At 36.2% G+C, this 125,492-nt stretch overlaps 5 protein-coding genes, 1 long non-coding RNA gene and 2 other non-coding genes across 10 annotated transcripts; 3 read left to right on the top strand and 5 right to left on the bottom strand.

Moving 5' to 3' along the window:
• Positions 1-16,056: 16,056 nt before the first annotated feature.
• On the bottom strand, positions 16,057-16,461 carry LOC112998359 (uncharacterized). The gene has a single exon (XM_026124315.1). The coding sequence runs from the start codon at positions 16,459-16,461 to the stop codon at positions 16,057-16,059; it is 405 nt and encodes a 134-aa protein (XP_025980100.1).
• A 10,148-nt stretch (positions 16,462-26,609) lies between these two features.
• Positions 26,610-27,419, bottom strand: LOC100815715 (uncharacterized). The gene has a single exon (XM_006591578.1). It carries the CDS (start codon positions 27,417-27,419, stop codon positions 26,610-26,612), a length of 810 nt encoding a protein of 269 aa, XP_006591641.1.
• A 767-nt stretch (positions 27,420-28,186) lies between these two features.
• LOC100816253 (protein NRT1/ PTR FAMILY 8.2) lies at positions 28,187-32,074 on the top strand. Of its 3 annotated transcripts, none has more exons than XM_006591138.4 (5): positions 28,187-28,307; positions 28,697-28,880; positions 28,981-29,198; positions 29,919-30,478; positions 31,007-32,074. In XM_006591138.4, the coding sequence occupies exons 2-5, from the start codon at positions 28,775-28,777 to the stop codon at positions 31,839-31,841; spliced, it is 1,719 nt and encodes a 572-aa protein (XP_006591201.1). In that variant the 5' UTR covers positions 28,187-28,307; positions 28,697-28,774; the 3' UTR covers positions 31,842-32,074. The 3 variants fall into 3 exon arrangements, with proteins under 3 accessions (XP_006591201.1, XP_014619592.1, XP_025980229.1); XM_014764106.3 differs by having other exon boundaries at positions 28,190-28,265; XM_026124444.2 differs by having other exon boundaries at positions 28,211-28,880.
• Positions 32,075-45,977: 13,903 nt separating this feature from the next.
• Positions 45,978-48,263, top strand: LOC102662095 (uncharacterized). The gene is made up of 4 exons (XM_006591579.3): positions 45,978-46,766; positions 46,881-47,423; positions 47,668-48,063; positions 48,165-48,263. The coding sequence occupies exons 1-4, from the start codon at positions 45,978-45,980 to the stop codon at positions 48,261-48,263; spliced, it is 1,827 nt and encodes a 608-aa protein (XP_006591642.2).
• A 2,977-nt stretch (positions 48,264-51,240) lies between these two features.
• Positions 51,241-52,341, top strand: LOC100816772 (uncharacterized). The gene is made up of 2 exons (NR_161260.1): positions 51,241-51,613; positions 51,775-52,341. It is a non-coding gene; the product is annotated as an uncharacterized lncRNA (long non-coding RNA).
• A 688-nt stretch (positions 52,342-53,029) lies between these two features.
• Positions 53,030-54,640, bottom strand: LOC100778309 (protein OCTOPUS). The gene has a single exon (XM_014763600.3). The coding sequence runs from the start codon at positions 54,638-54,640 to the stop codon at positions 53,030-53,032; it is 1,611 nt and encodes a 536-aa protein (XP_014619086.2).
• A 6,676-nt stretch (positions 54,641-61,316) lies between these two features.
• TRNAF-GAA (transfer RNA phenylalanine (anticodon GAA)) lies at positions 61,317-61,392 on the bottom strand. Its single transcript has one exon. It is a non-coding gene; the product is annotated as a tRNA-Phe (tRNA).
• Positions 61,393-94,992: 33,600 nt separating this feature from the next.
• LOC112998447 (small nucleolar RNA R71) lies at positions 94,993-95,099 on the bottom strand. Its single transcript, XR_003263548.1, has one exon. It is a non-coding gene; the product is annotated as a small nucleolar RNA R71 (small nucleolar RNA).
• Positions 95,100-125,492: the final 30,393 nt, after the last annotated feature.

Below are 125,492 nucleotides of genomic sequence, written 5' to 3'. Positions count from 1 at the left end.
GGAGTTGTCAAGCTCTAATTACGGGTCTCTGTCAGTTCTACGGAGTGTCTGTCGCCCCCAGCAAAGTCATCAGACCCCCCTACCAATCGAGCTTTCATCAAGAAGTACTGCGCCCCCAGGCAGGCGTAGGGCGAAACACCACAGCAGCATTGGGATGGCCGGTAGCGGGCAATAGACACACCGCCACCACCTCTAGAGTTCACCTCAGCTCATCCGCAAAAAGGTTAGAGCGTTGCCTACGACACATGGCCGACCAGCAGGCTACCAAGTCCAAAGCCAAAGGTAAGCAAAGTACTAGGTCAGTGACTGACAAGTCATAAGGCGTCCAGCTCAAGACGTTAAAGAAGCGCTACTAGGAGGCAACCTAGTCATACCTCACAAAATATATGTATGCGTGTTTAGGTAGTGAAAAATACCTTAGATATGCATGTATGTAATTTAGGTAGCAAACAACTACCTCACAAAATATATATATGTATGTTTAGGTAGCAAGATACCTTAGATATGCATGTATGTAAACAAAAACACACTTCACAAAATATATGTATGCGTGTTTAGGTAGTGAAAAATACCTTGGATATGCATGTATGTAGCAAAAATACCTCACAAAAATATACACATGTTTAGGTAGCAAAAATACCTCACAAAAATATACACATGTTTAGGTAGCAAAATACCTCATGAAAAAAAAGGGGAAAAAAATAATAAACAAGAAAAAGAAATAAACAAATGATAATGGAGAAAAAAAAAAGAAAATAAATTGTCTAGCTGAAAAACCAACATGCTTTTGAAAAGAGATGACTTCCAACTTTTCTTTGAAAAAATTCACTGATCATAACTAGTTTTTGAAAAAATGTGTGTGTACACCTGAAGGGTGAATGCTGTGAAATTTCCCCGGACGCCCGAAATGGACTCGGATGAATGCACAAATTGATAAAAGAACATATTTTGGAAACATTGGGTTGATTTAAAATAGAGGAAATGAATCCTGAGCCCTAGCATCACATGACCATAAAAATTTGACACTTGAGTGTCCGCATAGGTGCATGCATGACCAGTTTTGCATAAAATTTCCAAATCATCATTTTTGCATTTGTGTCATGGAAATAATGTGGGGCATCCCTTTTATCCTTGAACCAAACCAAACCCTGACATGTATCATGTCTAGCCATTCTACAAGTCTTGAGCCGAAATCCTGACTCACCATAATCCTTACCCTCGGAAGCAAAAAAAGGGAAAGAAGGAAAATTCCCAATCAAAGAGTGGGAGAAAGCAAAAAGAAAAGAAAGAAAATTCCCAATCAAAGAGTGGGAGAAAGCAAAAAGAAAAAAAGAAAATTCCCAATCAAAGAAGGGGAGAAAGAAAAAAGAGAAGGAGAAGAAGGAAAGAAAGCTCCTGATCAAGGATCGAAAGAAAACAGAAGAAATATGCAGAGAGGTCTCTGGACCAGACAATATCTGAACAAATACATAATTGTCACCAAATGAACAAAAGAAAGAAAAGGAAACCATAACCTAAAAGTGGTCTTCTCCCTTTGATTACCAACCAAAATCCTGTGCGTCGGTGACTTGTTCGCCTCGCGTCAAACAAAAACAGAAAAAGAAAAAAAGCCAACAAAAAATCAAAAGCCAAAAACACACAAAAGCCGAAAAACCCACTAAAAGAATCCATTCCCAAAGGGAAGTCCTATTGATCCATGATCACGCATGTAATTTTTGATTTGATAGGAAATAATTTGCAAAGTCAAGTCATGACATATCTATGGTTCGGAATTAGGATGAAACACTTACCTGTGCGAGATTGATACACTTTGAGTGGATTTCTTCTATTTTTGTCGAACCCAGTGTTTCCTCTAAATGGTCATTTAGAAATGAAATGCTAACATCCAAAATCTCATTTATGGTTGTGGGGGATTTCATCAACATACTCTCCTTCCCCGGTAAACGCATTGTTCTTTTCACTCGAAAAAAAAAAAAAAAAAAGGGGCATATGCTGCTCTAATCAGTTGGAATATTTGTCTTTTTGCTAAAGCATGTTTGCATTTTAGTGGAGAAAACACCGAGACTTTTTCAAGTCTCACAAGTTATCAAGAACTACGTAGGTCTGAGTTCCTCATGGGAGGATACGTAGGAGCAAAAGCCTCGCTTTTGTCGACCGCACCACTTTATGTTACCATGACCCAAGAGCTGGTAGCCCGCGGAGACACCTTACGGTTATCCGCACCCTTTTGTCATCCAGAGGCGGCGGGCCCGATGACAAGCAGAGACAAAATTTGGTCATTATGCACCCTTGTGTCATCCAGAGGCGGCGGGCCCGATGATACGCGGAGATACCTTACGGTTATCCGCACCCTTTTGTCATCCAGAGGCGGCGGGCCCGATGACAAGCAGAGACAAAATTTGGTCATTCTGCACCCTTGTGTCATCCAGAGGCGGCGGGCCCGATGATACGCGGAGATACCTTACGGTTATCCGCACCCTTTTGTCATCCAGAGGCGGCGGGCCCGATGACAAGCAGAGACAAAATTTGGTCATTCTGCACCCTTGTGTCATCCAGAGGCGGCGGGCCCGATGATACGCGGAGATACCTTATGGTTATCCACACCCTTTTGTCATCCAGAGGCGGCGGGCCCGATGACAAGCAGAGACAAAATTTGGTCATTCTGCACCCTTGTGTCATCCAGAGGCGGCGGGCCCGATGATACGCGGAGATACCTTACGGTTATCCGCACCCTTTTGTCATCCAGAGGCGGCGGGCCCGATGACAAGCAGAGACAAAATTTGGTCATTCTGCACCCTTGTGTCATCCAGAGGCGGCGGGCCCGATGATACGCGGAGATACCTTACGGTTATCCGCACCCTTGTGTCATCCAGAGGCGGCGGGCCCGATGATACGCGGAAATACCCGAGTGGTTATCCGTATAAACATTCTTTTGCTATCTGTAAGACAGAACGCTTGATAGCATGCAGAGACTGACATAGTCTTCTGCACCTTTTGTTCCTCCGGGAACAACAAGTCATTTACATGCAGAAATTTTATGGTCACCCGCGACTCTCGTCAACCGAGAGGAGCGAAATTAGTGTCATACCCTAATTTTCGTCCGAGGACCTTTGCTTGATGACATGCGACCTTTCTTTGGTCCTTGTGAGGTGCTTGGCACCCATCATTAGGCGATTTGTGAAATTCCGGGAACGACAAGTCATGGTCACCCGCGACTCTCGTCAACCGAGAGGAGCAAAATTAGTGTCATACACTAATTTTCGTCCGGGGACCTTTGCTTGATGACATGCGACCTTTCTTTGGTCCTTGTGAGGTGCTTGGCACCCATCATTAGGCAATTTGTGAAATTCCGGGAACGACAAGTCATTTACATGCGGAAATTTTATGGTCACCCGCGACTCTCGTCAACCGAGAGGAGCGAAATTAGTGTCATACACTAATTTTCGTCCGGGGACCTTTGCTTGATGACATGCGACCTTTCTTTGGTCCTTGTGAGGTGTTTGGCGCCCATCATTAGGCAATTTGTGAAATTCTGGGAACAACAAGTCATTTGCATGTGGAGATTTTATGGTCACCCGCGACTCTCGTCGAATCGAGAGGAACGAAATTAGTGTCTTATCTTTACTTTCCTTTTATCTCCAATAAAAGACAAGTAAAGAGGGGCAACTGTCATACCCTAATTTCGTCCGGGGACCTTTGCTTGATGACATGCGACCTTTCTTTGGTCCTTGCGAGGTGCTTGGCACCCATCATTAGGCAATTTGTGAAATTCCAGGACATGCCGGAAAACCAAAAAAATATTGATGCACAATCCGTAAGTTTCCGTGATACACCGGAAGCCAAATGGAAGCATCGTTGCGTAATTAAGTGAGGTTCCGTAACATTCCGTAAGTCAAAAAGGGGATGATTATGTAATCCGCAAGGTTCCGTAACATTACGGAAAGAAAACAAGTATTGTTACGAAATTCGTAAGTTTCCGTAACTTTACGAAAAAGAATCACCAAAAAAAAGCAGAGGGGGTGTACTTAGTAAAAATGGCGGTGCAAATAGCACCCAGGCCCACTTGGGCCCTCCAGAATATTCCTCCAGAAGGTTGTTGCTTCTGGAGGAAGCAACCTGGCTCGCCTGGGCGAGCTGAGCTCGCCTGGGCGAGCTGGGCGGCAACCACCTCCCCTATTTTGCTATAAATAGGGGAGGAAGTGAAGAAGAAAAGGGTTCAGCCCCTTAGGCATTTCTCTCTCTTTCGAATTTGCTTGGAAAAATTGTTTCCGTGAAGAAAATCTAAGCCGAGGCGCTTCCGAAACGTTTCCGTAACGTTTTCCGTGAGGAATTTCGCAAAGGTTTCAACCGTTCTTCGACGTTCTTCATTCGTTCTTCATCGTTCTTCGATCTTCAACGGGTAAGTACCTCGAACCAAGCTTTTCGATTCATTCTATGTACCCGTAGTGGTCCACATTGTGTTTCGTGCATTTTTATTCTCGTTTTGTTTACTTTTTATACCCCCTGTTGACGTGCTTAAGCCATTTTACTTAAGTCATTTCTCGTTTAACTTAAAAATAAAATCAATTTCCACCGAACGTTTGAATTGTATTATCCGTTAACTTCGGTTAAAATAAATTCCGACCGTTCGGTCGTGCCGTAACCACGTTGGAAATCAAAAAAGAGGTAAAAATAATATAATAATCAAAAAAACATCTTTTAGTAAAATAAAGCGGAAAATCAATCGGACGTCTTCTCTTTGGGATTTCTCATTCTTAATCGAATTGATTAATAACTAAAGTGAAACTAAGGCTAAAATCAACTCGCCTAGTCAAGCTCGTCCATAAAAATAGGCTTTTGAAGTTTGTCATTTCAATTTCTCACTAAGTAAAATGGATCATTTTTAAGGTCCAACGCCTTAAAATGATCACCACTTAAGTAAAAAAGAATCACTTGACAAAAAGAAAGAACTACGTAGGTCTGAGTTTCTCATTGAGGATACGTAAGAGCAAAAGCCCCGCTTTTGTCAACCACCCCAAGAGATCGTTAATGGTCCAATGCCTTAACGTTTCTCTCCTTTCAAAAACAAGAGATCGTTAATGGTCCAATGCCTTAACGTTTCTCTCCTTTCAAAAACAAGAGATCGTTAATGGTCCAACGCCTTAACGTTTCTCATCTTTCAAAATCAAAAGACCGTTTAATGGTCCAACACCTTAAAATGACCTTTTGTTCAATAAAAACATATTTTACAAAAAAAGACAAAAATAACTTAAACAAACACTTTGTTCCGAAAGAACTACGTAGGTCTGATTTTCTCATCCCAAATTGAGGAATACGTAGGAGCAAAGGGAAACACCCTTGTCGACCACAAAAAAGAAAAATATAAAAAGGGTATAAAGGATATAAGGACATAAAAGGGAACGTAAAAATCAAAGTCATGTTTGCACATTCGATTAAAGGCTGCCGTCCCTTGGGACGGACGTGTGGGGTGCTAATACCTTCCCCGTGCATAAATACGACTCCCGAACCTTTCACTTAAAAGTTCGTAGATCGCGTCTTTTCCGGTTTTTCCGACGTTTTCCTCAAATAAACGTTGGTGGCGACTCCGCGCGTATTCCTTTCATGGAACACGCATCCCGCGAGTCTCGCGTCGCCCTCCCGCCGAAGGGTAGGTTTCGACAATGGCCAATAAAAACATATCATCCAATGAAACATACCCCCGCCCCCCCTCACACTTATTCCCAAAACAATTCCAAAGCTCCAAAATTCCTTAAGGGTAGGGTGAAATCATGGTTTTTCACTTAAGGCTTGTAATGAGCTTCAAAACAAAGAAAGGGAAACATAGGCTCAAAAGGGCTATCAAAGGAATTAATTCAAGGTAGGCTCGTTTGGCTAGAGGCTTATAAGAACAAAATGCCTAAATCATCTTCCAACATGCATGTGAAGCAAGAAGTATCAACAAGAGTCAAGCCAAGGCTATTGTGCAAGCAATCAATGGGGCAAAACACACTGAATAAAACAGATGATGATGGCTCAAATTCTCACCAAGGGTAAATCTATCACTTTTAATTCGAACTTTCAAAACTAACTTGACATGTAGAGAAAAACAAGGGTTTCAATTCACAAAATGTCAAGAAACTCCTATTTCAAAAACAATTACCCATTACCTGTACATAACCCAAAATTCAAAAAAAACATGCAATGTTGTACACAAAACATAAAACCAAAATAACAAAATTAACCTAGAAAAACCTAATAAAATTAAACTAGAAGACCCAACAAAATTAAAGAAGAATCTCCCCCCCCCCCCCCCTCACACTTAAACAACACATTGTCCTCAATGTAGCACAATCATAAGATCAAGAACAATCAAAACAATCAATAAATTTGGACAAGTGCAATAAAAGTAAAGAAAGAGACAGAAAAAGAAAACTCCCTAAGTCATGGCGGAAGAGAAGTAGGGTGAAGTAAGGAGGTCTCCTCCACCACTACATCCACTAAGGAGGGATTTGCGAGGAATGGTTTCAACCGGTGTCCATTGACCTTGAAGCTCTTATCTGTGGACTCACTTTTGATCTCAACTATACCATAAGGAAAAACATTAGTCACCACAAAAGGACCAATCCACTTTGACCTCAACTTACCACTCATGAGTCCGAGCCTAAAGTTATACAATAAAACTTTCTGTCCAACCGCGAAGTCCTTCTTAGTTATCAAACTATCATGGAACTTCTTGGTCTTCTCCTTGTAGAATTTGGAATTCTCATAGGCTTCTAAACAAATCTCATCTAGCTCACTTAGTTGCAACTTCCTTTCCTTTCCAGCCTGATCAATAGAGAAGTTGTAGGTCTATACAGCCCAGTAAGCTTTATGCTCTATCTCGACAGGAAGATGGCATGCCTTGCCAAAGACAACCCGATAAGGAGACATTCCTATGGGTGCTTTGTAGGCAGTCCTATGCGCCCAAAGAACATCATCTAGCCTGGTGCTCCAATCCTTTCTGTTCGGCTGCATAATCTTCTCCAAGATCCTTTTTATCTCCCTGTTTGAAATCTCAGCCTGCCCATTAGTTTGGGGGTGGTAAGGTGTGGAAATTATGTGCACAACCCCATACTTTTTGAGCAAGGCATACATGGATTTGTTACAAAAATGGGTGCCTTGATCACTAACGATGGCTCTAGGGACTCCAAACCTGCAAAACATAACAAAATCCACAACAACCTTAGCATCGTTAGTTCTGGTGGGTTTGGCTTCCATCCATTTTGAAACATAATCAACAACAAGGAGAATATAAACAAAACCAAAAGAGACAGGGAAAGACCCCATAAAATCTATACCTCAGACATCAAACACCTCACAGAATAACATGGGTTGTGAGGCATTTGCTGTCTCCATGAAGGTGAGTCGCCTGCTCTCTGACAAGGCTCACAAGTGCTATAGATTCTCCACGCATCCTTGAAGATGGTGGGCCAATAGAAACCGCAGTTAAGCACCTTGCGAGCTGTCCTCTATATGCCAAGATGACCACCTGGTGCAGAAGAATGACAAAATTGCAGGACCGAGTCAATCTCGTGGTCTAGAATGCATCTCCTAATAACCTGGTCACTACACAACTTCCACAAATAGGGGTCATCCCAAATATAATGCTTAGCATCACTCTTAATTTTATCATTTTGAGCCTTAGATGCTAATGGAGGAAAAACAGAAGCAACCAAATAATTCACAATATTAGCAAACCAAGGAGTGGGGAAGGAATCAGAAATACTATACAGAATGTAGAAATGGTCATCCAGAAAATCATCCCCAATGGGTATGTCCTCAGACGCACGCTCAATCCTACTCAAGTGGTCAGCCACGAGGTTCTGTGCACTGCTCCAATCACGGATCTCTAAATCAAACTCTTGGAGCCAAAGCATCTACTTGATCAATCTAGGCTTTGATTCAGCCTTCTTCAATAGGTACTTTAGAGCTGCATGGTCAGTATAAACAATAACACGAGTACCAAGCAAATATGAACGAAATTTTTCAAGACCAAAAACTATCGCTAATAACTCCTTCTTTGTGGTAGTGTAATTTGGTTGAGCAGCATCCAAAGTTCTAGAAGCATAGTAGATCACCCGAGGCAGCTTATCAATCTTTTGAGCAAGGACAGCCCCCAATGCGTAATTGGATGCATCACACATTAGCTCAAATGGGGCTGTCCAATCAGGTGTCTGAATCATAGGGGTGGTAGTCACCGCACGCTTGAGGCAATCAAAAGCCTCTTTGCATTGGTCATCAAAATCAAACTCCACCTCCTTTTGCAGCAGATTGGATAGTGGAAGGGTCACTTTGCTAAAATCCTTGATAAAGCGTCTATAAAACCCTGCATGACCAAGAAAAGAACGAACCTCTCGCATGCAAGAGGGGTAAGACAATTCTGAAATAACATCTATTTTTGCAGGGTCTACCTCCCATTCTCAATGAGATCCCAATATTCTTTGGAACGAAGAAAATTCTCCATCAACATTACCCAATGATCATAATGACCATCAAACCTTGGAATTGCAGGCTGCACAAAACTGCTACTCCTACCTTCTGCCATTCTTCTCAACTCCTTTTACTTGAAAGAAAAAAATTACAATTTCTTTCTTGATTCACATGCACTCAATATCATACCCCTACAATGGAGTTCTGATACCAATTGTTAAAAGAGAACAATGACATATAAATTTTCAAAGAGAATGCTCTTTTTCTTAATCTTCAAATTAAACTAGTGCATTAAAATTACTTCACATAATTACTCTCCATATAACTTCTATTTACTATAAACTACCACTAACTTCTATTTACACGCCAACAAGTACTAGTTTTTAAATTTAATGTCGTGCTCATTTTTCAAAAATATAAATATATTTCTCCTATTATTTAATTATGTTTAAAATATTTGATTTTACCTTATCTATAAATATTAATGCGTCCTGTGCGTATGCATAGCTAATTAACTAGTTACGAAGAAAGTTTGAAAGCAAAAATATGCTATAACAATTCGTGTGTGGATAATTCATCAATAAAAAATGGCATATGCAATGCGTCACTTGTCAGTGTGTGTGATCTTAATCTCATTATTCGTTGTGGACACGATAATTGATTGTCCTAAATATACATTGCGTTGTTTTCAAATGACATAGTATAAATAATCAGTTGAAACTAGCAAGCATGTTCACATTACTATTAGTTGTCGTGACAATAATAATGAGTGAAACTTATCATACACCCGCTAAGTTATAATTGAATCACAAGATAAAATTATATTTAATAAAAATATTTTAGTTAATTTTTAATTTTTTTTACTATTATTTAATTATTTAATAAATAAAGTTTTTTAATAAAATTTTGATAATTTTTAATATTTTTTAAAAATATTACTTGAAGTAAATTAACTTCTAACTTTTATATTTTATTTTATTTTTATCTTTCATCCATTTATCAAATTTTCTATTTAATATTTTATTTTTTAAATGAATCATATTATTATTATTTTTTAGTTATTTTATATTTTTTAATTACTGTAATTTTATTAAACACCTATAATTTAATAAACTAATTTTTTAATGACATAAAATTTTTCATAATATTATTAGTACATAATTCTTTTTCTCTAATTAGTATTCGTATTTTAGTATTATTTCACATGTTCTTTCTTGCCGAAGTAAAACCCAAACGTCACGCATATGCACACATGACAATTGACAAACGAACGTCAAAATTATATTTTATTTTATTGGCTGGAGCTAGGCAGATCGCAACACCCGACCCCAACAGGCCTTTTAGAGAACAGGCAACACATGCTCTCTTTCATTTTAAAATTATGAATATTTTTTTAGTGGATTATATATTTAGATATTTCTTTCATTTTATAATCAATATTTTTTTACAAAAACTAATAAAATATATTTCCAAAAAAACTTTTTAAAATATAAATTATTTGGTATTTGATTGTTTTACTCAAATAATATGCATATTATTTGTCAAAATATCCTCATTCTTATTTTATTTAACTAGTTTAGCTTTATTTAATGAATAATTAAATTCTTCGTATTAGTTATATTTAGTATAAAATTTTGATGATTATAATTAAGTTAATAATACATATTTTTAATTATATTTATGCACAATAGTTGACTGAAGTTAATATGATTTAATTGACCTAAATTATATTTAACTTCACTAATTATATATATATATATATATATATATATATATATATATATATATATTCAACAAATATCCAAATAAGGTAGAAAAAAAGCTAAACGATATACCTTAATTTTATTTCAATTTTTATATAAAATGTCTATCATTTATTTTAATTTATTGACAAATGATTAGTTTTTAATTTTATAAATCTCAAATATTATTAATTTTTCTTATCAACAAATTATTTTGAACCTAAATATATTTAATTCTATTCAAATCTTAAATGTTATGAAAATAATAATAAAAAATTCCTTTCATAACGTTCAATTATAAACCATTGTAATTATTATTGTTAATCTTCTTTCTGAATTCACTAAAAATGGGAAAATCGTTACTACAAAAGAAATAAGATAAAAAAAATAGTAACACATAAAAATTATCATGTAATAATATTTAAAAATTATCAATAAGTATAATTAATATTTTATATACAAATAATCCATATCATAATTAAATTATAAGATATAAATTCTAAATCATATAATAATTCTTATAGATAAATAACTTGAAAAGGTAAAAGTAATGAAATTAATGTCAAAGAAAAAAAAATAATAATAATAATAGAAAAATCTTATGGCATGATTTGAACCATACAATTTATGTCATGACGAGGTTAACCAAATCAAAATTTTAATAATATAAACATAATTAAGAATATTATCTTTAAAATAAATAAAAATATCATGTTAAAATAATTTACTGCTAACATTTTTTTAAAAAAAATATACAATTTCCTATAAAAAAAACATACCATTTTAAAAAAGTTAAATAAACATTAATTTTTTATATAAATAAATTTAAAAGTGTTTCTTATAAACACACAATATTCTTTCATAATGTTCAATTATAAAACATTATATAATTTTATTGATTTTAAAGAATAAATATAATATTTTAAAGAATAATAAATACTGATACGCACGTTGAAGATGCAGCTATGCACCGGAGATGTTCAGCTAGGACGAAGCAGCTACCCAAGCATTGGGATATCTACCAATTAGGATAGAAAAGCCTGGGAAATGGGGTACAAACTGTGGGTAGAACGTTGGCGGGAAAGGTCGTTACGTGTTGTTCATATTGTTAGGGCTTAGCAACAACAGCTAACCATTTACGGTTAAGCGTGGGTCCTCACATTATAAAAGTTGTAACTAACTTGAAGAGGATATGAATAAAATTCCAGAAGTTTCCCTTCTCTCTCGAGCTCTTTCTCTTACTCACTTCTCTCTAAACCTGCGTTTCCTTCTTCCCCTCGAAGCTTCGAGCTCTCTCGCGGTTCACGCGCAGTGTGGAGGTTCCCTAGCCCTCGAACGCTAGGTATCATTGGTGCTTTCATTGAGCACAAGTTCTAACGCATGGCGGAAGGCACGAGATCAAAAGCTTTATCATCGAAAAAAATGGAGGAATTATTCGCGAAATTTGCTGCAACAGTGGAGGCGAAAATGGAGACCTTAGCGGAGAGACTAGCACATCTTGAAGCTAGTAGATTCAATCCTTCGCAAGCACAGCCAAAGGTGTCTTCGTTTCCGACATCAGGACCACTCGCAGCGCCGCATCGGATGAAACTGGATGTGCCAAGGTTTGACGGCTCCGACGCCACCGGTTGGATTTTTAAAATTAGGCAGTTTTTCGAGTATCACACAACTCCAGATCATGAGAGGCTCACCATCACATCGTTCTATATGGAAGGACAAGCATTAGCTTGGTTCCAATGGATGCACCAAAATGGTCAATTATCATCTTGGCCTGCATTCCTTCATGCCCTCCACTCACGATTTGCTTCAACCACTTATGAGGATCCAACGAGATTGCTATGTAAAATGCAACAGAGATCAACGGTAAGCAACTACCTCTCCGATTTTGAAACGTTAGCTAACCGAATCATTGGTTTACCCGCTCCCATGGCTTTAAGCTGTTTCACCTCGGGCTTGATACCCTCGATTCGCCGAGAAGTTCAAGTCATGCAACCAGCCACCATAAGTCAAGCAGTGGCCTACGCCAGGTTACACGAGGAGAAACAAAATGATGCGCGAAGGACGTTTCGGCCTTCAACAGGAGCGTCCCCAAGCTCTCGTCAACATCCAACACCTACACCTTCAACCACTACTCCGTTATTACCTACACCAACGCGCACAAACCCATCCACAGTCCCTTTTAAACGCCTCACGATGGAGGAACTAGCTATGCGCAGAGAAAAGGGACTATGCTTCCAATGTGATGAAAAGTACTCACGAGGCCACAAGTGTTCTTCCACCTTGTTTCTGCTCATTATGGAAGATAGTGACGAAGTGCCGGAACCACACGATCCACAATTGACCCTGTCGGAAATCGTACCTGAGCCACCACCTGCGCAGTTAAGCTTTAATGGATTATCCGGACACGTGGTACCGAAAACATTACGTATGCAAGGGTATATTCATGGCCAAACCGGTGAGCATATTGATAGATGGTGGTTGCACACATAATTTCGTGCACCACAGGGTGGTTATGTCGGTAGGCTTAACGACGACTGTGACTTCACCGTTGAGGGTCACGGTTGGCAACGGCGAGGAACTTCAGTGCCAGCAAACATGTCCTAACGTCGAGGTAACTATTCAGCGACACCCCTTCGTCATTGATTTCCATGTTTTACCTATCTGTGGTGTTGATTTAGTCTTGGGAGTACAATGGTTGAAAACGCTGGGGCCGGTGTTGACGGATTACACCACCCTCACGATGAAATTCATGGCCATCGGCCACCTTGTGGAACTACATGGTGAACACGAGCAGGCCCTAGAATCTATCTCTTCCTCTCAGCTTCGACGCATGATACATACCAATGGAACTAGTATGATGTTTCACATTCAATTGGAACCATGCCAAACCCCACAACCTAAGATAAGCCCGATACCTCTCGACGTTGAGGAGCTGATTAACAGATATTCACAACTATTTCAGCCATTACTGGAACTGTCACCTTCGCGAGACACTGACCACGCCATTAATATCCTAGCCCTCGAACGCTAGGTATCAAATACTCATTAAGTATCATACTTAAAAAAAAAATAATAGAGTACATAATAACAGTGTAGTTATTATTAATAATAATATCTTCTTTCTGAATTTACTAAAAACGAGAAAATCATTACTACAATAGAAATAAGATATAAAATAGTAACATATAACAAGTATCATGTAATAATATTTAAAAATTAGCAACAAGTATAATTAATAATTTTATAGACAAATAATTCTTATTATAATTAAATTATAATATATAAAGTCTAAATCATGTAATATTTTTATAGATAAATAACTTTAAAAAGTAAAATTCAAGTCAAAGAACTAATAATAATAATAATAATAATAATAATAATAATAATAATAATAATAGACAAATCTTATTACATGATCTAAACCATATAATTTATGTCATGATGAGGTTAACCAACTCAAAATTTCAACGAAATAACATAATTAAAAATATTATCTTCAAAATAAATAAAAATATCATGTTAAAATAATTTATAGGTAAACATATTTAAAAAAAACAAAATTTTAAAAAATCTAAATAAACATTCATTTTTAGTATAAATAAATTAAAACTATTTATAATTAACACACAATAATAATACAAAAGCAACATCCTTTCATACCATTCAATCATAAGATATTATATAATTTTAGTGATTTTAAAAAATAAATATAACATCTTAACAAATAATAAATACTCATTAAGTGTCATAAATATAAAATAATTATAGAGTATACAATAATAGTGTAGTTATTATTATTTATCTTTATGATATTACTACGACAAAAGAAATAAGATAAAAAGAATAGTAACATATAAAAAGTAGCATGCCATAATATTTAAAAATTAGAAAAAATTGTAATTAATATTTTCTGCATACAAATAATCCCTATTATAATTTAATTATGACATTTAAAGTCAGAATCATATAATAATTCTTAATTTCTTATAGATAAATAAATTTTTAAAAGAAAAAGTAATCAAATTAAAGTCAAAGAACAATAATAATAATAATAATAATAATAATAATAATAATAATAATAGACAAATATTATTGAATGATTGGAATATAATTAAAATAAAATTTAATGCTACAGGTTAACCAACCCAAAATTTTAACCATATAATATAATTAAAAATATTATCTTGAAAATAAATTAAAATATCATGTTAAAATAATTAACATGTAAATATATTTTTAAAAATTATGCAATTTCAAAAATTTTATATAAAATTTAACTTTTAATATAAATAAATTTTAAAATATTTTTTATAAGCACACAAAAATAAAGTACACATTAAAATCTTATCCATAATTACAAAAAGAAACACTCAAATTAAAATAATTATATATTAAAAAATTACTATATTTATATTCTTTTTGTTTTTATACTTTTCATATAGGTACTGCACCATTATTTAAAGAAAGAATAAATCATATTTTAAACGGACTTAGTATTCTATGCAATTAATCATCTTGCTTAATTTTACTATAATTATATTTAATACACATCTAAATATTTAATTAATAATTAATAACTTTATCTATGTACATATTTTTCAAATTTATGCAAAAAATAAATGTTAAAATATTTAATTGAAATAATTTATATGGGATTTGCTAGCATACTCACACTTCAAGTAATGTGAGTCTATACCAAACAAAAAAGGAACGTGAGTAGCGAATTTTCATAATTTTGATATTATGTTACTAATCATGTACATTTTTAGAAATATCAAACGAAAAACAGAAAAAAAATGAATTTTAAAAATATAAAAAAATAACTTTCAATAATTTAGTGCCTTTTTTAGAAATTCAAAAAAGTAATTACAGTAATCATTATGCATAAAAAATAATTTTATTGAAATTACTAATATAATTAAAATCCTTAAGTTGTAAGGTAAATGTCCCTTTTTTTCCTATTTCAATTTTATATTCTATATTGCATTGTTTTTGTTTTTTATTTTTTGAAAATAAATATTAATGCACAGCTCTCCACTTATATTTAATGTCTCTTCATTGTAACCTAATGTAAATAACAATTCACAATTACAATAATTTTTTATTTATGCATTATTTCCTTTTTAATATATGCTAGGTTTTCCATTATCTCCTATGGTTCCTCCATTTCTCTCTTGCATTAGGATACAATTTTAACCTTAGCAAAATCTTTGGTACTAGTGAATAATTTTCTGATAAATTTGATTTTAAAAATGTATGTTATCTTTTCACATTTTCTTCCTTTCTCCCTTTTCTTTGTGTTTGTAAAAAAAGTTACATTACTTAAAATTCAAGTGTGTTTCTTTTTTATTTTGATTGCAATTGTTAGGTTTGGTTTGTGTTTTATTAATGAATTTAGGTCGTGTTCCATATACATCAATTTGTGTTTTTTATTATTGATTTCATCTATGTTTTCATAATGTTTTTTTAAATAATCTCATATAATATTAGTTCTATTCTTATATATAGTAAAATCACTTATATTTCTTCTATAATATGTCAAAGGTGGAACTCACACCTCCAACACACTCACTCTCAACCTCACAAGAGAATTGTAGAGGATACACTATAATCTGATAGTATTATTCATCCCCAAATTCTGAATCTATTTATAATATTAGAATCTGACTAACTTGTTTTCTAAACAACAATAACAACTAGCAGAATAAAAATAACAACTAACAGAGTTAATCTTATTTATTTTTTAATTCCTTTATTCCTATTATTACAATTCCCCTCCTTGTCAAACTAGGACTTGCCCCCAAGTCCTTTACACGACGCTCCACTCAAAATCTGGATATTGTCTTTGCACCTCGTGTAATTCTTTTCATGTTGCATCCTTGGGGTTGGTCTGTTCCCACCGCACTAATACTTCAGTAATGGCTTTATTGTTCTTCTTTTTAACTATTCTATCCAATATGGCCACTGGTCTAATTATTAAGTCTCCATCTTCATTGAGTCTTGGTAATTGTTCTGAAACTACATGGTCACCATGATGCTTTTTTAATAATGACACATGGAATACATTGTGAATCCTCGTGTTTGCAGGAAGGTCCAATTTGTATGCTACCTTCCCTATCCTTTCAATAACCTTGTAGCGACCATAATACCTCGCCGATAGCTTGTGAAAGTATGTATTTGCCAAGGAGTATTGCTTGTATGGTTGAATCTTCAAGTACACAAGATCTCCAAAATTAAACTCTTTGTCTATCCTCTTCTTGTCTGCATACATCTTTATTCTCTCTTAAGCTTTACTGAGATTTTCTTGCAACATTCTTCCAATCAGCTCTCTTGTCTTCAGTGTAATCTACTGCCTCAATTAGAGTTTCTCCCTTGTCTATCAAATTAGGACTTGTAGGGACATACCCATATAAGGCCTCAAAAGGTGTCATTTGGGTGGTTGTATGAAACTTGGTATTATACCATAGTTCTGCCATTGCTAAATGATTTGTCCATTATTTGGGCATATTTCCAGTAGCACATCTCAAATAAGCTTCTAGGGATTTATTGAGATTCCCAATCTATCCATTAGTTTGTGTATGGAAGGTTGTGGATCTTAACAATTTAACACCATGTGACTGCATTAAACCTGTCCAGAAAGTGCTTAAAAAATTGTATCTTTGTCTGAAATGATTTCCTCTGGCCATCCATGCAACCTCACAACTGTGTTCATGAATAATTCTGCTACTTTTGTTGCACTGAATGGATGTCCTAAAGTTATGAAATGGGCATATTTAGTAAATCTATCTACCACTACTAATATGACACTCATCCCATGAGACTACGACAAACCTGTGATGAAATTCATAGAGATTGACTTCGATGCTCTATCCGGTATAGGTAGAGGTTGAAGAAGCCCTGCAGGTAACTGATTTATTGATTTGAATCTTTGACAAGTGGTGCATTCCTTAATCCACTTCTTTACCTCCCTTTGTAATATTTTCCAATAAAATTGCTCCTTAATCCTTCGATAAGTGAGTTCAGTTCCCGAATGTCCTCCAATGGGTGAATCATGAAAATGACTTAATATTTTGTTTCTTAAGTGTTGAATCAAGTGACCTCGGAATAATTAAGAAGGGGGGGGGGGGGTTGAATTAATTATGAAGGTGTCTTGACTAATAAAAAATTTATCCTTCTTAATGTTACTAGATTCAATTAGGCTTTACTACTAAGTTATGAGGAAGTAAAGAACAAAAACAATAACTTAGACAAAAGTAAAGCAGAAATAAAAGTACACAGCAGAAAAGTAAAGAGTGTAGGGAAGAAGACAAACACAAGATTTATACGGGTTCGACCATAACCCGTGCCTACGTCCAGTCCCCAAGCAACCACCTATTCTTGAGATTTCCAATAACCTTGTAAAATCCTTTACAAGCAAAGATCCACAAGGGATGTACCCTCCCTTGTTCTCTTTGAACAACCAAGTGGATGTACCCTCCACTTGAACTGATCCACAAGAGATGTACCTTCTCTTGTTCTCAGTATTACAACCCAAGTAGATGTACACTCTACTTGTACCATAAAGGATGTACCCTCCAATGTGTTAAGACAAAGAATCCTTAGGCAGTTAGTCCCTTGAATCTTTGTAAGGGGAAACAAAAGATATCTCAGGCGGTTAGTCCTTTGAAATCTTTTGTTTAAAGGGAAGAGGAAGAATCAAAAGAATTCTCAGGCGGTTAGTCCTTTGAATCTTTTGGCAAGAGGGAGAAGGAAGAATCAAAAGAATTTTCAGGCGGTTAGTCCTTTGAATTCTTCTGGCAAGAGAGAGAAAGAATGAAGAAGAAGAATAGCACAAGTTTTTGGACAATGAACTTTTCTTGAATAAAGAAAGTTTTGAACAAAATCTCTTAGAAGAATGCTTTAAATGAATGAAAGAAATCTGTTATTCATCTTTTTTAAAATTCGTGTCATGGTCACATATTTATAGTCATTTGATGACTCAAGTTAAAATTTTATGACTCTTGGCAATTTCTTCAAAACTAGTCACTTTTAAAAGTTGTGACTCTTTTGAAAACTAGTCACTTTAAAAGTTGTAACTTTTTGAAAAAAATCTTCAGAAACAAGTCACTTTAAGAATTCTGACTTTTGGTAATTTATTTTTCAAAATAAGTCACTGGTAATCGATTACCATCATAGTATAATCGATTATACATCAACAGATGTGACTCTTCATGTTTAAATTTGAAAATCAAAACGTTTAGAAACACTGATAATCGATTACAAGTATTGTGTAATTGATTGCACAAGTTTGAAATGATTTGAAAATGTTTTATCACAAGTTGTGACTCTTGAAACTTGAAATCTAACATTTTAAAACATTGATAATTGATTACATGATTATGGTAATCGATTACAGCTTTGTAAATCAGTTTGAAAACAATGTTGGCTACTGGTAATCGATTATTGTCTTCTGGTAATCGATTACCAAAGAGTAAAACTCTTGGTAAAAGATTTTTCTTTGAAAAATTCTCTTGAACAAAATTGTGTTATTCAATATTTTGAAAAACTCTTTTAATACTTATCTTAATTGAGTCTTCTCTTGAATCTTCACTTTAATCTTGAATCTTGATTGAATGACTCTTTGATTCTTAAAACTTGCTTTGATTGAACGACTCTTTGATTCTTGAAACTTGCTTGACTCTTGATTCTTGACTTGAGTCTTTGGCATCATTAAAATAATCTTGGAAAGCATTGCTTCCACATTAAGTCTTGTTGAGCCCCTATGACCACTTTACCTTTTCTTTTCAACAACGTACCATCAAAAGTGAAATGCTTATGAGGTTGTTGTGTGAGTCTCATCTTGTCCACCAATTTATGTAATTTTGAATCTGCCTTCCAAGACTCAATAGCTTCAATCATTAAATGAAATGAAAAGTGTAATATTGCTGCTATACTTGCATTATGTCCAACCCTCGACAATGCATCTGCCACCAAATTCTCCTTCCCTTTTTTATATTCTATGCTGAAATCTAAGCCCATAAGTTTTTGTAGACCCCAATTTTGCATCAAAGTAGTCGGAGGTTGCAATAATAAGTGTTGAAGAGCTTTTTGATCCGTCTTTATGATGAAATGTTGTCCCCATAAGTTGCGTTGCCATTTTTTTACTTCAAACAAAATTGCATAAAACTTCTTCTCATAAGCTGACAACAACTTGTACTTAGGCCCCATTGCCTTGCTGATGTAAGCAATAGGATGTCCATTTTGCAGCAGAACAACCTCAATGCCTCCTCCAGATTCATCAGTCTCAATGGTGAAGGTTTGTTTGAAGTCTGGCAACCTCAACACTGGTGTAGACATGAGCGCCTGTTTAAGGCTCTGAAATACAGTTGCAGTTGTTTCAGTCCACTAGAATGCCTTCTCTTTTTTAAGCAATTTTGTTAGTGGGGCTATAATCTTCCCATAATTCCATATGAACCTTTTGTAATATCCAGAGAGTCTAAGAAATCCTCTTAGTTCTTTAGCTGTTGTTGGTGTTGGCCATTGTTGAATTGCTGAAATTTTGTCTTTGTCTGGTTGTACCCCTTGAATTGAAATCACATGGCCCAAATATGCAATTTTATTTTTTTCCAAAACTGCAATTTTTATAGTTGACCACCAAGCCATTTTCCTCCAGTATTTGTAATGTTATCGTCAAACATTCCACATGATCATTCCAAGTTTTACTATAAACTAGGATGTCATCAAAGAATACTAAGATAAACTTCCTTAAATAGCTTCAAAAGATATCATGCATGAGTGATTGGAATGTGGCTGGGGCATTACACAAACCAAAGGGCAACACAACCCACTCATAATGTCCACTGTGCATTCAAAATGTTGTCTTATGTATATCCTCGTCGACCATTCTTACTTGATTATACCCACTTCTAAGATCCAATTTAGAAAAATAACATGCCCCATTTAATTCATCTAGCAATTCCTCTATTAGTGGCATAGGAAACTTATTTTTTTTTTTTATGGTAAATGCATTAAGTTTCCTGAAATCTATGCAACACCTAAGATTCATCCTTCTTTTTTACCAACAACAACGAAGAAGCATAAGAACTAGTGCTTTCCCTTATAAATCTTGTTGCCAATAAATCGAGCAAACTGGTGTGTCATTGATTAGATTGATCTTGTGATCACATTTCCTTTTAGGTGGCAGGTGTGTAGGTTCCACAAATAAATGTTGAAATTGCTGCAGAATTGTTGTGAGCTCGTGTTGTTGTTCTACTGTTAGTGCCTCCTGCTCCAATGTATTTGTAACACTAAGCAAAATTGAATCATACAAACCAAACAACATGCAATTACCTTGTACCAACTTGAGCTTCCCAGTCAATTTGTGAACTTCTGCACAAGGGTTCTCTCCTTGCAATGTCACTTCTTGGGCTTGATGTTGAAATCTCATTGTAAGAGTTGCATAATTCCAACATATTTCGCCAAGTGTCCTGAACCACTGCATGCCTAAGATGATCCCAAAGTTGTTGCTAGGCAATATTAAGAAGTCCGTTGTGAATGCACAATGATTGAATTTCCATGTTATTTGCTCACACTTCCTAGTAATCAACAGTTTTTTATCTGAAGAAACCATTACCAGAAAGTCCTTGACAAATTGAGTTTTCAGCCCAAGCAACTTTATCCACTTGTCACTGATAAAATTATGCATACTCCCCGTGTCCATCTAAAATGACACTTTCTACTTTTTTATCAATCCTTTAAGTTGCAAGGTACTGCCACCTACTATGCCTTGTAACGCATTAAGGGAGATGTGGACATCTACATCTTGTATCATATCTATACTGCTATCTATTATTGCTTGATCATCTTCAGAATCATTTTTCTACATCATCTCAGCATCTATTTCTTCTTGAGCAGAGAAAATAACATTTAGCTTACCCCAAACTTTACATTTTGTCCTATGATTTTTATCCCATTTATCCCCACAAAACCTATACAATCCTTTAGCAAACCTGTCACTAAATTCCTTCCTAGAAATAGAAGTTGATGTGTTACCCTTAGAATCAGCCATTGCTGGTGACAACGTTGAATCCATATGATGATTTTGTTGCAGACTCGTGATGGACTGGCTCCTCTGTGAATTAATAGGTACTGACCACGACCTTGCGAATAAGACTGCCCTTTCTTTTCTACCACGTCTTCTTTTCCAATTCTTTTAGAATTTCTTCTTGCAATCTTGCAATATGTGCGACTTCTTGCAGAGACTGCAATTTGTGGACCCTTATTGATTTTTCCAACTCTGTTTTCAGTCCTAACAAAAAAAAATAAAACTTAATGCCATGGATTCGGACACCCCTACACGAGCCACCAGAGAATCAAGTGCTTCCAAATATTCACCCAAATCTCCTTCTTGTTTCAATCTCGATAACTCTTCTATAGGATCACCAAATGCACTATCATCAAATCAATAAGCCATATCTTGTAAAATTTGTTCCCACGATTTGTCCTTGAAGCTAGGTTGTTGTATGTAATGTCTTTGCCATGAGAAGGCTTTGCTCTCCAATCTCGAAAGTTTGTTCCATCAAATGTAGGGAATTGAATTTGCACGCGTTCCACTATTGATCGACCAAAATCTGGAGTATCTATATCGTTGTCTTCATCGGTCAAGATTTGATCTTTTCGCCATTCAAGGATGCTATGGATGAAACGAGACTCTCCAACGTTTTCTACAGCAAATCTAATGTTTTATTGGTTGATTCTTGCGCCTCTGTAAATGTCTACTCAAATGATTCCATGCGGGTCTCAAGTTCCTTCATTGTCACCATCATCCCAAATGTCCCAAGATACCAATGTCAAAGGTGGAACTCACAGCTCCAACACATTCACTCTCAACCTCACAAGAGAAAGAATTGTAGAGGATACGCTATAATCTAATTGTATTATTCATCCCCAAATTTTGTACAATTATTCCTATTTATAATATCAGAATCCAAACAACTTGTTTTCTAAACAACAATAACAACTAACAAAACAAAAATAACAACTAACAGAATTAATCCTATTTATTTTTTAATTCCTTTATTCCTATTATTACATAATCTCACTCTAAAAACGATCTTGCTCCATTTCAAAAGTATTAACATCCTTTAATCAGTCGGAATGATAGTTTTGGTTGGAGGAAAAAATCAGGTAAAATATTGCATACTAACAAACATTTTTAGTTACATGTATGTGAAGAAATATTTGTTTTAACAATTTATATACATTTACAACCCTTGCAATAAACAATAATTATCCTGTAATAACACATGTTATCTTACTTCTATCAAATTAAATTGTTTTGTAATGCTTTACTTATTATATGTCAAAGCAAATAATTCAATAAAAAACTTGAATATTTCTTTTTTTTTCTACAACTATATTATTTGATATAAAATCACCATATAATTATAAAAATAAATTTTATCTCGTGCATTGCATGCGTCAAAAGCTAGTCATATATTAAAAGGCAACATTCTAATTAATTTCTTAAAAGAAAATATTGTTCTACATATAAACTAGAGTGTGGTGACCTGTGCCGTACGTACCAGTAAAGGTTATTTCTAAATACTTTTATAACATACATTTTAAATATATAATTTTTAGGCTTTTCTATTAAAACTTATTTGCAATTTTTTTTCTATTTTAATCATTTAGTTATTATTGTCTATTATTAATAGTTGATTATATATCTAGTATACTTTAAAAAAAATACAATAAGAGAAATGATAATTAATTATATGTTAAGTGGGTTGGTAATTTAAATAATTATAGAAAAACAATATTGCAAACAACCTAAACTGAGAGATGCTAGTTATAATAAAAATTTAAAATAAAATATTTATAAAATGACATTTTTAATTATATATTTGTAAATTAAAACTTTAATTCAAACAAGTATATCATTCACAACATATATTTTAGTTTCTGAAAAATGATATAAAACATTTTAAGATTTCAATATATATGAATTTTAAAATTTTGAATTAGGAATTAAAAACTAAAATTAATATTTCTGTGCTAAATATCAATAATGTATGATAAATATAACAATTTTTAAGTTATTAATTATTATTGTGTAATATAAATAATCAGTTGGACATTCAATTGATTATTATATCTTAAAAGATATGAAAATGATAAAAATTAAGAATTAATCATAGTTACCTTCAATTCATATAACAATTTATAAAGGCAGAATTTATCATAAAATTAGGTATTTTTCAATAAAAAAAAGAAAATTATGTATTTTTAACATATAAATCAATCAAATCGACATTATTTTTGAAAATGCATTTCTTGGTCACCTTTTTATTTTCTAACTTTGTTTGAATTGAGAATGGATGCAATGATTCTCATGATTACGTATAAGAGTGATTGTGATGATTACGTATAAGAGTGATTGTGGAATTATATTCAATCGGAAAATACTATAAAAATTATTTTTTATTTATTTTTTAATGTTATAATTTTTTAAAAATTATTTTTTATACAAGTAATTATGCATAAATTATTATGTGTGCAATTAGTTGTTTTAATTACTTGCATATGTTAATCAACAATTGGTTTATAAATAATATTAATATTAATAATAAATATAATGCATATATAATACATTATATATGGATGTATAATTATTATAAATAATTGCCAACCTGATTGCAATCAATTATTATAATTACATTATAATTATTATTTTTATAAATTTTATGTTTTTCAATATCAAATGAATTTTCTTTAAAAAAAATATTCAAATAAAATTAATTCTTAGAGCTCTTGAGGATGTCACATGTAAACTTTTGAAAAACATTTTCATGCGTATAATGTATAGATAGATTATTAATAGTTGATTATATATCTAATAGACTTAAAAAAATACAATGAGAGAAATAACAATTAATTATATGTTAAGTTGGTAATTTAAATAATTATTGAAAAAAATATTGCAAACAATCTAAACTAATTAAGAGATTCTAGCTATAATAAAATATCAAAATAAAATATTTATAAAACAACATTTTTAACTATGTATTTTTAAATTAAAACTGTAATTCAAGCTACATATGTCATTCACATCATATATGTAAGTTTCTGAAAAATGATATAAGACATTTTAAGATTTTAACATATAAGAACTTTTAAAATTTGGAATTAGGAATTATAAACTAAAATTAATATTTTTGCTCTAAATATCAATAATGTATCATAAATTTATAACAATTTTAAATTATTAATTATTGTTGTGTAATATATATAGTCAGTTGAAGATTCAATTTATATCTTAAAAAGATATGAAAATAATAAAAATAAGAATTAAATTTATTTTTGACTGAATAAGAATTAAATTTAAGTTCAGTCAATAAATTATTTATATTTTATATTAATTTAAATACCTTGTAATTTTGAATCACGATATATTAATGTTATTAATGATTCTATTTAAAATATATATTACTCCTAATTACTTTAAACTAATTAAATATTTTAAAAAAAGAATGATTGAGTATTTCATGTTAAATATTTAAAATATTTTTTTTTACCTGCTGAATTACAATGAGTCAAAAGATACCCTGACTTGTGATCCATGAAAAAACAAATATAAACTGATTATAACTACCTTTAATTCATATGATAATTCATAATAACAGAATTTATCACACAATTATGTATTTTAATATGTAAATCAATAAAATTAATATTATTTTTGAAGATGCATTATTTTATCATTTTTTTCCTTGACTGCTTTTTATTTTTTAATTTTGTTTGAATTAAAAATGGATATAATAATTCTCACGATTACGTACAAGAGTAATTATAAAATTATGCTTAATCAAAAGAAACTATAAAGATGATTTTTTTATTTTTTAATGTAATAATTGTCTTAAATTTATGTTGCATGCAAATAATTATGTGCACAATTAGTTTTTTTATTCCTTGCATATGTTAATGAACAATTGGTTTATTAATAATATTAATATTAATAACAAGTATAATACACATGCAGGAAAAAAATTATAATACATGCATGTATTATTATTATAAATAATTGCTAATCACTTTCATTATTATAACTACAATTATATATGACTTTTGTGTCTTTTAATATCAAATGAATTTATTTTAAAAAATTAAATAAATTTACTGCTTAGAGCTTTTGAGGATGCCATGTGTAAACATTTCTTTTGAAAAACATTTTCATATGTTATAGTATTTTCATATGTATATAGTATAGATGATTTTAAACTCAATGGATTATGTTCTCATTAATTATAAATGTTTGAACAATTGTTTTTTTGCAAATACTCATAAGAGAAGAAAATAAAATAAAAATAAATAATTCCCCCTCCCAAAAATTATAATTAATTTATGAATAAATTAATTTATAAAATTCTCTCATGTTACCTTTTGAAAAACTCATGTATAAGAAAAAATATTTTTCTTTTGATTTTCTTTTCCTATAAGTTTATATATAAAACTTTATTTAAATATGCCATCGGTGGCAATTTTGTGAAAGCTTATCCAAAAGAAGCTATATTTTCCCACACTTTTTTGTTTTTCAAAACACTAACCTTTGATTTGGTTGACAAGAAGAGAGAAGAGAGATTTTTAAAAAATAATGTGATCTCGCACCTCCATCATATTATCTTAATTCAAATATTTACTCTGAATTTTCTTATATTCCACCCTCCACACAACCAAACTCGTCCTAAAACGCGTGCCTGGTTTTTTTGTCTGAGAAACAAACATTTTATAAACTATAATGGGAATTCTGCTTTGGCTTTTAGCACCGCTGTGTTTCCACTATGGCACACTAGCATGGCCTACATCATCACAAACCAGATAGTTAAGCTTGACTGAGCAATCAAAAACCATAGCTGACACCAATAGCATAATTTAATGAGGACTATGTATCTTACAACTGAAAGAGGGTAAATCCCAAACTCACGTGGTAAATGTTAGATTTTATTTTAAAACCAATTGACACTAAGTGAAGTTGGCCTACAAATATATAAGTTGTACTTTAAGGATTGAGACAGTCGATATGGGACTTGGGTATTTCGCAACACACCACCTTCACGCCCAGCATTTATTGGGCTTGGTGCGTGAACAACAAATGGTGGGTGTTCATCGCAGCAGAAGCGAAGGTGAGGTCCCGGGATCAGAGCATGCTCTGATACCATGTTAGATTTCATCTTAAAACCAATTGGCTTGGGTGAGGGAAAGAATATTTTCCTCTCCCCTTTTATTAAGCATCATTAGCTTATATAAAAGGATTACAAGTGTAAAATTAGGCTAAGAATAATGATAGAATATCTTATCATATATTCTAATAATATATTCTATCAAATACAAATTGATTAGCTAGGCTAAGAATACTGATAGAATATCGTATCATATATTCTATCACACCCCCGCAGTTGAAGCGAGAGGTCGACGAACACTGAAACTGTCTTGAACCGGACCCAGGACCACTGCCACTGAATTTTTTATTTTTTTTGAATTATTGTGATATCCAGACGGCTTCCCACGGTGTTGTTGGTCCGAATGTGAGGAATTTGAGTCATAAACGGATTGTAAGGCAGCCACCATTGCCGATCTAGCTTCCTCAAGTGTGAGCATTGACCGAACCAAATAAAACGGAGGTAGATGAGCACTCTGCCGAATTAACGTCCCTACACCTCGATATGCACTTGTGAGACCCGAAACAAGTTGAATGACGAGGCGGCTCTCCGACACCGGTGCTCCAACATTTTTCAACTGATCAACATGGGACTTGAGATGTTGACAATATGCCGAAGCATTTGGAAAATTCTCCATCTTAGTATTGGAGAATTCGGCCTCAAGAGTTACCACACGGGAATGTCTGTTGTCTTGGAAAATATCTCTCAACCTATTCCAAGCATCCATGGCTGGGGCATCGGGTTCAATAATTGTATGCAACAAGTCATTGGAGATGGTTGCATAAAGCCAGGAAAGAACCGTAGCATCAAGAGTCGACCATAATTCCTTTTCATCCTCAAACGCATGTACCTTCTCTTTGCCGTTGGCAGGAGAAATAATATGATGAAGGACCTTATGAGAACGTGCATTAATTTTAAAAAACTCCGCCCATGTAGAGTATTGGACATTCTCTATTTCAAGAGTGATGGAGATATGGTTCCGTATATTGGAAATCGCAAGAGCCGGATGGAAAGAACTCTTGTTGTCCGTCATGGCGGTGAGAAGAAAAAGAAATAAGAGAGATGAAGGGAAGGGAAGGGAAGGGATTTGAGAGAGAGATAAGGTAAGAGAAGGGATTTGAGAGAGACATCGAGCAAAAAGGGCTCACCGGGGTTTGAAAAGTTCAGCCCATGTCGCGTATTGGACATTTTCCATCTCAAGAATGATTGGAACATGATTCTTGATGTTGGAGACAGCAAGAGCAGGGTGAAAGATAGATTTTGAGTCAGACATGGTGATGGAGAAGAAAAAGAAAGGGACTTAACGGCGCTAGGGCCTATGTGAAAGGAAGAAAAAGGTTCAAAGATCTTTCCCTAAGCAATCTGATATCATCTTAGAATTTGAAAGAGATGGCCTAACTCAACCCCATGAGTCCAAGGATTGAGACAGCGGATGTGAGACTTGGATATTTCCCAATAATAAAGACAACTTGCATCTTTCTTTGATCACATTATTACACGTAAGACAAGTCAATAGTCTCCAACTGATCCAACACGAGAAATGATAGGAACATACTTAACACATTATTTTATTATCAATTAAACTTCATTATAAATTTTTAAATTGTACGAATCTCACTTCATTTAATAAATTGTGCTCATAATTTTATAATATTTGACAACAATTTTAACCCATGAAAATATGCTTTAAAAAGGTGTAAAAAAATGTGTTACAGTACCATTTTTTTTTTCCTATTCAAGATACATGGCCGGCTAAACCAAAAAGTAGGTACCCATCATTACTGCATCAAATGTGTATATATATATATATACACCATTATCATTATTCATTACATCTCTCTGGATGATGGGTGATGCTTGCTAATTTGCCAACTTTAAAGTTAGAGATTCACTTTTTTTTCTTCTATTTTTTATGCTTAAGGTTTGAGATGCGCTTCTTTGATTCCATTATTTGCTTGTGTTCTGGTCTGGGGTTTATCTTTCTGAGATTTTATCAGTGGTTGCAGTCAGATTTAAAGTCTTTTTTTGTTTTCTTTTAACTTATACTGATATATGGATTCGTGTATTTGAATCTTGAACCTTTCTGTTATTCTTGAATACACTGCTTTCTTTTTAAAGGAACTGAATATAACTCAACATCAGAATCAAAAACTGCTTTCTGGAATTTTGTTCTTTAGCCAAAGACCCGCAAAGTGTTGTGACCTAGTTATAACTGAATTGCTCAAAAGCATTGTTTTTTTTTTTTTCTTTAACTGAGTTCAATTTTGACCTTTATTAGTAATTTGTTGTTTTCTGTTGTTGGTGTTTTAGTTTGTCAATTTCTGTGCTGCTTGGTTGGTTGCAATTGCAAGTGAACAATTGGCCAGTGTGTACTAGTTTTGAATCACAATGGCAGAGGATGATGGTTACACAAAAGATGGAACAGTAGATTACTGTGGAAATCCAGCTAATAAAAAGGAAACTGGAACCTGGAAAGCCTGCCCCTTTATCTTAGGTAATTGTTGTGTTTGTTCAAGTCCAAGGTGGGATGTGATGTGATGTGTGTGAACTGTGTTGTGTGTGAATTATTTATCATTTCAAGCTTCTATTTGCAGGAAATGAATGTTGTGAAAGATTGGCTTATTATGGGATGAGCACAAACCTGGTGCTTTATTTTAAGAAGCGGCTACATCAGCATAGTGCTATTGCTTCCAAGAATGTCTCTAATTGGAGTGGAACTTGCTATATCACACCATTGGTTGGAGCATTTTTGGCTGATTCCTACCTTGGAAGATATTGGACAATTGCTGTTTTTTCAATAATTTATGCTATTGTGAGTATGGTCTCTTCAATTTGTCTATGACTGCAGACTTCTTGCTGAAAAAGGGATATGGATTTGGAATTCATCGAGTGGGCACTGAAACTGGGGTTTTGTTGAAAGTTTCCTTGTAGCTTATAACATCACTTTGACATTTAACAATGATTCCAAATAAATTAAATTAAGAAAGAGAATTTCCACCTGAAGCACAGACATTTCTAAACCTTTAGTGTTCTAACCATGTCAGATACATATCTATATCGGTAGAAATTATTACATGATTAGAAACTATCATGGTCTAGACCAATTTTCACATGAAATGTAATTAAGTTTTATTGATTTTGTCTTTTAAATTGGAAAATTCTATTACATGTCACGTAGAGAATGGTCAGGACCATATACATGTAGTGGTCCTAAATCATGTAATAATTTCTTATATGAAACTGCATAGACATTTCAAATATTTGTTGATACATTTTTATAACTTTTTCTTTTATTTTTTAAATTTTATGTCAAAATAATTAGAATATCACAATAATTATATTTAAACTTTGTATTGTATATGTATCTCATATCATATTCATCTTCCCTAGATCCCCCAATAAAATGTTCCCGAATTCATGAGGTGAAGTCAATCAACATAACAATAATGTGTGCAAACTGGTCTATTTTATTTTTTTTGTGAAATTGTAACTTCTTGCCTGTCAAACAACATCTAAAAATTGACTGCATCAGGGAATGACACTGTTGACATTGTCTGCGTCAGTTCCTGGCATAAAACCAACATGTCATGGACATGGAGATGAAAACTGTCATGCTACTACTCTAGAGAGTGCAGTGTGCTTCCTAGCTCTTTACCTTATTGCTCTTGGCACCGGCGGCATTAAGCCTTGTGTCTCATCCTATGGAGCAGATCAGTTTGATGACACTGACCCTGCTGAGAAGGAACACAAGAGTTCTTTCTTCAATTGGTTCTATTTCTCAATCAACATTGGTGCTCTTATTGCATCTTCTCTATTAGTTTGGATACAAGATAATGTGGGTTGGGGATGGGGATTTGGTATTCCTGCTGTAGCCATGGCAATTGCCGTGGTGAGTTTCTTTTCAGGCACTAGGTTGTATAGGAATCAGAAGCCTGGAGGCAGTGCCCTCACTAGAATCTGTCAGGTGGTAGTGGCATCCATAAGAAAGTACAAGGTTGAAGTACCTGCTGATGAGTCACTTTTATATGAGACTGCTGAAACTGAGTCTGCTATAAAAGGAAGCCGAAAGCTTGATCACACAGATGAGTTAAGGTAAATTAAGAAATGACAACAAATTTCTAGATTACCAAGTAGTAGTTTTTTACTTACTCGATCAGAAGCAACTTTGAAGTCACACTTACATTATATAGTATAGAGAGGCAGGGGGCTTTTAATTAGTTTAGTCCACATTCATGCCATTTCACATGCTATCATATCAAAATAGGACAATCTTATGATCACTAGTTTTTCAATTGTTCAGTGAGAAACTGAAAAAATATTATCCTAGCAAATTATACAAGGGCTGGTTTCTTTTGATCTACTGGACATTCGACAAAACATGATGCAGTTCCTTAAGTACCTTTTGGTGGTGTTCTTAAATCAAAATTAGAGTTTCATCTCAGTAATCTACGTTAATCTTTAATGTAAACTTTTATAACACAGATTACCGAGATGAAATTTAAATTCTTGGAGAACAGCATGAAAAGTAATTAAAAAACTGTATCTAAGTTTTGTCGTTAGACATATTAGCATATTGACTTATCAAATTTTTTTATTCACTTTTCCTATTGTGTGTAATAGATTTTTTGACAAAGCAACAGTGCTAGCACGGTCAGATAAAGTGAAGGAATCAACAAACCCTTGGAGACTTTGCACTGTAACTCAAGTGGAAGAGCTGAAATCCATTTTAAGATTACTTCCTGTATGGGCAACCGGCATCATATTTTCCACTGTCTATGGTCAGATGAGCACCTTATTTGTGTTGCAAGGACAAACCATGGACACTCGTGTTGGCAACTCCACTTTCAAAATCCCACCAGCTTCACTTTCAATCTTTGACACCCTCAGTGTCATATTTTGGGTCCCAGTGTATGACAGGATCATTGTGCCAATTGCTAGAAAGTTCACCGGGTACAAAAACGGCCTAACTCAGCTCCAAAGAATGGGAATTGGCCTCTTCATATCCATATTTTCCATGGTAGCAGCAGCAATATTGGAGCTCATAAGGCTTAGAATGGTGAGGAGGCATGATTACTATCAACTTGAGGAGATACCAATGACAATATTTTGGCAGGTTCCTCAATATTTCGTCATAGGCTGTGCAGAAGTCTTCTATTTCATTGGTCAGTTGGAGTTCTTCTATGAGCAAGCCCCTGATGCCATGAGAAGTTTTTGTTCTGCTCTCTCACTCACCACCGTCGCTCTCGGACAGTACTTGAGCTCTCTTCTTGTGACAATTGTGACAAAGATCACCACTAGGAATGGACGTCCTGGGTGGATACCTGATAATCTGAACTTCGGTCACATAGATTATTTCTTCTGGCTATTGGCATTGCTAAGTGTGGTGAACTTGATAGCATTCCTTGTAGTGTCTATGTTGTATACATATAAGAGGCCTGTGGGAACTCTGCGCTGAAAAGTGGGTTAAGTTGTACATTGGAAAGTAGTTTCTTTACATAATCACATTGGAAGTTTCCTTCACTTGTAGTCTTGTTTTTCACCTACACTGTAATCTCTTATGTCATATCCTTGAAAAAATGATGTAAAATTGTTACTATCACCACTGCTATTATGTGTCTGATCTTTCTCACCAACATGCTTTGGCATGATATTCCAACATGAAAGAAGTTAACCAATGCTTGCCCCGTTTCATGTAGACGTCATATTACATAAAATTTCATGTCAGTGAGTTAAATTGCTACCTGAAACTTTAACGTAATTGTTCCCAATAAACAAATTTGTTCTAATTAGGCATTGCAAGAGATGTTACTATTAAAATCAGTATTACTAAAAAATCTTAAGCATCAAACATTAATTCATTCGCATTCAAATGATTTATTTTACACTCAAGGCTCAATCAAGATTCTGATCCTAAACCACTTGGTGAAGAGACAGAAGCCACCATTACTTCTTAGCTACTCCTTTATCTTCTGTTAATAGTAGCTACTCCTTTATCTACTGAAGTGAAGAATGAAATATGTTGTCTCTTTCTCGCACACCCGCAGATAAGGAAACAGCATAGCGGACTACACTACACAAGAGGTTGTTGTTGGAAGTAATTAAAAAATGGAGTATTCTAAGAACAACTTTCATATTGCCTCGAACTTTAGGCTTATGAAGTGTCATGGATAAAAAAGATATTGTAATGCAATCATATCATAAGATTACTATAAAAAATATATACGGTTAACTTTTAAAATTTTTTACACCGGATAAAATCAACACAGATTTTTTCTTTACAGATCATTTCCTCACAGCAAACTTTACACTAATGCGTCAATACCACAAGTTAAATGATTTTTAATTGGTTATCATTATAGAAATTTTTATCCAGCAATACTTAAAAACTAAACTATTTTAAAAAATGAAATGGTTTATTTTTGAAAACTTTATTTAAAATTGTTTTCAGACAAAAAAAAATCATGTTAAATTAAAAATAACATATTGAAAGACTTATCTTTATATATATAAAAGGATAAGAGTGGAGGTAGTTGAAAAAAGCAATTTTACATTGGTGTTGTTAAAAAAAAAGGTGTGCTGGATGAAAAGGCAAAACAAGTATAGTATATTCCTTTTGAAAATTAACGTGGGGTAGTTTTGAAAAATTAGTTTTTCATTAATGATGTTAAAAAAAAAAGTGTGTTGCATGAATAGACGGTGTGTATCTTATATTCATTTGGAATTAGCAATTAATGTAATTGCGAATTAACCTGTGAAGGCTGGAGTTTAAAAAATTAATTTGCAATTAATGGAAATTGATAATTAAGGTGTGATGGCCAAAGTTAGAAAACGTTTATCGGCAGTAAAAAAATTAAGCTTTACGTTTCTTTTTTAATGAGTAGATAATTAATACATATTAATTTCTTTTTTATATACATTGTAATTGTCACTAAATATAAAACAAATTAATGTAATCCATTGTTATTCAACAATTTTTTTCATTCGCCTGATTTTGAACCCTTTGTGATAGAATAGTAATGGTAGCATCCTCTCAACTCTCAAGGACAAAATTATCAAAATTTTATTTGTATTGTTTTCTTGGGAAGGGCATGCGGAGAGGTCACATTAATTGAGGAATGAATTGTGTGCTGCAAATAATTCAAAGGAAGTCAACACAATTAGATTGAATATCAATTTGGATGACGTCTTATTAACCCGATATGTAGATTTTATAATATATTTTTTTTTTTGTATTTTTTAGAGTTTCTTTGTATTTACCATCAACTGTGTGTTTTAATATTTATAGAATATGTACAAGATGACGTCTTCTTCCAGACAAAAATTCACTTGTTGATTTAGGAGTTTTACTATAAAATTAACTCATATAATGATACATCTGTATTTGTTTACCATTGTAATTAACTTGAATTTTAATACATTCTTACTAAAATATTTCATTCTTAAATTTGAAATTGACAGGATAAAATAAAATTCTGACTATTTTTTTTCTATTGGGGAGACCACCTGCTATTTGGGTAATTTTTTATTAATTAATATAGTTCTCTAACAAAATAAAAGTCAATTTTTTTATTCAATTATTTATTTTGACATATAAATAATACAATAAAAAATCAAATTAATAAAAGTAATATAGCATGTGTTACCGTTAACAAAATAATAATTTTAGTTACAAAGTGTTGTTAAATGTATTTAAATTGTTGAAATAAATATGTAATTCAATTACTCTTCCCATGTACCAAACATCTCATAAAAGAAAACAAACATATAAATAATTCAGTAACATTATTTTATATACAAGAATATTATATGAAGTATATTTTGAATTTTAACAGTAAGTTTCAATCCCTTGTATTTCTCTATCAATTTAACACCACAAATAAATTTTTAAGGTTACACAAATTCAGAAACAAATAAATAAAATAAATTAAAAAATAAATAAATAAGTTTTAATGAATACTAAACGTTATTTTACATTAAATAATTTAAAATTTTAAGTTTGAATATAATGAGGTACATGAAAGGGTTTAAAAAAAAGTGAGTTGGATCCTTCACCAAAATATGAAAGTAAAAAAAATAATGTATCTCCTAATTATCATTATAAATGAAAAATCAATTTATGTAGCCCATTATTATTATGTTTTTTTTATCTGATCGATTTTGAACATGATGTGATATAATGATAAATGTAAAAATATCTATTGAAGAAAAAATTATACAAAATTTTACTCATGTGTGTCTCTGTAAGTATTTTCTATATAATATTTTTTTAAATAATAATCATATTATGAGATTTTTCATGTTTATCAATTGTGTATGTGTTAATATTTTCTAAGATGACGTTTTTTTAATGCATGTATTGGTGTGGGAGTTTCACAACAAAATTAACCCCTAAAAAGATATATTTATAATATTTTATAAATGTAATTACCTTAAATTTTAATATCTTCTTACTAAAAATGTTTCATTCATAAATTTGGATTTGATAGGACATAGTAAAATTTAAATTACTTTTTTTTTATCTAATGGGGAGATCGCTTGAAATCTGAATTAGGGACATGTTAGGTGCACCCAACAATATTGCTGGTGCACCCAGCAATTTAGTGAATGAGCCATTTTGCCCTTTAAGTAAAAATTTAAAAAAGCGCACATCCCTCCCGGAAGACCCCACCTTTTTGCCTTTGCCTTCTTTCTTTTCTTCTTCTGCTGCTTCTTCTTCCCCGCGAGCCGCACCTTCTTCTTCTGCTCCGACCAGCCGTCGTTGCTGCATTTTTGCCTTCGAGGTTAGTCTCCCCTAACTCCCCTCCGCTTTAATGTCCAATGGTCTTGTAGCATTTAGCCTAGGATAGTGGAACCTTAGGGTAGAAGACATCGTCGGAAAAAATTGTGAAAACACGGACCTCGAACAGTTGGTTCTTTCGAAAGAACCCTCTTCCGAAAACTTTCCAGAAGAACCCTTCTTCCGAAAGTTCCGGAAGAAGTTGTTCCGAAAAATTTCCAGAAGAAGGGTTCTTCTAGAAGAACCAAAGGGTCCTCCGGAAGAATCTTCTTCTGGAAACTTTCCGGAAGAACTTGTTCCGGATGACCATTTGGTTATTCCAAAAAGTTTCCGGAAGAATCATTTCTTCCGGAAGTTTGAATTTTTTTAAAAGAATATTGTTTTTTTTATAAATGAAGTTGTTATTTATTTTTATAAATTAAGTAGTGTATGTTTTTGAATTTTTTTTAAAAAAAATTAGGTTTGGTTTTTTTATGACAAATGAAGTTGTTTTTTTTATAATTTAAGTTGTGTATGTTTACTAATTATTTATTTTTAAATTATTTGTGTTTTTGTTTATAAATGAAGTTGTTTAATTTTATAAATTAAATTGTGTGTGTTTTGGAATTTTTTTTTTTAAAATTAGTGTTTCTTTTATAAATGAAGTTGGTTATTTTTATAAATTAAGTTGTGTATGTTTTGAAATTTTTTTAATTGTTTTTTTATTTTTTATATGATTTTAGTTGTGTATGTTTACTAATTATTTTTTTTAAATTAGTTGTGTTTTTTTTTTATAAATGAAGTTGTTTATTTTTATAAATTAAGTTGTGTGTGTTTTGGATTTTTTTTAAATAGTCTTTTTTTTATAAATGAAGTTGGTTATTTTTATAAATTAAGTTGTGTATGTTTTGAATTTTTTTAATTATTTTTGTTTTATTTTTATATATAATTTTAGTTGTGTATGTTTACTAATTATTTATTTTTAAATTAGTTGTGTTTTTTTTTATAAATGAAGTTGTTTTTTTTTATAAATTAAGTTGTGGATGTTTACTAATTAATTATTTTTACATTAGTTGTGTTTTTTTTTATAAATGAAGTTGTTTATTTTTTTTATAAATTATGTTGTGTGTGTTTTGAATTTTTTTTTAAATTAGTCTTATTTTTTTATAAATAAACTTGTTTTATTTTTATAAAGAAAGTTGTGTATGTTTTGAAATAATTATATGAATATTTATTTGACCCAAAAAATACGTGTTCTACATGATTTGCAGATCATGGTTAAACACGAGGTTTAGGTCGTGCTATAGGTAGGGTTATAGGCAGAGATAGACAGGATGAGCATGATGCAATTGATGTTCCTGAGAGGCGTAGGTCTACTGCATCAGCCCGTAGGCAACGAGTTCATCAGATGATCGAGGATGTTCCTCACATGACTGAGGATGTCCCTCATATGGCTGAGGATGCACCTGAGATGACTGCGGACGTACAGGCTGATGATGGTGTGAGGGGTCACATGCTGATGATGCTGAGGGATTCCCAGGTGGGCCACGTGACCCATCAGTGCTGACTTCATTTGCGACCATGTTGCACATGCCATTTGGAGTGGACAAGTATTTTAATTTGTTAATTATTTCTTATTGTTGATTTGTTTGTCATTAATTTTTTTTTATATTTGTATATTTGGAATGCTTTGTACTTCAATTCAGGAACGTCCTGAGTTGAAGTTGGTGTCGCATGGGAGGAAGGTGACATTAATTGGGAGGCCAGTGCCTGAGATTGAAGGATTGGTTGCTGCCACAAGATTAAGTCCATTGATCGGGTGTTCAGTTGTAACCGGCGATCCTAGACTTATATCCGCATTTGTGGAGAGGTGACATAGGGAGACCAGCACCTTCCATCTTCCAGTAGGAGAGTTGACGATCACACTGGATGATGTGTCGTCACTCCTCCATTTGCCTATCAGTGGCGCCTTCCATAGCTTTCATGCTCTTTTTGTGGACGAGGCGATATTTTTGTTGATAGAGTTGCTTGAGGTGTCTGCTGAGAAGGCTAGAGCCGAGACAACACGATCACGCGGGGCATATGTACGGCTGGGATGGGTTCGAGACATCTATGAGATGAGATGCGAGGCACGACGATGGATTGTAGCAGCTCTTGCTTATCTGTTGCACCTGGTGGGTTGCACTCTTTTTGCTAACAAGAGTGCAACATATGTTCATGTGGTGCATCTAGAGGCTTTTCACGACCTGGGTCAGAGTGGTGGTTATGCCTGGGGAGTTGCCGCGCTGGTTCATATGTATGACCAATTAGATGAAGCTTCTAGGACCATGACACGGCAGATTGTGGGGTACTTGACTTTATTACAGGTAAATTTTGTGTTTTTAAATATGTTACATTGGATTAAGATTTAAACATGTTTTTATGTTATGTTAACCTCATTTTTTTTGTAGTGCTGGATCTATGAGCACTTTCCGAGTGTGCATCAGTGCGTCACAGATGATGCGTACGAAGAGATGTCCCCACGTGCTTCTCGGTGGCTGACGACGAAGGCACATATGAAGCGAATTACACCTCAGAAAAGAGGCACAAAATCGAAAAAAATAGGAATCGGACCCTTCTAAGTATGGCTAAGGTCTGAAGGTCAAACAATTAAAATAAATTATATTTGGACCATTCAAACAACACATTCAACTTTATTATGGAATTTAAACACGCCGTAAACAAATAAAGTTACATGAAAAACAAAAAATAACATGCATTCAGTCGTTTAGCGATGTCGCAGTACCTCGTCTTCGAACAACATATTTAGTAAAGACAGCTAAAATTTCTATTGGTCCATATTTTTTCCAGTAGTTAGACTGTAGTAACACCTTCAGCACTTCATCGTTGGTTCAGCTCATTTATTTCATATTTTATAAGTTTATCTGAATACTCAAAGCGACCTAGTTGGCGGAAAAACAATAGTCTTACCGTTTGTGATTCATGAATTCTAAGAGGGGGAATCCCTTTAGGTGCAACTTGTTTTATTAAATCCTTCAGGGTTCATCGATGGTACATGTGGAAGGAATTTGAAATTTCTTTGGATTTTTTCCTATGAACGCGCATCCAACAAATTTGTTCTGGGTGGCATGTTCCATTTCCCGTTGTAATACAGGATCGCGTCATGATACGGGCATAGTGCGTTGAAGTAAGTTTATTATTCCATCTGGTGTTCTTCCAACGGTGCATAATAACTCAATCGGACCAACACAAGAAAATTGATCATTACACATTAACATTGTGTTGACATCGTCATCATTTATCAATTTCATACACTGAAAGCGAATTTGGTTACCTGTATGGTGAATGGCTACCGGTAGTGAATTTCATCCAAAAATTGTTTATCGGATAGCTGAAGGGTATTGTGTATTCTGATTTTTAGGCTTGCAAAATCATTGTTTTGGTACTCGAATGGGCACCGGAGTCGAAGTTTGGAAGTAAACCCCAGTATCATTGTGAATAATCGATCCATTTGGAAAAATGAAACCAACCTTGAGTTGACAATCGTCTAACTGCTAGTTTCTCCTAAAAATGTCATACTTTGTGTATCAGTTGGGAGACTATGTGAAAGCAAGATAATGTGTGATTTATTAGCCATGTCTCATATATATACATGGTTCTCACCGACAGATTGCTTCACTTTTTTTACAAAATAATAGACACACGTGAACTTGTTTCGTGTTTATGTTTCCTTCAGAATGTGTAGTCAAGTCAGTCAATGTGGTATCGCGCTCAAACTTTAATACGCATGCATGTCATTATGTGTTGTCAATTATGACAACGATGTATTGTACACGCGTAATTGATTTTTGTTGACCAACAATTTTTTTCTTAACGAAACGAGTACTTAATAATATTAATTGGTTATTAATGGCTTACAACAAATTATATCGCATAATGAATACAATTACATAAACAATGCATGTTTAGTCTTCATTTAGGTCGACATAGTGTCTTTTGAATGACATCAAGCTTGTGTACTGCTGCATTCTACTAATATATGGAGTTGTCCACTGCTTTGCCTGAGAATAACAATTGCTTGACCACAACTGTTGGATCAAGTGGCCTCAGAATAATTAAGAAGGAGGGGTTGAATTAATTATTCCTAAACCTTTACTAATTAAAAATTACTCTTCTAAGGCTTTTACTTATGTTATTAAGAGAATAAGGAGTGGAAGAGAAACTTAACCAAAAGTAAAAGCGGAAATTAAAATGCACAGCGGAAAGTAAAAGAGTAAGGAAGAAAGAGACAAACACACAAGAGTTTTTATACTGGTTCAGCAACAACCCGTGCCTACATCCAGTCCCCAAGCAACTTGCGGTCCTTGAGATTTCTTTCAACCTTGTAAAAATCCTTTTACAAGCAAAGATCCACAAGGGATGTACCCTCCCTTGTTCTCTTTGAACCTAGTGGATGTACTCTCCACTAGAACTGATCCACAAGAGATGTACCCTCTCTTGTTCTCAATCAACAACCCAAGTAGATGTACCCTCTACTTGTACCACAAAGGATGTACACTCCAATGTGTTAAGACAAAGATCTCAGACGGTTAAACCTTTGATACTCTCTGAATGGGGATACAAAAGAATTCTTAGGCGGTTAGTCCTTTGAACACTTTTTTATAAGGGAAAGGGAAGAATCAAAAGAATTCTCAGACTGTGTCATTTTGAATTCTTTGACAAGGGAGAAGGGAGCACAAAAGAATTCAGGTGGTTAGTCTTTCGTTCTTTTGAAAAAGGGAGAAGAGAGACACAAAAAGAATTCAGGCGGTTAGTCCTTAGCGAATTCTTTTTGGCAAAGGGAGAAGAGATGAAAAGAATGAATAGCATAAGTTTTCAAGGTTTAGAAAACCAGAAAACTTTGGAAAGCTTTTGGCACAAAGAAGAAGAAGTTCAAAGAGATTCAAGGCTTGTAAAGGATTGTATAAGATTGATTGGAAAAGTGTATTGAAAAGCAAATCAAAGCCTTGCTTTTATAGACTCTTCATGTCTGGTCAAGAGAACCATTTAGAAGAGTTATGACTTTTAGAAAAACTTAAAACCAATTTGAAAAAGTCAAAAACCATTTGAAGAGTTACATCTTTTGATTTACTCATAAACAATCACTGGTAATCGATTACCAAATTAGTGTAATTGATTACACAAAGCTTTTATGTGAAAGGATGTGACTCTTCACATTTGAATTTGAATTTCAACGTTCAAAGGCACTGGTAATCGATTACCAAAACATTGTAATCGATTACAGCTTTTTGAAATCAATTGGAACGTTGCAAATTCATTTGAAAACTTTTTCAAATACATTTTGCTACTGGTAATCGATTACAACAATCTGGTAATCGATTACCAGAGAGTAAAAACTCTTTGGTAAACATGTTTTGAGAAAAATCCATGTGCTACTCAATTTTTGAGAAAACTTTTTCATACTTATCTTGATTAAGCCTTCTCTTGATTCTTGAATCTTGATTCTTGAAATCTTGATCTTTTGAATCTTGATTCTTGATTCTTGAAATCAACTTTCCTCTTGAATCTTGAAGTGTTCTTGATTCTATTTTGAATATCTTGAACTCATTCTTTGATTGACCTTTGAGCTTTTTGTCATCACCTTTGTCATCATCTTTTGTTATCATCTTTGTTATCATCAAAGCATCTTTGAATCACTCTTAATTCATCATGAAGCTTTGCTTCTACAACAACAACGCTGGAGGCAGTAAAGGACAATGGTCTTTCAAATAAACCTGTTGTACATGAACAAACATTATTAACTTAAATGAACCAGCGAAGTCATTGCATAATTGTTATACTAACTATCTTCAATGTACCTGAACAAAATGATTTCCAAACACGTGACCGACACATATCATGTGGTGCCCAGAACAATCGGGTGGTGGTTGACTTCTAAGAGGAAAAAATGTCATGTTTTGTTGTCGGGACAATGATACAAGGATTATTACGTTATACCGTGATGCAATCACATATCCCATCTCCGTTATATCCATCCACTTGTCCACACTAACCTGAATCAAGCAAACATACACGTGTAAGTTATTTAAAGTTTGTTCTTAAAAAAATAACCTAAAAACATACCTTGGAAAACCAATCAACAAGTAGGGACAACTTTAATTGTTCAAATCTCTCTATGCCACCGAAGAGGTTGATGTACTCATGCGACCATTTGCCAAGTTCTTTAATCAATTCGTTACGCACTAACGGCCACGAATCTTCCCCCATACCTAATAAAGTGGCAATGGACCGATATCCACAGTTACTGTCCGTTTTCACATCCACTACGTCACGAATGAAACCTTGTATGAATGGCGTAAATTGATCCAACATCGGGATGATCCTTGCTGGCTGAGGCGGTTCAGAACATGATGCACTACGTTTAACTAAAGACTTGCTACTTTGAACAGAATGAAAAGCATCAACATACTCCCAGTAAGACGGATCACGCTTTGTGGATCTTTGACTTCTTTTCATCGGTTTCTTTGGTGCACCTTTAGTGTTGACCTTTGACGGAGGAGGGCACATAGAGTTATGATCAGGGTATGCAATATCTCGAAGTTTATTCTTCAGAGTTACTTTGCCACACACATCAAATTCCTCAAACCTTTTAGATATGGTCTCAATCTCTTCCTTGATGCTGACTTCGGCCTCACATAACCCTTGGTCTGAAAAGCAAAGTCTCCTCCAGAAAATATGGACTAACTCCACTAGGATGCTACCAGCAGTATACCTAGAAAGCTCACATGCACAAGGAAGACCGTGTGTGCTTCTCATCACACAACCACAAGAAGAGGGATTGTTGCCGAGATAACGTAGACGCTCAACCTCAGAAGCAATCTCATTTAAAGCGTCCCTTGAACCACATGCGTACTGGTTTCAAAGGATACTTTAATTTCAACGTATTGCAGCGTGATCATATTGTTCATGGCATCCCAAATACTACACAGGTCTCCAAGGCTATGTTGTAATACTCTTTTTAGAGCCCAATGAGCTGATTCAACCCTACATTTAAAATACACAACAAACATGAAAAATATACAACAATTAAATACCATTTATTAATAATCCTTACTAACAAAAAAAATAAGTTCTTAATACCTGTTTGTTGTTGTGTTGCCTAGGTGCATGATCTTATTCGTCCATGCTGTAATAAATTTTTCCTTGTGGGGGATAATCCATGTCTCGTTAACATAGTCAACGAACATCGGCCAAGGTAAACAAGCAATTTGAAACTTTTGAAGGGACTCAGCGAACTAGTGTTCGGACGGACAATCAACCAAAGTACCCCAGTTATCCATTACATAGTCCCAGGCATTTTTTTAACCGATTAAAGATTTGCACTTCGCCTTCACATTCTTATCGATACGAAACCTGCACAATAAATTTGTAAACTTCGAGAACACAGTTTTCACTGCATTCATCAGTGTTAGGTCTCTGTCAGAGACAATAACAACAGGGAGGCGATCGTTTTTTAAAAATAGACCTCAAAATTGTTCCAAAGCCCATACAATATTATTAACACGCTCAGCCTCTAGATATGTAAACCCAATAGAGAATGTCATCGTCGTTGGTGTCACCCCAACAAAGTCAAGTAGTGGGAGTCTGTACCTGTTTGTTTTGTAGGTACTATCTATAAAAAAAAACACCAGATGACATGCATTGCATAACTTTACTGCATCTGGGTGACACCAAAATAGATCACGCACCACAACTTCATCCTTTAATCTATGCCAATGAATGTATTGATCATGTTCGAGAAGCTTCATCAGATGTTGCATTTCGGTATCAGCTCCTCTTATTGAAGAACGATATGCACTTCTTGCATTGTAAATTTGCTTGATCGTGGTGTAACTGTTGGCATTGTGTTCCTTTAATGTTAGCAAGATATTTTTTGGTTTCACCATCAACTTTGTCATATCAGCAATAATTTTCTTTTCATCCTTAGTCAATCGTCCAGCGTATGGATGTCCAACTAAGGACTTGGCCAATTCATGATTGTGAATCCCACAGATCAACTTCACCATCCAACCTTCCCCTCCATGCACTGGTTTCCCACGAAGCCTGAAGGGACAACCACATTTCCTACTCCTAGTGTCTCTTCTAACGAATTCTTTATTCCTACACTTGTACATACCGCTCCTTTCACACCCAATTAAGACAAATGAACTTATCCCTCTGCTATCGGTATCTGTGTCAGACCTCATAATCACTGCAACAAATCCATTTTCATGGGCAACTGTTCGAGCCCACTGCAAAACATCATCTCGAGTACCAAATACCTACAACGCAACCCCAACATATTAATTTTTATACAAAACATCAATTCAACCAAATGACTCAAACTAATCAACATGATTACCTGAGACGTATTAAAAGCATTCGAACAATCAACATGTGGTTCATTCACACCACATTTTTCTTCATTATCATAATCATAATCCATATGAACTTCTTGTGACATCGTATAGTCATACGTCCATTGATCTTCGTCCATCTTAACGACATATTATTAAATTATGCATCAAATTATCGTATAACCACATCCAAAAATTGACTACATATTAACAACTAATACAAATACATTCAAAATTTATAACTAAATTATTTACTTAAACTAAACTTAACACTATAATTAACAACTAATAAAACATTTTTCTACTACAACAAAATACAATTATTTTACCTAAATCATTTAATATTATACCAAAATCATTATACCTAATTAAACCAATTATCCACAATTTCAAAAATTTCAAATACAAATATTATAAATTATAATATTCATATATATATATATACATATAAATTTTTTCACTAATTTTAAAACAGAATTCCAAAAAAATTAAACAAATTAACATTCCGAAAGAAGTTGTTCCGGAAGTTCACAGTTCTTCTTCCGGAACAACTTCTTCCGGTAGTTCACATTCCTTCCGGAAAAAGTTTTTACCATTTTACTGTTCACCTTCTCTACCAAATCTAAACACGAAAACACAAAAAAAACCCAATAAATGCGTACCTCCGACGAAATAGGAACAACAACGACGAAATGCGTACCACCAATATTTAACCTTCATTGAACAGCTACTTCAAACACACAAACGGGACCACCAAAACTTCAAAAGCTTTTTACGGAAAAAAAAATACGACACAAGGACAAAATCGTCATTAACTATGCATTAAATATTGAGTGAATAGGCAATTTAGTCCCTGAGATTGTAACCACTTTGCATATTAGTCCCTGACTTAAATTTTAATTCATAATAGTCCCTAACTTTACCTCCGTTATGCAAATAAGTCCCTGCTGTTAAAATCTAATTTCCTCCGTTAGTCAAATGTCTATCTGGCAAACGTAAGCATCCCAATGTGGCAGGTTTGAGTCCAAGTCAGCAATATTATGTGACAAGGCAAGGACTGAATTGAAAAATTAGGTTAAAAAGAAATCAAAAATGAAGTAAACCCATTTTCCCTTTCACTGTCTTACTGCTTGTAGGGTTTTTTAACTGTTTGCGGTTTGCTCTTCCCTCCCCTGCATTCTCGTGATTGAGGGTTCGCGCTTTTTATCAGGTTGGTGGTTTCATTCATTTCGTTTGCATTGTTTTGGTGGTTTGATTTGGGGTTTTATATGTTCGAGGGGTTTCATTTGCATTGTCTTCGCGCTTCGTAGGGAGGTTTATGATCCTTTATTGTTTTCGTTTATGATGCTCTGTTTTTATAGATGACAATGTTTTTGGTTTCTGATTGTGTCTTCGCGCTTTTTGAAAATGTCAATGTCTTCGCGTTTTTTGAGGTAGGTTTTTTTATTTCCTAATATATGACAATGTTTGCGGTTTCTGATTGTGTAGAATGAATGACAATATAACTTTAGTATTGCACCATGGAGGAAGATTCACTCCACGTGCCAGTGATGGAAAGGTTGAATATATAGGCGGCGAATTTGACGTTTGGGAGGATATATCTGCAGATTGCCTGAATGCATTTATCTTATATGATCTGGTGAGAGCTTGTAAGAAGTATAGCAATATAGGAGAATGTTTTTGGTTGATTGATAAGGACTTAAATTTTAATCATGGGTTAAGGAGTTGTACAACTGATGGAGATATATTACACTTAGTTAGGGATGCTTTTGAAAATGAGAATGAGATAAATGTTTATTTTCATCATGAAGTAGATCCAATTTTAGAAGAAGTCCCACAGATGTTGTACTTGGAATGTGATCCAATTCGAAAAGCTGTTGAGAATGAGGATGATTTAGATGATGTACTTGTTGCTGGCCATGAGGAAGGTAAGTTTTAATTCATCTGTACTTGGTCTGACATGGTTACCATAATTAATTAATATGATTAATTTTTACTTGATCACCATTGATGCAGATGTTGGTGCTGGAGAGCAGAGAGATGCTGGTGAGCAGATGGATGCTGGTGAGTAGATGGATGCTGGTGAGCAGAGGGATGGTGGTGAGCAGAGGGATACTGATGTTGGTGAGCAAAGAGATGGTAGTGAGCAGAGGGATGTTGAAGCTGGTGAGGAGAGAGATGCTGGTGGTGAAGAAAGAGATGTTGCTGATAGTGAGGAGGAAAAGGAAGTTGACAGTGATGAGACAGATGCTGAGTGGTTTATAAATTTCTCTTGTATGTTGAATGAAGTTGAAGCTGAAGTTGAGACAGATGGTTATCATTCAGAGGAACTTAATATCCCCATATCCCCATTAGTAGTGATGATGAAGATGAGGATGTTGAAGTTTATCCTCAATATAGTCAAAGTAGTGGAGTTGGTGAACAGAAGTTGGAATTAGGGATGGATTTTGGTACTCTAGATGAATTTAAATCTGCCTTGAGGGAGTATAGCATATTGATGGGCAGGGAGTTCAAGTGGAAGAAGAATGATAAACAGAGGGCTAGAGCAAAATGCAAGAAGGCATTTTGTGATTGGGAAATCTACTGTGCAAAGAATGAAGTTAGAAACTCTTTTCAGATAAAGACATTTAAGCATAACCATAATTGCTGCAGAGAAGTGAACAACAAACAAGCAAATAGACAGTGGGTGGTCAGTAAGCTTGAGGGAAAACTCAGAATGCAGCCAACCCTTAAATGTGTTGAAGCTTTGGAATATTTCAAGCAAGAGTTTGGAGTGCACATTGAAGTTACAAAGATGTGGAGAGCCATGAAAGAAGCAAAACAATTAGTGGAAGGGAATGAGAGGAAACAATATGCCAAAGTATTTGATTATGCACATGAATTGTTGAGGAGCAATCCTGGATCAACAGTTAAGATCAACACAGTGCCAAGTCCAGAAGGTCCACCACAATTTCAGAGGCTATATATTTGTCTTGCTGGCTGTAAGAAGGGGTTTGTTGCTGGATGTAGACCATTCATAGGTCTAGATGGATGTTTCCTAAAGAGTGCATTTGGAGGAAACTTGCTCTCTGCTGTTGGGCTTGATGGCAATAACCACATCTATGTTATTGCTTATGCTGTTGTGGACATTGAGAACAAAGACAATTGGAAATGGTTTTTAACTTTGCTGCATGAAGATCTTGGGGATTACATACAGAATGGGTGGAATTTCATGTCAGACATGCAAAAGGTATGACATGGTGTGATTTGCAATTGTTATCATAAGTTAGGTATTTAATTGAAGTTAATGACATAAGTTAGGGACTAGTCCAGAAGTATTTACTACTTTGCTGCAATTTTTCAGGGACTTATTCCAGCTTTACAGGAAGTCATGCCTGGTGCACCTCATAGATTTTGTGTCTTGCATCTTTGGAAAAATTTTACAAAGCAATGGAAAAGCAAGGAACTTAAAGGAATTGTGTGGCAATGTGCAAAATCCACTACTGTTGTTGAGTTTGAAGGCCATATGGCCCATTTGAAGACAATCAACTGCCAGGCTTGGGAGTATTTGAATAAATGGCCCAAACAAGCATGGACAAAAGCCCACTTCAGTACAATACCCAAGGTGGACAATATATGCAACAACACTTGTGAGGTATTCAATTCCAGAATTCTGCAGTATAGGTGCAAGCCTATTATCACAATGCTTGAAGAAATTAGAAGTTATATCATGAGAACCATGGCTGCCCACAAGGTTAAACTTTCTGGAAAGCCTGGACCATTATGTCCAGTGCAGTATAAAAGACTAGAAAAAGAATTTCATTTTGCTAATCAATGGACTCCCATTTGGTGTGGTGATAACATGGGCCTGAGATGTGAGGTCCACATGTGGGGGAATAAGGTTGAGGTCAATTTAGGTGAATGGACATGCACTTGTGGAGTATGGCAACTAACAGGTTGTGTTCTTTATAGTTTTTTTTTTTTCATTCCTAACCTACTTGTGTGCTGATTTTACAACTTTGATGTAAGGATGCCATGCCGACATGTCATTGCAACAATAACTCACAAAGGAGGGAAGCCTGAGGACATGTGCCATGAGTGGCTGTCAATAGAAGCTTATAATAAGACATACCAGCATTTTATTGAACCAGTCCAAGGACCACAATATTGGGCCCAGACACAGTATACACAACCCTGTTCCACCACATAAAAGGGTCCAAAGAGGAAGGCCAAAGAAAAATAGAAGGAGATCTGTAGATGAGGACAATGTCACAGGACATAAGCTAAAGAGGAAATTGGCTGAGTTTACATGTGGAAGGTGTGGCCAAACCAATCATAACATTAGAAGCTGTAAAAATATTGGAGTTCCTGTTAGGCCAAAGAAATATGTTGCACCATCAACTTCAAATGAGGATGACCACCTATTATCTCAAGATGAACAAGCTTTGAATGAGACTGAAGAAGCTGCTGCTCATGTTCAACAAGATCCGGTGGAGATTAATTTATCTCAGCCTCATTTGTCACAAGATAGTGACATGGAGTTGATGGTAAATATTTGTCACAACAAAGTAGTTTTATCTCAACCTAATTTGTTGCAGCACTCCATTTTTAGATATTACAATTATTCATGTTTGGCATTTACATGTAGGTCCCTGCAACTATGGTTCCACCAATAGCAAGGAATAAGCTAACCATAACAAGAGCCAAACAAAGGAAGGTTGCTGATAAAGATGATGCAGAAAACTGAAGAAGCATTTTTTGTTGCATTTTGAAGGTTGCTGAAGGTTGCTGAAGACCCATTTTTTGTTGCGCATTTTGAAGGTTGCTGAGTTTGAAGGTTGCTGATGAAGAAAACTGAAGAAGCATTTTTTGTTGCATTTTGATATTAGGATGTGTAGTTGTATATTTTGAAAGCTTCACTGGCATGTGAAATGATGTAAACATTATGGCCTACTGAACAATTGCTTCTAACTACCATGCTTTGGGATGTCAAATATTATGTGAAATTGATCTAAAGTCATGTTTCTTCTCTTTCTTTTATAAATTATACACTGTGTTGGATTTGGAGTTGGAGTAGGACCACCTAGTTTAGTGCTACTTCAATAACTTCAAAAAGTTATATAACAACAAATTATATTTAATAAACTTCTCTTTCTTGTGCCATCTGCTTCTTATTACCTAATTCTCTTTCTTTTATTAAATTATATTTAATAAACTGCAAATTTCAGCAACAAATTTCACCAACAAATTATATTTAATTGAAATGGATAATTGACAGTAGCAACAAAAGCTGTTATTACACTACAAAAGCTACTTCCTATTACAAATTCTTCAGCAAAACAACAATTGACAGTAGCAACAAAAGCTGCTATTACACTACAAAAGCTACTTCCTACTACAAATTCTTCAGCAAAACAACAATTACAATATCAAAAGCTGCTATTACACATTTTACCTAAAATACATTCCCCCTAAAACTAACATTACAATTAAAAATGAAAAACCTAACAACACAATGTTTGTTAAATTTCTCATTTTCTTCTGCAAAGCTTCAATTTGTAGCCTCAAATCAGCCACTACCATTGTTTCTCTTGAGACAGAAGACAAATTAGAAAGTTGGTTTTCTTCTTCAACCCATTGAAAAAATTGACAGTTATCTGGGTCTGTTTGGGGTAATGCACAAGTATAGAATAACCTTCCTGGGTTCCTCCTTGTTCTTGCAGTTCGAATAGCTGCACGTCTTCCATGGTGGCATTGCCGAATGAAACTACCAGAAAATGCACAACAACTGCCACTTGCAGACATGGACAAATCAAGTGAACAAGCAGCAGGGATTGAGCCTCAGAGTAGAAGAAGAAGAAGCAACTCAGCGTGGGAAGAAGAAGAAGAAGCAACCAGCAGCTTCGTAAACCCTAATTTTTTTGGGGAAGAAGAAGCAACCTTGCATGTGAGAGAGAATTTATAGATGCAGACCTCAGTGCCCCGTTGGACAATCTACGTGGCACTGAATTGCCACCTATACACCTCACTAACGTCGTCACCTGAGAATTTAACGACAGGGACTATTTTGCAAAACTTATGTAAAGTTAGGGACTATTATGAATTAAAATTTAAGTCAGGGACTAATATGCAAAGTGGTTACAATCTCAGGGACTAAATTGCCTATTCACTCATTAAATATTATTTTATTTCTGCTTATTATTATAAAATGAAATTTATTTTTACTTCACGTTGTTATAAAATTAAAATTATTTATTTATTATATATTAAGTTTTGTAATACAAATAAAATGTTATCATAGTAAATATTTTATATTTTTTAAAAAAATATACAAATTAAGTAATTTGTATGATTCAAATTATACTCAATTGTCACACAATTTATTATTCAAATTTACATGCACGTAAAATATGAATTACAAATATTAGTCATAATTATGTATACTAATAATTTATGTATAATAATATTATTTATTTTATAACGTAATTGATTTATTAGAAAAAAATTTCATTTAAAAAAATCATTTAAAAAATAACTTCCGGAAGAAGGTTAGTCCGGAAGAACAACTTCTTCTGGAACACGTTCCGGAAGACGTCCTTCCAAAACTTCTTCTGAAAGTTCTTCTGGAAGTCCACCTTCTTTTTCCGGAAGTTATTTCGGAAGGACGTCTTCCAGAACGTGTTCCGGAAGAAGGTTCTTCCGAAAGACGGGATTGCATAAGAGCAATTTCGCCCATTCACTATTTATTGGGTGCACCAACAATATTGCTGGGTGCACGTAACATCTCCTGTGAATTAGCATACAAAACTGGTCCAAATGCAAATGTTGTTACTTTATGTTTCTTCACTAGATGATAATAAGAAACCGCATTACATATAGCTTTTCTTAAAATATTTAAATAATTTACTGATTACTAAACGTAAATAAAATTATATTGCTTAATCATAAATATTAATGACAATATATTAAATATATGATTGCCGAGTAACAATCTTCATGTATAATATTAAACATTAGTAAAATGATTTATAAAATCTTTAATTTTAATTTAGAAATGGATCCAACAATATTATTTATCTTAAAAAAGAAAATTTTGGGAAATAGAATTTGCAAATATAATCTAACGTATCACATTCCAAATTATTTTCTTTTTAAATTAAATTTTGCAACTAATAAATATATTAACAGTTATGAAAATATTTAAATATGAATTAAATGATTAGTTTGCCTTAAATATTATTTAATCATACATTATTAAACCTTAAATATGAATTAAATGATACAATTTAATTTTTTGTAAAAAAATGATACAATTTAAACTAAATGATAAAAATAAGAAACAAACATTTTGTAAAAAGTCTTATTAAAAATCCTATTATTATTATCAACTTCAATATACTGAATTCTTTTTATTTTTATTTTCTTTGATCAAATATTTTGTACATATGAAGAATAATTGAAGAATTACATGTATGATTCAACAATTATCTTACTTTGATTCAGACAACAATATATTTGTGTAACAATAATAATTGTTTTGTTAACAACACATGTTATCTTAATTTTATTAAATTCAATTGTTTTTCTAATGTTATATGCTCACTATATGTAAAAACTAATAATTCAATAAAAAAATTATAATAACAAAAAAGTATGTCCTAGATTTCCCACAAAATAAATAGAAAAACATATGTTATTTTTTCCTAAATCTGAAAGACTTTTTTTTTGGATGGGGGAAAGAGGACCAGAGGACTGCGTGTCCCCGTGTCCATCCAATTAAGACATACGTGAAATTCACTGAGAATGTGCCAAACATATAACAATGCTTTGACAATTTTCACTTACAACCACGAATTTTCGACTTGTTGCTCATCTGTTAAGATTCTTTGTTAAATCCAAGTTTTTATTTATTGTTAAATCTAAGTTTTCAAATTTCAGCCATAAAACACTTAATTTCTAGCAACCCCGTTACCTTATTGCCAGCTTTTGATGGTAAAGGTTATCATTAACAGAGAAACAACCCCACCGTAATCTAGGACACTTGTCAAACTTGAACTATTGCAATGTTCCCTAAGCGTTTTCGGGACCCCAAAACAGGTACCTTTCTTATGTTCAATACAGTGAATCATTTCATTTTCAGCTGAACCTATGTTTTGCTTATCAGCTGTTTGATGAAATGTCTGAAACAGAAACTCGGTTTTCTTTTTGTTTCATTGCATTTATTTTGTTTTGTTTGATATGCTTATCTTCCAACGCAGGTTTTCATCTGCTTAGTTCAATGAATGCCAAGAAATACCTGAAGAATATTGGGTTGGAAAGAGAAGACTACTACTTTTTTAAACGAGTTGGGAAGGCTTACTTTGCACCTATGCAGTACTTGGGGCTCTGTGGCTCTACAATAACAATTCATCACTGGGGTGGGGGAAACTGAAGCCACAACTGAAGGAGCATGAAGAAGCATTGAAGGAGTTCATTGCCAAGGGAAAGATGATCGGAACAACTAATAGTCCAAAAGGGAAGGCTGAGAGTGATAAGGAGAATTTTGATGAGGAAGCTCAGAAGCTGTGGTTGAGGATGAAGAATGAGCTCAAAACTGAACTTATGGAGAATGGTTTTGATGTTGAATAATTGTACAATGAGTGAATGCCAGTGACATTCTGATGATACATGAACTGATTCTATGGCTGTATTGTAGTACACGTTAGGAAACTTGTGCATCATGGTGAATAAGTAGCATTTCGCTGTGTTAAGTGTTTGATTAAACATTGATGATAAAAGGAATAATCAGTCTGCTGTTCTACAAATTCAAGAAATCTTGTCATAAATTATCAAATTTGACCTCTCCTATCGCTTGAATTTTGCAAAGACCATTGTCAAATAGATCATTTATGAAATTTCACATGAAATTAATTTACAATCCTATATTGTTATCATAGCAATCAAATAGGCTTACCCCCATTTTTCCCCTTCTAATTTCAAGTTTATAAAACAAGAATAAGAACATTTAAATAATTTAAAGCATATAAGTTTAATTTAAAATAAAGAGAAAAGTTACATCCTGAAAAAAACAGAAATTAGGTTCATATCATAGTAGTTACAGAAATTCACAAGTGGTTTTAGTTCATGCATCCATAACAATAGCATAGCTGAACCATAATTGGAGGATAAAACTTAATACTCACTGCTATCTGAACTGGCTTTAAAAACTTAACCTACATCTTGACATGATTTAAAAGCTTCTTGTAACAAATTCTAGCAAAATCAATTGTCGAAGACTATTTTTACTCCTAGGCTAGTATGCAATCAGAAATTTACAGTGCCAATAGTATCACAGAATGAATGTTTTATTCTGCTACCAACATCATGAGAACAGCTGCAACCAGCCAGATTTCAACAGTTATATCTCTCTATTGTGATGCAATCTAACAATGTGAAGTACTTTGATTGCAAGGACAAGAAACAATTTCATTATATATGTTTATACAACCAGATATACTTCCATTAGTTACAGCCTCAAAAGAAACTTCTGGCTGTTGGATTTGAACTCTTTAAGCTAGTCTTTCCAGACCTGCTTCTCCTATAGCTTTTCAAGGGTGTCAAATAGAACCTTAACAAGCCATTGTCAGCATTACTTGGTGAATACCTAACACTCCGGTTCCTCTGAAGCATAAACTTCTGCCTTCCATTGAAAACATGGCCTTTAGTCTCAGAACCCACAAAGCCATTGGCTAAACCCACCGTTCTACAAGGATCTCTACAACAAACACTATGGCTACGAATAAGCTTCTCACAAACCGACTCGCTTGCTTGTCCATTAACCACCCTCCTTAGCTTCTGCCAAGACTCTGCAATTGGCTCATTAACCATATCACCACCACCAGCATACTCTCCTTCTCCCAACCTATCTTCTCTTCTCCTCTGCACTATCCCTAATTTACACCACCACTTACCCCACTTGTGAAACCTGTTCAATCCCTTTTGGCCATCCCCATATGCAGCATCACAAGCATCATCCTTAGAAGCAGACTCCATTACACTATCAGATAGAACACTATTGGACGTTTTCAAATTCGCATCCCTCAAATCATTCTCAGTTATCAATACCTTTGCCCCATAGAACAACTCAGTGGAGGCAGGGGAAACCTTAGCATTAGATATCACTCTCAATTCATCAACATCCCCCATTAACGGCTTCTTACGCGAATTCGACCTATCGAAACTCCTTCTCCTCCTATGCCAATCTGAATAGTAATGCTTAGTCTGAGCTGAACCACCAGGACAACACTCTTCACCATTCTCCAAACTCTCTTCTCCCTCTTCTTCAAGCAAAACCCTATCACCAACACAAACCATTGGGGAAACCCTAGGGAACGCTTTCCCTATCAAATAACCGTCCCAAGAAGCTCGAGGAGCTTCGAACGAAAACCGCGAATCGTCCACGGATAACCTCAGATCAGTGTCGCACGATCTTCTACCTAACGCGAAACCGTATTCTCCGACCTCCGATTGCGTCTCATGCAATGTCCTCAACCCTAGCTTTTCGACCGAACCAACGCCGGCACTGGCGCCGTCGTTGTTGCGGTTTCTCTTCGGATTCTCTTTCCGTCGCCATTTCATCAATCCCTTGCTGAAAACGGAAGCCGCATCTCGAAAACTCGCAGCGATGTCTCTGAAATCTCTCCCTGTGTTCTTTTTGTCCCGCAATTCGAGATCTATGAACTCCTTCATCGTCTTCCCCTCTCCGTCGTCATCGCCAGAAACTCTAACCGCGTTGCCGCCCTCGTTCTCTCCGGTTCCGACGCCGGCGGGGCCGGAACAGATCTCAGCTGTCCGATTCGGAGGCTTCTTGTTCTTGTCGGCAACGTTGAAGGGGTCAGACAGCAAGCCGCCCAGCGGCGGCAGTCCAACCTCGCAGGACCTGCGGCGGGGCTCCGGGGCGGCGGAGGAGGATGGAGCGTCGGCGGTGCGGCCGGAGAAGGACTTGGTGCGGCGGAGTTCCGGCGAGTCGGCGGAGGAGGAATCGATGCCGGCGAGACGTTCGCGGAGACAGGAGGCACAGAAACCGGTTACGGGTGTGGAAGGGTGACGGTGACAGGTAGTGAAACCGTCCGTTTTGGAAGTCATGAGTGAGAATGAAAGGAGTGAGGTCGTGGGATCATGTTATGGTAGGTAAGGTAGGGCGAAAAGTGAAAGGCACTCAGTGCATTGCTTGTGACTTGTGAGTGTTAGTCAAAATATATTCTTATAAAGGTTTAATCATATTTTCCGTCTATGTAATTAACCGTTTTTTATTTTTGTTTCATTTTATTCTTATAAAATGTATTTTTTTATTTTTAAAATATTTTAGAAAATATTTTTTTTAATGTTTAATATATTAAGGACAAAAAATAAAATAAACATATTTTTGATGGACTAAAACAAATAAAAATATTTTGTAGAACGGAAATAAAAAAATATTAAACTATAAAATAAAAATATATTTAAGTCTTCATTTATAAAAATAGATAAAAAAAGTATCACTTTTTTGTCTCTTGACTTAACGTTTATGTCCATGTATTATCGATAAATAAATCCATGTTTAGTTAAGGATAAAAAAAAATACACTGGAAGTAACTAATCCAAATTGTGCTTTAAGAATAACCAACTTAATCTTATTTTAAGAAAACATCAAATTTCTTATCTATAACAATAGATAAATAACTATATTATATCTTTCCTCTAACGTAAGTGCTTTCCTCCAATATAACTGCATGTCACTATTCTCTCCCGCACACTATCTTTCCTCCTCCCACACAACAACACAACCGTATATCACATACAGTCGATGAAACATGACAGTTGCTTCTTAATTTTCTCTCATTTTTAATTTAATAATTTTCTCTCTTTTTTCATAAACAAAATTACATGTAGTTTTTCATCGGTAACAACTCTCATACTTCATCTCGCACAAGTCTCATTTTTTAATCCATTTTTCTTCTCATAAATCGGGAACTACAGAACATACTATTGTTATATATGTTATTTTTTGTTTTTATATGTACAAATGGAACGATTTATAGAGATATTGGATTGAACCAATAAGCATCCTAAAATCTATTGCATCTACCTCAGAGACACCAAATTTCGATATTATACTTCCTTCAATTTTTTCTCTTGCAATTTGAATCACTATCTCTCTCTATGCATTTTATCATTTTGGACTAATTGTTCTCAAATTTTAAATTTGGGTTTAAGGCATTTTGTTTTACTCCAAAAAGAGAATGTGATTAGTCTTTATTTCATCAATTTGGACCATGTAGGGAATGCACAAAACCTCTCAAGTAAAAACATGTCTAACACAATGAAAGAAATCACGTTGAAAAAAAAATTGAAAGGCATTTTGTTCTATATTTAAAAAATAAAATAATTTCTTTTATCTTTTCTGACTTAATCTAAAAGAAATAAATGCATCTTGATTCGCTAAAGAAGACAAATATTCCAAAGAGGCTTTCAATGGAGACAAACCAACATGGATCTTGATGGGTTGTAGAAGAAGAAAGTTGAAATTGGAATGATTCATAGAAAGATAAATTTGTCATTATACTCTTCTATTATTAGTTTAATTATTTTTTGTACATTCTATAATTATTTCAGACACCTAGACACTTATACGTAGTATTGAATAATGTTAAAGATAATATTTCATTACTTGTTTTGACTTGACATGTTATTAGTATAAAAAAAGATAAAATTGCATTTTTTTTGTTCTCTAATTTGTTTTCAATTTTGATTTTGGTCTTCTTTTAAAATTATTGAGGAATTTTATCTTCCTATTTTATTCAATCAGACAATCTTGGTCCTCCAATCCAAAATTGGAAGTTAATTGTTACAAAAGAATATTGATTGTTACGTGTCACATTCTTATTGGATGATGAGTGTCAAGTATCATGTTCTGATTGACCATTGATAACAACAATGCATTTCATCTTCCATGGATTCCACATCCAATCAGAACATGACACATGACAGTTATCATCCAATAAGAACGTGACACATGACAGTCAACATTCATGTGTAACAGTCAACGTCCAATTCTAGATTGATGGATCAAAATTGCATGGTGGAATAAAATAAGAGGACAAAATTCGTAAAGGGATCAAAATCGAAATTGAAGACAAATTGGGGGACCAAAAATACAATTTTGCCTAAAATATTTTTTGAAATACAACATAATTTTAAATCAACTTTTAAGAATGGATTTTTTAATTTTTATTTAAAAATTGACAATTTTAATTTTAATTTTCAAACTGAATCATGATTAAAAAAAACAACTACCTCTTCATCTATTCCAAATTTCAAGTTTTAAAATTTTATTTTAAAAAAATTAATTTTAAGACTGCATGTTGATAATTGTGGAAGTGAGTAACCATCATTTTCATTAAATGAAAAATATTTTTTTTTAAAAAAATAGTAAATTTAAAGTATTGAAGTCTTTTTAAAATTATGATAAATTTTAGAATAAATTTAGAAAAATAAAAGCAGAATTCTTTTCAAAAATTTTTATTTGTTTTAAAAAATTAATAAATTTTAGAAAACTAAAAGCAGAAAAAAATTGGAAAAACCACATAATTATAAACCTATTTTTAAAAATGGATTTTTATAATTTTAAAATCAACAGTGAAAAATAATTTTAAAATCATTTAATTTTTTAAAAGTAAAAATTATGATTTTAAAAATTCCCATATTCCAAGAAAAGGAAATAAAAAAATTAATATAAAAAAACACAATAGCAAAATAAAAATGCAGAGACATAGCCACAACAACACATCAACACGTGTTTTCGTGTAATTATAAAGCTAACAACACCTATGTTTCCGCTAGTAAATATAAAGCTAACGCTGGTTTGTTGATAAACATGAAATTCATATTTCTCAAAAAGATACTTTTAAATTCCATTATTTTTATAAAAATCTTGTTAATCGGTCATCTTTTTAAGTGTTAACTCTTAAATGAGGGTTGAAATATATTATAATGCGAGCTTTCGAAATTCAACTCAAATGAACTTTTTCATTAAAAAAATATAATTTTATCTTATATTTGCATTATATTAAAAATAAATTGAGTTGGATTTGTATGTAATGATACTTTTTCCCCATCTTATCTTATATTGTTAAAAATAAGAACTAAATCCGGTTGGAACAATAAAGTTCTAACACGCGCTCACACTAGTTTCACTCTATGCTAGAGAATAAGAGAAGATTATGAATGAATTGATTGACAAAAAATAGAAGAGATTTAGAATTCAAAAAAAAGAAAGAAAAAAAACTTCTACACTTTCATATTAATAATCACTATTATTTCTATACACAATGCATGTATTGTTATAACAAACTTCACAGCTCTCAAACTAGTTTCAACTGAACCACTAACTAACTGAATTACAACATACATCAACAAATCCTCGCGTGTGATCAATAAATACTACTATATTTTCATTTTGGATTAAAATCAGAACTTATTGCAAATGAAGAACTTATCACCATTCTTTATCAACCAAACTAATCAATGTCTCCATTATTGAGTTTGGGTTGTTGCTATGCTATGAACTTATGTCTCAAGTGAGTACAACCAGTATTAAGATAGGAGTTGAGTAACTTGAGTTGATTTTTTTTCTAAGGGGAATGAATTTAAATTGGGTTCAATGAAAATTTGTGTCGGTCTTATGGGCCCAATTATTGTAATTAATTACTTGTTTTATTTTATAATTAATGATTTATTTTATTCTTGAACATCGTATAAATGTATGAATAATAATTCGAAATATCGGTCATATCAATGTCAAATTTAGGGGTGGATAAATGGGCCCAGGTCCATGGACTGGCCCGCGGGGTCCGTGGTCCGCACGAGTTATGGACCAATTTTTTTAAACAGTCTATGGTTATGTCATATTTTTGGGTCTGCCCCGCTGAACCCGTGGACTATGCAGGTTTGGCCCGCGGGGTCCGTAGGTTGCCTGCCGCCCACGTTAGGTTTGATTTGTGTGACCCTAACCCAATTATATTAGGTTTGATAAGATAAAGATTTAAAGATATATATATATATATATATATATATATATATATATATATATATATATATATATATATATATTAGATAAGATAAAAATTTAAAGATAAAAATAAAAGATTTAAATTAAAAGATGATAAAGATAAAAAAGATAAGATAAAAAAATAAAACATAACAAAAACAAAAGATTACGATAAAAAAGATAAGTGATAACATGCTAAAAATCTTCCTTTCTGACATTTTCTCAATCTTTTTTTTCTTTTAATCTATCCTTTTCATAGTTGCAAGCCATAAATAATAAAAATATCAATTCTTATCATTTAAGCTAAAAATAATTGTTAAATAAATATTTTTAAAGATATTTCAATATATTTTTATTATAAAAAAATAACTCACATCATATTTAACAGTTATCATTGTAGCAGGCTAAGAAGACTTTTTCTCCTCACGATTTTTCTCCACCACACAGTCGCGCACGCAAGTCATACAACTCTTTCCTTTACAAGGAAAACAAAACGTGACTCATACTCACGTAATCATGCGACACACCACAGCGGCACAGCCTCGGCCCACCACCGTGCCACCACGCAAAGTACATCTCTTCTCTCGTTAGAATTTGTTTTTATCCTATTTTTGTTGGGGTTGATTTATTGTTGTTGTACTCTTAAATGTGAAAATGGAGAAGGCTCAAGCTACTTCAAATATGAAATCATTTGTTGATGGAGATGTTTAAATTTCATATTTTAGATTTATTACTTGGATTTTCTTTTGTTAAGACATTATTTATTTTATTGATGTAATTGACTAATTATTGAGATTTTATTTACATTTGTATTGAACTTAATTTGATTATATTGTATTTTTTTTATTAAAATTAAAATTCTTTTAAAACTAGGCTCGCGGACCGGCCCATTTGACCCGCGGGGTCCGCAGGACGGGGGGTGAACCAATTTATTTGGTCCGCGTAAGAAGCGGGGCGGACTGACCCGATCCACTGCCAATGCAGGCGGACCTTACGCAGAACGGGCCGGCCCGCTTATCCACCCTTAATGAAATTCATACTTATATTAGATTCTGGAATCTTATAACGTAGTATTATTATTAGTCAACATTTTGTATTCTATTATTTTTAAAATCATGAAATAACATTTCCATTTCAATAATCCATTTTTTCATTTTTAAGAAGTATTAATTGTGTTTCATTATTACACATTATCTATGTCTATTTTTTAATATAAGCAACCCACCTTTTTAATTCAATAATTCTAAAAAATTTATTATATGGGTCTCATAAATAATCTATATACTTATATAATTTTTTATAGCTATATAATAAAATGCATATTAATAGGACTCATAATAAATTTTTTATTATAGGAACTTGGACTTATCAGAGCTAGTTTATCCAACTATCCGTTGAATCACCATGACACTCTTTTATGATTATCAGGATATAATTTAGTCAAATATTATTACTTTTTATTTTGAGAATAAGTCAAATATTATTACTAATTGATGTTATATAACATATTTTATAATCTTAATATTAAAATGTCAATTATTTACTAGTGTAAATAGGGGTAGTAAATGTGAATTTAGAGAGCCTTCTAGCCAACAATACAAGGGTGGCTAGTTTTTTTATTTGACAGGAAGGGTGGCTAGTTTAAGAACTACAAAAATATTTGTAACATGTCTAACTTCTATTATATCACTAAATGATGAATTTCAGGTTAATTTTTTTAACACTGGTTTAATTAGATAAAACTTATGTAGAATTCTATAAATGATGAGTTTGATCGCTCATTTAATTATTTCCTATAGTTCTTAAATATTAAATAATACTATGTTTATTAAATATTACGAAATTTGTCAAGAGAATCCTTTTTTTAAAAAAAAATACTGTATTAGTATAAAGGTAGATATTTAAAAAATGTAATTTGTCTGATTATTGTTGCATTAGATTAAGCAAAAACATTGACACTTGCATAGAGTATTCCAACGAGAAATTAGGGGAACATCATTTGCACCACTACAGCTGTCTACTCCGTGCCATGCGTTTTGGTTTTGGGGCATGCGTTGGAACGATTGTTAAATTGAATAAGCACAAAAGAAAGAAGTCAAGATAAAAGGAAAAAAAAAAAAAACATGAAAGAGAGCAGTGAATTACGATCTAAGAGATTGCACATTTTCCAAACAGCTTTTGCAAATTTGATTATTGGAAGTTGAGTACATAATGGTCGTTGTCCCACTCCGAGTAACAAAGAGGATTCTTTCGGTGATTATATAAGTTTTATTTCTTAACTCTTTTATTTATTAAAAAAATTAAATTATTTAGGTAGAGGATCAAATTTTAATAATATCTAAACAATTCATATATTAATTACTTGTGTATTTGGAAAAAAATATTTAAGTTAATTTATAGTGTTAAGTTTATTAATAATTTACTGGACATATGGCTTAGACAAACCCAATAGCAGTCACACTAGCTGCTCAAGGAAGTTTGATGTAACTCCATTAGAGTTTGTAGGTCTTAGATTTTCTTCATCAATGGATTCCTTTATTTCTTGGAAGAAGAATGACAGTGGAATGGAGAAGGAAAATGATTGGAGATGCCACCTCAAGGAGAAAATGAGTCTAGAAGAAGCTCACTACCATAGGAAGTCATAAATAAGAGCTTGAAGGTAGGAGAAGATGAATAGAGGGAGAGGGAGAGAAGGAGCACGAAATTTTGTGCCTGTCCTTTGGACCCAAAGCCCGCTTAGAAGTGGATTCGAACCACTGACACAAGGATTTTCAGTCCTTTGCTCTCTAACCAGCTGAGCTACCTGAACCACTTTCCTAAAGTATGTTTTCTTCATCGAATAGCGCCCTACTTACCACTTGACTAGTAAGGGAAAAGCCCTTTACTAATAACTTAAAAGAAAGGGCTTTTTTCGTTCGTCAAGCTTTCGAGCAGCTCTTTCAACTGCCGCCTAATCTCCTCTCCCAACATAACATGCTCAAGAACCGAGAGCTGCCCAGGGACTGCCGGAGGGAGCTTGCTTATAAAAAGAAGGAAGATAGGCTGGTCAAAACAACGCGCAACGGGCTCTCCGCTCACTAAGTAGTGCTTAACTTTGAAGTTTAATTCTCAAATGATCAAAGTTCAAAAAATGCACACATAGCCTCTATTTATAGCCTGAGTATCATACAAAATTAGAGGGGAATTTAAATTTCTATTCAAATTTCACTTGAATTTGAAATTGAATTTGTGGAGCCGAAATTTCACTAATTATGATTAGTGAATTTTAACTATGGTTCAACCCACTAATCCAAGATCAAGTCCAAGATTCTCCACTAAGTGTGCTTAGGTGTCATGAGACATGTAAAACATGAAGGACATGCACAAAGTGTGACTATATGATGTGCCAATGGGGTGTAGCAAGCAAATGCTCACCTCCCCCTCTAAACTTTAATTGGATTGGGCTTCTCCCAATTCAATTAAATTTATTTCCAACCACACACATCAAATATTTACTTAATGCATGTGAAATTACAAGATTACCCCTAATACAAAAAGTAGTTTAGGTGCCCTAAAATACAAGGGCTGAAAAATCTTACATTTCTAAGGTACTTTACCTATATTATGGAGCCCTAAATACAAGGCCGAAAAATAATAAAACCTTAATCTAATATGTACAAAGATAAGCGGGCTCATACTTAGCCTATGAGCCCAAAATCTATCTTAAGGTTCATAAGAACCCTAGGGCCTTCTCTTGTATCTCTGGCCCAATCTTCTTGGAGTCTTCTATCCAATGCCCTTGCAGGGTAGGATTGCATCATTCCCTCTCCCGAGGTTCTTGAAGCTCTAGCCTTTTTTCATCAACACCTGTAAAAAGAACAAAAATATATGTATTAGTGGTGTTTGATATGTTGAAGTAAGGTAAGGTTTGAAAACCCATTTTCTGAGCATCTTCCCATGAAGGAACATGGTTCCTCACCAACTCAATGAGTGGTGCTACAAGTATAGAAAAATATGGGACAAACCTTTTGTAAAAGTTTGTTAAGTCATGGAAGCCCCAAATTTTTCTTATACTTGGTGGAGTGGGCCACTCATGAATAAATTTTATTCTTTTAGGGTTCATGGGAACCCCTTGATCACTATTTAAAAAATTAAGAAAAGTAATGCAATAAAACATACCTTTTTCTGTATTTTCATGTTGATTATTCCTACCAAAAAGTATGACAAACCTAAGGTGTCCCATATGAGTACCTAAGTTTGTATTGAAACTAAAAATAAGAACAAACCTACCTAATGAGTCCCTATGTACACAAATCATGAAGATGTTGGGTGCATGAGTGATTTTACAAAAGAGGTTTGCACCACTCAAAACATTCATCATACCACCTATTTTAGGGATTTGGTGCCTAATAATACCTATTTTGGGCACCAACAAAACACAAGGATTTAAGCTCTTGTGAACCAAACCCTTATCCAACAACTCCTTTACTTGAGGAATAAACTCAAGCCTAAGAGTTGTGGCAATGATAACAAGTGTCTTTTTACAAAGGAGAAAATGTGGAAGTTGTCTAAGAGGGGAAATTTCTTTAATGTTTGTCTTTATTGTAAAATGACTTTCCTTCTTAGCTAACCTCTTGGAGGAGACACTTACCTACTTTCACTCCTCCTTAACCATTAATGGTTGTCCTTCTTCTTAGGGGTAGATTTCTTCATTAGATTCTTCCCCTTTTGCTTCTTCACTTTCACTAGAGGAAGGTGAAATAGTAGCCTCATCTTGGCTACTATAAATGTCTTGCCCGTCGTTCGCTTCCCTGTACTACTTGTTATTATGGATGCGAATTCTAACCGGCAAGTGTACCGGGTCATGCAAGTAAATAATAAAATGGTAAGAAACCGAGTATCGAACACAGGGAACTTGTTTCATTTGGTGAAGTGTCATTCAATAAACAAGCATTTATACAAAGAAACAATAATCATAAATCAAAGCAATGGTGTTTTCTATTCTAATTACTAACTACAGAAAGTATGAGCAAGTGGGTGTTAAAATAGATAATTAAAAGCGTTGGGTCCTTCTACTGAGTTACTCGATGCAATTTAAGGGTTTTTCTCTATTTAAAGATGTTCATGTGTTCTATGATGAGGGCAAAAACTCCAAACCACGATTCCTCGCGTGAATGGACTAATCCTATTTAAACCTCATTCTCGGATGTCTCGTCAAACTTAGCCTAAACAAATTGCATTACGATTACAACATAATAAAACTAAATTACCACACTCTGTGTCCAGACATACGATAACCTAGCCCGTTCTATCCAATTCTAAGGATGCAATACATTTTCCAATGCTAAAGCTCCTAACTTTACATACAAATGGGTGATCACAAGCATGTAGAAATTAAGCATAGATAGAAACATTGAACACATAAAAACAACTTCAAATAGATAGGATAAGAATTTACATCAAGTTCTCAGCAGAATTCCCCAACAAAGGGGTTTAGCCTTCCATCACAAGGCAGCACCTTTCACAATCAAGAAGTGGGCTTTAAGAGAAAATAACAAATTACACAGTGGTAGGGATGTCTCCTCCACTTCTAGAAACCTAAAAATATCTCCTTAACCTAAAATTCTCCTAAAAGCTAAGGTTTTTGCTTCCTTGCTCTGTTTTTTGCCTCTATTCTCTGTTCTTCACACTCTATCTGCCAAGCTCTCTCTTTTCTTTCACTTCAGGCTTTAAAAAGGACTTTCTGTCCTTAAAGGCATGCTTAGCGCCATTTTCGCGCTTAGCACAAGTAAGTGATCTTTGGCGAAGCGAGCCAGACGCGCTAAGCGCCAGAAGGGGCAGATGACTCATTGGGCGAGCTGATGACGTGCTAAGCACGTGCTTGCATGGTAGATTTGCTTCCAGATTCCTCTTACTCGCTAAGTGGGCTGATGTCTCGCTTAGCGGATGAGACTCGCTAAGCTCAAGGGCCTCGCTTAGCGAGACACTAGCTGCAACACTTTTCAATTTTTCTCCTTTTTGCCTGAAAATGAAGTGAAATTTGCATTAATTCCATGTGGAGAGCATCTACTGAGCAAAGATTAAACTAAGCAAGAAAATATTTACAATCCTACAAAAAGAACCATAAATTGGGGAAAATATGTACATTTTATAAAAGTTTTCTATACAAAAGTTAGTTGTGGATGATGACTAACACCCGCTCATAATCATGGTTTTCTAGGTGGGGCATTGAGAAGTAATGTGTCCTCTTCCAAGACATTTAAAGCACTTTATAAAGCTAGTCTTCTTTTGCATACTAGCCTTAGGGACTTGCTTTTCTATTGTCTTCCCCTTATCATCTTTGGGCTTAGAAGGTGCTGCCCCTAAGATGCCTAGACCTTGGTCTTTCTTTGGATAAAAGTGAGATCCATAAGATTTTAAAGTAGACTTTCTTTTAAGTTGTTGCTCTACCCTTATTTCCCAATTTAAGTAAGCCTCTACATTGTCCTTCCCATGGAAGTATGGGAGGTTAATGTTAGCCTCTTGAGGCTTTCTTTCCTTTTCTCTCCTATGGGAGTGAGGTCTAAGATGTGACCTATGCCTTCCTTCATAATAGTCATGAAGTTCTTCACTTAGGCTCTTGCAAGAGTTATGACTACTATAGGAGGCATGTATTTTTTTCTTAACTCTTTTAGTATTTTCCTTCTTTCTTCTTTCCTTATTTGTTCCCTCTCATCTTGATTTATTTTTACTCTCTCTTTTCCTTTTTCTTTTCTTTCTAGTTTTTCTTTCCATAACTTGAGGGAACTTAACTCATCTAAGATTCTAGATAGAGGGTCCTTATGATTAGTACCCTCGCCATTAACACTAGATGAATGATGACTCATGTTGGTTCCTAAGTTGTGGTTCTTTCTTGTTGGGGGTTTGTGAAAAAGGTAAAAGCTAAGGTTCCAAAAGAACTCAAGATAAGCGTGATAATAAAGAAGAAAGTACTATGCAATAACAAGATAAACTAAGTGTGGCTAGTAAAGAAAATAAACTATGAAAGTAAGCAAGAAATTAAAGTGAAAGAAATGTAAACTAGGCGGATCCTAAGGGTGTTTGGATGACCTCATTTAAGGTTCCCAACAAAACACTCACCATCCTAAGGAAAAATTGCCTAAAATTATTACACACAAATGGAACTAGGGTGACCTATTGGAGGCTCCCAACTTACTTCCAATGAAAGGCCTTTTTGTTACAAAATTTGAAAGCAATGAAAGTAAGTAAATTGTCAATTACAAAATTAGAAAAAATCCTCAATTTTGGTGGTTGTTCTCTCTTTGGTGATTCACTCAATTTGGAGTGCTTCTTAGTCCAATAGCTCTTAAGGTGGTTTTCCCTTGCTTCTTGACTCAAATTCTTCAAGGGATGGCACCAACCATCCCTTTCAATTCCATATATGGCAACTCACAAACAAGGAAACAAAGAGACAAGCAATAACCAATGACCAAAAAATGAAATGAAAGCTAAACCATTAAAGTTTTAACAAGACAAATTTTCAAGGATTATTCAATAATTAAAGAAATGAAAAGCACATAAAAGCAAGCTAGGACTCAAAGAGAAACTTAGAATGGCTCTAGAGTAAAGTAAAAAAAAAAACTATAAAAAAGACTCAAGAAACCTCTAGTTTTGGAACTTGTTTTCACACTAATTTTTAATTGAAATTTCAGAACTAAGATTGGTATAAATATGCACCAATCATAGAACAAATTTTAAGCCAAAACAACAAGCACACTTCCTTTCACTTTTTTTTTCCCGGACATTGATTTTTCTGCCAACTTGTGTGGTTTTTATTATTTTTTCCTTTTATCCAAATTGCTTGGTTCTTTCTTTATAGTTTTGGTCCAGATGTCCAGAAAATTTAGTAAAAATTTCAGCTCAAAATTTGTTGTGACCAATTCCCAGTAATTTATACAAGTTTGTATGTTCAAGCAGCCAACACCAGCGATTTCAACCTAGAAATCAAGAGTAGTGTTTATGTTGCATAAAGCTTGGATAGTTACAATTTGTGTTTGCATATACTCAATTATCTTGAATAACACAATTCAAGAGAGCTTTAGACTTATTTTTATTTACAAATCCAGCCACAACTTAGCACCACTACTCAACTTCATCATAGGCATCATGTAGGAAACTTATAAAAGAAAAAAAAGTTCAACAACAAGACTACTTCTAGGAATTGATTTAGAACATGTTATAAACTAAAAAACATGCATGAATTAGACTCAAAATTCAAAAGATAGGCTAAGAATGACAAGAATACATGAACAAATGTATCTAGAATTCAATCAACAAAATAAAAATTCAACACAAACTTAGAACATAATGTGACAATTATTTTGACTAATCATGACTCTAAGACAACATGGATTAAGTGATTTACACTTAGATTTTTGTGTTTTTTTTTCTATTCAATATTTTGGAAGAAAATTTAGGTCTAAATTTTCAACACAAAAATATTATGAATGAAAAATGATAGAACCTAAAATCAACACAAAAACATGATTCAAGAGTAGTTCTATAAAATTTGAACCATATAAATGCAAGAACAAGTGTAGATCTAAGATTTAATCGGTTTATTTTTTTGAATCTACTATAAACAGCACCAAAGAACAAGACAATGAAGGATATACATGGAGAATAAGATGAAAAACAAGGAGTTAAAGTGAATTGACCAAACAAAAAGATAGAGGAAGCAAAAGAACATCACCTAGATGAAGATGCTCTGATACCACATGATGTAGCTCCATTGGAGCTTGTAGGCCTTGGATCTTCTTCATCAATGGATTAGTTTGCTTCTAAGAAGATGAATGGCAGTGGAATGGAGAAGGAAGATGATTGGAGATGCCACTTCAAGGAGAAGATGAGTCTAGAAGAAACTCACCATCATAGGAAGTCATGGATAAGAGCTTAAAGGTAAGAGAAGATGAATGGAGGGAAAGGGAGAGGGAGAGAAGGAGCACGAAATTTTGTGCCTCAAAAGAGGTCTGAACTTTGAAGTTTAATTCTCAAATGATCAAAGTTCCAAAAAAATGCACACACATGGCCTCTATTTATAGTCTAATTGTCATATAAAATTGGAGGGAAATTCAAATTTCTATTCAAATTTCACTTGAATTTGAAATTGAATTTGTGGAGCCAAATTTTGGAGCCGAAATTTCAATAATTATGATTAGTAAATTTTAGCTATGGTTCAACCCACTAATCCAAGATCAAGTTCAAGATTCTCCACTAAGTGTGTTTAGGTGTCATGGGACATGTAAAGCATGAAGGACATGCACAAAGTGTGAATATATGATGTGTCAATGAGGTGTAGCAAGCAAATGCTCACCTCCCCCTATAAAATTTAATTAGATTAGGCTTCTCCCAATCAATTAAATTTATTTCCAACCACACACATCAAATATTCACTTAATGCATGTGAAATTATAAAACTACCCCTAATACAAAAACTAGTCTAGGTGCCTTAAAATACAAGGGCTGAAAAATCCTACATTTCTAGGGTACTTTACCTATATTATGTAGTCCTAAATACAAGGCCAAAAAATAATGAAACCTTAATCTAATATGTACAAAGATAAACGGGCTCATACTGATGAGAATCCTGAAACTGGCCAAATACAGGTTAAAGGCCCAAGTGGAGAAGGACAAAACCCTCGAGTGGAGAAGGATGAAGGCCCAGAGGCAGAGACACTACCAAGATTATTAATTGTTGCTAAAGACCCAGATTAATTTGAAGGCCCATACCAAATATGTTCTATTTTTATTAATAATTTTTATTTATTGTAATTTTGGCCCAAACTGTTTAGAAGGCCCATGTCTATTTTTATCTTTTTGTTTAGATACACTATAAGTATTGGTTTTTGTTTTCAATAAAAAAAAACTTTTGGCTTTTTCATAAAATTGGGTGAGAGCTTCTCTTTGGGTTCCTTGTTGAACCAATCTCAGACTTATCAAGGTAATCCTTGTGGCGTCTACCCTGACTTATCTTTCTTCACCGGAAGTGGCATCATCCAAATCTTCGTTGCTTGTATCAAGCGATCCACTCCTAGTCAGGATCACATCATCTGGTATCAGAGCCTGGTTCTTGATACAGGTTCTATCCTATCCTATTATTTTTCTTTGTAATTTGTCCAGGTTCGTGTTTTGTCCTTGTTCTGTTATTTATTTTCTTGTTTGCGTCTTGTTGCGTTCTTGTTTGTGTCTTTGTTTCATTCTTGTTCTTGTTCTTGTCATGTTTTTGTTTTTGTTCTTGTTTCTTATGTCTTTCAGACTTTGTGTAAAAAAAAAAATTTGTTTGAGTTCTATTTCAAGTAAAAAAAAAAGTTGCAGAAATTTTGAAAAAAAAATGGGTGTTTGATCTTTGAACACGAAATTGAGGTAGTTAGAGGCGTTTTTTGGGAAAATTGTGGGGCCGAATCCCCTTCGGGAATTTACTTAGGGATTCTCCTATGAATTTTGAGTGTTTTGATATATAGTGGGCCTCAAACGGACAACCGTAGCAAAAGTTATGAGCATTTGAAGTTTATTGGTCATATTTATTATCTTATCTGTTATCTCATCTGTTATCCTATCTATTATCTTATTTGTTATCATATCTGTTATCCAAATTAAATCTAATTTGTTATCCAAATCCAATCTAATATGTTATCCAAATCAAATCTAATATATTATCCAAATCAAATCTAATCTTTTATCCAAATCAAATCCAATCTGCAATCCAAATCAAGTCCAAGTTGTTATCCCAAATCAAATCTGTTACTCAGTCTGTGATAATTATATTGTCTTTCCTTTAATTTTATATTACCTTGTGTGTCTAATTTGGTCCATCCAGGAACTTAAGAGGGAACACGAGTGGTAAAAGGAAAGAGGGAATACATTACACAAAAGTCTATATTGAGAGCATCAAACACGAGTGAACTACTACCATCAAAGAGAGAAACACGTGAGTAGAGTGTGGTGAGGTCCTGAATCTTTTTTTAAATTACTGAAAAATTCTTTGTTCCTTAATCATGGCAGGAGCTGGTGACAATGGTGGTGTATATCATCGACTGGACGGATTTCAGCACTTATTACTGGACGCGACGACTACACAAATGCAACATTTGTTGAAACATAACAATGAAGAGCTCTACAGGAGAATAGAAGGACTAGAGCACCAAATGAATCCAAATGCTGGGAGACCTTATGGTGGCAACAAAAGGGTCAATGATGGATCGAACCGAATAGAGGGGCAAGACAGAATTGAGGGAGTAAAACTCAATGTATCCTTTTTTAAAGGCAGGAGTGACCCAGACGCCTACCTTTCCTGGGAGACAAAGATTCAGCATGCATTCTCCTACAATGATTATCTGGAAGAGCAGAAGGTGAAGTTAGCAACAGCTACATTCTCAGACTATGCCCTTGTTTGGTGGAAGAAAAATCAAAGAGAGATGAAGAGAGAAGAAGGATGGGAGATAGATACATGGACTTAGATGAGAAGGGTTATGCGAAAGAGGTATGTTCCAACTAGCTATAGTAGAACCATGCGACAAAAACTCCAGAGGTTATCCCAAGGAAGCTTGATTGTTGAGGACAAGAAAATGGAGATGGCACTAGTGAGGGCCAACATTGAAGAGGACACCAAAGCAGTGCATGATGGCTTCACCAACAAGATTTCTTTCCAGCACCATGACCATAAAATTATTCTTAAACCTCTATCCCTTAGAGAAGTGTGTGATGACCAAATCAGAAGGAGAGAAAAGAGAGAACAAGAGAGAGACAATAGTGAGGCACCACAGAGGAATAGAAAAAGGAAGAGTGACACACTTGAGAGATGGAGTGATACACAAGAGAGAGAGAGATAATTCTATTCAGTTAACTATTTATGTTTCTCCTAGTGTTCAACCCTTATTGCAGGAATTTGAAGATGTCTTTCCCAAGGAGATTTCTCATGGACTTCCACCTTCAAGAAGCATAGAACGTCAAGTTGGTCTCCTTCCAGAAGCTTCATTGCCTAACAGGCCAACTTACAACAACAAGCTCCAAGAGACTCAGCATAAGGATGCACAGGCCAAAGTTGAGTATGTGAAAAGCTTGTATGACCAAGTGAAGGTGCAAATTTCAAAGAAGAATGAAAGCTATTCCAAGCAAGCCAACAAGAAAAGAAAGGAAGTGGTACTTGAACCCGGTGATGATCCTGGACATTTGAGGGCAAATGCTTTCCAAGAAAGAGGGAATGATGAGAATCCTAAAACTGGCCAAATACAGGCTAAAGGCTCAAGTGGAGAAGGATGAAGACCCAAGTGGAGAAGGACAAAGCCCCCGAGTGGAGAAGGATGAAGGCCCAGAGGCAGAGACACTACCAAGACTATTAATAGTTGCTGAAGGCCCAGATTAATTTGAAGGTTGATGTGCCATCATTTTCTTCTATTTCTTAAACCCTTTTTGCACCATTTTTAATTACTGATTAGTCTTAATTGTCAAATTAATTAGACAGTTTTATTATTTGGGCTCATTTAGCTAATTTGATGTTTTTAATCTAATTTCAGGAATTAATGAAACATTGGGCTTAATATGGATTTTGGTTGTGGACTTGAAGAGGGCAAATAAAACAGCGCTTACCTTAGTTAATTTCTAATTAGGAGATTGCAATTTTATTTTATGTGGTTCAGTGTTTATTTCGTTTTGGGCCAGAATATTGTAATAGGGCCCATGAGGTAGCTACAAACTCATCTGCATCATCTGAAACTAAGAAGCTTGAAGGCAAAATAGATGCATTGGTTAACTTGGTAACCCAGCTGGCCTTGAATCAGAAATCTGTACCTGTCGCAAGAGTTTGTGGTTTATGCTCCTCTGCTGACCACCATACAGACCTTTGCCCTTCCATGCAGCAACCTGGAGCAATTGAGCAAGCTGGAGCAATTGAGCAACCTGAAGCTTATGCTGCAAACATTTACAATAGACCTCCTCAACCTCAGCAACAAAATCAACCACAACAGAACAATTATGACCTCTCCAGCAACAGATACAACCCTGGATGGAGGAATCACCCTAACCTCAGATGGTCTAGCCCTCAACAACAACAACAAAAACAACCTGCTCCTTCCTTCCAAAATGCTGCTGGCCCAAGCAGACCATATATTCCTCCACCAATCCAACAACAGCAACAACCCTAGAAACAACAAACAGTTGAGGCTCCTCCGCAACCTTCCCTCGAAGAACTTGTGAGGCAAATGACTATGCAGAACATGCAGTTTCAACAAGAGACCAGAGCCTCCATTCAGAGCTTAACTAATCAGATGGGACAATTGGCTACACAATTAAATTAACAACAGTCCCAGAATTCTGACAAGCTGCCTTCTCAAGCTGTCCAAAATCCCAAAAATGTTAGTGTCATTTCATTGAGGTCAGGAAAGCAGTGTCAAGGACCTCAACCCGTAGCACCTTTCTCATCTGCAATTGAACCTGCCAAACTTCACTCTACTCCAGAAAAAGGTGATGACAAAAATTTATCTAACAATTTCTGTGCAGGTGAATCTTCCACTGGTAATTCTGATTTGCAGAAGCAGCACATCCCTCCTCTTCCATTCCCTCCAAGAGCAGTTTCCAACAAAAAATGGAAGAGGCAGAGAAAGAGATCTTGGAAACATTTAGAAAAGTAGAGGTAAACATACCTCTGCTGGATGCAATAAAGCAAATTCCAAGATATGCTAAATTCTTGAAAGAGCTGTGCACTAATAAGCGGAAGCTTAAAGGAAGTGAACAAATTAGCATGGGCAGAAATGTCTCCGCATTGATTGGTAAATCTGTCCCCCAAATTCCTGAAAAATGTAAAGATCCAGGTACATTCAGCATACCTGGTATTATAAGGAATAGTAAGTTTGACAATGCCATGCTAGATTTAGGAGCTTCTGTTAGTGTTATGCCTCTGTCTATTTTTAATTCTCTATCTCTAGGTCCCTTGCAGTCAACTGATGTAGTAATTCATTTAGCTAATAGAAGTGTTGCCTATCCTGTTGGTTTCATAGAAGATGTCTTAGTTAGAGTTGGTGAACTGATTTTCCCTGTTGATTTTTATATTTTGAATATGGAGGATGGATTTTCTCAAGGATCAGTTCCCATCATTCTGGGCAGACCCTTTATGAAAACTGCTAGAACTAAGATAGATGTATATGCAGGCACACTATCCATGGAGTTTGGTGATATAACTGTTCATTTTAATATTGTGGATGCTATGAAATACCCATCTGAAGATCTTTCTGTATTTCGTGCTGAAATAATTGACCATGTTGTTGATGAATACATGATTGATCTTTAGTCTAATCTGCATGACTCTCACTCTTCATGCATTGAGTCTGAAATTGTACTTGATCATATGTCTGAATTTGATGCTGAGAGTGAATCTGAAATTGATATTGATTGCATGTCTGGTGGTGGTGTTTTACCTCTCGAGATTGATTTTATAGAGTCAGATAGGACTAACCATATTTTAGGAAGTACATATACCTCTGACTTTCTTTATGAGATACAGGCTGAGAAACCATCTCCTTCTACCACTATCCAGCTGGCCACACCAGAATTAAAGCCTCTGCCATCAAATTTAAAATACGCTTACTTGGACGATAGCAAAAGTTTTCCAGTGATTATATCTGCCTCCCTTGCTGATGAGCAAGAGGAGAAGTTGTTGTCTGTTCTCAAGAAGCATAAGAAGGCTATAGGCTGAACCCTGGCGGACATTCCTGGTATTAGCCCATCCACATGTATGCATCGAATAAATTTAAAGGATGGAGCTAAACCAGTAAGACAGCCACAGAGAAGACTCAACCCGGTGATTCTTGATATAGTGAAGAAGAAGATAACCAAGCTTTTGCAAGATGGAATCATTTATCCTATCTCCGACAGCCAATGGGTGAGTCCCGTCCAGGTAGTCCCAAAGAATACCGACCTCACAGTGATAAAAAATGAGGAGGAGGAGCTGATTCCTACTCGGATGCAGAATAGTTGGAGAGTCTGCATTGACTATAGGAGGCTAAACCAAGTTACCAAAAAGGACCATTTTCCCCTGCCATTCATTGACCAGATGCTTGAACGCCTGACAGGTAAATCTCGCTACTGTTTCTTGATGGTTTTTCTGGTTATATGCAAATTACTATTGCTCCTGAGGATCAGGAAAAGACCACATTCACCTGCCCCTTCGACACTTTTTCCTATAGGAGGATGCCTTTCGGCCTGTGCAATGCCCCTGGTACCTTCCAGCGGTGCATGATTAGTATTTTCAGTGATTTCTTAGAAAATTGCATAGAGGTGTTTATGGATGATTTCACTGTATATGGATCCTCTTTTGATGGTTGTTTGGATAGTTTGGAAAAAGTTTTGAATAGATGCATCGAAACTAATCTTGTTCTAAATTTTGAAAAATGTCATTTTATGGTTGAGCAAGGTATAGTTTTAGGCCACATTATTTCCAATAAGGGTATTGAAGTAGATCCTGCAAAAATTTCTGTTATTTCACAATTGCCTTACCCCTCTTGTGTGCGAGAGGTGCAATCTTTTCTGGGTCATGCTGGATTTTACAGGCGCATTATAAGAGATTTAGCAAAGTAGCCCTTCCACTGTCCAACTTGTTGCAAAAGGAGGTGGAGTTTGACTTTAATGACAGATGCAAAGAGGCTTTTGATTGCTTCAAAAGAGCGCTGACTACCACCCCCATCATCCAGGCACCCGATTGGAAAGCCCCTTTTGAGCTTATGTGTGATGCATCAAATTATGCATTGGGGGTTATCCTTGCTCAGAAAATTGATAAATTGCCCAGGGTGATATATTATGCTTCTAGGACTTTAGATGCTGCCCAAACGAATTATACTACTACTGAGAAAGAGCTTCTAGCCATAGTTTTTGCTCTTGAAAAATTTTGATCTTATTTGCTTGGTACCCGCATTATTGTTTATACTGACCATGCAGCTCTAAAGTACTTGTTGAAGAAGGCTGATTCTAAGCCTAGGTTGATCCGATGTGTAACATCCCTTTTTTTTTCATAAATAAATTTAAGAATTTTTTAGTAAAAATAATAAAAATAAATAAATAGAGTAAATAATAGGTCGTAAATGCCCCTAGCTATAAATAGCAACATGCTAGGTTTTTCAGACAGACTCCTTAGCCTCCTTTGCCTCTCATTTTCGTTTTTCCCCTTCTCCTCTCAAAACCCTTTTTTTTCCCGCAGCCCACAAAACCTGTCTCATAAAAACGATGATCTCGGACTCATTCACCGTTGGAGCGTCGTGAAATTTGAGCACCAAGTTCAAAACCCAATATCGAGCATTTTCACCGTTGGGAATTGCAAAGTCATGTCTGAGCTTAGAGGAAAACTCTTCGCATTGTAGCTTTTTATTTTCCCGCAGAAACCCAAAATTGTCTCGGTAAAACTACGATCTCGGTTTCGTTAACCGTTGGATTTTCACGAAATTTGTATATGTTGCTCAAAATTCAATTTCTCACACTCTCACCGTTGGGATTTGGGAGATAATATCCGTGGTGGGAGAAAAAGGAATCGCATGAAGATAGTATAAGCGGAGACTTCAATCTCTTCTCCGTCTCTATGACGTTCGAGAATTCTATCGGAGCAGTCGGAGGAAAAACTTGAGGAATCTTAGGGAACCACTATAGATGCCGCTATCGTTGTCGGAAGACACGTGAGTCCGCTTAGAGGTAAGGGATGAGTTATTCACAATTGGGAAATAGTGAGAACATGTGTAGGGATCCTTAGAGATATCAATTGGAGTGGGTTTTTGGGTGTTTTTGCAATTTCATTTTATTCTTATAATTATTACAGTGAATTATATATGTTTGACAGACCAATTGTTGTGAAATTGATATGCTATTATGTTGAGCGTGAACCCTATAAATTGAGTACTTTTTTCTAATTAATATGAATTGATAAAATAAAGTAAGGAGAAATTTAGAGAGAGATATTGATTTTGTATTTTTTCTTTTTCTTGCTGTTTAGGTTTTTATATATAATTTAAAAAAATTAATATCGTAATTGAAACTGACCAAAGTGTTCATATAATTATTTAGAATTTGTGCATTGAAAGCTTACTTTAAAATTTGAGATTTAATATGATGTATGCTAGTTTATATATATAGAGGTAGTTATTTATATTAATAATTTATGTAAATAATATTGTAGAGTGTTATAGTATGATTCCAAAAATTATTAAGTGTTGGAGTTTGAGAATATTATGGTTAAATTTTATGAACATGTGTATGTTGTACCTTATGAATATCATTGGGAATGTTATGAGATGGTTGATGTGATGTTATGAGATGTGAAAGTGTGGACATGATATTCGATTGTGAATAAGTGGATGTGTTAACATTTGATGTTACATTAATTATATCGTGAACTATGAATTATACAATAACCCGACCAGTGTTTATGCGCAGTGTTAAAGAGAAAGTGTAGGTTCCTAGTTAGGAACCAGTGTTAAATTGTAGCGCAATTGTGTTAAACATGTTTGAAACATGAGTGTGAGGTCGTGGTATTGTATAATTCATGAGCAGTGCTTATAAATGAAATGTGTGATGAATTGTGGAATGATATGTTGCCTTGAGATTATAATATTGTTATTGAGATTGAGTAAAAGTGTAAAGTAGAACAAGTGTTGAATTGTGAGATATGTGAAAACTTGTTATGGTGGATTGTGACATTATGAGATGTGAAATTGTGAATGAGTTTTGGTTGTGAATAAGTGTGTGATTAACTCTTGATGTGACATTATTTATGTTGTAAGCTGTGAATTGTACAATAACCCGACCAGTGTTATCTTGAGAAAAGTGTAAATGCGCAGCGTTAAAGAGAAAGTGTAGGTTTTCTATTTAGGAAACCAGTGTTAAAGAGAAAGTGTAGGTTCCTGTTTAGGAACCAGTGTTAAATTGTAGCGCAATATGTTGTACGTGTTTAAGACACGAGTGTGAGGTCGTGGGTATTGTATAATTCACTAGCAGTGTCTGTGTGCTAAAATGATTTTAGGGGTTGGACCTGAATCAGGAGAGAGAGGCCCTGATGGACTCTTCGGAGTGTAGGCCTTGGGGGTCACCGGGTTTGAATGCTCATTTAAGCCTATGCTGATCCCATATGGTTGGAGCATTCTCGCAAAACATCGTGACCCTGACTGGTCTCCCTATGATCTTACTTAGTGAGAGTGACCTGGCAAACCCATTGTGTGGTGTGTCTTGTTATGTACTCATAAGCGCCCAAGGGTGGTTTTTCACTGACATGGTACCACATTGCATATAGGCTTGAGTCTTAGCATAACTGTCTCATGCACTTGCTAATTATTTATTATGAAATTGATGTGTTATTATATCTTGATCAGAGAATGTGATTTTTGTGTAATGTGATTGATGATTGAAAAGTGTGATTGATGGATGAAAAATGAACTTTGAATGACAAAGTGGTGGAATTACGTGTAAGTAAATTTTATTTAGTTTATATGATATGTATATCTAGTTGTCTTGTTTCTCTATTAGTTAGAAATGTGATAACTTACTCCCTGTGTGTTGTTTGTGTTTGGATCCTGTGATGATCTTGAACTTTGTGTTCGGGGGAGCAGACGACTAAGTGAATTGCTTTAAGGAACATTATGCTGAAGGACGTCGAGACGCGACACTCTGATAGAATGTGACAGTGGGACATAAGTTTTTATATTAGTTGCATGATGTTAGTCTATTTTATTTTATTTCACTGATTTAATAAAATATCTATGTAAATTTTGATGGCCTTATTTTGAGCCAAATATGTTTTAATAAGTTTTAATTGATAATAGTGAAGTGAATGTGAACCTTTTACCCGTGTGAATTTGGTACCAATATTTTTATATATTTTGTTTATTTATATATATGTCGGGGTAGAGGGTGTCACACGATGGATGCTCTGGCTCCAAGAGTTTGACTTGGAGATCCGTGATAGGAGCGGAGCACAAAATTTAGTTGCTGATCATTTGAGTCGAATCGAACGTGTATCTGATGCGGATTCACCCATTCGGGATGATTTCCCGGATGATCATTTGTATATACTGTATAGTATTTCTGACTCTCTTTCTACTCCCTGGTTTGCTAACATTGTCAATTATTTAGTTGCTTTTGTTTTTCCTCCCTCAGCATCTAAGACCCAAAAAGATAAAATTAAAAGTGATGCTAAGCATTTTATTTGGGATGACCCCTACTTGTGGAAATTGTGTAGTGATCAGGTAATTAGACGGTGCATTCTAGATCATGAGACTGACTCAATCCTGCAGTTCTGTCATTCTTCCGCACCGGGAGGTCATCTGGGTGTTCAAAGGACAGCTCGCAAAGTGCTCGATTGTGGCTTTTATTGGCCCACCATCTTTAAAGATGCGTGGAAGATCTGCAGCACTTGTGAGCAGTGTCAGAGAGTAGGAAATACACTTACATGGCGACAACAAATGCCTCAGCAACCTATGCTATTCTGTGAGGTGTTTGATGTCTGGGGTATCGATTTCATGGGCCCTTTTCCTGTCTCTTTTGGTTATGTTTACATTCTCCTTGCAGTTGACTATGTTTCAAAATGGGTGGAAGCCAAGCCCACTAGAACTAATGATGCTAAAGTTGTTGCAGATTTCGTCAGATCTAATCTGTTTTGCAGGTTTGGAGTACCTAAAGCAATTGTTAGTGATCAAGGAACCCATTTTTGCAATAGAACAATGCATACCTTGCTTAAAAAGTACGGGGTGGTACACAGGGTATCCACACCATACCACCCCCAGACCAATGGACAAACAGAAATTTCTAACAGGGAGATCAAGATAATTTTAGAGAAGATTGTGCAGCCAAGCAGGAAAGATTCGAGTACCAGGCTTGATGATGCTCTTTGGGCACATCGGACTGCCTACAAAGCACCCATAGGAATGTCTCCTTATCGGGTTGTCTTTGGAAAGACATGTCATCTTCCAGTGGAAATTGAGCACAAAGCATACTGGGCAATGAAGACTTGCAACTTCTCTATGGATCAAGCTGGTGAGGAAAGAAAGTTGCAACTGAGTGAGTTAGATGAGATTCGCCTAGAAGCCTACGAGAATGCCAAGTTCTACAAAGAAAAGACCAAGAAGTTCCATGATAGCATGATAGTTAAGAAGGACTTCATGGTTGGGCAAAAAGTATTATTGTATAATTCTAGGCTTGGACTCATGAGTGGTAAGTTGAGGTCTAAGTGGACTGGTCCTTTTGTTGTTACTAATGTTTTTCCTTATGGTATAGTTGAGATCAAAAGCGACTCCACAAACAAGAGCTTCAAGGTCAACGGACATCGACTTAAGCCATTCCTCACAAACCCTTCTTTAGTGGACGTAGTGGTGGAAGAGACTTCCTTACTCCACCCTACTCTTCCTCCACCATAACTTAGGGAGTTCTTCTTTTCCTATCTTCTTCTTTGCTTTTATTACACTTGTCCGATTCTATTTGATGGTTTAATTGTTTTTAATCTTTTAATTGTGCTACATTGAGGACAACGTGTTGTTTAAGTATGGGGGGGGGGGGGGAGTGTTCTTTGGTTTTGCTAGTTTTGTTGGTTTTGCTAATTTGTTAGTTGTGTTAATTTGTTAATGTTGTTAGTTTCGTCGGATTTCTAGTTTAATATTTTGGGTCAATTCTGTGTGCATGTACGACTTTGCATGTTTTTCTTTGAATTATAGGATATGTTCAAGAAACGGGTAATTGTTTTGAAAATAAAAGTTCTTGAAAATTTGTGACTTGAAATCCTTGAATCTCCTCTACATGTCATGATAGTTTTGAAAGCTCAATTTGAAAGTGATGAGTTTACCTTTGTGAGAATTTGAGCCATCCATCATCATAATCATTTGGTGTGTTTTGCCCCATTGATTGCTTGCACAATAGCCTTGGCTTGATTCTTGTTGATGCTTCCTAATTCACATGCATATTTGGAAATGATTGAGGCAATTTTGTTCTTATAAGCTTCTAGCCAAATGGACTTACCTTGAATTAATTCCTTTGATAGCCCTTTTGAGCCTTGTTTCCCTTTCCTTGTTTTGAAGCTCACTACAAGCCTTAAGTGAAAAACCATGATATCACCATATCCTTAAGGAATTTTGGAGCTTTGGAATTGTTTTGGGAATAAGTGTGTGGGGGGGGGGGGGGGGGGGGTTGTTTCATTGGATAACATGTTTTGTTGACTATGCTTCATGATGTATTTTGGGCCATACTTGATGTACATTGTATATTGGTTAAATGTTGGACATGCTGAATGAGATGCTGTTTCTCAAAGGCTACAGAGCAAAAAAAAAAAAAATCGAAAAAGAAAAAGAAAAGCAATAAAGTTGAGTGAATAAGATCTTAAATGGCAAAAGAATGATGAAACTCTTGGTTCTACTCTTTATGTTTAAATTTTATCTTTAGTTTTTTTTTGTTTTTTTTTTCATTTTTTTCTTAATATGCACTTATTCCCCATTGCTCCTCTATTCCTTTGGGATTCAGCCACTTATTCCATATTTTTCCATACCTTGTCCTTGGCCCCATTACAACCTTAAAAGACCTTTTGATCCTCATGTTCTTGTGTTTATGGGTTGATTGCCAATTTTAGAATCTTGCCAAGTTTATGTGGTGTTTGTTTTCATGGGTGCTTTGAGGGTAGAGTGTATATCTTGTGAGGCTTTATCACTTTTCATTCTTGAGCTGATGAACTATTTTGCCATGATTGGGTTGCTTGGATGATTTTCATGAATGTCTTGACTTTTCGGATCTCCTTATGTTAGATGTTACCCATTACTTTCATTCCTCGATGTTCATTGAGAAATATGTGAATGTTTTTGTTTGTCCAGGAGTGCAAAAGGCTAAGTATGGGGGGTTTTGATGTGCCATCATTTTCTTCTATTTCTTAAACCCTTTTTGCACCATTTTAATTACTGATTAGTCTTAATTGTCAAATTAATTAGGCAGTTTTATTATTTGGGCTCATTTAGCTAATTTGATATTTTTAATCTAATTTCAGGAATTAATGAAACATTGGGCTTAATATGAATTTTGGTTGTGGACTTGAAGAGGGCAAATAAAGCAGCACTTACCTTAGTTAATTTCTAATTAGGAGATTGCAATTTTATTTTATATGGTTCAGTGTTTATTTCGTTTTGGGCCAGAATATTGTAATAGGGCCCAGTGACTTTGAGTGACTCTTTTTAAATAGCAGCCTTGGGATTTGTGCAAGGCTATTCTGTTAGACTATTATTCAGAGCATAGGGCTTATGGTTTTTACGTTTTTATGTTCGAATGCTATTGTTCACATAATGCAATTTTCCATTTTCTGCTTCTAATTACAATTTCGTTCTTGTTTCTTCTTCTGCCTTCATTTACGTTTCTGCTTCATTTACGTTTCTGCTTCGTTTACGTTTCTGCTTTTAGTTTCATTTACGTTTTCTATTTGAATCTATGGAAGGCTAAATATTCTGGTGTTGTTTCCTTTTGAGGACGAAGCTCAACTCTCTTTGAGGTTTCGTTTATAATGTGGCTTCCTGGCAGTTTTCCCTTCACCAGTTAACCCAAATTCGTTAACATTAATCTATGCACGCTTCGTGTTCGATTAATTGCCTCTGAGCCTAACTTGCGTTCATGCTTAATGGACGAAGGGCTAACTGGTGTATGTGTTGCCTAATCACGTACAACCCTAAGTTGATTTTCGCTTAGTAAATTGAAATAGGGTTGGATTAAGTGGTTAACTGTTAGGGACGAATTCTCCATAACCCAGGACAAGAGAATGGCTTCTGAATCAGAGGAAACAACCCGTTTTTAATATTATTAGTTTCGTATTCCAGTTTACTTGTTCTGTTCTTTAAATCACAAAATAAACAAACCCCCCCCCCAATCGTTACTGTTACTGCAAGTATATTATGAACATTTGGTTTATCATTGCTCATTGGGAAACAACCTATGATCACTTCCTAGTTACTACATTTTCATGTTTATTTGATTCGGGTACGACCTCGATCAAAGGCCCATACCAAATATGTTCTATTTTTATTAATAATTTTTATTTATTGTAATTTTGGCCCAAACTGTTTAGAAGACCCATGTCTATTTTTATCTTTTTGTTCAGATACAGTATAAGTATTGGTTTTTGTTTTCAATAAAAAAGAAACTTTTGACATTTTCATAAAATTGGGGGAGAGCTTCTCTCTAGGTTCCTTGTTGAACCAATCTTAGACTTATCAAGGTAATCCTTGTGGCGTCTACCTTGACTTATCTTCCTTCACCGGAAGTGGCGTCATCCAAATCTTCGTTTCCTGTATCATGCAATCCGCTCCTAGTCAGGATCACATCACATACTTAGCTCATGGGCCTGATGTCATATCCTAATTTCGTCCGGGGACCATTGTTTCATGGCATGTAACGTTTGTTTGACCGCTTCGAGGTACTTAGCACCCTTTGTTGCACAATACGTGAAGTTCCGAGACATGCCGAAATCAAAAGGAAGCATCGTTACGCGATCCGTGAAATTTTGTAATGCACCAAAAATCAAAAGAAAGCATTGATGCACAATTCGTGAGGTTCCGTGATGTTCCGAAAGCCAAAAAAGGGATGATTACGTAATCCGTGAGGCTTCGTAACATTACGGGAGGAAAACAAGTATCGTTACGGAATTCGTAAAGTTCCGTAACGTTACGGAGAAAGAATCACCAAAAAAAGCAAAGGGGGTGTATTTAGTAAAATGGGGGTGCAAATAGTAATTTTAGAATCTGGGCCCTTCTAGAGGTTTCTGGGCTATTTCTTGCTTAAGGTGGAAGCAACCTAGCTCGCCTGGGCGAGCTAGGTGGCAACCACCTCCCCCGTTTTGTTAAAAAATGGGCTTCCGGGACACCCGTAATGCTTCCGTAAAATTCCCATAACCCTAAATAAGAATATTTCACTTAATATGGGTGAGAAGGAAGAGAAAAATTAAGAAAATCAAGTCCTATAGGCTGCCGTAACTTTTTCCTAGATTACGAAAGAAGGGGGTGAACTTATCAAAAATGGGGGGGGGGGGTACAAATAGCAATTTTGAAAATTTGAAATTGGGCCTTCCAGAGTATTTTCTTAGCTGGATTGCTTCTGGAGGAGCTGGGCGGCAACCTCCTCCCCTTTTTTCCTATAAATAGGCTGAGGGGGGCTGTTCTAAGGGTCCCGGATCCCCCTGGTGATGTATTTCAGTTGTTTTGGGTGAAAAAAAATTGTTTCCGTGAAGAAAATCCAAGCCGAGGTGCTTCCGTAATGTTTCCGAGATGTTTCTGTAAGCAAATCCGTGAAGGTTTTCCTCCGTTATTCACCGTTCTTCATCCGTTCTTCGTTCTTCAACGGGTAAGTTTCCAAATCCGAGACTTTTAATTCATTTCTTGTTTCTTGGCTTTCATTTTTATTTCGTTCAATTTCGGTTTCTTTTCTTTCTGTACCCCCTTTTGACGTGCTTTAGTCATTTACTTAAGTCATTTTCTCGCCTAATCAAAAAATAAAATAAATTTCCACCGATAATTTGAATTGTAATATCCGTTAATTTCTGTTAAAATGAAATCCGACTGTTCGGTCATGCCGTAACTACGTTGGAAACCAAAAAGAGGTTAAATAATAATATAATAATAAAAAAATATCTTTTAGTAAAATAAACCAAAAAAAGCAATCGGACGTTTCTCTTTGGGATTTCTCTTTCTTAATTGAATTGACTAATAACTAAAGTGAAACTAAGGCTAAAATCAACTCGCAAAGTCAAGCTCGTCCGCGAAAAATCACTAAAAAAGGATTTTAAGATTCAATACCTCAATTTTTCTTACCAAGTAAAAAGGATCATTTTTAAGGTCCAACGCCTTAAAATGACCACCTTCCAAGTAAAAAGAATCACTTGATTCACCCTTAAGAAAGAATTACGTAGGTCTGATTTCCTCTTCGATGGAGGGTACGTAGGAGCAAGAGCCCCTCGCTTTTGTCGACCTCAAAAAATAAAAAGAAATAAAAGTTTAGATACACAATTTCACACAATTCTAATTTAAGGCTGTTGTCCTTTGGGACAAACGTGAGAGGTGCTAATACCTTCCTCAAACGGGAAGCCGGAAGGTCCATATCACCTTCTTAACTGTACACATGGGGCACTTCACCCCAAATGCGCAAGTAAGAAGATATGATTTTTCGGTCTCTCGTCCGTAAATGCATTCATATCATGCACCGCATAAGCATGTCTTCAAAGCATTATAATGAACATATCGTTCCTGCATTTGTTCGTTATCATATTCCAGCATCACATTTTGCATGAGTCATTGCCTCTTCATGCATATGCATTCTACATACTTTTTGTTCTACAAATTGCATACCTTTTGTTTTCATGTTCGCTCACGCATGATCCTTGCATTTTCCTCTGCAAAACAAAAAGGGGGAAGCGTGAAAATTCACGCTGCATTCTTAGTTGCATATGTTCGGTACCATGAGCCAACCATGTTGGGATCATAAACCCATTTCACTTAAAAACAAAATGATTGAACATGGTACCTAATGCATGGTTAACCAAGAAAATATGTTTCTTCGGGCATCTCAATTTCGTAATTACATTTTCCATGCATAGCATGCGTATTCCCGAGTTTTTCATCCCTATGAAATGTTGTTGAAGTATTGGCGATCAAAATTGCCATTCCCTGGGATATGGGGTTGAACCAAGCTCGTGCTTTTATGAAAAGGTTCATCAAGTCAAGTTGAAGTATGGAAATAACCATCTTGCAAAAAATTGGGGCAAAAGATGGATCGTGTTACATCATTGCTTCGTCTACTGCCAAACACGTTTAGGATTGTTGATATCCTTGTTACTTCCAGTTTCACCTTGACAAAGATGTCATGAACCATGTTGAAAATCTAAATTGATTCAACCCCATGTCCTGCGTAAAAATTTGCAATACTTCAACTATGCATCATTCGCATACGTCCATGTTTTTCATTGGTTGCATTGCTCATTGCATTCTTTCTTTGGAAAAAGAAAAAAACGAACTTAATCATTGTTATAAAAAAAGAAAAAAAAACATGTTTTACGGTGCCCTTACCGAACCCGTGCTAGAGCTAGAGTAATGGGTAAAGTGAAGGAGGTACAAGAGAAAATGAAGGCCGACATGGAGGCCATGAAAGAGCAAATGGCCACGATGATGGAGGCCATGATGAGCATGAGGAAGATAATGGAAGCCAATGCAGTTGCAGTTGCTGCTACTAAGGTGAACCCGATGCCCCCATCTGGCCTCAACCAAATGAATCATCCAACCTCAGCTATGGTAGGCAAAGATTTGGGAAGTACGGGCAGCCCCCATTATGCGCAAATTCAAAACAAGCATGCCTTCCCACCATATGGCTTGCCTCTCAACTATACGCCACCCAATGTGGCATACACTCCCAATAAGAATGTCAATAACTCCACTCCTATACCCATTGAGAGCCAACAACCCCAAACTGATCATGCACATGTCTCTTAAACCGTGGGGGAGACACATGAAATTCCCCACCACAATCTAGCCGACTTCTAGCCTTGCCTTGGATATGCCACTGAAGGGCAAGTAGTTGGTGGTATACCCCTACAAAACCCTTTGGAGGGCCCTCAGTATCACCCCTAGCTACACCTCTTGCATTCCACAACAAGTAAAAACCCTCATGCTATGGCAGAAATGGGAAAGTTGGATCATCTAGAGGAAAGGCTCAGGGCCATTGAAGGAGGTGAAGATTATGCCTTTGCTAACCTAGAAGAGTTGTTCCTAGTACCCAATATCATCACCCCTCCCAAGTTCAAGGTGCTGGACTTTGACAAGTACAAGGGGACTACTTGCCCCAAGAACCATCTAAAGATGTATTATCGGAAGATGGGGGCATACGCAAAAGATGAGGAATTGATGATACATTCCTTCCAAGAAAGTCTTACTGAGGTAGTTGTTACCTGGTACACTAACTTGGAACCTTCTCGAGTCCATTCTTGGAAGGACCTAGTGGTTGCCTTTGTTAGGCAGTGTCAGTATAATATCTTCGGATAGGATGCAACTACAGAACATGTGCAAAAAGGGGGCACAGATCTTTCAAAAGAATACACCCAAAGGTGGAGAGACCTGACAGCTTAAGTGGCACCTCAATGACGGAGAAAAAAATGATGACAATGATAGTAGACACATTACCAGTATTCTACTATGAAAAGATGGTGGGCTACACACCTTCAAGCTTTGATGATATGGTCTTCACCGACGAAAGGATAAAAGTGGGTCTAAAAAGAGGCAAATCTGATCATCATGCTTTGATAAATGCCAAAAAAAATACTGGGGCAAATGAAGAGGGTGAGAATGAGGGAGAAGCCCATGCTGTGACTGCCATTCCTATACAGCCAAGTTTCCCACCAACCCAACAATGTCATTACTCAGCCAATAACAAACCTTCTCCTTACCCACCGCTCAGTTATCCACAAAGGCCATCCCTAAATCAACCACAAAGTCTGTCTACCGCACTTCCAATGACGAACACCACCTTTAGCACAAACCAAAAACACCAACCAAGAAATGAATTTTGCAGCGAGAAAGCCAATAGAATTCACCCCAATTCCAGTGTCCTATGCTGACTTGCTCCCATATCTACTTGATAATTCAATGGTAGCCATAACCCCAGCCAAGGTTCATCAACCTCCATTTCTCCGAGAATACGACTCGAACGCAACGTGTGCTTGTCATGGAGAAGCCGGGGCGTTCCATTGAGCATTGTAGGGCCCTGAAGCGTAAGGTGCAAGGTCTAATTGATGCGGGCTGGCTGAAATTTGAGGAGAATCACGCGTAAATCCTGACATTGACAAGAGATGCCACACATGGGGCAATTTTGAAAGCTGTTGTTAGATGCCTCTAATGACTCATCATGATTTTCAAGTTTGTACCATTATTGTAAACCACAGTTACAATGTTAAATGAAATGGATAAAGTTGACATCTTTGTCCCTCATCCTCTCACAAACGCATCTTTGCTTATTCAACTTTCACCGGAATGTGGGTGCAAGCCATTGGTCTGTTTGCTCAAGCGACCTGTGCTCCCGAGGTTGTGAAAACAAGACAACAATTGGTACCTCTAAGCCCTACACTGGGGCAATGAAAGGCACCATGCATAAACCTCAAACGAACCTTGGGGAAGATTAGAAGTTCTCACCCAATAGGTTCCTTGCTACAAGGTCATGACGAAAGACAACGATTGTACCTCAAAGCCTTACACTGGGGCAATGAAAGGCACCATGCAAAAACCTCAAGCGAACCTAGGGGCAGATTAGAAGTTCTCACCCAATAGGTTCCCAGCTACAAGGTCATGACAAAAGATAACAATTGGTACCTCAAAGCCTTACACTGGGGCAATGAGGGGCATCGTGCATGAGCCTCAAGTGAACATAAGGGCAGATCAAAAGTTCTCCCCCGTCGGTGTTTTTAACCAAGAAAAAAAGGGGGGGGGGGGGGGGAGACAAACCCTGGAATTTCAATAGATTGATTAAACGTCAAACGGCTCCATTGCCGTCACTCCAAAATGGTCAAGTGACTAAATCAAACAGAACATACACTCTGAGGGATTTCCCGGAGAGATTTGCAAAAGATAGGATAAGGTTGCATGAATTATCACCTTTTTCAAAAGGACAGTTGTCGCAACATGCCCTTTTGCGGGCGAGCGAAGGCGAGGCTCACGGGTGCGCTTTCTAAAGGAGGAAAGATGCGCGGAGTCGCCACCAACGTTTATTTGTGGAAAACGTCGAAAAAACCGAAGGAAATCGGTCAAAATGAAAGTTCTAAGTTCGGGAGTTGTATTTACGCTTGAGGAAGGTATTAGCACTTCTCACGTTTGTCTCAAAGGACAACAGCCTATTTTTAGATTTGCGGAAATTGTGTTACCTTAACTTTTATTTCTTTTTATTTTTTGAGGTCGACAAAAGCGGGGCTTTTGCTCCTACGTACCCTCCTTTGGAGAGGAAATCAGACCTACGTAGTTCTTTCTTATGCGTGAATCAAGTGATTCTTTTTACTTGAAAGGTGATCATTTTAAGGCGTTGGACCTTAAAAATGATCCATTTTACTTGGTAAGAAACTGAAATGATAAACTTTCGAAACCCTATTTTTGTGGACGAGCTTGACTAGGCGAGTTGATTTTAGCCTTAGTTTCACTTTAGTTATTAGTCAATTCAATTAAGAATGAGAAATCCCAAAGAGAAAACGTCCGATTGATCTTTCGCTTTATTTTACTAAAAGGCATTTTTTTGATTATTATATTATTATTTTACCTCTTTTTTTGATTTCCAACGTGGTTACGGCATGACCGAACGGTCGGAATTCATTTTAACCGAAATTAACGGATGATACAATTCAAACGATTGGTGGAAATTTATTTTATTTTTATATTAGGCGAGAAATGACTTAAATAAATGGCTTAAGCACGTCAAAAGGGGGTATAAAAAGCAAATGAAAACGAGAATAAAAATACATGAAACAAAATGTGGACCACCACGGGTACATAGAATGAATTGAAAAGCTCGGTTTGAGGTACTTACCCATTGAAGACTGAAGAAAACGAAGAACGAACGATGAATGTTGAAGTACGGTCGAGAATCTTCGCGTAATTACTCACGGAAACGTTACGGAAGTGCCTCGGCTTGGATTTTCTTCACGGAAACAATTTTCCTCAGCAAATTTAAGAGAATACAAAATGCCAAGAAGGCTGACCCCTTTTCTTCTTCACTCCTCCCCCTATTTATAGCAAAATAGGGGAGGAGCTTGCCACCCAGCTCACCCAAGCGAGCAAGGTTGCTTCCTCCAGAAGCAACAGCCTTCTGGAGGAAGGATCTGGAAGGCCCAAGTGGGCCAGATTGCTATTTGTACCCCCCTTTTTACTAAATGCACCCCCCTTCTATTTTTTTGGTAATTCTTTTTCCGTAACATTACGAAACTTCACGAATTTCGTAACGATACTTATTTTCCTTCTGCAAGGTTACGAATCCTTACGGATTATGTATTTACTCTTTTTTAGCTTTCGAAGAAGTTATGTAAACTCACGGATTACGCAAAAACACCTCTTTTCGATTTCTGCCACATTACGGAATTTCACGGATCGCGTAAGCCTGCTTCCTTTTGATTTCTGACACGTCTCGGGACTTCATTTTTTGTGCAACAAAGGACGCCAAGTAATCTCAAAGCGGCTAACCAAAGGTTGCATGTCATCAAGTAATAATCCCCGGACGAAATTAGGGTATGACAACAGTCAATCTGTGTTTTCCAAAAAAATTAAATCAAAATCAAAATCACAAAATAGGGAAAGAATGTCATGAACATTGTACAACTTTCCATTGCATTGCATTGTTTCATATGAGGTCAGCATTACCAAATTTCACGACAAAGGTTGCATGCGTCTGCATCCCTAAAAATCATGTTAACTGCATAGGTTTCCTACATCTCGTGTCCAATCTTTTTGGATGACCGACCCTTTCGATGAGTCGATCTCTTGCTTTCTCATAAAGGTGGACCATTGGGTACTAGTACCTATCAGCTTTAGAGGACTATATGTCCTCGCCATCAGAGGACTGCACATCCTCGCCTGCAGAGGGCTGCACGCCCTCGCCTTTAGAGGGCTACGCGTCCTCATTTTCAGTGTGCTCCATATCCACACCTTAAGAGAATATAAGGTCCTTTGCCCTTAGATGCTTAACCGAGACTTGCGCTCCCGGTTAAGGGGCCAGTAGTTTCCTTTTATCAGTTCCTGGGCCACCCCCTGATATTGGAGGGCGACCAACTGTGCGAGCACATCCAGAGAGGGAGGCTATCACGCATCTACTATGCATACTGGGGCAAGATTTCACCAGTGCCGCTGCAAAAAGACGAGTTCGGATTAGGCGCACCAACACGACCACTCTTACATGGATATTGATGACGTTGCTATTTAGTAACATTCTGCCCAGCGACCACAATGCCAATCTCCCCCTGCAGATGTATCAGTTGGTCTGTGTCGTCATGACATAGGTAAGTATGCACATGGCTCAATTGATTTCTGATGTCATCTATTGTTTGCAGGGATCGCGCCCACAAGACGCCCAATGGACCCGAAGAAGTCCAATAGGGCCCTGGGGTTTCCAGCTCTGGTTACGGGCCTCTATCACTCCTACAGGGTGCCTGTCCCCCCAGCGAGGTCATGCCATCGTGACATAGGTAAGTATGAACGTGACTCAATTGATTTCTGATGTCATCTATTGTTTGCAGGGATCGCGCCCACAAGACACCTAGTGGACCCGAAGAAGTCCAACAGGGCCTTGGGGTTTCCAGCTCTGGTTACGGGCCTTTGTCAGTCCTACAGGGTGCCTGTTCCCCCAGCAAGGCCATGCCATCGTGACATAGGTAAGTATACATATGGTTCAACTGATTTCTGATACCATCTATTGTTTGCAGGAATCGAACCCACAAAGACACCCAGTGGACCCGGAGAAGTCCAACAGGGCCCTGGGGTTTTCAGCTCTGGTTACGGGCCTCTGTAGTCCTACAGGGTGCCCGTTCCCCCCGGCAAGGTCACGTCATCATGACATAGATAAGTATGCACATCGCTCAACTGATTTTTGATGTCATCTATTGTTTGCAGGGATCGCGCCTGTAAGACACCCAGTGGACCCGAAGAAGTCCAACAGGGTCTTGGAGTTGCCAAGCTCTAATTACGGGCCTCTTTCAGTTCTACGGAGTGCCTGTCACCCCCAGCAAGGTCATCAGGCCCCCTACTAATCGAGCTTTCATCAAGAAGTACTGCATCCCCAGACAGGCGCAGGGCGAAACACCACAGCAGCCTGGGGATGGCCGGCAGCGGGCAACAGACGCACCGCCATCACCTCTAGAGTTCACCTCAGCTCATTCTCAAAAAGGTTAGAGCGTTGCTTACGACCCATGGCCGACCAATAGGCGACCAAGTCCAAAGCCAAAGGTAAGCAAAGTGCTAGGTCCGTGATCGACAAGCCATCACGCGTCCAGCTCAAGACGTTAAAGAAGCGCTACTAGGAGGCAACCTAGTACCTTTTAAATCTCTGCTTGTTATTTGATCACTTTTGTTTCTCAAGTCATAGCAGGACACACCTAGTTGCTCATGATCCTAGGAATTTAAATAAAACAAGCACAAGCTCGGAAGGTAGTCATACCTCACAATATATATATATATATATATATATATATATATATATATATATATATATATATATATATATATATATATATATATATATAGATATATGTGTCTCCAGAGAGAGATTTCGTGTTTGTGTATGTGTGTAGAAAAATCACTCGCTCTCTCTCTATCTATATATATATATATATATATATATAGCTTTGAGTTGTTCATCTTGTCTCTCTCTCTCTCTCTCTATATATATATATATATATATATATATATATATATATATATATATATATATATATATATATATATATATATATATGTTTAGGTAGAAAGATACCTTGGATATGCATGTATGTAGCAAAAAATACTTCACAAAATATATATATATGTATGTTTAGGTAGAAAGATACCTTGGATATGCATGTATGTAGCAAAAATACTTCACAAAATATATATATGTATGTTTAGGTAGCAAGATACCTTGGATATGCATGTATATAGCAAAAATATCTCACAAAACATATATATGTATGTTTAGGTAGCAAGATACCCTGGACACGCATAGCAAAATACCTCACAAAAATATACGTATGTTTAGGTAGCAAAATACCTCATGAAAAAAAAGAGAGCGAGCAAGAAAAGAAAAAGAAGGAAGAAAAAAAATAGAAAAAAATAATAAAAAAATAAAAAGTTGACTAGCTAAAAAACAACATGCTTGTGAAAAGAGATAATTTCCAACTTTTCTTCGAAAGATTTTACTGATCTTAACCAGTTTTTGAAAAAAATGTGTATACATCTGAAGGGTGAATGCTGTGAAAATTTTCCAAACGCCCAAAATGGACTCAGATGAATGCATGATTTGATAAAAGAACATATTTTTGAAACACTGGGTTGACTTAAAATAGGGAAAATGAATCCTGAGCCCTAGTGTCACATGACCATAAAAACTTGATGCTTGAGTGTCCATATGGGTGCATGCATGACCAGTTTTGCATAAAATTTCCTAATCATCATTGTTGCATGTGTATCATGGAAATAATTTAGGACATCCCCTTTATCCCCGAACCGCTGGCCAAACCCTAACATATATCATGACCAGCCGTTCTACAAGCCTTGAGCCAAAATCCCAACTTATCATAAACCTTGACCTAAGGTGAGAATGTCAATCCTTGCCCTCGGAAAACAACAAAAAAAAAAAAGAAAAGAAAAATTCCCAATCAAAGAGTGGGAGAAAGCAAAAAAAGGAAAGAAAATTCCCGATCAAGGATCAGAAGAAAACAGAAGAAACATCCAGAAAGGTCTTTGGACCAGACAATATCTGAACAATACAGAATTGTCACCAAGTAAAAAAGAAAAAGGAAACCACGAACTAAAGTGGTCCTCTCCCTTTGATTGCCGACAAAATCCTGTGCGCTAGCGACTTTCTCGCCACGCACTAAACAAAAGCATACTCTCCTTCCCCGATAGACACATCATTTTTCAAAAAGAAAAAAAAAGCATATGTTGCTCTGATCAGTTGGAAGTTTTGTCTCTTTACTAAAGCATGTTCGCATTTTAGTGAAGAAAATACTGAGACTATTTTTAATCTCACAGTTATCAAGAACTACGTAGGTCTGAGTTCCTCATCCCAAATTGAGGATACGTAGGAGCAAAAGCCCTGCTTTTGTCGACCACCCCACTTTTTGTTACCGTGACCCAAGAGTCCAGTGGCATGCGGAGCCACATGACCGTGTGATGTGCCATCATTTTCTTCTATTTTCTAAACCCTTTTTGCACCATTTTAATTATTGATTGGTCTTAATTGTCAATTAATTAGGCAGTTTTATTATTTGGGCTCATTTAGCTAATTTGATGTTTTTAATCTAATTTCAGGAATTAATGAAACATTGGGCTTAATCCGGATTTTGGTTGTGGACTTGAAGAGGGCAAATAAAGCAGCGCTTACCTTAGTTAATTTCTAATTAGGAAATTTCGCAAATTTATTTTATGTTGTTCAGTGTTTATTTCGTTTTGGGCCAGAGTATTGTAATAGGGCCCAGTGACTTTGAGTGACTCTTTTTAAATAGCTGCCTTGGGATTCGTGCAGGGCATTCTATTCTGCTATGCTATTTTCATTATTCAGAGCTTTGGTTTTAGGTTTTCACATTTTTCTGTTCCCTTGTTACAGTTTTCGTTCTTAATGCAAATTTCCGTTTTCTGTTTCTAATTACGAGTTCATTCTTGCTTCTTCTTCTACTTTCATTTACGTTTCTGTTCATTTACGTTCTTGTTCATTTACGTTTTTGCTTCATGTTTCATTTGCGTTTTCTGTTTAAATCCATGGAAGGCTAGATTTTCTGGTGTTGTTTCCTTTTGAGGACGAAGCCCAACTCTCTTTGAGGTTTCGTTTGTAATGTGGTTTCCTGGCAGTTTTCCCTTCACCAGTTATCCCAAATTTCATGAATATTAATCAGTGCACGCTTCGTGTTCGATTAATTGCCTCTGAGCCTAACTTGCGTTCATGCTTAATGGACGAAGGGCTAACTGGTGTATGTGGTGCCTAATCACGTATTGAAAACCCTAAGTTGATTTTCGCTTAGTAAATTGAAATAGGGTTGGATTAAGTGGTTGACTGTTAGGGACGAATTCTCCATAACCCAGGATAAGAGAGTGGCTTCTGAATCAGAGGAAACAACCCGTTTTTAATATTAGTAGTTTTGTATTCCATTTTATTTGTTCTGCTCTTTAATTACCAAACAACCAAACCCCCCCCCCCCATCGTTACTGTTACTGCAAGTATATTATGAACATTTGGCTTGTCACTGCTCGTTGGGAAACGACCTAGGATCACTTCCTTGTTACTGCATTTTCATGTTTATGTGATTCGGGTACGGCCTCGATCAAATTTGGCACCGTTGCCGGGGAGCAGTGTCCAAAGGTTCATAATAGCTAGCTAGTGTTGTGTGTTTAATCCTTTCGTGTTTTATGTTTAATTGTTAGTATTGTGTTAGTATGTGTGTTAGTGTTGTTTAGTGTCCTGGTATTTTGTTTAATGTGTGTTCTGTTTCAGTTTTCCCATTAAGCGTTTCCCCTATTTCAGTCTTGGGTGTTTTGCTGTGAAGATTGTGCTTGAAAATAGAGTAGTAGTAGAAATCAGCTTGCGGAAAAACATAGTAGTAGTAGAAATCAATTAGAGACGGATTTTAGCGACCACCCATGCTGAATTATTTGAGATTTTTTGTTTTAGTAGCTAGGGTTGTTATTTTTGGCTGAATTTTTTTGTGGTAACTTCTTTTAATCCATATTTTGTGGGAAAAATAGCTAGAGCCTTTAGTTTGGTAAGATTTGAAAGTTCCAAAAAACTAGCAAATTTTGTGTTTGTCAAAACTTCAAACGGCCATAACTTTTGCTCCGGTTATCAGAATCGCAATTATTATATATGCATTTGGGGTAGAAAAAAATTTCCTACGCTGTGGAAGCCGGCCTATTTTAGCTACCAATTTTAGCTTTCATAGTTAGACTTTGAATTTTTGTCTGAAATTTTTTGTGCTATCTTCTCATCATTTTATAAGGTTGCTCACAAAATTTCAAGTCATTTGGATATCATTTGAGGGTAGCTGTAGTTCAAACCTACACCTTTATTTACATGACAAGGCAACTAGTTGTGTGCATGCTGAATGTAGTGTATGACTAGAGGCAATCCATCTGACTTACAACCCTTTGATCCTGAGATAGATAGGACATTTCATAGATTAATTAGGCATCATTTTATACCTTTTGATCATTCTGAGCATTCCATAACTGGTGAATCTGTGCATTCTGTTATTGGTGATTTTGAACATCCTGATCTTGAGCATTATAATTTTGAGCATTCTGATTCTGAGCATTCTGATTTTGCACATTCTGAGAACATGGCACAACCTCCACCTCGTGAGAGAACTCTAAGGGAAATGGCTGCACCTGATTTCACCTATGAAAGCTTGTGCATCCAATACCCTGATGAGGATGTCCCATATGTTCTTAAAACTGGACTGATTCATTTGCTTCCAAAGTTTCATGGCCTTGCAGGTGAAGACCCGCACAAACATTTGAAAGAATTTCACATTGTCTGCTCCACCATGAAACCCCCAGATGTCTAAGAGGATCACATATTTCTGAAGGCTTTTCCTCATTCATTAGAGGGAGTGGCAAAGGACTGGCTGTATTACCTTGCTCCAAGGTCCATTACGAGCTAGGATGACCTTAAGAGAGTATTCTTAGAAAAAATTTTCCCTGCTTCCAGGACCACAGCCATCAGGAAGGATATCTCAGGTATTAGACAACTCAGTGGAGAGAGCCTGTATGAGTACTGGGAGAGATTTAAGAAACTATGTGCCAGTTGCCCCCACCATCAGATTTCAGAACATCTTCTTCTCCAATATTTTTATGAAGGACTCAGTAATATGGAGAGAAGTATGATAGATGCTGCCAGTGGTGGAGCCCTTGGAGACATGACTCCTGCTGAAGCCAGAAATTTAATTGAGAAGATGGCCTCCAACTCCCAGCAGTTTAGCGCCAGAAATGATGCCATAGTCATTAGAGGAGTGCATGAGGTAGCTACATACCCATCTGCATCATCTAAAACTAAGAAGCTTGAAGGCAAACTGGATGCGCTGGTCAACTTGGTAACCCAGCTAGCCTTGAATAAGAAATCTGTACCTGTCGCAAGGGTTTGTGGTTTGTGCTCCTCTGCTGACCACCATACAGACCTTTGCCCTTCCATGCAGCAACCTGGAGCAATTGAGCAGCCTGAAGCTTATGCTGCAAATATTTACAATAGACCTCCTCAACCTCAGCAGCAAAATCAACCACAGCAGAGCAATTATGACCTTTCCAGCAACAGATACAACCCTGGATGGAGGAATCACCCTAATCTTAGATGGTCCAACCCTCAGCAACAACAACAACAGCTTGCTCCTTCCTTCCTAAATGCTGCTGGCCCAAGCAGACCATACATTCCTCCACCAATCCAACAACAGCAACAACCCCAGAAACAGCCAACAGTTGAGGCCCCTCCACAACCTTCCCTCGAAGAACTTGTGAGGCAAATGACTATGCAGAACATGCAGTTTCAGCAAGAGACCAGAGCCTCCATTCAGAGCTTAACCAATCAGATGGGACAATTAGCTACCCAATTGAATCAACAACAGTCCCAGAATTCTGACAAGCTGCCTTCTCAAGCTGTCCAAAATCCCAAAAATGTCAGTGCCATTTCATTGAGGTCAGGAAAGCAGTGTCAAGGACCTTAACTCGTAGCACCTTCCTCATCTGCAAATGAACCTGCCAAACTTCACTCCATTCCAAAAAAAGGTGATGACAAAAATCTACCTAACAATTTCTGTGCAGGTGAATCTTCTTCCACAGGTAATTCTGATTTGCAGAAGCAGCACATTCCCCCTCTTCCATTCCCTCCAAGAGCAGTTTCCAACAAAAAAATGGAAGAGGCAGAGAAAGAGATCTTGGAAACGTTTAGAAAAGTAGAGGTAAACATACCTCTGTTGGATGCAATAAAGCAAATTCCAAGATATGCCAAATTCTTGAAGGAGCTATGCACTAATAAGTAGAAGCTTAAAGGAAGTGAACGAATTAGCATGGGCAGAAATGTCTCCGCATTGATTGGTAAATCTGTTCCTCAAATTCCTGAAAAATGCAAAGATCCAGGTACATTCAGCATACCTTGTATTATAGGGAATAGTAAGTTTGACAATGCCATGCTAGATTTAGGAGCCTCTGTTAGTGTTATGCCTCTGTCGATTTTTAATTCTCTATCTCTAGGTCCCTTGCAGTCAACTGATGTGGTAATTCATTTAGCTAATAGAAGTGTTGCCTATCCTGTTGGTTTCATAGAAGATGTCTTAGTTAGAGTTGGTGAACTGATTTTCCCTGTTGATTTTTATATCTTGAATATGGAAGATGGATTTTCTCAAGGATCAGTTCCCATCATTCTAGGCAGACCCTTTATGAAAACAGCTAGAACTAAGATAGATGTTTATGCAGGCACACTGTCCATGGAGTTTGGTGATATAACTGTTCATTTTAATATTCTGGATGCTATGAAATACCCATCTGAAGATCTTTCTGTATTTCGTGCTGAAATAATTGACCATGTTGTTGATGAATACATGACTGATCTTTATTCTAATCTGCATGCCTCTCACTCTTCATGCATTGAGTCTGAAATTGTACTTGATCATATGTCTAAATTTGATGTTGAGAGTGAATCTGAGAGTGATATTGATTGCATGCCTGGTGGTGGTGTTTTACCTCTTGAGATTGATTTTATAGAGTCAGATAGGACTAACCATGTTTCAGGAAGTACACATACCTCTGGCTTTCTTTATGAGGTAAAGGCTGAGAAACCATCTCCTTCTACCACTGTCCAGCCGACCACACCAGAATTGGAGCCTCTGCCATCAAATTTAAAATACGCTTACTTGGATGATAGTAAGAGTTTTCCAGTGATTATATCTGCCTCCCTTGCTGATGAGCAAGAGGAGAAGTTGATGTCAGTTCTCAAGAAGCATAAGAAGGCTATAGGCTGGACCCTGGCGGACATTCCTGGTATTAGCCCATCCACATGTATGCATCGAATAAATTTAGAGGATGGAGCTAAACCAGTAAGACAGCCACAGAGAAGACTCAACCCGGTGATTCTTGATGTAGTGAAGAAGGAGATAACCAAGCTTTTGCAAGCTGGAATCATTTATCCTATCTCCGACAGCCAATGGGTGAGTCTCGTCCAGGTAGTCCCGAAAAAGACTGGCCTCACAGTGATCAGAAATGAGAAGGAGGAGCTGATTCCTACTCGGGTGCAGAACAGTTGGAGAGTCTGCATTGACTATAGGAGGCTGAACCAGGTTACCAAAAAGGACCATTTTCCCCTGCCATTCATTGACCAGATGCTTGAACGCCTGGCAGGTAAATCCCACTACTGTTTCCTTGATGGTTTTTCTGGTTATATGCAAATTACTATTGCTCCTGAGGATCAGGAAAAGACCACATTCACCTGCCCCTTCGGCACTTTTGCTTATAGGAGGATGCCTTTCGGCCTGTGCAATGCCCTTGGTACCTTCCAGCGGTGCATGATTAGTATTTTCAGTGATTTTTTAGAAAATTGCATAGAGGTATTTATGGATGATTTCACTGTATATGGATCCTCTTTTGATGGTTGTTTGAATAGTTTGGAAAAAGTTTTGAATAGATGCATTGAAACTAACCTTGTTCTAAATTTTGAAAAATGTCATTTTATGGTTGAGCAAGGTATAGTTTTAGGCCACATTATTTCCAATAAGGGTATTGAAGTAGATCCTGCAAAAATTTCTGTTATTTCACAATTGCCTTACCCCTCTTGTGTGCGAGAGGTGCGATCTTTTCTTGGTCATGCAGGATTCTACAGGCGCTTTATAAGGGATTTTAGCAAAGTAGCCCTTCCACTGTCCAACTTGTTGCAAAAGGAGGTGGAGTTTGACTTTAATGACAGATGCAAAGAGGCTTTTGATTGCCTCAAAAGAGCGTTGACTACCACCCCCATCATCTAGGCACCCGATTGGACAGCCCCTTTTGAGCTTATGTGTGATGCATCAAATTATGCATTGGGGGCTGTCCTTGCTCAGAAAATTGATAAATTGCCCAGGGTGATATATTATGCTTCTAGGACTTTAGATGCTGCCCAAGCAAATTATACTACTACTGAGAAAGAGCTTCTAGCCATAGTTTTTGCTCTTGAAAAATTTCGATCTTATTTGCTTGGTACTCGCATTATTGTTTATACTGACCATGCAGCTCTAAAGTACTTGTTGAAGAAGGCTGATTCTAAGCCTAGGTTGATCCGATGGATGCTCTGGCTCCAAGAGTTTGACTTGGAGATCCGTGATGGGAGCGGAGCACAAAATCTAGTTGCTGATCATTTGAGTCGGATCGAACGTGTCTCTGATGCAGATTCACCTATTCGGGATGATTTCCCGGATGATCATTTGTATATATTGTATAGTATTTCTGACTCTCTTTCTACTCCCTGGTTTGCTAACATTGTCAATTATTTAGTTGCCTCTGTTTTTCCTCCCTTAGCATCTAAGGTCCAAAAAGATAAGATTAAAAGTGATGCTAAGCATTTTATTTGGGATGACCCCTACTTGTGGAAATTGTGCAGTGATCAGGTCATTAGACGGTGCATTCCAGATCATGAGACTAACTCAGTCCTGCAGTTCTGTCATTCTTCCGCACCGGAAGGTCATCTGGGTGTTCAAAGGACAGCTCACAAAGTGCTTGATTGTGGTTTTAATTGGCCCACCATCTTTAAAGATGCGTGGAAGATCTGCAACACTTGTGAGCACTGTCAGAGAGCAGGAAATACACTTACATGGCGATAACAAATGCCTCAGCAACCTATGCTATTCTATGAGGTGTTTGATGTCTGGGGTATAGATTTCATGGGCCCTTTTCCTGTCTCTTTTGGTTATGTTTACATTCTCCTTGCAGTTGACTATGTTTCAAAATGGGTGGAAGCCAAGCCCACTAGAACTAATGATGCTAAAGTTGTTGCAGATTTTGTCAGGTTTAATCTGTTTTGCAGGTTTGGAGTACCTAAAGCAATTGTTAGTGATCAAGGAACCCATTTTTGCAACAGGACAATGCATGCCCTGCTTAAAAAGTACGGGGTGGTACACAGGGTATCCACACCATACCACCCCTAGACTAATGGACATGCAGAAATTTCTAACAGGGAAATCAAGAGAATTCTAGGAAAAGATTGTGCAGCCAAGCAGGAAAGATTGGAGTACCAGGCTTGATGATGCTCTCTGGGCACATCGGACTGCCTACAAAGCACCCATAGGAATGTCTCCTTATCGGGTTGTCTTTGGAAAGGCATGTCATCTTCCAGTGGAAATTGAGCACAAAGCATACTGGGCAGTGAAGACTTGCAACTTCTCTATGGATCAAGTTGGCGAGGAAAGGAAGTTGCAACTGAGTGAGTTAGATGAAATCCGCCTAGAAGCCTACGAGAATGCCAAGTTCTACAAAGAAAAGACCAAGAAGTTCCATGATAGCATGATAGTTAAAAAAGACTCCGTGGTTGGGCAAAAAGTGTTATTGTATAATTCTAGGCTTGGACTCATGAGTGGTAAGTTGAGGTCTAAGTGGATTGGTCCTTTTGTTGTTACTAATGTTTTTCCTTATGGTACAGTTGAGATCAAAAGCGACTCCACAAACAAGAGCTTCAAGGTCAACGGACATCGACTTAAGCCATTCCTCACGAACCCTTCTTTAGTGGACGTAGTGGTGGAAGTGACTTCCTTACTCCACCCTACTCTTCCTCCACCATGACTTAGGGAGTTTTTCTTTTCCTATCTCCTTCTTTGCTTTTATTACACTTGTCCGATTCTCTTTGATGATTTAATTGTTTTTAATCTGTTAATTGTGCTACATTGAGGACAATGTGTTGTTTAAGTATAGGGGGGAGTGTTCTTTGGTTTTGCTAGTTTTGTTGGTTTTGTTAATTTGTTAGTTGTGTTAATTTGTTAATGTTGTTAGTTTTGTCGGATTTTCAGTTTAATATTTTGGGTCAATTTCGTGTGCACGTACGACTTTGCATGTTTTTCTTTGAATTATAGGATATGTTCAAGAAATGGGTAATTGTTTTGAAAATAAAAGTTCTTGACATTTTGTGACTTGAAATCCTTGATTCTTCTCTACATGTCATGATAGTTTTGAAAGCTCAATTTGAAAGTGATGATTTTACCTTTGTGAGAATTTGAGCCATCCATCATTATAATCATTTGGTGTGTTTTGCCCCATTGATTGCTTGCATAATAGCCTTGGCTTGATTCTTGTTGATGCATCCTAATTCACATGCATATTTGGAAATGATTAAGGCAATTTTGTTCTTATAAGCTTCTAGCCAAATGGACTTACCTTGAATTAATTCCTTTGATAGCCCTTTTGAGCCTTGTTTCCCTTTCCTTGTTTTGAAGCTCACTACAAGCCTTAAGTGAAAAACCATGATATTACCATATCCTTAAGGAATTTTGGAGCTTTGGAATTGTTTTGGGAATAAGTGTGGGGGGTTTTTGTTTCATTGGACAACTTGTTTTGTTGGCTATGCTTCATGATGTATTTTGGGCCATACTTGATGTACATTGTATATTGGTTAAATGTTGGACATGCTGAATGAAATGTTGTTTCTCAAAGGCTAAAGAGTTAAAAAAAAAAAAAAAAATTCGAAAAAAAAAAAATCGAAAAAAGAAAAAGAAAAGCAATAAAGTTGAGTGAATAAGATCTTAAATGGCACAAGAATGATGAAACTCTTGGTTCTACTCTTCATGTTTAATTTTTATCTTTACTTCTTTTTATTTTCTTATTTTTTTCTTAATATGCACTTATTCCCCTTTGCTCCTCTATTCCTTTGGGATTTAGCCACTTATTCCATATTTCTCCATACCTTGTCCTTGGCCCCATTACAACCTTAAAAGACCTTTTGATCCTCATGTGCTTGTGTTTATGGGTTGATTGTCAATTTTAGAATCTTGCCAAGTTTATGTGGTGTTTGCTTTCATGGGTGCTTTGAGGGTAAATAGTAGCCTAGACACTTGAGAGATAGAGTGTATATCTTGTGAGGCTTTATCACTTTTCATTTTTGAGCTGATTAACTATTTTGCCATGATTGGGTTGCTTGGATGATTTTCATGAATGTCTTGACTTTTTGGATCTCCTTATGTTAGATGTTACCTATTGCTTTCATTCCTTGATGTTCATTGAGAAATATGTGAATGTTTTTGTTTGTCTCCCTTTGATATCCTTGGATTTTGTTCTTTGTTTCATTTTGCCCAGGAGTGCAAAAGGCTAAGTATGGGGGGTTTTGATGTGCCATCATTTTCTTCTATTTTCTAAACCCTTTTTGCACCATTTTAATTATTGATTGGTCTTAATTGTCAATTAATTAGGCAGTTTTATTATTTGGGCTCATTTAGCTAATTTGATGTTTTTAATCTAATTTCAGGAATTAATGAAACATTGGGCTTAATCCGGATTTTGGTTGTGGACTTGAAGAGGGCAAATAAAGCAGCGCTTACCTTAGTTAATTTCTAATTAGGAAATTTCGCAATTTTATTTTATGTTGTTCAGTGTTTATTTCGTTTTGGGCCAGAGTATTGTAATAGGGCCCAGTGACTTTGAGTGACTCTTTTTAAATAGCTGCCTTGGGATTCGTGCAGGGCATTCTATTCTGCTATGCTATTTTCATTATTCAGAGCTTTGGTTTTAGGTTTTCACATTTTTCTGTTCCCTTGTTACAGTTTTCGTTCTTAATGCAAATTTCCGTTTTCTGTTTCTAATTACGAGTTCATTCTTGCTTCTTCTTCTACTTTCATTTACGTTTCTGTTCATTTACGTTTCTGTTCATTTACGTTTCTGCTTCATGTTTCATTTGCGTTTTCTGTTTAAATCCATGGAAGGCTAGATTTTCTGGTGTTGTTTCCTTTTGAGGACGAAGCCCAACTCTCTTTGAGGTTTCGTTTGTAATGTGGTTTCCTGGCAGTTTTCCCTTCACCAATTATCCCAAATTTCGTGAATATTAATCAGTGCACGCTTCGTGTTCGATTAATTGCCTCTGAGCCTAACTTGCGTTCATGCTTAATGGACGAAGGGCTAACTGGTGTATGTGGTGCCTAATCACGTATTGAAAACCCTAAGTTGATTTTCGCTTAGTAAATTGAAATAGGGTTGGATTAAGTGGTTGACTGTTAGGGACGAATTCTCCATAACCCAGGATAAGAGAGTGGCTTCTGAATCAGAGGAAACAACCCGTTTTTAATATTAGTAGTTTCGTATTCCATTTTATTTGTTCTGCTCTTTAATTACCAAACAACCAAACCCCCCCCCCCCCCATCGTTACTGTTACTGCAAGTATATTATGAACATTTGGCTTGTCACTGCTCGTTGGGAAACGACCTAGGATCACTTCCTAGTTACTGCATTTTCATGTTTATTTGATTCGGGTACGGCCTCAATCACCGTGGGATCCCCAGATTCATGTTCTTTTTATGTTTCATCCTTTATCATTTACATGTTATTTTATTTCTATGACTTGAGGGACTAACGTTCATTTTTTGTTGTTGCGATTGTCATTTGTTTTGTGCATATATTTTGTTTGGACTATTGCGTTAGTGCTTACTTCGTTATTGTCGATAATGTTTGTTCAAATTCCGGAATCGTGTAGAATTTTCATTTAGGAACGTCGTCCTAAAATGAACAAACATCATGATAACACCAAAAATAGAAAAAGAAAGGGGCGTTGTGAACAAATGTCATATCTGTATATAAAGAAAAGAAAAAAGTTTTTGTATATAAAAAGTGTAAGAAAAGACTTTGTGTGAAAAGAAATTCTTGTGTGTGAACAATTAGTGTATATAAAGAAGGTTTTTGTATAAACAACGAGTGTATGTTGAAAAAGGGAAAAAGAAATCTTTGAAAAGGAATACAGGTTTTATAGACAATGTTGATATAAAGAGAAAGAGTTTTTAATGCGCGTGTGTACAGAAAAAGTTTGTCGTGTATAGGAATGTAGGTGTACAAAGAAAAAGCTTTTCTCATAGATAACGATGGATGTATAGTTTTTGCAAACATAAAAAATGAAACAAAAAGAAAAGAGAAAGAAAGACCTTGAAGGTCGGCATGTTATGATCATAGGAAGCATAAATCATTCATAGAGAGCAAACATATCTTTTGGAAACAAGGGACTGACGCTAAGAGTTTATTTTCCGGAATAACCGAGATAAGAATGGATGGATTCATTGAACTGATGAAATAACATAATTTGGAAATATTGGGTCTACTTGTGTAAATCCCAAGCCTTAGTATCACAATGCCATAAATTGGATGCTTGAGTACCCACCTAGCTGTAGCCATGACTAATTTTGCACGTGGTTCCCAAATCATCAATGTTACGCGTGCCTCGTGGAAATAATATGGAAATTCAACTTGAGACCGACACCTCGACACGCGAATTTGTTTTGCCCCAGATATCAAAATCGGGCTTGCGCAATGAAAAGACCTTGTTGAGACACAACCTTAAGCTACTTTGAACCTTGGTCTGTGAAGTGAATCCTCACCCTTTCCCCCGAAGAGAAGGGCACATAATCTCCTCAAGGGAGAGCGAATAACGAATGTTAAAACCCGAATTCCCAAAAGAAAGAAATGGAAAGGGAGAAATGAAAAGAAAGAAAAGGAAGACATGAAAAGAAAGAAAAGGAAGAAATGAAAAGAAAGGAAAGAAGGATTCCCAATCAAAGATCGGAAGAAAGTAAAAAGGAAAAGATCAGAAGAAAGTGAAAAGGAAAAGGTCGGAGGAAAACAGAATAATTCCCGATCAATCTTCTAACCAGATAAATTTTTCGGCAGGGTAAATGACTGCCGACAAAGGAAAACCCATTTTTAAGTGGTTCTTCCTTTGGGATTGCCATTCAAAGTCATTCTCGATTGACGGTATCCCGCCCCACATAAACAAAGAGGAAAAGACCGAAACACCCAGCTTCCTCTCCAAAAACACTATCCTCGAGAAAATCCTATTGATCCGTGATCGTGCGTGTGATCTTTTGGTTCGATAGGAAATCGTGTGCAAAATAAAGTCATGGTGCAGTTATGGTTTGGGATTAGGGTAAAACACTTGCCTGTGTGAGTTTTTATACACTATGAGTGATTTATTCCCAGTTTCAGTTTGACCCGATGTTTCCCCTGAATGTTCATTTAAAAGCTAAATGTTGACATCCTGCCCTTCATTTTCGGTTACAAGGAAAATTATCTTTGGCATGGGTATATTGTTTCTCTAAGATATGATGCTCTCGCGAATGATTTATTTTTCTTTGCAAAAAGCATGTTTGCTTTTTTAGGTGGAAAAACCCGGTGGATCATTCGGTCTTGCCAACAAATCTTATTTGGAGACCCATGAATTGATTGCCTAGCGCTATTCATGTGTCCTCCACCATCGAGTCTGGAGCCCCGCGAATTGATTGCCTAGCGCTGTTCGCCTATCCTCCACCCTCAAATCTTGTTCGGAGACCCATGAATTGATTGCCTAGCGCTGTTCATGTGTCCTCCACCATCGAGTCCGGAGCCCTGGGAATTGATTGCCTAGCGTTGTTCGCCTATCCTCCACCCTCAAATCTTATTCGGAGACCCATGAATTGATTACCTAGCACTTTTCATGTGTCCTCCACCATCAAGTCTGGAGCCCCGTGAATTGATTGCCTAGCGCTGTTCGCATATCCTCCACTCTCAAATCTTGTTCGGAGACCCATGAATTGATTGCCTAGAGCTGTTCATGTGTCCTCCACCATCGAGTCTGGAGCCCCGCGAATTGATTGCCTAGTGCTGTTCGCCTATCCTCCACCCTCAAATCTTATTCGGAGACCCATGAATTGATTGCCTAGTGCTGTTCATGTGTCCTCCACCATCGAGTCTGGAGCCCCGCGAATTGATTGCCTAGCGTTGTTCGCCTATCCTCCACCCTCAAATCTTATTCGGAGACCCATGAATTGATTGCCTAGCACTGTTCATGTGTCCTCCACCATCGAATCTGGAGCCCCGCGAATTGATTGCCTAGCGCTGTTCGCCTATCCTCCACCCTCAAATCTTATTCGGAGACCCATGAATTGATTGCCTAGCACTGTTCATGTGTCCTCCACCATCAAGTCTGGAGCCCCGCGAATTGATTTCCTAGCGCTGTTCGCCTATCCTCCACCCTTAAATCTTATTCGGAGACCCATGAATTGATTGCCTAGCGCTGTTCATGTGTCCTCCACCATCGAGTCTGGAGCCCCGCGAATTGATTTCCTAGCGCTGTTCGCCTATCCTCAACCCTCAAATCTTATTCGGAGACCCATGAATTGATTGCCTAGCGCTGTTCATGCGTCCTCCACCATTGAGTCTGGAGCCCCACGAATTGATTGCCTAGCGCTGTTCGCCTATCCTCCACCCTTAAATCTTATTCGGAGACCCATGAATTGATTGCCTTGCGCTGTTCATGCATCCTCCACCATCGAGTCTGGAGCCCCACAAATTGATTGCCTAGCGTTGTTCGTCTATCCTCCACCCTCAAATCTTATCCGGAGCCCCATGAATTGATTTTCATTCATGCATCCTCCACCATTGAGTTCGGAGCCCCATGAATTGATTTCCTAGCGCTGTTCATGTGTCTTCCGTTATCAAGCGCGGAGCCTTCGGTGATAGGGAAATATGATGTTTTTTGTTATTTTCCCGATCGGTTCCTTCGCCCAACATGTGTATATTATGTTATTGGTGTTTTTGTTGTTTGTGTTTGTTTTGTGTTGTGCAGAGAAAGAAGAAGGAGAGACGGGAGTCGTCATAGACTAATCACGGAAAGGGCGAAGACGGACGAAATCAGTGTTTTATCTTTGCCTTCCTCTTATCTCCGATAAAAGGTAAGTAAAGAGGGGCAACTGTCATACGCTAATTTCGTCCGGGGACCATTGTTTCATGGCATGTAACGTTTGTTTGACCGCTTCGAGGTACTTAGCATCCTTTGTTGCACAATACGTGAAGTTCCGAGACATGCCGGAAATAAAAAGGAAGCATCGTTACGCGATCCGTGAAATTCCGTAACGCGCCGGAAATCAAAAGAAAGCATTGATGCACAATTCGTGAGGTTCCGTGATGTTCCGAAAGCCAAAAAATGGATGATTACGTAATCCGTGAGGTTCCGTAACATTACAGGAGGAAAACAAGTATCGTTATGGAATTCGTAAAGTTCCATAACGTTACGGAGAAAGAATCACCAAAAAAAAGCAAAGGGGGTGTATTTAGTAAAACGGGGGTGCAAATTGTAATTTTAGAATCTGGGCCCTTCTGGGCAGTTTCTTGCTTAAGGTGGAAGCAACCTAGCTCGCCTGGGCGAGCTGAGCTCACCTGGGCGAGCTAGGTGGCAACCACCTCCCCCGTTTTGTTAAAAAATGGGCTTCCGGGACACCTGTAATGCTTCCGTATAATTCCCATAACCCTAAATAAGCATATTTCTCTTAATATGGGTGAGAAGGAAGAGAAAAAAAAGAAGAAAATCAAGTCCTATAGGCTTCCGTAACTTTTCCGTAGATTACGAAAGAAGGGGGGTGAACTTATAAAAAATAGGAGGGTGCAAATAGCAATTTTAAAATTTTGTAATTGGCCCTTCCAGAGTTTTTTCGAAGCTGGATTGCTTCTCTAGGAAGCAACCCAGCTCGCCTGGGCAAGCTGGGCGACAACCTCCTCCCCCTTTTTCCTATAAATAGGCTGAAGGGGGCTGTTCTAAGGGTCCCGGATCCCCCTGGTGATGTATTTCAACTGTTTTGGGTGAAAAAAATTGTTTCCGTGAAGAGAATCCAAGCCGAGGTGCTTCCGTAACGCTTCCGGGATGATTATGTAAGCAAATTTGTGAAGGTTTTCTTCCGTTATTCACCGTTCTTCATCCGTTCTTCGTTCTTCAACGGGTAAGTTTCCAAATCCGAGACTTTTAATTCATTTCTTGTTTCTTGGCTTTCATTTTTATTTCGTTCAGTTTCGGTTTCTTTTCTTTCTGTACCCCCTTTTGACGTGCTTTAGTCATTTACTTAAGTCATTTTCTCGCCTAATCAAAAAATAAAATAAATTTCCACTGATTATTTGAATTGTAATATTCGTTAATTTCTGTTAAAATGAAATCCGACCGTTTGGTCATGCCGTAACCACGTTGGAAACCAAAAAGAGGTAAAATAATAATATAATTATAAAAAATATGTTTTAGTAAAATAAACCAAAAAAAGCAATCGGACGTTTCTCTTTGAGATTTCTCTTTCTTACTTGAATTGACTAATAACTAAAGTGAAACTAAAGGCTAAAATCAACTCGCAAAGTCAAGCTCGTCCGTGAAAAATCACTGAAAAAGGATTTTAAGATTCAATACCTCAGTTTTTCTTACCAAGTAAAAAGGATCATTTTTAAGGTCCAACGCCTTAAAATGACCACCTTCCAAGTAAAAAGAATCACTTGATTCACCCTTAAGAAAGAACTACGTAGGTCTGATTTCCTCTTCGATGGAGGGTACGTAGGAGCAAGAGCCCCACTTTTGTCGACCTAAAAAAATAAAAAGAAATAAAAGTTTAGATACACAATTTCACACAATTCTAATTTAAGGTTGTTGTCCTTTGGGACAAACGTGAGAGGTGCTAATACCTTCCTCAAACGTAAATACAACTCCTGAATCTGGAATATTCTTTATGACTGGTTTCCTTCGGTTTTTCCGACGTTTTCCACAAATAAACGTTAGTGGCGACTCCGTGCATTTTCCTCCTTTGGAAAACGCACCCGAGAGCCTCGCCTCGCTCGCCCGCAAAAGGGTAGGTTGCGACACCCGAAATCTACCCTAAGGCTCATGAGAACCCTAGGGCCTTGTCTTGCATCTCTAGCCCAATCTTCTTGGAGTCTTCTATCCAATGCCCTTGCGGGGTAGGAATGCATCAAAGTTATTATTCTCACCTCCTCAATTGCTATTTTAAGCCTTACATGTTCCAATTTTTATTCCAAAAGTACCCTTTTGATGGAAATATGATTTTCTTGTTCAAATTGTACAGTGAAGTCATATTTCCATTGCTTTACTTTTTCACCCTCATTAATCATAATGAAAATATGATTTTGCTTAATAATGTACAATGAAATCATATTTTTGTTAAACATTATTAAAAAGGTTAAATATGTTTTTCATGTTTAAAAAATAGGTCATTTTCAGATTACTACCTCAAATTCATTTTTGGACAATTACATACCTAAATTTTTTTATGTTTCTACATATTACTTGTTGTTAGTCTCATTCTGTTAAGTAATGATGTGGTAGACGAAGCGTCACATCATCAAACCTAATCACTAACACGTCATTGCCACGTCATCTCCTTTTCCCCCTTCTCCCTTTCTTCTCCTTCTCCAACGAAAACCGCCACCACCGTTGACCATGCCACGCCACCACCATCGACCGCATCAAAGCGTGCAACTGGAAATGGGTTTTGCTTCGAAGCATGGGTGGCGGTCCTTGAACCTTTACCGGTGGCATGAACAAGTGGAGAAGTAGCTCTACTAAGCTCACATTCGCTCCCACATCCGCTTTGCCCTTCCCTAACCACTGCTTTGCTGTCGTTGCCACCCACCGTCCTTTTTCCCCCAATGACCACGTCAAAGCCCTTGCTAACCACTTCGTCAAAGAAGGCACCGGAGACCTTTGGAACAACCATGACGATCTTCTAACTTAACCCGACAACATCAAAACTTAATTTTTTCCCCAAGCACACCAGGGGTCACCATTCTATTGCCGAGGTTGGGAACAGTCGTGTTGGGACCCACAAGTATAGGTATTGGAGAAAGGGTACTTTTGGTGAGAGCGAGAGTGAAGTGAAATCGAGTGTGAAGAAGAGGGGTAGTAGTGCTTCTTTAGGGGAATATGATTACAAAAGAGAGAGGAGGGTTGTGCCTAAGACTTATCCAAAGGTTGTGCGAGATCGAAATCGTGATGAGGAACTCCATGGAGTTTGCGAGCAACAGTTTGGCCATTGTCATGAAGGGGAAGAAGGAGAAGAGGAAGGCGTTGTTTTCTATTGACGGTGCAGTGGTGGCGGTTGATGGTGGTGGCGCAGGGTTGGACGACAGTGGTGACATGGTGGTGATGGTTTTTGTTGGAGAAAGGGAAGAAGGAGATGACGTGGCAATGATGTGTTAGTGATTAGGCTTGATGGCATGATACTCCATCTGTTACATCATCACTTAACAGAATGAGACTAATGATAAGTAGTATGTTAAAACATAAATTTTTTTCAGGTATGTAATTGACCAAAAATAAATTTGAGGTAGTAATCTGAAAATGACTTATTTTGCAGGTATGAAAAATATATTTAAACCTATTAAAAATAATAAATTTTCCATTCTACATTATAAATAAAATCATATTTCTATTGTGATATTTTCAAAATATTTGATTAAAAAGAGTAATTTTTTTATTTGAATACAACTAATTTGTATCATAGTTACTTAATTTTGTACCTCAATTAATTTGATTATAAATAAAGGGTTACTAGTGTCATTAATAATACAAATTTAAATTAAAAATAATTATACGACAATTTATTCTATTACTATTAAAAAAGTAATGAGTCATTATTAAGATAGTTTGTGTCGTGTATCATAATTAATTCAAGAAGGATTAAAAAGGTAGCTTATATCATCAATTGTAAATAAAGCAACATATTTATGTAATTAATAACAATTTTTTTTTTGTAAAAAATTATAAATCAAAAACATATTTTTGTTGAGCAGGATGTGAGTATTATAAATCCTTTGGCATTGTGTTTAATTCCTATAGATAAAAAACTTATTTATGCAATTAATCGCAATTTTTTTATAAAAAAATTATAAAGCATAAACATATTTTTGTTATGTAAGAGGTGTTAGTCGGTGAATACGACTAACTTTTGTGTATAAAACTTGTGTAAATTGTATCAAACTCTTCCAATTTATGGTTATTTTGTAGTGTTATAAGTATTTTCTATTAAGTATAGGTAATAAATATTTAGTATTTCAATTTTGTGTGTTTAATAATCATTTTCTCTCAATTTCAGGTTAATTAGGCAAGCTTTGAAAAGTGTTGTTTTTCACCTTCTCGCTAAGCCAATTTGCTGGCTTAGTGAGCGTCCGCTAAGCGCAACACTCATGGGCTAAGCACAAGGAAGACTCTAGAAGAAGATGAGTTGTACAGGTTCGCTAAGCGCATCACTTCATCTCACTAAGCGCACCCCTTTAGTTCATCCGCTAAGCGAGAATGGCACGTGCTAAGCCGAAATTCACTAATGTGCGCTAAGCGCACAAGCACGAACAAGGCAACCTATTTAAGCCTGAAATCAGATTTTAGAAGAAGAGTTTGAACTGGGATTCAGAGCTTTGCATGTCTAGGGTTTTTAGAGAGAGAAAGGTCCAAGTTCCAGAGAGTTTTGAGAGATTTTGCTGTGTGAAGATCTGTAGAGACCAGAGCTTGAAGCAGGAACCGGTTTGAGAGCTTGAGATGAGTTTGTGAGTGATTGTGAGATCCTAGAGGTGAAGGAGACATCCTCACCACTTGTATTTTTTCAATCTTTCATCTTGTTCTTCTCTTGGTTGTAAAGAAGGCTTCCTGGTATGGAAAGCTAAATCCTCTGTTGGATCTTCCCTGTAGGTACCTGATGTAAATATATTTCTATCTATTTAATGATGTTTTGTGTGTTCTCTGTACTACCTGCTTTTGATTCCAGTATGTCTTTACCTTGATCACATAGATGCATGCTTTGTTAGGGTCATTCAACAGTGGAAAATGGTCTGACTCTAAAGTCCTTGATAGTGCAGGGCTAAGTTGTCGTACTATCACGAGGAATCAGGGTGCGATAAGTCAGTTGAGTATGTGTCTTAATGCGGTGCTGGTCGAGTTTAGTCTTATAAGAGGAATCTGCGGATGAGGCTTTATCAGGATTAGGCTAAACTATCATGAGGAATTGGGGTTTAGTATCTCAGGAGACACCATAAGAATACATGAGCATTGTTAGATAGAGAATATCTTTTCAGCATCAGGCACCTATTAGGAAGACCAACGTGTTGCTACTTGTTTTTACACTTCATTTATCTCGCGTGATTTTCTTTCTTTTCGCTCAAATAGTGTATACACTTGTTCATATTCACACTTATCTTTACACACTAGACATATATTTGCTGAAATAGCTTACCAAATAACATAAGTTCCCCGAGAGTTCGATACTCGGTTCTTCCCGTTTTATACTAGTTGTGCGATCTGGTGCACTTGCTGGAATCCGAACAAGTTTTTGGCGCCGTTGTCGGGGAACTTCTTTTTATTTGGGAAGTTAGTTCATCTTTAGGTGCCTATTCTTTATTTGTTATTCTTTGATTGTTGTTGTGAATATTTGTTCTTAATTCCTATTTGTCTTTTCTTGTTAAACTGGATAACCGTTGTTCTGTTAGTATTGTATATGCATAGATATGCCACAGGCAATTTGGTTCCTCTGGACTTAGAAATTAAGGCTACATTGCGAAGGAACAGAGCCGAGAGGAGAAGGAAACTTCTGCAAGACAAAATAGTTGCATCCATTCTTGAGGAGGAGACTCATTTCTCTGACTTATTATCACTTGATTCACCATCATCAAGGGAATCCGCCACTTAATTATCTGAAGTCATTACCATGGCAGAAGAGCATGACCAGAGGATTACCCTTGAGGATTACTCAAGTAGTTCAGTACCACAATTTTTTACCAGCATTGCACGTCCTGAAGTGCAAGCTAACAACATCAACTACCCACATTCCTTAATTCTTTTAATACAGGGGAACTTATTTCAAGGATTACCTAATGAAGACCCTTATGCACACTTGGCAACGTTCATTGAAATATGCAACACTATTAAGATTGCCGGTGTACCAGACGAAGCCATTAGGCTCAGCCTTTTCTCATTCTCATTGGCAGGAGAAGCCAAGAGGTGGCTCCACTCATTCAAAGGTAACAGTATGAAAACATGGGAAGAAGTTGTTGAAAAGTTTCCTGATGAATCTCTAAGTGAAGCATTAGAGAGGTTTAGAGACTTGTTGAGAAGAACTCCCACTCATGGGTTTTCCGAGCCAATTCAATTGAATATGTTTATAGATGGGCTGAGACCATAAACCAAGCAACTGTTAGATGCTTCTGTAGGGGGAAAGATAAAATTGAAGACCCCGAAAGAAGCAACAGAGCAAATTGAGAATATGTCAGCCAGTGATCATGCCATTCTACGAGACAGAACCCATCAACCCACGAAGAAAAGCTTCTTAGAGCTATCATCACATGACGCTTTATTGGCACAAAACAAGTTGCTTTCTAAGCAACTTGAGATTTTAACAAAAACACTCGGTAAGCTGCCAACAAAGTTGTCTATGGGTCAACCTACACATTCTTTTGTTTTATAGGTTACAGGTTGTCCCATCTATGGTGAGGCTCATGAAACAGGCCAATGTATTCCCACTGAAGAAAACACTCAAGAAATTCATTATATGGGAAATCAACAGCGACAAGGGTATACTCAAGGAGGATTTTCAGGCTTCCAGCAGGGTCCTGTTAGTCGGTGAAAACGAGCAACTTTTGTGTATAAAAATTGTATAAATTGTATCAAACTCTCCCAATTTATGGTTATTTTGTAATGTTATAAGTATTTTCTGTTAAGTATAGGTAATAAATACTTAGTATTTTCATTTTGTGTGTTTAATAATCATTTTCTCTCAATTTCAGGTTAATTAGGCAAGCTTTGGAAAATGCTATTTTTCACCTTCTCGCTAAGCCAATATGTTGGCTTAGCGAGCATCCGCTAAGCACAACACTCATGGGCTAAGAGCGAGGAAGAATCCAAAAGAAGATGGGCTGTACAGATTCGCTAAGCACACTGCTCCAGTTCATCCGCTAAGCGAGAAAGGCGTGCTAAGCCAAAAATCACTAACGTGCGCTAAGTGGTCCATACGTGCGCTAAGCACACGAGCACGAACAAGCCCACCTATTTAAGCTTGAAATCAAATTTTGTGAAGAGAGTTTGGACAGGGATTCAGAGCTTTGCATGTCTAGGGTTTCTAGAGAGAGAAAGGTCCAAGTTCCAGAGAGTGTTGAGAGATTTTGCTGTGAGAAGATCTGTAGAGACCACAACTCGAAGCAGGAGCCGGTTTGAGAGCTTGAGATGAATTTGTGAGTGATTGTGAGATCCTAGAGGTGGAGGAGACATCCTCACCACATGTATTTTTTCAATCTTTCATCTTGTTCTTCTCTTTGTTGTTAAGAAGGCTTCCTGGTATGGAAAGCTAAATCCTCTGTTGGATCTTCCTTGTAGGTACCTGATGTAAATATATATCTATCTATTTAATGATGTTTTATGTGTTCTCTGTGCTATCTGCTTTTCATTCCAGTATGCCTTTACCTTGATCAGGTAGATGCATGCTTTGTTAGGGTCATTCAACAGTGGAAACTGGTCTGACTCTAAAGTCCTTGATAGTGCAGGGCTGAGTTGTCGTGCTTTCACGAGGAATTGGGGTGCGATAAGTCAGTTGAGTATGTGTGTCTTAATGCGGTCCTGGTTGAGTTTAGTCTTACAAGAGGAATCTGCGGACGAGGCTTGATCAGGATTAGGCTAAACTATCATGAGGAATCGGGGTTTAGTATCTTAGGAGACACCATAAGAGCACATGAGCATTGTTAGATAAAGAATATCTTTTTAGCATCAGGCACCTATTAGGAAGACCAACATGTTCTCTACTTGTTTTTACACATAATTTCTCTCACGTGATTTTCTTTCTTTTTGCACAGATAGTTTATACACTTGTTCATATTCACACTTATTTTTACACAATACACGCCTATTTGCTGAAATAGCTTACCAAATAACACAAGTTCCTCGAGTATTCGATACTCGGTTCTTACCATTTTATACTACTTATGCGATCCGTTGCACTTGCCGGAAGCCGAACAAGTTCTTGGCGCCGTTGCCGGGGAACTTCTTTTTATTTGGGAAGTTAGCTCGTGTTTAGGTGTCTATTCTTTATTTGTTATTCTTTGATTGTTTATTTTGTGAATATTCGTTCATAATTTCTATTTGTCTTCTCTTGCTTATTTGGATAACCGCTATTTTTTTAGTATTGTATATGCATAGATCTTCCACAGGCAATTTAGTTCCTCTGGACTTAGAAATTGAAGCTATGTTGCGAAGGAACAGGGCCGAGAGGAGAAGGAAACTTCTGCAAGATAGAACAGTTGCATCCATTCTTAAGGGGGAGACTCATTTCTCCGACTTATTATCAGCTGATTCACCATCATCAAGGGAAAATGAGGTGAGAGGTGAAAGTAATCAAGAAAAGGAAGAACAAATAATGGTCAAGAATAAAGAATTGAAGGACCAAGAAAAAGAAAAAGAAATAGAATATGAAAAAAATGAAAAAGAAGAAAAAAAATTATATGACTGCAAAGAAGAGTAGGAGTGGAAAAGCTGTGGACGAAGGTGTGGAAGTACCGTATCCTGTGGTACCTTCCAAGAAAGAAAAAGATCGTCATCTAGCGAGATTTTTAGACATTTTCAAGAAACTAGAAATAACCATGCCCTTCGGAGAAGCGTTGCAACAGATGCCACTCTATTCTAAATTTTTGAAAGATATGTTAACAAGGAAGCACAAATATATTCATCAGGATAACATCATAGTGGAAGGAAATTGTAGTGTTGTGATCCAGAAGATCCTTCCACCCAAGCATAAAGATCCTGGAAGTGTAACTATTCCTTGTTCAATTGGAGAAGTCAATGTGGGAAAAGCTCTTATTGACCTGGGAGCCAGTATCAATTTGATGCCACTCTCCATGTTCAGAAGATTGGGAGAGTTGGAAATAATGCCCACTCGAATGACTTTACAATTAGCTGACCGCTCCATTACCAGGCCATACGGAGTAATTGAAGATGTTTTGGTTAGAGTAAAACATTTTATCTTCCCGATAGACTTTGTGGTAATGGATATCTCTGAAGATACTGACATCCCTGTAATATTGGGAAGGCCATTCATGTTGACCGCAAGCTACATAGTTGATATGGGGAAGAGGAAGCTGGAGCTAGGTTTTGAAGATCAAAAAATTGATTTTGATTTGTTTGTTGAAAACAAGCCTGCTCCGGAACACAATGTCTGCTTACAGGTAATGGAAGGAGGTCATGAGGTTCTGAAAGTAAGAACCAAAACATAAAATCACCCAGTGAGGTAAAAGCGTTAAGCTAATGACGTTAAAGAAGCGCTTCCTGGGAGGCAACCCAGTTTTAATCTCTGTTATCTTTGTTTTTCATGCATTTAATCATTTGGAACTTGTTGTATAATTTGTACATAGGAGTATATCATCCTATCTTTGAATGTTTAACATAAGGGTTTCAATTTGTTGAGAAAAGGATTGATATATAACTAAGAAAACTTTTTTCTGAAAAAATAGTCGTTTTGTTAATCGCGAGCCTCGCGCTAAGCGCACCTTTGGTCATACGCTAAGCCGCGAGTCTCAAGCGCTTAGCGCCCAACCTTTGCATCTGAGGCTGATCTGGTCCGCTAAGCTGGCCAAGGATGAGCTAAGCCAACTTCAATTCGATCTGAATTCGGCTAAGCTTCGGCCTGATCGCTAAGCGGCAACTTCTCCTTGGCTAAGCACGACTTATTGTCGCCAAGCTAAATTCCTTACGGCCATAACTGAGGTCCATGAAGCTAAGCGCCAGTCATGGCAGCTAAGCTAAATTCCTTACGACAATGTGAACGCTAAGCGAGCCCCTATCTGCTAAGTGCATGCTCCTCTGTATTTAAGATGCATCATTTTAGCTAAGCCAGCCAGAGCCTGTCTTAGCGAGAATTACAGCTTTTTGGATCTGCAAACCTCGCTAAGCGGTCTTATCCTTGCGCTAAGCCAAACCTGCGTGTAAAAAAAAAACTGATTTTGAATTTGAAACGTCGGCTAAGCACGTGGGTTCGCTAAGCGAGCCTTGTTGAGAAACCGAACGTCTCTCTAGCTCGCTTAGCACAGTGTTCCACTAAGCGAAAGTGTTGAAAACTGCTTAAGTGAGTGTAACAGCAGTTACACTCACACTTGCCAGATTTCGGAAACTCCTTCTCTGCACTCTCTCTCTCTCCAAAAATTTGTGCATTTTGCATATGTGCTTTCTCTTTGCGTTGTCTACTTCCAATCCTAAAGCATTAACAATCCAAGTAAGTTCCTTGATTCTTTTTCTCTTTTTCTTGTCTAAACTTTAGGGTAGAAGACTTCAACTGCAGTTTTAGATTTTTAGGGTTTTTATGTTTTGTTAAAATTAATTTAAGATTAGGACTATATACACTTGTATACTGTATTGAGTATGATGCACACATTGCATGTTTGATATGCCTTTTAGAGGCTTAATAAGACAAGGAAACGAACTGTGTTTTCTGTGTTTTTTTTGGAGAACGCGATGAACTCGCTAAGCGAGCATGCTGCGCTAAGCGAGTTCATCAAAATTCATTGAACATATGCGTTTCCAGACGAACTCACTAAGCACGCTTAATGCGCTAAGCGAGTTCATCTTGTGAGGATGAACACTCATCCTACTGTTGAGATATTGTGGCTAAGCGAGGCTAAATCGCTAAGCCAAGGTAACTTAGAAAATTTTGTGTTGGAAGCCTTGCGCTAAGTCGAGTCTACCTGGGCTAAGCGCATTTCGTCACAACAACTATTGGGCTAAGCGAGCTTGGCACCAGCTAATCCGATATGTTATGTCTCTGAGGGTTCGTTGAGCAAGCTATATCCCGCTAAGCGCCTAGTGTTAATTTCAGCCTTTATTTCTATTGGTTAAACCTGAGCAATTTTGGTCTAAGGAATTTTTAGTTCTTTTTAGTTATAGATGGAATCGAAAAAAAGAGATAGAACGGAGGACATCCACTCTAGCTCCTCCGTCAGTAATCATAGGACAGGATGTCCAAGGCTCACACTTTAGTCCCTATGCTGCAAAGCTTATTTCGAGGACAATTTATTATCATGCACAGCCTGCAAGAGTTGGCTCATAACAGGCTAATCATAATTATGGATCATTTTCTTGAGCAAGTAGCCTGGCCTAAAGCTCAACTTCCATTGGTAAGACCCAACGAGGTTGCTCTGCCTAAGCCCACACCTGTGCAGGTTGATCCAGAGCCAGCTAACCCACAATCTCCAGTGGTGAATCCATTGTCTTCTCCTGAGCGTGAAGTAGTTCCCCCATCTCCACCTCTGATTATCATCTTCGATGCATCATTAGATGAAGTGGCTGCCCCTCCTGATTCACCAGCAGGAGAAACAACTGACCTTCCTACTTCCCTAGTTGGAGGAATTTCCGATCTTTCTGATTTGTCATCTGGAGAAGCTGTTGCTCTCACTGATTCCCCAGTTTAGACACTGTTGACATTGTTGATTCTTGATGACACTTTTTGCTTTTTGGTTTAATATTATGTTAATTATGGTTTTAGTACAGTAACTCCTTTTTGTTAGTTTTGTTTATGGTAGTTGGTTTGCTTATTTTGAAGCATTTTGAACAGTTTGACTTGATTTTGATGACATGGTAGTCAAACACTTTTATCTTTTTGTGAAAAATGGTTGTATGCATTTATTTTGAGTTGAGTGCATGATTTTGATGGAGTTTGTGTTTCTTTTCATGAGTTTGAGCAAGTGTGTATGTTAGACAAAGAAAGAACAAGAATGTGAACTTGCATTTAGAATTGTTAGTCAGTAGACAGATTGATTGAGAAAGAAAAGCTTGAACCAAAACCGGTGAGAGTGTGAACTTAAACTGTGAGTGAACGACTAGCTGTGAGTAATAATCTTTGCATGAATCTCTGAATTTTGGAATGAAATGTATAAATGAGAACATGATGAAGGGCACGATTTGTGTATACACAAGCCTTTTGACCAAACAACTTACCTTGCAAAATAATTGTATCCTTTGCTCCTTTTATAAGCTGAATGATTTTTTCATAAATTGAACCCTGAATTTAAATAATTATCTCCTGATACCTTGCTTAGATTCTAGGAGAGCATATGGTTCAAAACAAAATTTACCCCAAATTTGGGGGAGTAAAGTTAGTTAGAATGCAAAGAAAAAGGTAAAGCATCAGCACACACAACAAATAAGTTGTATGTTAAAAAAAAAACAAATTGTTGTGCTAAGGTCAAAAGCAAATTAAGAGGAAAAGATAGTGAGAAAGTTACTTGTATGACACAAGATCATTTGGATAAGTCTAGGATTTATTCTCTCTTAGAATCTAAACCTTTGAATCCTAAAAAAACCAATGAATTTTTGTAGCCAAGCCTCACTACAAGCCTGAGAAAGTCCTTCTAATTCTATTTATACATTTCTGACTTTATGGCATGAGATGAAATTCAAAGATTAGACCTCTGGCTAGTTGTTATTAATGAATAGCTTAAACACTTGTGCTTGAGTGAAACAGTAGCCGTGAGACTGTGGTTTGAGCTACTTTCCTTAATATCTATCTTATGATTAGCTCCATCTAATCATTCAGGTTACATTTTATTCTTCTCTTTGGATAACTGCATACCTTGTGAAAGACAAGTGATGAGGACATTTTACTCCATTCTCTTATCATGCAATCAGTAACTTTTGTTGCAAACACCTTTATACATAGTCACTGCATGTCATTGTCACTTGAGGACAAGTGAACTGTTCTCTTTTGGCTTGAGGACAAGCAAAACTGTAAATTTGGGGGAGTTGTTAGTCGGTGAATACAACTAACTTTTGTGTATAAAACTTGTGTAAATTGTATCAAACTCTTCCAATTTATGATTATTTTGTAATGTTATAAGTATTTTCTGTTAAGTATAGGTAATAAATATTTAGTATTTCCATTTTGTGTGTTTAATAATCATTTTCTCTCAATTTCAGGTTAATTAGGCAAGCTTTGAAAAGTGTTGTTTTTCACCTTCTCGCTAAGCCAATCTGCTAGCTTAGCGAGCGTCCGCTAAGCGCAACACTCATGGGCTAAGCACGAGGAAGACTCTGAAAAAAGATGAGCTGTACAGGTTTGCTAAGCGCACCGCTTCATCTCACTAAGCACACTGCTTCAGTTCATCCGCTAAGCGAGAAAAGCACGTGCTAAGCCGAAATTCACTAATGTGCGCTAAGCGGTGCATAAGTGCGCTAAGTGCACGAGCACGAACAAGGCCACCTATTTAAGCCTGAAATCAGATTTTAGAAGAAGAGTTTGGAGTGGGATTTAGAGCTTTGCATGTCTAGGGTTTCTAGAGAGAGAAAGGTCCAAGTTCCAGAGAGTTTTGAGAGATTTTGTTGTGTGAAGATCTGCAGAGACCAGAGCTTGAAGCAGGAGCCGGTTTGAGAGCTTGAGATGAGTTTGTGAGGGATTGTGAGATCCTAGAGGTGAAGGAGACATCCTCACCACTTGTATTTTTGCAATCTTTCATCTTGTTCTTCTCTTGGTTGTAAAGAAGGCTTCCTGGTATGGAAAGCTAAATCCTCTGTTGGATCTTCCCTGTAGGTACCTAATGTAAATATATTTCTATCTATTTAATGATGTTTTGTGTGTTCTTTGTGCTATCTGCTTTTCACTCCAGTATGTCTTTACCTTGATCATGTAGATGCATGCTTTGTTAGGGTCATTCAACAGTGGAAAATGGTCTGACTCTAAAGTCCTTGATAGTACAGGGCTAAGTTGTCGTACTATGACGAGAAATCGGGGTGTGATAAGTTAGTTGTGTTTGTGTGTCTTAATGCGGTCCTGGTTGAGTTTAGTCCTACAAGAGGAATCTGCGAACGATGCTTGATTAGGATTAGGCTAAACTATCATGAGGAATTGGGGTTTAGTATCTCAGGAGACACCATAGGAATACATGATCATTGTTAGATAGAGAATATCTTTTCAGCATCAGGCACCTATTAGGAAGACCAACATGTTTCTACTTGTTTTTACAGATCATTTCTCTCGCGTGATTTTCTTTCTTTTTGCTCAGATAGTTTATACACCTGTTCATTTTCACACTTATCTTTACACACCAGACATCTATTTGCTGAAATAGCTTACCAAATAACACAAGTTCCCCGAGAGTTCGATACTTGGTTCTTACCGTTTTATACTACTTGTGCGATCTGGTGCACTTGCTAGAATCCGAACAAGAGGGGATGCAGAAAAATACACGTTTTCCTGCTATTCAAACATGCACTACAATTCTGACTATAGTAGTTCTCCCGCTTTCTTATAGGTTGATTTGATTTTCAAAACAAGATGCCTGGTTTTCTAGCAAATGTTGGTTACTATTGCTAGCACCAACAAAATAGACTTGGTCCGATGAGCCGGTTCGGCCAATTCGTAATTAGGGTATGATTGGATTAAAAAAAGGTTGCTTGAATATAAATTAATTTTTTTGGCTCCGTCCATATAGTCCAACGGGTCAAATGGACTTGGTTTGAGTTGGCTTGTTTAGCAATATATGATAAATATTAAATAAAATATAATAACTTATTAATATAATTTATAATTTTAATTTACAATTTATATTTTTTAAAAAGATAAAATATATTCATTAAATATAAAATAAGTGTCCATAACAACTCCAAAAAAATATTATTAATTTGAATATTCATTAAACATTATTTAAATCCGTTTGTCAATACTTGTTAGGTGAAATAAATGCATAATAAATAATTCTTCGTCTTTGTGAATTTTTTTTTACATAGAATTAATATTTAACATTTTTTGTTAATTTCTAATTTGACTTAAATAGGTTCGATGACCCAACAACCCGACATAGGATTGAGTGGGCCTAAGAAATTTCACTCTGAAAGAATATGGACCGGGTCTAGACTGAGTGACCTTGAAAATACTTGTAAGCCAGAAGTGGCATAAAAAAATATTTGTTGTAATCAAGGTTTATTAGTGGAACCCTTTACTGGTTGGTAAAGGAGAACCAAACGTAGCTTAGGTTGAGTGAACCAACATAAAACAAAGTATTTTTACTATTCTTCATTAAGTTTATTTAAGTATTTGATTGTCCATTATTGTCACACTCTACACACAAGATTTTTTTTTACTAAAAGACAAGTTTTACATCTCATTGGACGACAATCCACCTTTTATCACTGGATGAGGGTTTTTATAAATTTATTTATTATAACATCGTCCATTGTGAAAAGGTTTTAGATTTTGACTAACACACTATTCAACCTCCTTTTTAGTGTGATTTGTTGTATTTCAAAAGGAAGTACACATCCTATACACGTGTCATAAACTTTTCAACTTCATCTGGTAGTTTGTGATATAAAGTTATAGCCCTCCCTTCCCACCCGTTCCCATTCCAATACTTGCACTTCTTGACACAATTGGGTTTATCAAAATTCATTTATTTCCTTGCTCTATAAGTACACACAAGATTTTTTTTACTAAAAGACAAGTTTTTCATCTCACTAGGCGATGACGATCCACCTTCTATCACTGGATGATAGTTTTTATAAACATAATTATTATAACATTTTCCATTGCGAAAAGGTTTTAGATTTTGACTAACACACTATTCAATCCCCCTTCTAGTGTTATTTGTTGTATTTCAACAAAGACACCACCGACTCGTGTAAAGTAGTGTGTGAGACTTGTCTTTGTATTGGAAGAAAGACAAACATTCCCGTTGATTTTGTAGTAACACCCGTCAGCAAGTTTGCAGTGGCTACCACCTACAAGAGCTTCTCTTTAAGCAAGAAATATCTCACTATAAATGTAAAGGACACAATTAAATATATACAACACATAGGAAATGCATAATGTAGCTTTGAAAATAAAGGCCAAAGCAAAACTTTTGTCAATAGCACCAAGGGAAGGAACCACTCAAGTGTTGGGGTAAGTGTCAAATATGAAGGTTCTTTGGCAACATGTTACGTTATATTGTATTTTGTTTAAGTTAGGTGTTTCAGGCATCTAAACCATCCTTGTTACAATCATAGAAGTCATCCCTGGTGGCCCATACTCCAAATTCAACATGTAAGATGGATTTCTCGAGCCCAACACATCAAAAGGCATTGGAGAAACTGAAAATAGAAGGAAATGCATTGAATCACCATGTTGCAAGTAACTTAACTTATAGAGATGCACATGCACATCCCATAAAGCAACCAAGTCTGCACAAGTAACCCTGGGGTAATTTTTCTATCAAATTCAACTACTAGGATGATATTATTTGGTTATTGGTGTTAAGTATAGTTGTCAAACCTTGAGTGTGGCAAATAAATTTCCCTTACGGATTTTGATGTTCTTTTCCCTAAAGGTCACACATTCAAAACAAAATAGAGTAAACAAATCAGTTTGGCGTCATTTTCATTTTCGATTGAAATGTTTATACTTATATTATCTTTGTTATACACATGCACTTTTGCCAATTTTTTTCTTTAACAAATGTAGGAATCGCCGATTAATAAAGTTGAACATGCACAAATCAACTTGTTGTACGACCGTGATTTATTGCGTTTACATGAAAAATTAAATTGGCTATACAACAATATTAATCATGTGCATCCATTCTTTTATGTTTTTGACATCAATATTTGAATGTAAGGTTATTGAATGACACATACTTTTTTTGCTTTGCATGTATTGTAGATTACATTCTAGTATATGGCAACATTGGTCATTGGTACTTGGTTGTGCTTTGCTTTGATTGGAAAAAAATACCACTTGGACTCAAATATCATGGATGAAAGCATCAAGGAAAGACAAGAAACAATCCAAATTATGGTGGGTTGCATGGTTGTTGAAAATAATGCACACTTCCAAAATTTATTTGTGAAAATTATTCATGAATCATTAAACCACTAAATGTTTATTTTGTATACTTACTATAATAAGCTTGTATTTCTCATGGTTCATTTTTAGGCTGAAATCACGGTCATACAACAAGTTGGGGTAATGTTTATAGAAGCCTTTGATATGCATGGATGGGATATTGTAGCACCAAGAGGAATCCCTAATTGTGGTTGAAGGTAAATATGTAAAACCATATTTTGCAAATTGTTTTAATGCCCAATATTTGGACATCAAGTGTACATGATTGACCACATTACAACTTTCTTCTCACAGCACCTCTCTTATTTGGGTGTTGGAGTAGATGCATATGGAGCATTGTTTTATTACTTGCATGGAGAGTCAATAACTTTCTTCTCGCAGCACCTCTCTTATTTGAATGTCAATAACTCCACTCCTATACTCATTGAGAGTCAATAACCTCAATTTGATCATGCACATGTCTCCTAACCCATGGGGGAGAAACATGAAGTACCCCACCACAATCTAGCCGACTTCAAGCCTTGCCTCGGATGCGCTACTGAGGAGCAAGCAGTTAGTGGTATGCCCCCGCCAAACACTTTGGAGGGCCCTCAGTTTCGCCCACAACTACAACCCTTGCATTTTGCTGCGGGAAGAATCCCTCCAACTATGATGGAAAAAGGAAAGTTGGATCATATAGAGGAAAAGCTCAGGGCCATTGAAGGGGGCGGAGATCATGCTTTTGCTGACATGGCAGAGTTGTTCCTAGTACCCAAGGTTGTCATCCCTCCAAAGTTCAAGGTGCCGAATTATGACAACTACAAGGGGGCTACTTGTCCTAAGAACCATATGAAGATGTACTATCAGAAGATGGGAGCATGCTCAAAAGGCGAAAAATTGTTGATGCATTTCTTCCAGGAAAGTCTTACTGGGGTAGTCGTCACATGGTACACTAATCTTGAACCTTCCCGAGTCCATTCTTGGAAGGACCTAATGGTTGCCTTTGTTAGGCAGCATCAGTACAATTCTGATATGGCTTTGGATAGGATGCAACTACAGAACATCTGCAAAAAGGAGCATGAATCTTTCAAAGAATATGCCCAAAGGTGGAGAGATTTGGCAGCCTAAGTGGCGCCCCCCAATGACAGAAAGGGAGATGATAACAATGATAGTAGACACTTAATGGTGTTCTACTGTGAGAAAATGGTGGGTTACACACCTTCAAGTTTTGTGGATTTAGTCTTTGACGGTGAAAGGATCAAAGTGGGTCTGAAAAGAGGCAAATTTGATCATCCTGCTTTGATGAATGAGAAAACTGGGGCAAATGGAGAGAATGAGATGGAGGGAGGAACCCATGTTGTGACTGTCGTTCCTATATGACCAAATTTTCCACCAGCCCAACAATGTCATTACTTAGCCAATATAAGCTCTTTTCATTACTCACTACCCAATCATCCACAAAGGCCATCCCTAAATCAGCCCCAGGCCCACCTGCCGTACACCCAATGCCAAACACCACCCTTAACACAAACCAAAACACCAACCAAGGAAGGAATTTTGCAGCAAAAAAGCCTGTAGAATTCACCCCAATTCCGGTGTCATTTGCTAACTTGCTCCCATACTTGATAATGCAATGGTAGCCATAACCCTAGCCAAGGTTCTTCAACCTCCATTTTTCCGAGGATACGACTTGATTGCAACATGTGCATATCATGGAGGAGTTCCGGGACATTCCATTGAGCATTGTATGACCTTGAAGCATAAGGTGCAAAGTCTAATTGATGCGGGCTGGCTAAAATTTGAGGAGGAGAACCACTTGTGAATTCTGACATTGGCAAGCAACACTATACATGGGGCAATTTGGAGGTTGTTGTTAGATGACTCAGTAGGATTTTCAACTTTATGCCATTATTGTAAACCACAGTTACAATGTTAATAATATAGATAAATTTGACATCCTTGTCTCTCATGCTCTCATAATTACATCTTTGCTTATTGAACTTCCACTTAAATGTGAGTGTAAGCTATTGGTTTGTTTGCTCAAGTGACCTGCGCTCCTGAGTTTTGACTTCCAAGACTGTTTAATCATAAATTACTCGTTCTACACGTTTAGTGAGGGTGTCATAAAACGATGAATAAAATTCAAAACAATAAGTTCAAAAAGGAAACAAAAAAATGTTTGATTGACTGTGTTTCAAATAAAAAGTACAAACATTCATGTGACCTCATTCTTAAAAGTTGTCTTTTTGAGAGAAAAGTGAGTTATCAAAGAGCAGGAGTCATTCAACTTAATCTGTCAATTGAAAATCTTTTAAATGTTTCTCGTCCTGGAAAATTCATTTTCGAGAACCTACATATTTTCTTTCTATTCTTCGTTGCTACAAGGTCATGAAAAAAGACAACAATAAATG

This window comes from Glycine max, chromosome 11 (assembly GCF_000004515.6).
Source record: "Glycine max cultivar Williams 82 chromosome 11, Glycine_max_v4.0, whole genome shotgun sequence".
NCBI classification, from domain to species: domain Eukaryota; kingdom Viridiplantae; phylum Streptophyta; class Magnoliopsida; order Fabales; family Fabaceae; genus Glycine; species Glycine max.
Note: the sequence above shows the minus strand (reverse complement) of the source record. Positions and strands in the feature narration are given on the sequence as shown.

What these genes read in the sequence shown, in the direction of transcription:
- LOC112998359 (XM_026124315.1), bottom strand. Translation starts at nt 16,461, where the DNA reads ATGTATGCAGACAAGAAGAGGATAGACAAAGAGTTTAATTTTGGAGAT.
- LOC100816253 (XM_006591138.4), top strand. Translation starts at nt 28,775, where the DNA reads ATGGCAGAGGATGATGGTTACACAAAAGATGGAACAGTAGATTACTGT. An exon ending in AGCCTGCCCCTTTATCTTAG is followed by an intron (nt 28,881 to 28,980) that starts GTAATTGTTGTG and finishes TTCTATTTGCAG; the next exon opens with GAAATGAATGTTGTGAAAGA. An exon ending in TTTCAATAATTTATGCTATT is followed by an intron (nt 29,199 to 29,918) that starts GTGAGTATGGTC and finishes TGACTGCATCAG; the next exon opens with GGAATGACACTGTTGACATT.
- LOC100815715 (XM_006591578.1), bottom strand. Translation starts at nt 27,419, where the DNA reads ATGACGGACAACAAGAGTTCTTTCCATCCGGCTCTTGCGATTTCCAAT.
- LOC100778309 (XM_014763600.3), bottom strand. Translation starts at nt 54,640, where the DNA reads ATGACTTCCAAAACGGACGGTTTCACTACCTGTCACCGTCACCCTTCC.
- LOC102662095 (XM_006591579.3), top strand. Translation starts at nt 45,978, where the DNA reads ATGGATTTTGGTACTCTAGATGAATTTAAATCTGCCTTGAGGGAGTAT. An exon ending in TCATGTCAGACATGCAAAAG is followed by an intron (nt 46,767 to 46,880) that starts GTATGACATGGT and finishes GCAATTTTTCAG; the next exon opens with GGACTTATTCCAGCTTTACA. An exon ending in TGTGGGGGAATAAGGTTGAG is followed by an intron (nt 47,424 to 47,667) that starts GTCAATTTAGGT and finishes TTATTGAACCAG; the next exon opens with TCCAAGGACCACAATATTGG.